Here is a 144,179-nt window from a genome sequence, read left to right on the forward strand (position 1 = left end):
TTGCAATTACTGCAATTAATTTAAATACAAGTACAACACACATATATATACACATATATATGTATTATATATGTATATAATACATATATATACATATATGTATTAATATATATTATATATGTATTATATACATATAATACTATATATGTATTTAAATTACTATATATATCTATCTATATATCTATATATATATATATATGTAGTTCCATGGCAACAATAGCAGTGAAGAAATATAAAGGTTATGCAAATAATGGTATTACATTCAAATGAAACAGAAAAAAAAATATAAGACAGGGAGAAAAATAAACCAGATTTTTTACAGTTTTTTACATTGACTTCAGGTCTTCATTTACTAACAACAAGTTTTTTCCATAAGTAAGCCAATATTGATCCATAGGGCAAGGGAGAAAACATCAAATATTTACTAACTCATAGAATAACAGTAAGCAAAAATTTTGCTAGATAGCCAGACATCTGTGCAGGATGCTGGGAATGCATGGGGAGTAATTTATTAACAGAGCTGTTCTGCATATTTTGTGTAGGTTACTCCTCTTGTTTTGAGCTTCTTCTGAGAGATCAAGATTTACCGCCTGGAACAGAGGCGGTTGTTCATTCATCCAAAATAAATTAGTCTCCGGTGCAGGTTTAAGGCAACTGGCAGTGCAGGCTTTAACTCGATGAACCTGGAAAGGCCCACACCTCCCACACCACTGCTTTTCAAATGAGAAATTCCTCGGAACAAAAGACTCAGCCCACGGGACTTCTCCAGACAAACAATCAGCCTGCAGTGCTTCACTGGGCATGAGGGTCTTGGCAAGGCGCCATTCACTATCATTAAAAGTGTTTATAAAAAAATTGTTCATTTTTGGCCAGCTTTTTTTTCCAAGGCCAGGCCTCCACCCCCACATCTTCAGTGGAATGTGTTAATAATTTGCTTTGTGGAGATGAAAGGCTCTTTGATAGGAGCAGCATAAACACATCTCACTGTGCTCAAAGGTCTTTGTCCCACAATAGAAGCATAGTTTCTGTACAGTGGCTTGAACGGAAAGAACAGACACATTTCTGAATCATTTTTCACTCTTTTTTTCTGCCTTTCCTTTCCTCTACACACACACACACACACACACACACATATGCACACACACACACACACACACACACCACACACACACACACACACACATATGCACACACACACACACACACACACACACCCACACACACCCACACACACACACACACTCATATTTTAATCTTCCTTCCTTTCTTATAGTCTGTTGCAGATCTTTCTGTGAAATGCAAACAAGGAAGTGGTTCCAAACAAGAATTCCTCACCAATATTTGCAGCAGATGGATCAAAAATACCAGCCAGTCCCCACAGTCTGTGGTGTCAGAAACCAAAAAAACATGGGTCTGTCCCAGAGTTTATGACTGAGCACAGCTTGGAGCAGGGTGCAGCAAGGGAGAGGGGAAGAGTCCAGCTGCTATTATCTTCTGATCCTCTCTTCAACAGCAGGTTGCAGAGCCTACTGAATAAACACAAATGAGAGTTTCTAATTCATCTGGGGGGAAAAAAAAACACTTAAAATTACTTGAAAATGCAGTGTATACTAGCAAGCACTGCCTAACTGTTGTCTCCTGGCTATAACAGTGCCTCCCCCTCCCTGCCCAGTTTGAGCCACTGTGTGCATCTTGTCTATACCAGCACTGCCCTTTTGAAAGCACAACCTGTTGATGCTGAACCATAGTATCAGTCCTCAATGATCCTGAGTAGATAAAGACATAATTGAGATGTGGCCTGGTTGACATGTCAACACTTAATCACCAATATTGTCTTGAGATATTAGCACTTCAGGACATCTTTCAAGATGAAATTTGTGTAGGCTTGTTTTCTTACATTTTTGTCCATTCTTTTGATAAAAAGATGGTATACAGTCCTGGCTTTACCTGTGTTCTTGTTTTCCAAAAGTGTTCACTGCCCTCATGCTATGTCTCTATCTCTACTCAAGAGATTATTTGTTTTTCTATTCATGACAGCCGTCACTAAAGAAAAATCAAATTATTTTACAGATGTGTCATGTTACACTTCTGAAGCATTACCACTCAGCAACTAGAATAACGTGGCCAGACAGGCTGAAGTGACTTGAGTGCTTATGCTACTTTTTTTTAAGGTAGTTTAGAAATTAAAGGCATTTAACCCCTGCTCCCTGCAGTGTTAAGTTTTATATGTTGCACACTACATGAAGACACATTTGGGAATGGACATCTGCCCAATAGCTCAGATTGCACTCTGCAGCAAAGCAGCTTCATTCTAGACATGCACAGTCACCTATTTCCTTCTGGAAGAGACAGTACTGATAGCCAGTGCTCTACCAGTGCTTTTCACATATATGTTCTGTTTTAAAAAGGATTTTAAATTCTAAATTAACTCTGCTCAGAAGGCCACTGCTGAAAAGAGGTACTGAGGTTTGTTAGCAAAAATGTAAGGGTTGAGGAAAAATATAAGCATTGTAATTTAAATGTAGGCTTGCCTCAGTACAAGAAAAGCACACAGTCTCTGAGCTCACCTGAGGCAACAGGAGTGGATAGCTTTAATTCAAGTCACCAGCTGTTAAGTTTGTGTTGTGGGTAGAGGGGAGATTTAGCATCTTTAACCTACAGCAGCTCAGCAAGTGCTAATCTGGTCACTATGTGCAGCTAATCTTATTCTTTACTGTCATTATTCCTTCCAGCTACTCTTCAGCTAACATAATTGTAGCTTGTTATGAAATAGTCCTGATAAACACTTCCTCCCATGAAATAGTCTCTGATAATATTAATAGCAAGTCTGAGTTTCAGCTGTGGCTCTAGTTCTCCATTAGGAAGAGAGGATAGCTTTATATTTATTATATTTATTTATTATTTTTTATATATATACACCACAGTCAGGTGTTTGGACTGTCAAGGAATGAAGGTGAGTCAGGACCTCATCTGATACTTTCACATCTTAAATGGTGTGGGATGAAAGATCATGTATTGGAAACACTGCTGAATGAATAAGGACAGCATGAATTTTAGCTCAAAGGGTTTAGCTCAATATGTTTAGCTCTCAGCATGAGAGCTCTGGATGCACCATTCAGCGTAAAGTAACTCTTAATAAGACAGTTTGCTGATGTGCCACTGCCCTTTTTATTTTTTCTAAATACACCTTTCCACAACACTTGGTGAAATAGTAATCATGTATCTTGATGTGGTTTCAGTGCAAAACCACCTGAAGAATGGCAGTTTCACTTGGTCTCAATTTAAGCATTTTGGCCCTATTCAGAGCAGAAACTTAGGGAGTGCCATGATACTGTGGAGAAAAGCAAATATTTGCACAACCCATAGAGACCAAGCAGCATGCACTTTAAAGCAGACCTATTGTGTGCTGCTGCCCCCAGCCAGCATCTCTGTGTTTGTGGTAGGAGTAAAGCAGGTTGGACCTGCTATGATCCTCTCCTGTGCAGTGGCAGCCTCTGTCAGATAAGTGGAACAAACAGCTTTGGGGGGGCAAGGGAAAGGACAGCATTTTAAAGTGCAGTTGAAAATTCATCAGAGCTTCTTTGCATGCATTGTGTTTCAACATACCTCTTATTCAGAGTGGCTTTTAAGTGAAAGCTGTTTTCCTGCAGGGGTATAGTGCTAATGGGAGGTTCCTGAAAGAAAGGATCTTCTGCTTGGCTGCTTGGAGATAGTTATATTTTCAATCTATACTGAAAAACACCCAGGTTTTTGTCAGCAGATTTTTCATTCACTTGCAGGCTAATTTACAAGCCCAGCTCCATCTGTAGCTACCCACAGGATAAGGACAGGCTGTTGGTAAAAAAGGCTAATGTCCTGAACAAGATTTGCTTTACATGTGATGCGTTGAATGTTGGCAAACATTCTGCTTAGCACACACTTTGGTTTCCCTGGCATGCTCTGAGTTAACGTGGCACAGTGATGGCTAGCTGCTGCCTAGGAGGAGTCTGCCCTGCTCTGACCAGCCTCCTTACCCCAGAAAGAGTCTGAGATCCACAAGCAGAGCTGATCTGAAGTGGGCTTTACAGCACGACCAGTCCCTACCAGTAACAGTGGAAATTTGTCTGCCCACACAGGAGAGGTTACAGAACTGAACAGGAGCACTTGGCTAAAGAGCTGGTATAGAGAGTGCCCAAGCAGGAAAATAGGTATGACAGAGTGAGCCCAGCCCTGTTCCCATCTGAGTCTGTGAGCAAAGCTGGATAAAGAAGGAACTTGAAATATGACTTGGGTGCCTGAAATATAAAGCTACACATTTTTTATTTGTTTCCAGACAATGGACAAAACTGTGGTTGCAATTTTTGTTCTGTTCTTTTTCTTGTATAAAAACATAGGGAGTATGGCCAAGCTTCTGATAATTTTCCTCTTTCCCTAAATTAAAAAAAAAAATCTCTGAGGACATATAAGCATAGGTTGGCTGGATCGCAGCTAGAAGTAGGAACACACCTTTGGGCTGTAAGTTCTAATCACAGTTTTCTGTGTTTTAGAAAGAAAAACCATAACAAACAAGCAGTCATGACAACCTTGGAGAAAACTCTCTTTCATTGTTTGTCGCTATTTTACTCAGACAGTAGTATGAACAGCTAATAAAAAGCCATTGCTGGAAGGTAAAAATCAAATGCCAAGTCTCTTTTCATCAATATGAAACAACCCTGCTCATGAAAGGACCAGTCCTTCAGCCTCTGTTCATGTGAAATGTGTTTACTCACAACTGCAAGGACTAAAGTATTAAGCGCAAAAAAATAAGGCTCTTCTGTGTGCTCAGAGAAAGAAAGTTGACACACTGTGTATTTTCAGCGCAGGGTAAAAGCAGTACTTTGTCAGAATTGTGAAATATAAGAGGGACATGGCCTTTGCAAGCAGGAGAGCAGTGGGAGCCCCCATCCTGTCCAAGCCTGGGTGCAGCCATTGCAGCTCTGCTTGTGCTGCAGCACACTCCCCATGCTTCTGCAAAAATAACACTCCAGTGCTAATTTTAGCATCAGTTAAACACAAAGCAATTCAAGGCATCCACAGTGTATTTCATGAGGACAGTATTTCTCTTTTGCTTGTGTAGTTCCCAGGCTGCAGTGCCATTCTGTTCACCAATCTTAAACAAACACCGCCCTTGAGATTTCCTAAATAGTTCAAAGTGGTGTCTAGGGAAACATCAGAAACATAGATATGGAAAGCCTGGATATGTTTCAGATGAAACCACTTTGAATGTCCATTTTTGTGCAAGTTCTGGGCTGGATGATAGTATAAAGCAAGAGTTTTTTGAGATAAACTTGTCAGGAATGATGCTATGATAGCAAAGTTTTTTAAATATTTATTCCTGATAAGATTTTCACAAGCCCTTCGGTCATCATTTCATTCAATTTTTAATACAAGAAATGTTTGATGGGGAACAATTAATGGTTTTGAATTTTCAATGCCCTTGAAGTTCTAACTGGAATAGTTTTTATGTTGTTTCCCTGCTTATTTGTTATAAGGAACACATAGAAATACATTGACTGCAGAAGCCAATGCACAAGAGGCAGTAGTCCAAAAGTCAGGTTTGACAGCAGAGGCCACAGTTACCACAGTTATTTTGTATTCTAAATAAATACATGGAGGAATTGCAGTAACTGGGATGTGCTAGTCTGCAGCACCAACACCATCTCATCAATGGATAACCACGGTTTACATGTGCTGGCTATCAGTGCCTATAAACACCTATAACACCTGAACCTTAACTCTGAGGAAATTTAAGAGGGCAGCTCATCTGTCAAAAGTAACAGCAGAAGTCACTAACATGAAAAGATCAAACATGGGACAATACCTCCTGATTTCCACTCCTCATTTTTCTCTTTAAAAACCTCTTGGGACATTCTCTGACCTTTCTTCATCACTGTCACAATCCATCCATAGTTTCAGGAATGTCACAGGTCATGATTAAAATAGCTGCCACTTTCCCATCCCTTTTGTGATATTTTTGAAATGCGGGACAAAACTATGTCTCATGTATCCACAGGAGGGAAATCCAAACTTCTCCCTCTGCCTTAATGCACTTCCCCATCTGCCACACACATTCTGGAAGCTGGAGAAACATTCTGAGGAATTATGACCACAAGTCTGGTTTTATTCTTGCTCTCTTTGTGAATATGGTCCACTTTTAGAGAGAGGGCACTTGGCTAGTAGGAGTTCTGGACTGACCTGGTTTGGTCAGTCTAGGTTTTTTGTGACAATGTCATTACATAGCACCATGACAGTCAGTCCTGTGCTCAGGGCCCTGAAGGTCTGGGCAATCCTTCTGTGGCCTTTTCTGTGAGTCCTATGAGTCCTATAGCTAGACCCAGAGAAAAAGATCAACCTTGCTTCTCTTCAATGTGCTCAGAGCTACAAAACTTCCTCCAGTCCTTATCCAACAAAAGCCCACCCACTGGACCATCCACCAGCCCCAGTAAAGTTCGGTCCAGAGACTGAGCCATGGACCACATCTGGCTAGCGCAACCCTTTTGCATGCACCAGCAGGATATTAAGCTCACAACAGGTCACACATACGACATGTGTTACAAGGTAGCCCACTAGTTGCCTCAGGATACTCAGCTTACCAGGAAATCTTGTCCAGAATATGGATGTTTTGGCAAGATGGACAGGGTGCCGGGGAGCAGGATGGTGTGAGGAAGCTGCTGATCAGCCCCAGGAACACAGTCAGCACATGGACAAGATGAGACTGTGGCCAAAGACAAAGAAAGCAAAAAGTCTGCTGTAGCTGGGGGATGGAGGTTAGGACAAGAAGCAGGTGGCCCCTCTGTCCTACCACTGTCGCCCAACACTGTTCCTTTTCTTCTGTTCTCTCTCATTCCTGGTCCCAGCTGACTTTTGGTCCCATTCCAGGCCTGCCTGCTTGCTTAACCATCCCCAATCTACTGTTACTAATGTTTTTATTGGCCAAAGATCTAAAGACTGGCTCCCCACCACACTGCTGTTGCCTCGCCTTGTGGTCTGCCCTTTCCTTCCTGGTTCCATTTGTTAGGATCCTTGGCCAGAGCAGCAGCAGAGGCGGAGGGCTGCCTGCCCTGCCTGCAGTGTGGGGGAGCTGGGCTGGGTGGGGACAGGGGCACAGCTCCCAGCCAGCATCCCCAGGACAGGGCAGGCAGCCTGGCAGACAACATGTGATGGGGAGAGCTCCGCATGGGCAGCAGGACACAGGCTGCAGCCAAGAGGCTAAATGCCAAATTTCAGTGGTGGCAGGAGGAAAGAACTTCCTCAGCAGCCAGGCAGGAGCTGCTGCCATCCAGAAAAACACCAAAACTAGGCCTAAGGCAGCTGTTTCCCCCCATTATCCCTTATTTTTGTTTCTGAGTTGGTCAGTCTTCTTCAATTAAAGCAGCTAGCCATCCTAGCAAGCTGCCCCTCTTATAAGGGGTTTAACAAGAGGCATAGATGCAGTGGCACAAGAAAAAATCATACTAACAATTTGAAATAACTCCAGCTGCTGAGGGAATCTGCTAAACAGAAAACATAAGGGGTCTACCCATTCAGTTTAGTGGAGTTTGTGTGTTTTCCACAGGTTAAAACTGATTTGAACACATCTTTCAGAGAAAGAGCTATTCCTCTGCCTTGATAGGTAATCATAACCATCAAGTAGAGGGGTTACTGGCATTTAAAATGAATTTTGAATTCCTTTGGCCACTTCTGGATGTCAGTGAGAAAACTGACAGGTCCAGACATGCAGCTTCACGCAAGTGTACTGCTTGTCCAATGAGTGTGTATGTTTTGGAAGACTACATAAACAGAAAACTGTCCCAATGTAAAGGGTCTTATTTTATTAGCAGTATCTTATTATTTTATTAGCAATAGAAGAAAAACTCAAATGAAGCTAGCTGTCTTACAAAATTAAGTGCTCTAGACTCCTCCAGTATTATTGACATTGAATTATAATGTTTATAAAGGCATATAAATCTAAATTTTGTACACTTAATATTTACAGGACACAGACCAGTCTCTAGTGAATCTGCTCCATTTCAAAAGTGTAACTGCTAGATTGATGACTGTACTGTAGCTTCTCCTGAGTTTTTATTTTAAATAAAAGCACTTTTAAAAGCCACTGTGTTTTACATATAACCTAATCTTGTGGAAATGCATCCCATGTGCTCTGATACTTCTTTCCAGTAACAGCAGATGAACTCATATTTGTATGACCCAGTAGCATATAAGTGGGATATTGGAATTAAGCTATTTAGACTTCCCAAGGCTGAGGTATTTTGATACTGATGCAGAATGGGAACTTGAGGAGCATGATTTTTCATTTTGAATTTAGGCAGGTACTAAGGCAAGGCTTCTGAAGCTAACAAATCTCAGACACGTGATGCCCAGTGGCACATACAGTTTTGTGCCTATGACCTTGCCAGCTGCTTGCCTCGCACCTCTGGAGCTTATAAAGTCTGTAAAATAAATGTGCAAATGGTAGGATTTGGCAAAGGATCAGCATAAAAATGGAGGTGAAAAAATCTTCATGTGAAAGTATGTTAAAAGAGAAAGCAGAAGTTTTGAAATCAAAACAAATCCACTTGTCTTCTTGTTTCTGTTTTCTAAGAAGAAGTGAAAACATTACAACACAAAGAAGGCTGCTGCCACTGGTGTATTTAGCATCAGAAAATAATGAAACACTTGTAAAAGCCTGTCATGAAGCCCCTGCAGAAAGCAATGAAGGGTGGATTAAGGGAGAAGGACCTGTGTCCTTAGAAGTGAACCTGCTGTTATGCACTATATGGTACAAAAATAGCACACACAGCATGCTTGTGTATAAATTGCATGTGAAAAATTGCTTTTGAACAGGAAGCTCCCCACTACAGGAAGCATCTGGAACTGAGTCTATTGCAGTCTATTATTATTACATAAAACACTACACAGAAGAATGAATGCAAAGATTTTTGCTAGTAGATCGGGAGAAATCTAGAGCTCCACAACCAACCAAGTAGGAAAATATGTAGGTCTTAAACCTATCTGAAGATCTGAGTCATTTGGCAGGTATGTTGATTGATCAAATGGAAGTGGATCTGGAGTATACAGCAGACTGATTTCTGCCCCCCTTCCCTACAAAAGGGTACAAGAAATCCAGTGGGTGGGACCAGGGGAAGTTCAGATAAGCCAGCAGGATCTCTGTGCTGGTTTGTGCGCTCATGGACACAGGGCCAGAGGCACAGACCTGCCCCAGTGCTCCTTCATGATCAGGAGAATTGGCTCGTGTGACTTTGTGCCTAATGCTGATGTATTCATAGTTTGCCTACATTTCTTGCTCCCAGCTGAGTCAAAGGAATGTTCTTTAACCAACATTTGTTCAGATGTTGAAAAAGGAAGTTAAAGTATCCACCAATTTATTCTGTAGCACATTACTGAATGCATGACTAAGTATGCAATGCAGCTAACAGTACCAAAGCCTGAAATATACACAGAAGAGCTACATAATAAGAAGGATGTTTTCCAGTGCAACTAACTGTTTTACTTCCCACATAATAAAAATGAAAAATATGAGACTTGCAACAGAACCTTTTCAATCTGTGATGCTGCTATGGGATGTGTTATCTAAAATATTCATACAGAGATGGGTAGCCAAGGGATGTGAATATCTCTCACCACATTGTGAAGGCTCTGAGTAATCACTTGTCAGATGTTAACATTACATAGAATACTTCAAAAATCAATGAAGAAGCCAGAACACGTTATACCCACTTACCACAGACTAATCAACCAAGTAAGCTCAGATAATAAACTAATCATGACTCACTGAAATAATTAAGGATTCCCTTCTCACATGATAGTGTTGGAATTCTTTTTTAGAGAACTGCATAGTAAACACTATGCATGTGTTCAGACAGTTGCTGGATTTGAAAAACAGCCCTTGTTTCTGAGAAACTTTGGTAGCCTTTGTGAGCAACAGTCAGTGACAAATAATACGAACAAACAACATATGTTCAGAGAGGTTTTCATGGAAAGATCACTTGAGTGTGGAGGGGGAGATAAAAGAGAACCTGATAACTGGCACTTGAGAGTGGCTCTGTAAACTGTGGGATTCATTTCCAGACAAATGTTCTCTCTATCCTGTTTGCACAGAGCAAAAGTAACCCCTGATGACTGATTACATTAACTGGATGTTATATTAACTGGATGTCTGCATTCCACAGATCTTTCCTGAGGATTTATACCATACCAGGTCATTTCTCATATTCATGGTTAATCTAGGATAAAGTCAGAAAACAGCTTGACTTTTTCTGACAAACTTCCAACAAATGTTACAGTCGTACCAGTTGCAGCTTTCTGGGTAGGTTGATCCTCATTCATCATAGCTCTGTACACAGATACAGATACACACATTTTTGTGTTCACAATAGCTCAAACATTAATACAAGAGCTTAGCCCAGACTGAAATGAGACATGTTAAATTCTTCATTGTAAACACTGGATTTGCTTCTTATATTTAAAATAAAGTTCTGATTTCATCCTATTAGTTCTTTTTTGATGCTAATTTTTACCCATTATTTATTATACAATCCATTTTTTTTCTTAGAGAACAGCATCAAACTTTAGATTTAAAAGCAGGTGCAGGTGCAAGACTGGCCAGGGCCTAGTCTCAAACCATTAAGTGTCTGCTAACATTCTTTACATATTAATTGAGGTCAAATTTCTGGGAAAGCCACAGGAGTCTCTGACCTGAACTTAAAAGCCTTCTGAAACAATCCATTCTATTATCTATGCAAATTTGCCCTAACAGTACTGTGGACAGGGTAAACTATCAGTTCAAATTTCAGAGTCACTGTATGGTCCTTCAACCATAGACAACATTTTTTGCTGAGGAAAATACTATAAGCTCAACATGACTGAGAAGAGAGTGTTTCAGCTGCAGGCAAAGTTTTCTCCTAGTCTCTCCTGACCCCCACTCCCTAGACTTTTCCTGAGTGTAGGGCCCCAGACAGACAATGGGGCTACATCCCTGATCCCAGAGCACACCCCATGCCAAGCAGGGCTGGTACAGGAGCCAAACAACTTTATGTCATCAAAGCCTGAGTCTTCTGTGAAAATGATGCCTGACCATCACTTTAACAAGGGTCATTAACCTCTGTGGGAATGATAGAAGTTAATATTTTCCTTCCCTTTCCCCAGTTACTGTCCTGCTAATCGTTAAGGCAATTCCTGGGAAAAAGATGAGGGTTCAGTCCCTTGGGGCTGAGGTGAATTTACAGCCATTTTCTGTGTGGTGCTGCTTAGATTAAAATGGTAGATTTTCAGGAGAAAGCATAAAGGTCATTTTAGGTTAGATATTGCTTTTTTATTAGCTGCACATGACAAACTAAGACAGAATTATTTTAAATCCAGAAAGCACTCACATAACAATGACTTTCAGCCTCTTTTCTCTAGGGTTGGCAATTCTTGATGTAGCACAGCACAATGTAGTGGACATCAAGCATCCCAGGTATCATGATCAGAAAAACTCTGAATTCAGAAATTAAGATTTTAAAAAGCACACAGTGTTCATATATCAGTAAAAGAACCACATTTTATAGTTTATTGCAAGGTGGGTTTGGTTGGGTTTTTGGGGTTTAATTTTGTTTTCTTTTGAAAAACAACCTGATCAGAAATATAAACAGGCATTTGCAGAACTGCATTAAAATTACTCTTTATCTTTCATCACATTTGCCAGCAGCTCTGTTTCATTATAAACAGTGTAAGTGAAGCTGGAGAAACAATAGAGATGAACATGAACCCATGAAAGAATGATGCAAATTATTATGAGGAACTCTTGTAGGAAACTTTTTTTTCCTTTTGCCTTCTTCTGCACATTTGTGCACTTTCCTTGAGAAAAAGGGCATTCTATCCCATCTTCATTTTTTAAAAAAAATCAATATTTATATTTTGCGTATTTGTTTATAATAGAATTCTTACCACTTTAGGCGAACACATATTCTTCATACATCCTTAACAATTTTGCACATTCACACAAATCCTAGAGAAGTTAGATATCAATCTTATGACTGTGTGGGAAGTGGGAAAAAATTAGAAAAACTGGAATAAGAGAACAAGTGGAATGCCATTGAGTTTCTTGTAATTCCTGGCTTTCCAGTGCAAAATGGTATTTAATTCCACATATAAGTGTGCACATGTATGTAAATGTAGGTTGTATGAAGAGAGAGAGAGATGCATTTATTTCTTGTGCACTTCCTTCTGGCAGGCCTATTTCTATAGAATAAGCAGATGTGTGTGTGAGGCTTTATCTCTTAAGCACAACAAACCTCAGCTGAAGGGTATTCGACAGAGATGTCATGGACACTTGTCAGTTACATTTCATTTAAAACAAATCAATTTCTTTCCCCTTGGTCCCTCTTCACCTGTCATCTCAAATCATCTGCCAAATCTCTTTCACTGACACTACTTCAGCTTGGGTGATGATCTATTTCAGAAAGTTTTTAAAAATGTCTCATATATAAAGCTTTTATATATTTTCTTTTTGCATGGCAAATTTAGAGATACTTTATATTTTGATATCTCACAAATGACTTTGAATATTTTTATATTACTTGACCCTATGAATGATTCAAACAAAACACCTGTGCAACCCCCTTAGTACAGTGAAACATTTTGAATGTGAAGTTCATACGTGTGATATCAGGATATATTTCTTGACCTACATAGACTTAGCCCAGAACTGACCTAGAATTACTTTTAAAATTATTAAAAGTAATTCTAAACTAAAGTTTAAGATTATGCTCTATTATTTTTGTTTCAGACAGAAAAAATTTCTCCTTTGATTATAAATGCATACATTTGTGATGCCATATGATAGCAATGATATCATATCCTGTCCCGCATGCACAAATGGTTCAGCGTGTAAGAAGGGAAAGATACAAGTACTGGCACTAAATACTTCAGCATTTTTCATTTAGAGGTCAGTTGAAAGAACCTTGGAGCTGCAATCCTTAAAGTCTGACTGTCTACACTTTGCCTGCAGATAATTTACTGGCACTGATGCTAGCTGGACAATAGATTGAGGAATGTGTTACACATAGTTTTCTTAAATATTTATTTGTTGACACGTGCTACTAGGTCAGAGAGGCAACGACAGGGTGATCTGCTGCAGATCTCACTGAAGTTCAATAGACCCGGAGCAGAGATGCTCTCAGGCAGCAAATGGAACTAGCTCATGGCAGCCAGAATCTGCAACTCTCAGTACTGTGTGCACAGACCAGAAATATTGTCTGTCCAGCATTGAGGAGACTGAGGGGAGACTTCATTGCAGTTACAACTTCCTCATGAGGGGAGGCAGAGGGGCAGGCACTGACCTCTTCTCTGAGTGCCCAATGACAGGATCTGAAGGAACGCCCTCAGCATTGTCAGAGGAGGTTCAGGCTGGATATTTGGAAAATGTTCTCCACCCAAAGGGCTCCAGTTGAGAACAGGAACAGGCTCCCCAGGGTACTGGGCACAGCACCAGCCTGACAAAATTCAAGAAGTGTTTAGACAATGCTCTCAGGCACAGGGTATGACACTTGGAGTGGGTGCTGTGCAGGGCCAGGAGCTGGACTCAGTGATTGTTGTAGGTCCCTTCCAACTCAGCTTATTCTGTCATTCTGTGAAAAAGAACAACTAATAGTAGTGTGTTCCTTACACCTTAAAGCTCTATTCTGCAGCTAAATCTGCCCAGACAGAAGGAAAAGTAATACATTGGGTTCCTTTTTCTGAATTAAATCAATATTTATTAAGGCAATAAAGGGCTGTGGTAGTAGTAGTAGTAGTAGTAGTAGTAGTAGTAGTAGTAGTAGTAGTAGTAGTAGTAGTAGTAGTATTACTACTATTATTATTATTACTATTATTACTAATATTGTTATTTTAGGGCCAGCACAATGCTTGTACTCACAAAGCCTCCAGAAGAAAAAGAGCATAGAATAAGCCAACATCCACAACACTGTCTGGTAGCATTAGGCAGCATGATCAGCACTGCATAAATTGCCTATCTCCACCCTACATCCCCCAGTCCTACATCACACTTACCTTGGCAGCTACACCTCAGTTTCATACCAGTGATGCTGCTGGTACTTTGCAAAACAGCAGTCTCTTAATTTCAGATGCCAAGAAATTAAAGTGAAAAAAGCACACAATAATAGTCCTGCGGGCAAGAACTGCATGGGGCAAAGAGGACACTGGGGAGAAAGTGGTGCAGCACAAACGTGGCTAGCAGGGAACCTGGTTTAAAGCATCTCCAAGCTCTGCTCTATTCACAAGCACAGACACAGACTGACAAGAGGACACACCAAAGCAGACCAGATAGGTCACTGACACCAACTCCAGGCAAGCGTTGGGGAAACTATTCATGGATGACAAAGGATATCAGGCACAAACTGGGAAGGGTTACAATGATGGTCTCAATGACAATGATGATACAATGTGACAGAAAAAGAAATTATATGCCAGTATCTCCAGTATTTTCTTTATGTTTAATCTATTGTTGCTTACAAAAATGAAAATTAGTCAAGTGGCTGATTGGGAACTATGATTTTTTTTGTTTATTTGACTGTTTACCATGCTGCTTTCCAGCTATGTTAAATAGAGAGTATAGTTCAGCGCAAAAGTCACAGTCATTTTATTTTACTTATCCCTGACATGTTGTGTCTTTATCAGTAGAACTATTTAGATAGTGAACCTGCATCAAATGGAACCTTAGCTAAAATATGTCCTCTGTTTTATGTCAAAGTTGGCTGATCAAAGTTTTTGATCTCTCAGCTAGGACATCAAGGCCAGCATTTTTAATAACTCTCACTAGACAGAATAAAGTCCGTGTCTGAAAAAACAGGCAGGATGTTACTGATTTGTTTCTAAACAAACAGAGAGTTATAACAGCTCTTTAATCTGAAGGCAATAGATCCTGAGATGGAATGAAGTACCTAAGTGCCAGCCAAGTTCAGTGAAAAGTGAATAGAGTGTATGTCATAATTTACTGTGACGTTATTTTGTAATCTACAAGAAGGCATTCATTGTGTTGGAAATTCTTGAGAGAGACAGCTATTTGTGATCAGTTGGTGTATTTGATATATGTTCTTCCCTTTTGAAAGACTGACTCTTTTTCCACTCTTTATAAGGGTTTTTTTATTTATCTACTCAGTTATTTCATTATCCTTCAGCAAATGGGCAAATCACTAGAGTACTTTAGGTTAATAACTGGAGCACACATACCGTCAGCCTGTATTTATGGAATGCAAATGTGCAAGCTGTAATGCCCTAATCAGTGAACTCAGAACTTACTGTGGTTGAGAAGAATATCTTGAGGTGAAGACTGAAAAATAGCAGTTAGACTTTGGGGGCATTTCAGGATTTGCCCAACCATGATTAGATAAACTAAATATTCTCTTTCATGGTGACATTCATGGAATTCTTTGAAGACAGTAAATGAGCAACAACTCATGATAATCAAAAGAGGATTAGAGAAAGGTATGTCAGCAAAATTCAATAAACATATTGTTTAAAAGTTGAGGAATTACATATATGTAATTCCAATGCTTTGTTACCAACCTTACAGTAAGATAAAAAAGCATTGCAATAGAACAACTAATGAAATTAAGCAGGACATCTAGATCTGAGTGCTTTTCGACATTCTGCAAGCAGCATGCTTCATATTTAAGTTGCAAGTTGTTAAGACACAGTAGACACTTTAAAACAAAATAAAAGCAGATTTCAAGGGACATAATCATGCGATATGCCAATTTATTAAAGCCTTGGTAAAAAAAAAAAAAGCACACAAAGAACTGAAGTCACCTTCAGACCCAGGATATCTAATGAACTAAGGGCATCATTTTAACTTATCCTTACTGACCTTTCAGAGCTGATGACTGCAGCTTTGTTTTTGCAAGTTTCTGCATCTTTACCTTCTGAAAAGCAAAACCACAGATGAAATTGCTTTAGATCAAGCTGGTATGCTTTATTTTGTAAGTGCTCCAAACATACTGAAAGACAGTTAATTTATCAATCCAGTGAGCACTGAAAATTTATTGGGTGAACTTATAGATATTGCTTGTTCCATCACCCCTCCCCCTAAAATCAGGGAAGGGCAGAAAGCACAAATAAAGATGTATAGAACTTAGAGGGAAAACAGCAATACAAACATTATATGGATAGACTGAAGTTGTCAGTGGTATCAAGCAAAATCCAGCTCAATAAAAGTTTTTATAAAATAGGCTGCTAGCATAACACACAGAAGAATTAAGAAATACTTTCTGCAGGTTGATAAAGCGTATATCACAATGAGCTTTCTAACAGACCTATCAGTAATGCAAAAGTAAGAATTGGTTTTGGCATGCCCTCAGCTGGAAAAAAAAGTGTATTAAAGGAGAATTGAGATATCTGAAGTCATTGTTTGGATGAAAAATATAATACTATAATTAAAAACACCATACTTATTATAAATGCTAAACCATGTGCTAAAAATATGATAAAATTCAGCAACTGAACAAACTTTCAAAGAACTTCCCATATACCTACTGGCATAAGCCAAATTTAGCTTCTGCATGACAACATTGTGGACATTGTCTTCAGCTATTCAGATACTTCAACTTAGTGAATTCATGACAAAACAAAAAGGTGAAGTATATATAGCACTGTGAAATAAATACCTCCTGAGAGATAGGGTTATCTTGGCTTGGATTGCAAACTAAATGTAAGGTAAATTTTATCAAAGAGTTCAGAAATTCAAAAAGATTTTCCAGGAACTGCTTACATTTCACATGTGACTTCAGTGATTACAGAGAACATGCCCTCAAGAGTTACTCTCTTTATTAATGTTAATCTTGCTCAACTAATTCAACCTGATTGAAAGGCAAACCTGTATTTTCCACTAGGAGGGATTTTTTTCTTTTTTCACAGAAACTGGAATAGCACATGAGCGAAACATGTCTAAGATAAAGTCTGTATAAATAGAGGATATGTTTTTGTTTCAGTGGCTTTGGGTAATGTTCCTATAGTTTGACAGCAACTTTGAAAACATTAAAAAATCTGACATCACACCAATGTCATTTCTTAACAACGGGAATTTCCACAGAAGTTTATAGGAACCATATCATAGTGCAAGAGTTTGTAAAGACACCAGTTCCATGACCCAGGGGCCCTGGAGGACCACTGAGTACTTTTTTAGTGTTGACTATTCAGAATGGCCTGATTTCATTTCACTTTGAAATCCTGCAAAAGAAACACATGAAGCATGTTTCTCCAAGTACAATGCTATTTCTTGTATTTCTCATGTGTCCTGCATATTAAGAATGCCATTCATCTGACATGCTTTTTACATTTGCTCCATGATATGATTAGCTGTGTGCTAACAGCATCTCTTTTTTCTCTTGGCACTAAGGGACTCCAGAGTGCCTAACTCAGAACCTGGTATCTTCAGTGCAAATAAATATCCACAGCATAATTTAGTGAGATAGATTACATCTATATAATTCCAAGTACAATATGCTTTATTTACAAGTACACATTTATTCTGAAAGAAAAGGATTATCAACTATGTAATGCACTCTCTTCCTTCTAGGAACTCTGTCCAAAACCAATGCCAGTTTACAGGAGGGAAACTCTACCTTCAGAATTTACCCTGGTCAGCAAAGATAACAAAAAACTACCAAACTTGTCCAGTTATATTTTACAGGAAAGTAAACATCTTCTATTGCAGCAGTAGCTGGATGGTTTCTTGCATCACAATAAATTATAAGCGTCAGTTATTTTCCCTGACAAAAATTTCAGAGATACAGTAAATTAGCTGAGCTCTATGTTTGTTTGTCTGCACAGTGTTAAGCACCATCAGAACTCACCAAAGAGTTACCTTTATTAAATCCAACATCTCTGACTTAAAACAGCGTGTTACAGTCATTTTTGAGGTAAATATGATAGGAAATTTGAAAGAATGCAACCTGACAATCTTTTCATGACTTTTCTGTTCTGATACTGGATATCGTTTTAACAGTCTGGTCTGTTTAGAATATTTTATCTAGAGCTATAATGTATGGAGGGAAAATATTTTTTCCCAGAATGGATTTGTAAAAATGATCAAAAATAACAAGCTCCATGGACTAAAGAGGCTTTCTCTCAGCAGCCCTTGAAACTTGTTATTTTAATGTTTCTTGATACTAAAGTTTTACCCTGGCTATGTAAAATATGCTACCATTTCACACACCATCTCATATACTGGGAATTTTAAAATCAGACAATGAATGCTTTCTGATGAAACTGAGGTTTTCATGCCAAATTTCTTCTAAACATTTATCTTAATTTATTGATTAAAACTTGTTTGAGCTGTCTCCAGCAAACAGATACTTGGATCAGCTAGCAAGGAATCAGACAATGTATATTAAAAATTTAGCAGATGCCCTCCAAGCATGTCACATTCTCCTGACCCCTCACCCACCTTTTTTTTTTTTCCTACTTAGTAATGTGGATTTGTTTCCACGATTGCTCTCCTTTTGCTGATAGGCACAGGAAACAATCAGAACTGCCTGCAGAGAGCATGCTCCTTTTCAGACTGCTTTAGGTCCAGAGATTAAGGATCTATTTCACTCACAAACTCCTGTGTGCCAAACACAGGGTGCCTAGGGTTAGCCCAACTTTTCTTTTTGGGTAAAATGGTGTCAGTGATGCTATTCTGGCTTTCAGCATCTGAGGATCTGCCCCGCTCTGCTGCTGTTTGATCAGGAGGAATGATAAATGTATATCCCCTTGAAATAAAATCAATCTGGTGATTAACCAGGTCTGTCAGGAGAACCAGACTGACATTTTGCTATTTACTAGTTCCAGACATGGATCTATATTTGCCCTATGGGAGCTAGAATTGTGAGAGCATGATTCAATTGAACACTTTAATTACAACACAAGTCCAGTCCACTAAGCTGATCTTCCCTTCTGTGACTGACTCAGAGAGAAGCTGATCTATGACTCCAGTCTCCCTCTGTGAGACACAGTAGTATTAGGCATGCCCTCAGCAGCTATTGGAAATCCAGGAAGAGCCTTCAAGTAGGTTTCATATGTTTTAAGAGAGGGCTTTAGAGATAAGGTATTTTTATTAACATAAATAAGGGGTTGTTTCCTAATACAGTTTTGGCAGTCTTTCAGGAACGATGGCTTGCAATGCCTTCACTATCTGAGGGAGAAGGGAAAGCTTCCTTGATAAGTCTTTCCATTTGGGAAGAGCCACAGTAGCCAGATAATATATATTGTTGAGATGTGAGTGTTCAGCTCTCCTAGATGAGCACACAAGAGAGATGACCCCGGGGACAGAGCCACTATTGCCTGTTGCTCACTGTGCTGAAATTGATGTGTGAGTGAAGCACCGGGCAAATACCACTTCCTTGCATCACCTTGTACTGGACAGTCTTCCTCCCTCCTCCCTTCTCTCCCTCCCTCATTCCTTTGCTTGCCTCTCCATGTTCCACTGAGAGAACTGCAAAAAGGTATATATAAAAGCTGTGGCAGAGATAACAAGTGAAGGAGTCATAGCAGGTGTTCAGCATTAGAGTACCATCTGGGGCTGTCTAATACCAGCTAAAACAGTCTCCTCCACACCCGCTCAGAAGGGTGGGATGCCACAGTTACTCGAGGTCAAGCAGGCAGAAAGAAAGGAAAGCAGAAACTCTGGCTCAAGCTTGAAGATGTTTACAGGAGCCAGCAAGACTGACCTATGCTATTAATTACTAGGCACTATTCATACAAGTGCCAGCTCACATTCTTTCTCTAATTACTTTCACTGATGTATCGTGAAAGTATCGGACATCTTGAAATCGCCCTTGACTCTGACTGTGTGAGCCAGATACCAGAAATGCAGTGCAAACCACATTAGCAAATACAGGAAAAGTGCAGACCCTCCCTATCAAGATTAAATTAAGCTGAAATATTTCTCATCCTCCTCAGACAAAAGATGAACAGGCCTGAGGCCACCAGCACATACTGAAACTCAAGCACCTCTCTAAGCCTGGCACATGAGCCTCAGCAGGTTATTATCAACATTTGAAAGGTGAACCAATACAACTGAGTCCAGGCTTCGCATCCGCTGTTTTGTTTGTCAAATGTCCCCCAAGTCTGGCATTATTTACTTGTCTGTATTCTCTATCAGCTACAGCTCCTGGGGGAACTTAGTGATTCTCTGCTCCAAAACATGGTCACTGCTAAATGCTTCTGCAATAATGGTCAGCTGAAATGCACACATTTTGCATCTGACTATACTGTGATGATCAACTAGAAAAACACCTGTAAATTCCTTTAATATAAGAATGCATTTGACTCTGGATCTACTCTTTTATTGGGAAATTAACATGTAATCTTTTAAATTATAGTTCATAACAATTAAGGTATCGCATATGCTCAAACTAAAATATGGTGAAGATCTACAAAACCAGACTTTAGATAAGTGGAAGATGATGAAGCTCTCTCTTTTCTGCTCTAGTTTTTTTAGGGGTTTTTTAGTAACTTATTTGTATATTTCTTGTTAGGTAAGATTTTATTAGGCGCTCTAGAGAAATGCTAGCCAGCTACTTGCACTTGTAGTTCACAAAGTTGAAAAAAAAAAGTGTTATGATTCCAAATGAACCATCCAGATGAAGATGAGAATGGCTAGCCTGATTCAGAAAGCAACCTGTGATTTATGCCATTGCATTGCACAGCAGAGGATTTATCCAGAACTGATGGTGCATGCCATGACTCACTGGGGATACCATGCCTGGCAACACTGCTGGTCATTCATACTGTCTCCTCAAAGGTCCAGACCTCATATTTCAGAGTTAAAAAAAAAAAAAACCTAAAAAAATAAAATAAAATAAAATAAAAACCCCAGAGGAGGTCCATAAATGAGATTTTTAAAAGTATATTCTATAACTGCCTTTTAAATATATGTACAGCTCATAATGCTATCAGTAGGAAAAGAGAGATCTTGAAATTCAATAGACCAGAACTGCATTTAAGTTTCCCAGATTTCTATTTCATATGAAGTAGACGGTAGACGATTCTGAAGAGCTGAAACCAACAAACTAAATCATGGAATAATTAAAGTTGGAAATGTCCCCTAAGATTTCAGAGTCCAATCAATAATCCAGCACCACCATGGTGTCACATCCACACACCTTTTGAACACTTCCAGGGTTTGTGAGTCCACCACTTCCCTTGGCAGCCTGCTGCAGTACTAGAGGCATTGGCAAGGATTTGGGTGGACTTTGAGCTTACCCAGCTGGCTGAACACTGGCTGAATACTTTGTAAGTCTCCACCTTATCACTGTGTCATCTTGTTCTACTGTAAATACATGGACTTTATGATTTATTTTACCTGCTGAGGTTATGTTTGATCATCATGTCCCCTTTATCATTCTTCAAATGACAGAATCAATGAGTTAGGTAAGACAAATATTCTTTAATTATATTCTCCTCATACATGCTGATTTTTATTTTAAAAAAGGATCAGTGTGAAGGAAATTGATGCAGCTACATGCAATATGTATATATACATATAACTTTTGTCTTTGTTATTGCCATGTTTGTAACACTAAGAAAACCATGCAAATATTATAAGTACAAAATCCATAGGGCTCTTACAAATTTTCATGTATGTTGCATATTCAAGGCCAGCAGCTACCAGTATGATCACCACCATCACACAGGAGTCAGAGGCCATATCTTTCACTGTAAGCTCCTGGCGTTGATTCTTAGGATGCTAGGAAAAAAGTGGATGTGCTGTCTTGTAACGTGGAAGGGATAAAACCCAAGTGCTATAAATTTTTTCCTATATATTTCAAAACCACACCATGCTTTCTAAAATCAACATGTACATTTGTTCAGAGATTTGGATTCCGTTACTGGTATCACAAAGGCAATATGCTATTATTTCTAACTATTATTATTTTTCTAATTGCAATACATAGGAGTCAACTGCAGATGGAGCAATGAAAGAAAATCTGCACAGATGAGCCCTCCTAGGCAGCCCCTGCTTTTATAAGCAGTCTCTTGGTGCAACACAGTAACATCTCAGCTAGTTTTGCATTTTGTCTTAGAGTTTTGAAAAGGCTGCTCTTGACTTATATTTCTTTAAACTAGATCCCAATGTCAGTGCTAGGCTTAAAACTATGGGCCTCTCTTCAGAAAAGTATGCTTTATCACAGATTATAGGCATTAGAAAATAAATGATGGAAAAGACCTCTGATACAATCTTGTCTCTCCTCCTGAGCCTCCCCTGAGCATGCGGTTGTTCTCCACAATATATGTCAGGCAGCTTTGTTCTTTCTAGTTTAAATGAATTTCAGGCTTTCATCAGACTCTTTTACAGTCTAATTTATATTACTATCATGACATCTATCCAGATGTTCAGCCTACATTTTACTATGCTGTGTTTCATCCAACAGTTTTGAATTGTTGTCCTTCATTCTAAGCAAAAAATCAGGATTCATGTTCTGTTTTCTTAGAAAGTGCAAAGAATCTGGACTTAAGTAGAAAATGTAAGTGGGTCTCAAGTGCATACTGAAACTCTCTCAAATAGTAAAGGTGCTCACCGTAATACAAACATCTCCACCACAGAACTATTCAGAGCAAGAAATAAGTTAGCTCTTTTCTAATAGTTTCTTTCAAAATGACCTTCCTCATTGCAATTTTCTGGTTTGGTTTGGTTTGGTTTGGTTTGGTTTGGTTTGGTTTGGTTTGGTTTGGTTTGGTTTGGTTTGGTTTGGTTTGGTTTGGTTTGGTTTGGTTTGGTTTGGTTTGGTTTGGTTTTAACTGCAGTCTGCACACATCTTCCATTCAAATACAATAGGTACATTTGAATTGTAGTTGAATAGACAGTTATTTCTACGAAAGTGTGTCTATTGTGGAGTTTTCCTAATAATGTCTTTTTAATTGACTGTTGTAAAAGCACTTCTGTGCTAGCACTCATGTTTGCACTGTCATATACTCTGCAGCATCCTACCTCTGATCTTGTTTTCACACCATCATTTGTCCTCCAAAGCATTCTGCTTCAGGCACCTACATGCCCTTCAGAAAAATCTAGTCGGCACCCACCCTAATTAACAAGAAGTGTTATCTAACTAATCTCCTTAGAGAGCATAATCCTGATTAAAATGTCCAGGTGACCAGTATTTAATGGGATGAGTAAAAACATGGATCTAAAGAAAATATGTGGGTTTAATTGGTTTCAATAAAATACTGTGTTCTTCTGAAGGCTGTTTACAAACAGCATTTACTAAAAAGAGTTCACAATTGTTTTTAGTCAACTGCACTTTCAGTACCTTTTCAAATAAACATATTATGTATCACAACAGACATATTAGGCTGGCCACTATATATATGTGTGTTAATGTGTATGGGAATGCTGTTTACAGACATTCGTACATACATATGCATGGACTGGCTGTTGTGCTGTTGTGTTTATAGGATTCTTAGCACTCAAAAGAGAGAAGTGCAGTAGGAACACCGAATTAGTTGCATTTTTTGTACAAAGAGAAGAACCAACACTTGGAGAGTGCTGTGCATCATACAGCACATCAAAAGCTATACCTATCCCTACCTATACCTATCACTCTTCCTCACTCTGCCTTTACTTGGTTTGGCATTGTGCACACTTTCTACTAAAAAGTGTGTGCCCCAGTCACTCCTGGAGTGGTATTTTGCTCCAGCTCTGATGACAGCTCTTTGAAATACAGTCCTCCTTGCTCTAAGTACAGTGTTGCAGCAGATTGTGGTAGAAATGGCCTTACTCTAAGCTAGAGTTTTCCAGTGTTTGCTAAGCAATTTAAAGCATGCTAAGCTTTATAGCCTCTTTACAGTCTAAGTAAGAACTTTATTGTCTCTCCTCTTTTAAGAACCCTTCTACCAGAAGAAAAACAAACCTAAGATACTTCATAGCCTTTCTGGCATCATGAAAAATACTACTGGCAGGAATTTTGTACTATAACCTCTGCCTGCTATATTTCATTTGCTTTAGTAATTACAGGTCTAAATTCATCACTGCCAAAAATCCATGGATTCAGCAGAAGACCACCCTATAGCAACCTCTTCCCCAATTTTAAGTGGCTGCTGTACATACTCAGGCTTAGCTCTATATTGACAATGAGGTCCTTAGAAAATGCTCATAGAAATAGCTCCATCCTACTAGTTCTGCTACGTATATATTTATTCCAGAAAAGTTTTTCATTATTTCATTCAGTTGATTTCACAGATCTGACTGAGAAAATGCATTTGTTTCTACTGGAAGAAATCGCCACTTTTCTTTCTTCACTGTGGCAGATATTCACCACATTCAAAACATCTTCACTAGCTACTGGCTTCTGTAACATCTACATGGAAGGAACCAGAGACAGAACCTCAGAGAGATGTAGGTCCCTGAGCACCAGTGATAGAGTTCTTACACTTGAAAGCACCTGCTGCTCATAGTTGCTGGAGAAGACGCTATGGTAGATTCCTATTTGCCCCATAAATATTGAAGCTCCTGTAGTATCTTTGAAGATAAATGTCTCCAGTGCCTCTGTCATCATGTACCCTTGTTGTAGAGTTTTGATGAAGTGATTTCATGTAGCCCCACCTGGGCTGAGTTATAAATTTGCCATGAATAATGCAGAGATCAGTACGGCCATGAAGTGGACTGGGGAGGCTGCACAGCTGCTCTCCTTGCATGTGACATGAAGCATGTGCCCCTTAGGAGAAACAGGGACAGTCTCCTGCCCCCCTCCCCACAATTCACCAGCAAATCCTCTCCTGGATTAAGCAAGTTCACTTAAAGGTTGTCTGTTATCTGGCTTTATTTCCTACAGATTTCCCCTTTTTTTTCTGCGTCTGAGCCCTCTGCAATGTCTTTTTGGTGAACTTTTATAATCTGTCTTGGCTTCCCATTAAAGATTGATAAAGGCCCTACAGTGTGTTTGTGTGAAAATACAATGTGTTTGTCTCTGTGTGAGTGTGTGTCGGTTTGCAAATCTCAGTAGGCAAATGAGTGTAAACTATTTATTGTTCATCTTGTTTGAATGATCATCTACAGGCATTATGTGTAATAAAATTTACGCATTAAAATGCTTTCTGGAGAATGTAAAGTTCCATCCAGCCTTGCTTGAATAAACTTAAATCCCTGCACAGTCAAAATTGCCTGAAAAGATTTATGCACACTTATCTCTTCTGTGTGGAAAAGAAAGCAGAAAGAAAAATCTCAAAAAAGGAGATAATAATGGATATAATTTTATAACAACAGAATAATAAAGACCAGCTAAAATTTCTCACTCATCCATAGAGACTCATGACATTTTCATGGTTTGCAGACACAACAATTTCATAATCATGCAGCTGCCAAGACAGTAGTGGATTATAAACAACCCCACAACTCACAGTAAACCAGCTGTGAAATAGAAAAAATATTTGCAAAGGATTTCTTTAGTATAAAGCCAACTTGAATGTTAGCACAAAGAAATCAAGAATGCTTTTTCACATATTTAAAAATATCTTGGCTGATTCCATAACACTCACTTTTTTTAAAACTGAAAGGGCTTGCTATACTTACTTCTATGCAGCCCTATCAACCCCTGGTAATGTTACAATGAACACATTAGGACTTAGAGACTGCCAAAGTGACTCCAGTTACTGTAGAAAAGAAAGAAACTATATAACAGGGAAAAGTGCTATAACTTAAAAAAAGAACAGAACATGCTCAAGGAGCTTCCAAATACTTCCGTCTTAAATCTGTCACACAGCAAATCACAAAACCACTTTTAGAATTTTGCATGTTTTTCTCAAGGTTGTTCAAGTTGCTTCTCAAAGTACCCAGAAGGGATGAAGGGATGGGTCTGCAGGTTGTTAACTTTAAAGGCTGAGGTTAGTGAAAAGTCAGCTATCACCACCATTGAGCACTTCCCACTACACTTCCCTTCCTGCTGCCGGGAGGCTGGCAGGGTGAAACCTGGCTGCACCTGGCAGCTGCTCCCAACAGTGAGGGCAGAGAATAGTGCAGAGACCCTGGACAGGATGGGGACATCCTCTCATCCCTGTATCCCATCCACCAGCCAGCAGGAAGCATGGCCAGCAGTCACAGGAGTGAGAGAGAGCCCAAATCAAAAGGCACACAGACTGATAGGAAAAACAGAGTTAATAATGGCATGGGCAGTACTTGCTTCCCTGTATATTCTTTCTTGGTGTCCTGAGCTTGCTGTAGACACCTTGTCTAGGTAAAGAGCTAGGGCAGGCATATAAACACAGGTGATTCCATAGCTCCTTCGTACAAAAATCACATATCAGCACAACCCCAGGCTGACACTCAGGATGAGGGTAGGCCCAGAGGAATGGAAATTTGTAGGGAAGCTGGTGGGAGCTTGCTGGGAGCCCTGGCCAGCTGAGAAGCTGTGCTGGCCTCAGGGTGCTGTACAGAAATGCAGCTGCTACAGACCCTCCCTGACACCACACAGCTGCTGATCTGCCTGCGGCCACCAATGTACCCCAGCCAGGCTGGACATGCAATGTCCTTGCCACTGCTGACAGCTTCTGCCATGAAAGCTGTCTTTTCAACCAGCTGAGACAAAGCAACATCATTTCCCCACAAGCTATGTCTCCAAAGAAGCTGTGCATGTTTCCTTAGCCTGCCTAACCAGACTGAAAAACATCTCCCTCTTTCTGAAAAACCACTGAAGTGGAGCAATTTTTCCAGGAAGGCCTGTGCTTGTCTAACCGAAACATGCATGAACACCACAGAAAATCTGGCATGCATCACAGCACTGTACTGCACCCCAGGCCATGCAGCACAGCGCCCTGCATAGGTGCTGTATCCCTTTCAGCTGCAGCACCTCCTCTTGTCCACTCTCATGCTCCTGTTCCTGCATCACATCTATGTGTGTCATCCAGTCCTTACATCTAACCAATGTGTATTGAGATTTTGGTTACATTTGTAGCAAAAAAGTTCCTCTTTGCATGTATTTTTTCCATGCATATATGTTGTATATAGCGGACAAAAAGCTGAGAAATGTGAGATTGCATGAGTACAATGCTAGGCTTGAGCTAAAAAAATCTGGCTTATTTTGTGTTAGAGCACAAATCAAGGGAGTTTGTGCCTTGTGCCATCACGTGCAGAATAAAAACACATGCAGAGTATTTGAGTGGTCCCAAAAAAGCTTTCAGTTTCTTTTGCCAGGCCATGCTTTGACCCACTTAGATGGTTGTGTAATCTCTGAAAAGGTTCCCTATAGCTCAAAATTATTTTATATAAAAGCCACTTGACAGCATCCAAAATATATTTTCTAAATTTCTATTACTCACTCATTCTAGACAGTGCAGTGAGAAATGAGCAAACTTTACAACAGCCCTCTTTCAAACACCCACTGAAGTATTTAAAAGTACATCAGTTCTGTATACAAACCTTTTTCTATTAATAACCAATGAACATTATTACAGTATTATTATTTCCAGTAAACTGGAAGAGCAGAGCCTGTGCAAGCAGACTGCAGCAAAAGAGAGCAGTCTCCCAATTTAGTATTTAACTAGTAAGGCCACCTTGCTCCCACAGACAGGCTATCAAGTGACTGAGCACTAACCCATCAGGGCCATTTGAAAGCCCTTTGCTAGTCCCAGAACTGCTAGCCAGGTGTGTGACCCTGCTACAGCTTTCCAAGTGACCTCTATATTGTACTTGACCTTGGCCACTTTTCTTAACCTTTGTTAAGTTCTTCTCTGGGTAGACTGGAAAATCTTGGGAGCTTGAGAGTTTCACGCTGGGTTTCAGTCCTGCATGACATCACGGGAGCCCAAGGCCTGCTTGATCCTCCTAGTACCACCATAATTTCACCATAACTACAGAAGTAATTGTGCAGGTGAAGAGGGTGTTCATAAAGAGGTCTTATAAGTCTGAGAACTATCACAACTGCATCAAATCAATAATCAATACTGTTGCAATCTAGAGTCCTGATGGGTTGCAAATCTGATTCCCCTTGCAATGTGGTCATACTATGAGTCTTCTAAAGGATCAGTTTGCTTAGCCCAGTGTGTTTGGACTTCTCCTGAACCTGCTTTTGCCTATTGAGCTGCTTAACTTCAACCTCTGATGGTGAGTGCACTACATATAGCGAGATACCAGTTAAATGTTTGCGTTTTTGTTTGAGTTTCATCGGCACATGTTTAAATTGCCACTTCTGTTTAAGTACAACAATGCCAAACCACAGACTTGCATGCTCCATTACTCCATTACACTTGTCACCTTGCAAACCTGAAGTAAAACTCATAATCCTGGGTAAGATATCAATAGGAGTCCCAGGTATGCAGGGAATGCAGGAATAAATCTTTTGTGTCATAATTTACAGTTTCAGTGTTACAGACACCTCTTTTTCTGTTTGTTTATCATATCTGGGCCTCCAGCATACTTTGGCAGGGAAATGTAAAATATAGTAAATCAAAGACTTTGATGGACATGGACCTTTAATTATCCCAAACACAAGGAAGTGAAAACATGTTAAGCTTTTCATGTATTTTACTAGTGCAAATCTACTATCACAAAGGTTTTCAGCAAGGCTCTCAAAGCTTACCATTCATAGATGATTAGTCATGCTCTATACTGTTCTTTGATATTTGGAATGAGACTTCATTAATTTGCAGGCATTCTTAATGCACTGCATAAGGTCAGAGATTACTGGTTTCCCACAAATGAACTATTCTTCCTCCATGTAAAAGGATTTAATGGAAAGTAATATAAATGTTTCTACTTAAGAACTGCTCCTGCTGGTTCACAGAGCCAAGTGCTGATCCCAGACCACCACCTTCTGGAACTCTGCAGAATCACAGGACTGCCTTGGACACTCCTCTCTGCAGGAGTCTGAAAAGGACTGGAGACCAGGGGAGTGGTCAGAAGAAAAGTCATTCACTGCACACTTGTCCTGAAGATTGCCAGACAGCTGCTGGTAAGTGTCATTCAAACACTTGTTACCTGGTTAGGAGAACCTGTGATCTAACCTGGAAGAGACACTTTTTTTCCCCCTTATGTTATCTTGTAGAATAAACAATAACAGAATTTCTTTAAAATAAATATGAGGATTTGCACAGAAATGTCTCTTTACCAGTGTAACACCACAAAAGCATCATGCCTCATCTCCAGCACCCTGGTGTCACAGACAGTACAGACAGAGACCCATGTACCCAGGACAGACACACCAGACACGCCGTGACTCCCCTGACTCATCAGGTCTCCACACACATCCATCTCCTCCTCCACAGGCATATCTGGCTCAAGCACTCTGACAGGCTCATCAAACCAGCCCTACACCATGCCAGAGGCACTGAATGCAGCTTGGAATATCATGAGGAAGTTTTTGGAGGGCAACAAGAGAAAGCTAGAAGATGGTTAGGGTGACAAGCTCTGTGAGAGACTCCCCACTCCTTCTGAAGTGGGCACAACAATCAATCTCAGAAAAAAGATTTAATTTGGTTTACTAAATTGTAATCAGATTATCCTTTGGTTAAACAATACCCATAAACTAGTAACTGTTTAACTGTCCATAGAGAGGACTTTCAAGACTATTGGCTTGTTAATAAATTTGTTTCACAGGGTGCTACTGATATCCAATAAGTCACACCATAAGAGATGCCCTGACCCCATCAAAGTCAAGGGCAGAAAGTCATATTGACTTAGCAGAGGACATACGTGGCCTTAAAAAACAGGGAGTAAAGTAGAGTAGGTCCTCACTCTGTGACCACCTCTAAGGTAAGGCTGTGACTTTATTCTCCTTTCTCTAGTTACTGTTTATCTACCAACATTTCAAGGGAGGTTTTGTTCACTTAGAGCATCCTAGATCAGTTCCCACCAGTGAGCACAGCTGATTCCTTCTGCCTGTTTAGTGGTGTCTCTTCTCCACACCTCTGAGTTTGAAGCTAACCTTCCTTAGACAGAAGCAGATGAGGCTCAAAATCATATGAGGAGTTAGTATTGTACTTTAAACAGTACATAGCATTGTATTTTAAAAGCTTAACAACCAGATTATTACTAGTGGATTTCAAATAGAAACTGGAAACAAAGATTGACGGTATCCCTCTGTCAATTTTTGCTTCCATTCCCTGGATTGCATGCTTACCAAGCAATACTGAGGGCGTGAACACTCAGGCTTGTGACATACCCGTGAAGAAAGCAGGGAAGCAAAATTTACGGCTGGAGCTGCTGCCTCTGCAGTGCTGGCTGCTGGCAGAGCGCCTTACAGACGGGGGCACTGCTGCTCCAGGCGCTTTGCAAGGCGAGAGGCTCATCCTACCTCCAAAGCATTGGCTGCGTCAAATGGATGCAAAACTCTTGCCAGCGTCGTCCGCAGGGGTAAGAGAAGAGAATATCTCCAAGCTGAGTCTCTGCTCGTGATGGCAATGTGGCACAGAGTAGGAGCTGGCAGATGTAAGCACCCATAAGCTTTCAGCCTCTGCACTGTCTGTTTTCAGCCCTGCTCTGCATCCCAGTAAATAACACTTACTTGCACTTGAATATATATTATATATATATTTTTTTATATATATAGTTTATACTTGAATATATAGCACTTGAATATATGTTTCACACATTGTCTGTGGTTTCACCACAGCTTTTGCATTCACCTAATGAACAACAATTTGAAGGAGGAGAATCAGTTAATTCTACCCTACGTACAGCACAGTGCTGATGCAAATGTGGGCAAACAAACAGGCAAAAAGAATGCCTGTGCTTCTGATATTCCCTCATAATCAGTTTTCTGGACCACTAAAAACCTTTCCAAAAAACCAAACTACTTCTGACAGAATAAAAAGTCAGAATCACTTTGCTTAAATTAAAGAATAGTGTAAATTAACAATATCAAATATTTATCTGCTGCATATACTAGTGTCTAAGTCTTTTGTGACTTTGTTATCCCTAGCCAGAGCTGCTTTCATAGGCACTGCACACAAGAGGCCATGAGGAGTTTTGAGACATTTATTTCTTCTAAAGAAGCAATACAGCAAGTCAGTGACTCAAGCCTCCCAAACCTCTGCTTTTTTGGCAGCATCTGAGCTGTGATATATCTACCATAGTTGAGGAACAGAACTGTTCACCTGGTGCTCAGATCTACATGGGGAAAGCTGTTTTGCTAAAGTATTGGCCTCACTTCCCTTCTTATGGATGTAGAGAGGAGAAGATGCCAGCTCTCAAACACAGAAGACACTGTGGCAGCTGTGGAACCACTCTCAGAGGAGGTGCCTGGCTTTCATGTAGCTGAAGGCAAGCTAAGCCACAGGCAAAAGTGCTATAGGGAATATTGTGCCACACATGGGACACAGAAAGAGTCAGCTGCCAAGTGTTTCTCCCCCAAATTCCCTGAGTGTGCCTCACTCCCAGGCTAATGTACTGCAAGAGTGAGACTGAACCAGTAACCCACAAAGCCACCGCCTTCATCTCAGGAGCAGAATGAAGGGACAGGGACTCAGCAAATGGGCAGGTGAAACTATGAGTATGTCATTGACTGAATTGGGTAGAGAAGGGGGGGCGGATCCTGCAGCAGTACCCAGGGTCAGAAATCCTGTGTACACAGAGGACAAAGGGCCTCTTGTCACATGCAGAAAGCGAAGGTCACTTTTGTGGTCTTTCAAGATCACTAGGGGTGACAATTTGCAGGTCAAAATTCCTGACCAGAGACATGTCCCAGCACCTCCTCCATGAAGTCAGCAGCTGTGGCAGCTGTTTGAACAGAGTCAGTGTATTAGACTAGCCCAGACTGGACTTTACCTGCTGGTGCCACCCCTGGAGCCACCATCCCACCAAGGAAATGCCAGTTAGGAGCTGACCATCTGCATGAGCAATATTCTGCTCCCAGATTGCTTAGACAGCACCTGTCATATGGTGGGGTGGGTCCCTCCTCAATATAACAAAGTTGGCCTGAGACAAGGCAAACCACAAAACAATCAGCAGCAGAGAAAAGAGAAACAGCCTGTCTCTGAATTCTCTGTCCTACCACATGCCACTTCACAGTTAATAAGATCAGCAGATCACACTGAAACATTCTGGAGAGTTTCAGCTCTAGTGTTTCATTTCAAGCTGTTGAGTCTGTGTAGCTTCCTGGATCATGTGATCCTTTCCCAAACACATAGTCTGAATTTATGCTCAGAAGGAGGTGCTCAGGACGTAAACAAGCTCCAGACATACCTCATGTTGTATCCACATATAGGACATGTCTCTAGGATGTGCTGTGCTAATAGGAACTGGTCAAAACCCCAGTCATTGCTGGTAAACTAGTGTTCGAGATAAATTCCAAGTCAGTACATTTATTACTCTTTGTTTCACAGAAATAACGTAGCAAAAAGCAAAGCTTATCAGGGTCCCCTCCCCTTAAAGTACAGGGTCTGAGTTCTCAAATTAGGAAGGCAGAGGCCTGATCAAAAACAAAGTGTGAAGACAGTTTGGCAGATACTGGGCTTGAAGTTGTGGACCCTGGGTCTGACATCCCTTATTTCCACGGTATAATCTAAGCCAGCCCCATGCAGCCCACTGTGGGATGCAGGAGAGAATTGAAGGAGTAAAAGTGAATTAATTAATGGGTTGAGTGAGAGACAGTGTAGTAAGGAAAGCAAAAGCTACATTCACAAGCAAAGTAAATCAAAGGATTTATTCATCCCTTTCCACGGGCAGATAGGTGTGTTCAGCCATCCCCAGACGGCAGGGCTCAAACACACACAACTGTGACTTGGGAAGACAAACGCCATCATTCTGAACATCCCCTCCTTCCTCCTGCAGCTTATTTATAGCTGAGCATGCCACCCTATGGCAGGGACACCCCTGTAGTCACTGGTGGGCAGCTGCCCTGGTGTGTCCCCTCCCGACTCCCTGTGACCCGTCCCAGCCTCCTGGCTGGTGGGACACAGTGAGGAGCAGAAAAGGCCTTGACACTGTGTGAGCACTGCTCACGGAGAGCTAAAACACCTCTGTGTTACCAACACTGCTCCCAGCAAATCCACACCTCTGCCCCATGCCACTGCTTTGAAGAAAATGAATTTTACCCCATCTCAAACCAGCCCAGCTGTGCACCGTGTATCTACGGCTGCACTGTGCTAACACACAGTGTTGTAGCTAACGCTGTCCGCTTCAGCCGCAGCAGTTTGCAGTTATAATCCCTTCACTGTCCCTTAACTAAATGTAACTGAGTGGTCCCAAACTGAGGTAGGACGGCCCTGTGAGCTGTGCTCTCTGCGGCGGTGCTCACTCAGGTGGTGCCTGAAGGCACCGCCGGCCTGGCCACGCTCAGGCCCAGGCGGGGCGGGCAGCGTGGCCGCAGGACCCCGGTGTGCCCCTGAGGGCCCCCGGGTGCCCCGGTGTGCCCCGGTGGGCCGCGGGGCCCGGCGGGGACGGGCGAGCGGCGGGCCCGCTGGCTCTGCACATGCTCCGTGTGCCAGCCCGGGCAGCTCGCACTGCCCTCGCTGGGCTGCGAGAGCTGCGGCATCGCCGAGCTGCTCGCCGGCTCTTGCACTCGCTGAAGACATGGCATTTTTCAGGCTCTCAGATAGGCTTCCAGGGGCATCTTTTTAAGACAGTCCATAACAGAATATAGTGTTTCCATCAGGCTCTTGCCTTGGCAACAACCTGCAGCCGTAAAGCAAGTTTAATTCTCTGAGAGGAAGACTGGTGACAGCTATCATTTCACTGTGTACTGTAATATATGAGATTCTACCCTGAGAACCCTGGAGGTGGCATTTGTCTGGTCTGGTTGTAAATAATGAGATAGATCACAATGGATTTCAGTTCCTCATCCGTGTTTGACCAGCACAAAGGTAAGTCACGTGCTACTAATTTCAAAATCCTCTGGTCCTCCAATGCGTCCCATGCAAATGTACTAAGATTACTTGACAGAATCAATGACATTAATTTTGGGGAAAGATTAAGTTTATTTTGGTTTCACGTAAAGGAATTTCTTCCATCAGGTTTAGACTGATATTTCAGTCTATTGCTACAGTGATTTTAAAAAATTAATTTTCAGCAGAACAGCAACAGCATCTGGCTACTCTTATGGTTAGCACTGAGAGATGTATGTATATATATTTTTTTCCTTATATTGTATATTGGTCTTTTTGTTGTTATAGATATTTAAAACAGTTGCAGTACTAGCAAACAGCTGTTTTAAATGGAGTAAAAAAAGTAAAAACAGCTGTTTTTTGTAAGTCTACACTAAAAGGACTAGAAGCTGACAAGTTAAATACTTTGTTTTAGGAAATTTATCTGTATAGGTGAGTATGGCCATAATTGCAAATTTAAGATATCACTAAAATTTGAAACGTAAAGATTTTCTACATTGTAAGGTTGCTATGGAAATACAAATGTCTCTTTCTTGTCTATTTTGAAGTTAAATGTTAAATTTCATAATAGTCTTTATTTACTAATACAAGCTTTTATGTCTTATGGCTTAATACACTACAAGTGTAGCAATATTCCTTTTCTGTTCCCAAAGCAGGACACTCATTGCTTGGTTGCCTGTTGCAACAAATTTCTAAGTTGGCTTACCAAACAGTATGTGTGCAGTGGCCACGGTTTCCAGTGCAGTTTCCAGAGCAGACCTGCAAAGTATCTGAGCTGACATGGCCACGCAGGTCCCACAACAAAGGGGCAGTGGAACAAAAATGAAAGCAGGAGGAAGACAAGGCACTGACTTTTGGGAAGCTGAGTGCTACAGGTTGTACTTCTGTGCTAGCCTATACTTCTTTGGTGAACCCAAAGTGAATACAGCCCATATAAAGCAGTGGGTTTATGGCTGCCCTTCAGCCACAGTAACACTCAAAGCCTGAGCACATCTTGGGAGGACTGGTCTACATCAGCCCAGCTGGGACCCCCATGTAGTAGGGGACAAGTGGGAAGTCAAACTGAGTGTCAAGAGAGAAAAATCTACACCCAACAGGTACAGAGGAGAAAGGGAAGTGCAGTGGTAAAAGGGGTATCTGTACTGCAGGAAAAGAGACAGGTATTCCTAAATCATGGTGAATGACCTAAGGAGCATTTTTCCCAACAGGACAGAGGTGTGGGGCTGACTGAGCTTCTGCAGCTCCAAATAGCCATTCCAACCTCTGCTTCTGCAGCACTATGAATGTCCTCTGTGCCACAAGCCAGCCCAGCAGGGCTCAGAGTGGGGAGGCAGAGATAAAATCCTGTATGCTCAGTGACATCGGGATGGCTTCCTGGGAGCCAGTGGAAGTGGTACCAAGAATGAGGCTGGAATATCACCAAGGCTGGGGAAGGCAAAGCTAAATCTCTGGATGGTTTAGGGGGCAGAAAGCAGTGCAGGAGACCTCAGACCCAAATCAGTTTATTCAAATAGAAGGGATAGTGTTGGGAGGCAACATTTACCTATGTCTCCCCTTGCTCCTAATCTGCACCCCCTCCTGCTGCCAGGCCACTCTCCACACTGACCCATCCTAATTTCTGTCCAGCATCACCTGCAGCCTGTGTCACTCTCCACCTACATCAACTCCCCTGCCAGAAGGTCCCTTCACTATACATTCATCAGCTCTGCTGCACCAGCGCTGCAGGAATGCTTGCTCATTAGGTGCTTTGTGATTTACTGCGTGCCTTCCCTGGTAGCTGCGTGGGAGGTGGATGGGAAGCAGGAGTACAAAACACACAGTAATGGGATACTGAGCTCATTGGTTACTATGCAAAGAATACTCTATTCAAAACTTACAGTGTATAGTGGATTTTGCCAAAATACCATCTTATTGTGTTGGCACATTATTGATTTAAGGAGGTATCATTTTTTAAACAAGGAGAAGGGAAATAAATGTCTTTCATCACAGCAATTTATAACAATGGAAGAATACAAACTATCTTTCAAACACACTAAATTTCTCTCTTGGTCCAAAAAAATAATTCAGCTCTCCACACAAACCCTTTTTTCTCCCTTCTGCACATCAGAAGATTCTCCCAACTATAAATAAAAATAAATCCCCAGCATTCCAAATTTGAAAATCATACTGTCTATTTACAATTCTTTTGTGCAATAATATCTAATAGTACTTACAATAGTAACAGGAATGTGGGACTTACAGAAGGCAAACAGCACCAGAAACCCCTTCCCTCCTAATACTGCATGGTGCCATTTAAATAAATGTCTGCTTTTCCTGTTTTCAAATGTTTACTAAATAAACAGAGAAGCCAGACTGCAGACTGGTGCACTGCCAGGCACACACAGGAATTATTACTTTGTTGAGTGTTCAATAAAAATCCAGTAGTAGAGCGTAAGCTACACTTTTCAAAAATGGCCCCTCCCACTGACCCTGTGATTTTCTATGCCTGTCCTGACAGCCAGGTGTAGGAAATCACGTATGGCCTTTGGCTAGTGGTGGAGACAAGAGGTATTATGAGAGGGAGGGTAGTAAATTACACAAATGCATAAATAGTTCTTTTTCACAATGAACATGAATTATCCTATTATTCTGTCTTCAGTTTTTAATATCTTATGGTTTAGCAAGTCCAAAATCAATCATTGCCATGTACATGTACATGAGCACGTACACCAAGCTGCAGCAAATTTATATAGAACTTAAAAATCCAGTGCCCTAGAAAGCATGCACTTACGTACATCTAATGTGCACTTTATAATACAACAAATCAGAGATTACAGAACAACAAATCAGAGATCACAAATCATGTAAAACATGCATTCTTCATAGTACATCAGAGGAGGTTTAAGGAGGAGGATTAAGGTAATGAGAAGCACAATGTCACTGCTCTGAATCCTGTAATAATTCTCTTTTTATATACTCCCTTTTTTGACCAAAAGAGAACTACTTAGCATTGAAGAAATTATACATTCTTAAAACGCTGCAGGTTATTTCCGATGATTGGTGTTTAACTTTGATTGTTTCTGAGGATTTTAGCACCACCCTGTGTCATTTAATCTTTTCTTCCAGACCCTTCTACACCACTACAGTCAGCATGCAGTTTCTCCCCTGCCTTTCTCTATACACAAGCGCTTAAATGGATCTTCTGCCTTTCTGAATCTGACTGAGCTTCCTTTCGCCAGTATCACAACAATACTCTAAAATATAAAATGTATTTAAAATGGGAACTTAGTGGCATTTCTTGAAATGCAACATAGTAATGGAGTAACTCTAACACATTAGAAGGTGAAGAGTCAGGCATTTGCTTGATCACAATCCCTTTCTGCCACATGGTCCTTGTGACCCAGCCCCAGCAAGGCCTCCTGCAGGGTAAACTCACAGAAGGCAGGACATAAGCACTCAGTACTTTCACTGGTACCCTCTGCAAAATGCCCACCTTCTGAACCATTCCTCTTCTGCCCAAGAAGACGTCTTCAAAAATAAATGTCCTACTAGTTATGTGCCCATACTTCTCCGTTCCTTGACAGGGTAAACTGGAGGAAGATGAAGTGGTCATGTTGTTCATCTGGAGCCAAGTGCATCCAGCACAAATAACATCCAGGCTCTCCCAGCATTTTCTGCTCTCTGTCATGTGAAGCATCAGAAGACAATTTATCAGAAGACCATTTCTCTATCTTCTTTCTCATTCCCCATCCACAATCACACAGGTCAAGACACCCCACTTGAAGTTGTATCACCCTACAGAAATGGAATTCATGGCAGTCATCGTTGTTCAGATCCCAACATGAGCACTCACCCATTCCTCCTGGCGCAGGCTCCCAGTTGGGGGACAGCCTGCTCCATCTGCCTCTCCCTGCTCTGGCAGATAGGACTTGTGGGCAAGGAAGAGTAAATCTTTGTGGCTTCATGCCACCATCCTTTAACAGGAATGGAGCCCATGTTCTGCAAGAAGAGGCAGGGGCAAAGCTTCATTCATTTTTCCATCCATCCATCCATCCATCCATCCATCCATCCATCCATCCATCCATCCATCCATCCATCCATCCATCCATCCATCCATCCATCCATCCATCCATCCATCCATCCATCCATCCATCCATCCATCCATCCATCCATCCATCCATCCATCCATCCATCCATCCATCCATCCATCCATCCATCCATCCATCCATCCATCCATCCATCCATCCATCCATCCATCCATCCATCCATCCATCCATCCATCCATCCATCCATCCATCCATCCATCCATCCATCCATCCATCCATCCACCCATGCACCGTTTTACTTCACCTCCTTATACAAAAGGATAGTTTCTCTGGGGAAAGCAGACTGAGCCCAGCAGAAGCAAAGGGGAAGTGTCTTGGTTTTACCTGGAGGAAAAAGGGCAGAGATGTTCAGAGACCCACATGAAGGAGTGCACCCTTGTCCTCATCTTCCTGCCATAGTGCCCTCCAGGTAAGCTACTGCTCTGCTCAGGAGATAGAGATTTCCCTTTGGTGGCTAGATTTCACTGCTCCTGACTCACAAGAGGAACATTTAACAGTACCTACAAGGCAAAAAAAGAGTACAAAATTTACATGTGTAATGCATGAAAGGAGGTGAGGGCCCCTTTGATTCACTGTCTGCTTCACTATATCTAGCAGTTTCTTTCCCAGTGCCATCAGCGTCTTCGCTGTACCACACCCACACAGCACCTGCACAGCTGTATACAACAGCAGCCATGTGAGGAGCCATGCTCAGGGCTGGCACCCTCTGTGAGCCTCCAGAGACTGGAGGACAAGAGGAGCAACACAAGCTGTCAACCACTCAGACCTTGTCATTAACATGTTTTTGCTGAGTGTACCAATTGTGGGAGGCATCTTCAGGTCTGACGTAATAAGGAAATATTACTAATTGAGCCAGTGGTGAAGTCACTTCTTTTTCTTCCCGTACTAGTCACTGATGATGACTCTCTGGCAGCAATGACTCCTCATCTCTCTGGATTTCCTAGGCCCACAGGACAAACCTTCTGAGCCAAATGAACAGTTGCCTCAGCAACAGACCCCTCAACAGTATAAAAATCAAGTTAACATTTTTATTCACAAACTTTAACAAGTGTATAATTTAAAATACCAGTTAGAGAAAGAAAATAAATCAGATTCTCTTTAGCTGAAGAGAAATTGGGAAGGAATCTGGCAAAGGCAGATTAAAGTCAGCTTGTTAATTTTCCCAGTCCCACAAACAGAGTTCCAGTTTTGACAGACTAACCCATTCCAGGGTAAGAGCAGATTGTGTTTCCATGGCAGCCAAATTTTGAAGTCCAGAGTACTGATTGCACCCAGTGAGAGAAGATCACATGCAGAATTAGGCTAGGCTGTGAAGTCCAGCATAGAGCTCATGTAAGTTCCTCTGAGACAACATCTAATCACAACATGAATAGAGTGGCTAATACTTTACAACCTTATTTATAGATCTTTTATCATTCAAAAAATATAGTCATGCTATCTCCAGAAGTTTGTCAGGACAGGTAAGTCACCAGTCACTTAATCTCTTTTTCCTTTGATCAACTCTGTAGTGTGATTTAGGCATTTTCTCCAGCTACCAAGGTAGTGGAGTGGCTGGACAAGTGATATGTTTTATAGCTCTGACCCTGTCCTGGTTTAGCCTGGAACAGAGTTGATTTTCTTCTTACTAGCCAATACAGTGCTGTATTTTGCATTTAGTATGAGACTAATGTTGAAAACACAGTGCTATTTTAGTTGTTCGTAGTTAGTGCTCACCCTAAATCCAGGACATTTTAGTGTCCTGTGCTCTGCATTGCTCAGGTGCCCCAGAGGCTGGGGGAGCATGGCCAGGAGAGCTGACCTGACCTAGCCAAAGGGATGTTCCATACACAGACCAACATGGCCGGGATGTGACCTGGGGGGAGCTGCAGCATGACAGGCTGGGTATCAGTCAGCAGGTGGCGAGCAACTGTATTGTGCATCACTTGCCTTTCTTGGGTTTTATTCATCTGTTTCTCTCCTTTTATTACAATTATTAATGATGTTGTTGTTCAGGTGGTGGTGGTGATGATGATGGTGATGATCTGTTATTTCAATTATTGAACTCTTCTTACCTTAACCCAACAACTTTACCATTTTCTGATTCTCCTGACCTCACACGGGTCAGGACAGTGACTGAGCATTGCAGGCATCTGGTGTTAAACTCCAACAGACCCTCAGCCATTGTGAGCAGTACAGCTCCCTGCAGCTGTACTTATTTTTGAATTAATAGGGATGAGAAACATAAGACTCTTTCTAACCAACAATAAATACCTAGAACATTTTACCATTACATAGATTTAACCCTGCACCCAAAAAATCTACTCTTTTGACTCCTAGAGTTAAGAGGTTAATAGTCCACTTGAAGCCAAAGGAGATGCATGTATGTAGAGCATGACATGACAAGTCTGAAAGGAAGTGAAAAGGAAAGAAGCTAAAAGAATCTTATTTCTTTCAAAAGAAAAGTCTGAGGAATGTTCCAGAACAGGTCCTGCAAGGCATCTGCTTTAAATAATAACTCACACCATAGCTGCCAAACAAAATAAACCTCTCCTGGGTTCCAAGCAATAGTCCACTTTTCCTTTTTGCAGGAATTATCAACACAAACCATTGCTGCCAGAAGTTTGCTCTCCCTAGAAGAGAATTCCCTTGGACATTACAGGGAAGTGAAAAGCCTCAGTCTTCTGACTGGTACAAGGATAATACTGAAATTGAAAACACCTGAGTCCTGATTTCATCCTATCTCATAAAAGTGCAGCCAGAAATATTACGAGCTAGTTCAGTTATTACATTTTTTTTCAAGTCATGTTACATTAGCATCATTTTTTACAAGAAGTGGAAACTTTCCAGAATTTTTCTTAAGTCCTTTTGGTGTCTATGTTTGAAAGTTTTTGGAAGAAGTTATGATGATAAGCAATTTTCAGATGACTAACAAAAACCACAGTGCTGTTTAGATACACTTTGTTCCAGCCCAAGTTACACAGTCATTCAAACTCAGTGAGACAAGTGTCATTATTTTTCCTGTTTATCATTTTGCTTGCTCTCTGTTTGCTCATGGATGTGCTCCTTGTCTGCAGCTGATGCAGCAGAAGAATTGGACTTGGCTGTGGTTTACCAAGCAGCAGCTAATGGCGATGTGGACACCCTGACTGCAGTGATCCGAGAGGATCCTTCCATCCTGGAGTCTTGTGACAGAGAGGGTAAATGAAGGCCCAGCTTGTTCTCAGGAGATCTGTTGCTTCAGCTTGCAAATTAAACTTTCCATTTTTTTTTATTCTGATTTTTTAGTTCAGAAAATTATATTTAGTAGCAGAATATGGGAAATTTGAGTTATTCCTTGGAACATCCAGTGGAAATGCACAGATTGGATAATTTCTTCCCCCTGTAATTGTAAGATATTTTTATATGATTACAAATAAGCTGTTTGGCTATAATTAGACAGTACTTTACCATTTATTTAGTTTATCTTATTTAGGGGTATGCTGAGAAACTGCTGACATTTCAGGGGAGGAAAAAGAATATTTTTACTAATGCCAAATGACATACATTCTGGACATCTCTAAAGCAGAGGTTAGAGTATGTGTACAGTCACAGTTTGAATGGTTTGGTCAAATAATTTATTTGCCAAAGGATACAATGTGCAATTATCTAAATGATCCGTTTTATCTGTCAGACTGCGCTCACTTTGTGTTCAAGTTACTATTTAATGTTATTGCAAATTATTGTACATTGGCTGGGTTGTATATGCATCTATTTCCAAAGTGAGTAAGAACCACAGACCTCTGGAAGCTGTTCTCAAGGATAGCTTTTTTTTTTGTCAGAAGTATTTTTTTAATTGCAGTTTCTTTTAAGGGGTCCATATGAACACTGTCTTTTCTAATCTTTAATAGCTTTTACCAAGCTACCAATTTTTCATATATTTTAAACCAGGCATTCTAACTGATATCTTTAAAAAATCTACTGGTTAGTTGAGAAAATTTACTCAAGACAAAATGGTCCCTGTCCACTCATTAATGGGAAAAATACTAGGTATGAATGGTGGGTGGAGTAGGAGGAGATGGAATGGCCAGGAGTACTTCAGCTCTGGAACTAACTTGTCTCCTAGGTTGTCCATGCAAATGTAACTAAAGAGCAGTATTTCAGCACAAAACATACAGCTCATATCCTGCACATTTTTTTAGGCTCCCCATGACCTCAGGTTGAGTAGCACATTTCTTCAGCAATCTCATTGAGTCCAGTAAGAATAATTATTCTTCAACTGTAGATGAAGTTTCTAGCAGTTTTATAGTTTCTAATACTCATGTTTATTCCCAGCCTAGTAATTTTAAAATGCTTTGTCAGATTCTGCAGGAAAATCTCTTGCTGTTTTTCAACGGTTAACAGAATGGAAGGAAGTGGGAGCAATTAAATGGTACAATACTTCATGAGGAAATTAGGTAGAGTATTAGGTTTAAATGGAGATTTCAGGGGTTTTTCAAAACAGAAAATTTTTGCAGAACACGAAAAAAGTTCTTATAAAACTAGGAAATAAAATATCCTAGAGCAAATCCAGACTTCAAATTAAATTGTTCTCTGCATAAAGGGCCAAATCACACTTTTATACATTTGTGAGGGAAACAGCTTGATTTTGTAAGTCTTTTGAATATACAGACATAATGAAGCTGCAGCTTGAGAAAGTTAGACAAGCACCATCTGGTTACTAGTCATTCAGGAGGATATCAGCCTCCAAAATGGTGTACAAAGCCATAAGTTTATTTTGAGAATTTATCAACAGAAAAGCACTTTTCCTTCCAGAAGCGGAATTAATGAGGCAAAGCTTTTGCTAATATAGTCATGCTCTTTTTTTAATTAGTGGTCAGTGACTGTCATAGAAGTTACTTCCTGACTAAAACAAGCTGAGTACAACTATTGGACAGTTGTCTGAGAAAGGATTTTTTAGCTTGCCAGTGTTAAGATTAGAAAATAAGAAACTATATCTTATAGACATGACACAACAAATGGTAAAATAAATTTGGCTTTCTTCCCCAGGTTGCACACCTTTGATGCATGCTGTTTCAGGACGCCAGGTTGACACAGTGAAGCTTCTGTTGAAGATGGGAGCTAATATTAATACTCAAGATGCTTGTGGACGTACCAGTTTGTCTCTGGCAACTTATTTGGTACCAAGACTTGGGAGACAAGGATGGAGTGAAGGGAGTAAATGTGCAGACCAAATAAGATTTCTACTTATACTGCAGGAAGAAAAAGAAAAGCACAAAACATTTGTTCTAGACCACAGTGGAATTGGTTTTGAAACTTTACTACAATGCAAAGCTGAGCAATGATTATTACAAGAGGATCAGGACTTCTGTCAGACACTCCTGTCAGAGTCTCCTTTCTCTTTTGGCTTATAAAATCAGTGCCTGATATGAGGATCTCACAAGAAAATTGGGTTTTTTGTACACTGATAGTCCTCTCTTGTTCTTATTAGGCAGATTGACTTCTCCCCCTTGCATAGCCAGCATTAGATATTTATGCTCTAGTGGGGGCTTTTCTAACTCAAACTCTGATGATCAGCGGGCAAATGCTACTGCACACCTCATTAACCAGGGTGTTGCTTCTTTTCACTGTGGTGCTGGACTTTGGATGGCCAGGTTGAGGGCTGAAGTTCTAGGTGCTGCAGGTGCTGTACTTGCTCAGATCATAAACAATCCAGTCCCCTGATGTTCAACCTACATGCAAGTTACAGGAGGGGCAGACATCCCACTGAGACATTTGGGAAAAGAATAGGTACTTCCAAATCTGTCTGAAGCAACTACTCCTTGCAGGAGGGAATTCAGGTTTCAGAGAGAAAGTCAGGACAGAGTTAGCTGAGCAAACTGGGCTTCCATTATTAACTGGACAGAAAGGAAGAAGGAGTGTGCAGCTATGGCTGCACCGTATGAGTTAAGCTGGATGAATGCCAGCTCATTTAAACAGACACTGTGGCAGCCTAATTAAATGACATCCCTTGCACGGAGTTTCTTCCTGAAAATTCAGGACAAAAACAATGTTCCTGCTTAGCTATGCAATATTCAGCCAGAAAATAAGTGTAGAAAATAGCAAAACAGTCTCATCCCGTTCAAGGGGCATGCCCCACTTACTTGACAACAAACATTTCCTCTGCAAGATATTTTAAAAAAATCCCATAATAAGTGTCACGCTTCTTTTTTCCTTCCTCTTTTCCCGGAGGGGAAAAAATATTCTTTGGAAAAAAAACAAATTACTGGAAAAGATTTAAACCACCCAGGCTTCTAAGTTTCCATTTCTTTTTCTGTGAGGGATAAAATGAGAGGTCCAGAGAGAATTCTGCTGTGATGTCTGTCCAGACAAATGAATTCAAGAGAGTTGCACAGTCAAGACTGCGTGTGGCATTTGGTGGTCTTGTACTTCTACCAAGAGCTCCAGCAGGGATGTTCTGAGTCTACTGTTCCACACATTTTCCCCAGAAATGCTCATAATGCCAATCCAAAATAGCTCATATGAGAGAGAATGGCCTTTGTCAATTGTCTTCTGAAGTTTTAACAAAACACTTAAACTCATGCTTGGTTTTCTTCAGACTTTAGTATATGCTGAAAAATTTATGCAGTCACAACCAGACTGTTTACTTGCTTTTATGCTGAGGTGATCAGTAGAAGGTTTTAGTCCAAGAACTGATTCATGCAATCTGTTTTGGTGCTATTTTCAGTCTAACACTGCCACTGGTACAAACTTCTGCAACAACATTTAGAAGACCACACTCTAAGGCTTTTTACCATTGATTTGCCATCTTTGCTAAAATCTCAAAAACAAAATCAGATTGGGTGCTCGTGTTCTTGGTTTAATCTAGCATGACTGAATTCACATGCAAGAATATGTGTAGCATCTGCTAGTGATACAGGAATTAGCATGTTTTTAATCACTGTTAGTGTTTGCCACAGATGCAGGGGGAAAACAAACAAACAAACAGACCAAAAAAACAAACAAATAAAAAATAAGTGCAAAGTAAACACCTCATCAAAGAAATTAACAACTGAGGTAGTTTGAGACCCAGACTCCAAAGGGGAGCTACTCTCAGTGCTGAGAAGCCTCTACTGAGGAAAAAAAATTCCAGTTTCTCTGCCGACAGAAATGGCTATAGTCACATGTGAATGCCAGCACCAACAAGAAAAGATCTGGCCTTATACTTTTCACTTTCCTCTTTGATATGCTCCAATTTCTTTTTTAGGGCTGGCTGGAAGGCTGTGTCAGCCTGCTCAGGAATGGTGCTAAGCAGAACATACCTGACAAGAACGGGAGGTTGCCCCTCCACGCTGCCACCGCAGAGCCTGACGTGAGGTATGTGCCTGGCTCCCCAAGGAGAGCCCACAGCAGGAATAATAGTTGTGACAGCTACACTTGTGACCTGTGTCTTTGTTTAGTGGTTACCGTGAAGCGGGTAGAGAGGAGGAAAAACATTGTGTAATATTTGTGTACCAGGGATCAATGGCTGGGGAAAAGAGAGGAGCCTGTTTTAAAATCCCAATAGCTAGAGGAGGGAAAATAATTAGAAGAGAGATTGAAACCCTACGTTTCCCCTGCACAGCTACCTTTCTGTCCTACCACATGAAATAATACAAGACTCCTTCTCTGGACTTCTCCTATGAGTAGCATTGCAAATGTGAGAAAAGTTTTCCACAAGATAACCTCTCTGAAAATCCCCAACCCTAAAGAGGAAGTTAAGGACTGGTGGTCTGGCTCATTTTTAACTACTTTTACCGAAGGTAGAGTAACAGCTACAGAGTGTCTTCACAGAACACTTAAGATTCTCTTTTTCTGATTCCAGCCTGTGCCAATAGGACGGTTTAATAAATTTTGATTTGTATATCTGAATAAATTCACTCAAAAAACTCCCCCAAGTAAATCATGCCTGAAGGTATAGAAAGACATTAGAAACAAGTAAAACATTCAGTACATGCAATATGTTTATGTGACTAAACCACTGAGTCCATGATTTTGTTGCTGCAACCATATCAGACCAGGCTAGACATGTGTCCATTTCTGCTGGTCTTGTTCTCCAGCCTCTTTTAACAGCTTTATTAATTTTCCACATTGTCATTGCTTTTCATGCATCACTTGGAAAGAATAATTTGAGGTTTCTGCAGAAAAATGGTCCCTATCATTAAACAAAGACAACACAAGAAAGAAGACAATGTTTGTACAGCACCACACATGTTGCTGCTTGAAAGGGAACACTGATCTCCTCTCCCAGGCGCACACTGGGTCCCCTGAATGTTTTTCACATTCTCCAAGGATAGAGACATACCCTTCTTTGCTCTGCACAGTTTTCCTTTTCCTCTGTCTTCCCACTGGGTTTGCTCCATGCCCAGACAGAGGAGCACAGACCTGGAGCACAGAGCAGAGGTTTTTCCATCATGGTCATTATCAGTCCCTTGTCATCCTACGTCATTGCCAAAAGAGAATATGCAATGGCCAGTTGTGAAAAGCTTTTGCAGCTAAATTTGAAAGGTAGCAGTCCACTGCTACAATCTCACATGCTGGAGCATGGAAAGACAGAGACAGTTCATGTATTGATTTGATAATTGATTTACGTGCTCCAGTGCATTTCACAGAGCCTAACAGGCCAGGTGGAAAGAGTTTTCATTCCTGATCTATGCCTTTAAGACTAGATAGCAGAGAAACCTCAGCTGCTTGGTTGGATATCTGCATATTTAACTGTACCACTTATGTTGCCATAATAGTCTAATGGTGTAACTGAGTCGAAGTTTGTTCATGATAAACAAATAATTAGATTTCTTTCACATACAGTGGTGTCATTGATCATATCAGGAGTTGAACCACAGAGCCTGTATCAGATTATAAAACTATGTGATAAATGGTTTTACAAGCATACTATGGTTATCTCACTTTGATTTTCCTCTCTAGTTGATATTTCCAAGACCTGTTTTCAAACACAGAATTTCTGAGATTCTGAGTCATTTTGCTAAATGACAACAGAATCTTTCTTCACTTTTACAAACTTCTACCCAACCAATCACAACAATCATAGTGTCATCCTTTTCAGATTTCCTACAGCATGACTCCATTTAGAAACAGAGGTGTGACCACCTCTTTTCTACAAGAATTTGTATCCATATGCAAATGGATTTGAAGTCAAAGCAAAATTCCTATGCTGGGATCTACCCAGTCATCCCCCTTTAGGGACTCTACTTTAAAAAAATCCTAACTTTGGACTTTCAACACCTGAGGAAGATGTTACCTATAGATAAGATTTTCACCTGCAGAATTGTCAAAATCATCCCTGTAAATGTCTTCTTTTGAATAATTTACATAGCTAGTTCCTTATTGCCAGTAGGGAAGAATAAATTTGACACGGAACGTTAATCTGATGCACACACCTGAGCACAGTTCAATCCAGAAGATACACTAGAAGTGGTTGAAGATAAAAAGCAGCAAAGATTTTTATTCAGTCTCCTCTGCATAGGAATAAATACAGGATTTTATACATTTGTTTCTGTGTTATCTTTACATTTATCAAATTTCCTTCCTTTATACTATTTTTTACTTTTCTTCCTAAATAGTTTGTCTTCTTCATGTGCATGTTCTGAAGGTTTCTACCAAATTCATACCTTCAGATGAGCCACAGGTTTGCACAATGGTCCACTGAGAATATATCCTTCATTTTGCTATAATTCTAAGAGCTGTACATTCATATGAGGATTCGCTTTGCTACAGCATGTGAATGGATGGAGTTTTTAATTTTCATGGTCCAGCCACATATATGATCCAAACAATTAGCGTCCTGCTATTGAACACAGCCAGCTTTGCCAAACCTATAGTGATTTCAGAATATCTTCACAAGATAGCAAAAGAAAAAGAAGGTATTAAAAATATTGTTGTACTTGAATAATAAATCATTTCATTTCATTACTTTATTTTTCCCTTCACCAGACAAGAGTGCTTTTAGTCCAATATTCTATAAAATGTGAACCTATGCATTGCTATGTCTTATGCCATAATTATGGCCCTATTCCAGCAGACATTCTGTATTGCCTTGTAAGATATTGGGGGTTTTGTGTGTAAACTTACAGCAAGCATGCATATACACACATATGCACACAAATATGTACACTACATCACATTACTCTGAGGGTTAAATAGAGTGAAAAATCTTTACAGAATCTGGCATCTCTGCTACTTTAGGACATTATAAAATATGTTGGCAGCAAATTTCTAAGTTACCAAAAACTGCACAGATGTACAGTATTTTACATTCTGCTTCTAGCCCAGCAGTCAGCATAAGAGTCAGCATAAGAGTTATTCTGAGTGGATCTTCTTTTAATTCCAAGCTCTAAACTTTTGTTGTTACCATAAGCCATAAAGTCCAATTTGTTTTGCTCATATGACAAAGCTCAGACCTATGATTCTGACCTGTGCCAATCACTAATACTGATTTTTCATGAAATTGCACATTTTGTTTTTAAAAACTGTCAGTTTTTCGAGTTTAGTCAGGAGTACAGCACACTGATTATATCATTGCTTCCACAGGCTTCTGAGCTTGCTCCTGCAGCAGTCAAATCTTAGTGAAATTAATCACCAGGATAATGAGGTGAGTGAGCTTGTGCTACAAGTCACAGTCCCTGGCACTGGAGGCAGAGAAGCCATCCAATTTTACAATAAGGCTAAGTCGAAAATTTCTATAATGCTTTTGCTAAACTCTGCGAAGTATCATCTCATTCTTCCTTATATGTACTATATAAGCTAATAAAGCTTCTCTCTATTGAGGCAGCTATGAGGTACCTTGATCTCACTCTTAAATTATTTTTCAAGACAAGAATTGCCCTCGATCCTTCTGAAGTTAGACACTGGACCAAGTCTTCACCTTTACCAGTCACAAGTGTTCAAGGCCAGGCTGGATGGAGCTCTGAGCAGCCTGGTCTAGTGAGAAGTGTCTCTGCCCATGGCAGGCAGGTTGGAACCAGATAATATTTAAGATCCCTTCCAACCCAAGCCATTCTATGATTCAATGATTTGTTGATCCCACCATTCAACTCCTGTTCTCAGGAAAAGTATCAGAGAGCTGGCATTACATGAAAAGTCACAGAAGCACAAAAATTTGTGCTGTTGTCTTCCATGTGGAATTGTGTCCTGCATGTATACATATTGTACATAGGAGAGAGTTAATTTCCCACATGTTTTTCTCCAAATAGAGAAGCCAAGACACGAAAGATGCTGAGTGGCTTTTCATATGTTTCTGTTCATTTTAACAGTTGCTCAAGGATGTGTCTCTTTTCCACAGTGTCAGAATGGCCAGACAGCTGTATATTTTTCCTCTTTCTTACCCACTGAAAGGTTTGCAGACCCTGCTCACAACACTCCAAACCAGATACATGCATTGTCTTGATGTAGAACTATGTTACTAATGAATTGCATGGAATGGTGGATCATCATTTCAAGCCATAATATTTTGCTGTAATGCACTGCTACATGCAATTTGGAACTTCTAGTCAATCTCATTATCATTTGGCACTGACAGTATATTTGTTCAAGTGTCAGTACTAAGCCCTGAATACTCAGGTTTTCTAAAAAATGTGGATCCTAATAAATGATTACAGCTAACAGAGCTGTTCTCTTGGCATAAGTAAAACACTTCAGTTTTCCCATTGACGCTTGAGAAAAATCACCCTGATGAATGCATGAGCACATAAACAGTAAGAAATACATCTGGAGGTTTCACAGCTTCCACAACCCTGTCTTTCTGTGGGTTTATTAGTGAAGCCTGTGAGATGACAATGTGGAGAAACATTCCCTGTAAAAGCCTTGAATCTGAGCAAAACAAGTGCCACACTGTATTTCTCAGAGTCATTTCTTGGGGTTTGTCCTTTCATGTCCCGTATTGCTCCTCATTTTTTATGAATGTGCAGTTGTTTGTCCATCTCACCTCTAAGACTGTTTTCTGCTGGATCTTCAGCTTTGGCAGTTCTAATACCGCTCTTATGTTTCCACTTAAGAACAGCAGTCTGTTTACCTACAGATGCCACTCCAGGGTGGTAGCACAAAGCACAGATGGGGTGGGCTGGGCAGCCATTCCCCGCTGCAGAAAGCCCCCAGGAGTGAGCTGCTGCAACAAACAGCTCAATGCTCTGTGCTCAGCTGGGCACTCCGAAAGGACACGTGGAATGTACAAAGTATTAGAAAGGAAATGGAGAAGAAAACAGGAAGCTCTGTTTGAATCCTTTGTATAGCCACATGGCTACAAGAGTAAACTGAAAAAAGATATACAAGAAAAGGAACAGAAAAAGGATCACAAAGATGATAATTGTTACAGAGTAGCTTTCTCCCATGGGCAGGCTAACTAGAGCAGACTAACTATAACAGGATTTTCAGCTTGGCAACTACATCAGAAGGATGATATAAACCTATGATATCATAAATGGTGTGGAAATAAAGAGAATTATTATTAATTGGTCTGGGGTTTTTGCATATAAAATATGGAGATTTCTACAAAAATTATCAGGCAATAGTTTCAAAGAAAATTAAAATAAATACTTTTTCAGAAAATGTATCATTACCCTTTAGAGTGTTGGTTGTCATATTAAGTCTTTAATCTGATTACCAGAATATTATGTGGCAGTATATTGTCAAGCCTTGTTTCTTACATTTTTGCACTAAGCATCTGCTACTGACCTCTCTGAGTTTTGTCGTTGTACTATAGTGATTTTTGAAAGCTATCCACAGTTTTACACTCTTATGTTACAGCTGATTCTGCTGGTTACCACAGTAGAAACAGAAAGAAAGTTGATTTTTCAAGGATTTTTTTTTTTGGTCATATCAACACACTGAGAGAGGATGACAGAAGTGGCAAGTATTCATTTCCCAGCTGGAAATCACTTCACTGATGCCTCACAGATAATGTATGTCCATCAACAATACTAGGTCCCCCATGTCTACTGACATAAACGGCAGAGCTCCCATTGATTTCAGTTGGTGCAGGAGTTTGCCCTCAGTTTTGGTTTTACAAAACCGAAACCCCCATGATTAAGCTTTGCAAACCCTAAGTAAAACCAAAACTGCTCTCATTCAACTGCTCTGTTTTGTTATCACCCATACTTAAGCCACATGGGAACTTAAAAGTCTTAAAAGATATGTGATGAGTGAGAGAAATGAATGCTAAGGCATTCAGGCTATTAGTCAGAAAATCACTGCAAACAGCTTCCACTTTAACGCACTGATAAGCTGTCTGCATCAATATAGGTCATGCTTTACCTGGGTTGTTACCAAATGGCTTTATTGGGGTCTCTTTCAAGTTTTAATTGCTTTTCCTCACAACTTTTTTTTTTTCTTTTTGCTTTTTATCCTTTTGGAAATCAGGCAAGACCCTTGAAATGCATTTTTTCTTGTAAGAGAGAAAACAGCACCTACTGAAAGAAAAATGTTACCACACCTGAAAACACTAGAATGTGGGAACTCAGCGCATCACCTCGGATGCTCTGAGTCCCAGGGAGACCCCTTGGGGGGCTCAGAAGTCCTGGAATGTAGCCAAAGGCACCTGGTGGCTTGATTTTGACCCTTCAAGGGTCGTGCTATCAAAGCATGAGGGTATGGAAGTTTCAGAGGTTTGAATGGTGTAGGGCAGGTGTTTTTATAGAATAGAATATAGGTTTTAAGATTTAGGTACAGGGGGGGTCTAATGGAGGCAAGATGGAGGATTCAGGCCCGACCTCGTGGCTTTTCTCCTTCTTCTTGTCATCCATCTTCTCTGTGATGTGTGCATTTTAGATTGGTTCATGCTAAAGGTGCACTGTTTAATAAAGGTGATGGGTATTGGAGAAAAATTGTAAATATCACATACGCAATTATCAGTATAAGAATGTGCGACCGCCCTAAAGGGGCAGAGAGTGCTTGTGGCTGCCTTGCTGGTCAGATCTCGGCTGGGCAGAACAAAAACCTTAGAGATAAGCTTTAATAAACAACCTGAAGACTGAACTATAGAGGGGTCCAGACTCGTCTGTTCATCGCGGGCTGCCTGCGAACCGTCCCACGCGAACCACCCTACGCATGTCCGACAGAGACAGACAGCCGATCGGACACTAGAAATTTGTTAGAAACATGATAAATTAGTCAATTTATACTGAAAATCTTAATTATTATGAATATAGAGTAAAATACAGGTAAGTGTAACAATGCTGAAGGTGCAAATTTAGGCCATTAATTCTCTGATTTTTTAAGACTGACTGAATGTAGCTGAGATGGAATAAAAATGCAGCTGAATACCTTACCATTTGCTTTGTTTTCTCCCTGAAGAGTAAATATAAATGTTTATATTGTGACTTTTTTGTGGGCACCACTCTGTCAGTTCTTTAGCTTGCTGACTAGTGCCAGCTGCAGTAATAGCTTATAATATTTATTTTGGATCAAAGATAAGACCAAGCACAAACATCATGCTGTGTAATGCCAAAGCACCAGACTAAACCAGGCTTTTCTTGCAGTATTCAAGCTGAGCAGTGAGGAACTGTCCCCCCAGCCATCATGGCCCTGACCATATGTTATTTATAACAAGCTATAGGCCCATATGGAGGAAGCATTTCTACTTGTATCTGTTTTCTGTAATAATTCAAAAAAGCTAATTGCTTGTTTCTGCCTTGTGACTCCACTAATTCAGAAGCTGCTACTAAATATTTCAAATCAAAGTGAAGAGGGAAGAATCTGTCCAACCCTGGATCTGACAGCCCTGGATGGTTTCAGGGCTGTCTAGCTTATCTACATAGACTTGAAGGGTGCTCCTGTGATGACAATGATTTGCCCTCTGGGTTTGTGGCTTGCAGGGAATGACTTCACTCCACTGGGCTGCATTCCACAACAGACCCCAGCACACCCAGACTCTGCTGCATAAGGGAGCAGACCCGACACTGGTGGACAAGGACTTCAAAACAGCTCTGCACTGGGCAGTACAGGTGAGCCACAACACGGCCCCAATGGAATGTTTATTGAACTGAGTTAGCTATTGTGATGTCCTAAATACTTCTAAGGAAGTAGTTTGGGCTGTGGAACAAGGAAATAGTTCCTTGAATATTTTATGTTCTATAAAAATGCCCACTAAGCCCCAGCATTTTGACGGTGGGTATAGACCAAGGATCTAGCATCTTCTTTGGAGACCAAGGCATACCTAATAGAGGCTTAGCCCTGTTGCCCCAAAGTTTTCATTTATCTCAGTAAGACTATGTGTATGCTTCATGTTGAACTTGTGCCTATTTTTTTTTTTTTCACTAAATCAGAGTTGCAGAAACTAGCAGCTTATTTGCCAAAGGCCTTTGGGAATAAAATAGCATAAACACGAGTTAAAACACTTTTAAAGAGCCACAGCTGTGAAAGAATTATCTGAAGGGTTGAGACCCTACTTCTCTGGAGACGGGAGAAGACGTGGAACTAAACACATTTCCTGTTGAGCTGTATGTTTCTATCTCATGTGCAAAAGAACATTGTCAAATACTTAGGTCATCATTAGAGAAATAAACCATACATGTTTAATATGACACTAAAAACTGTATTATGTAATTGTGTTAGTAAATGATATCAGATACAGCATAATTTACTGGCTTTCCTAGTTTAGTGCAGAAAACTGCCCGGATGAAATTGTATGTTTTCACAGGCTCTCTTACCATAGCAAGTTCCAGTATCAATGTTCAAAACACATGCACAATAGGTAAGCCAAAATAGAACTCAAACAAAAATCCAGCAACCTATTTGTACAATTACCAAATATTTGTATTCTCATCTTTTGGTCTAAGTTTGCTTTCCTTAAAAGAAGTGTTAACAAGAAAATTGGAAATTCTGGACTGCCATATACTATATTTATTACAGGGTAAGGACATCTGAACAAATAATCTGTTTTCTTCAACCACAGCCTCACAAAAATGATTAACGTATAATAGGCCTAACTTTTTTTTTTTCTGAAGTAGAGGTATATTTTGACCTCTGCAACTGGTATTATTTCAAATGTTTTCTTCTTTTTTAATCCTAATCACTCTTAAATTGGGCTTGTTATTTGCCTTAGAAGATTAAAGGTATCTACTCTACTACCTGTTGTGCATTTTCTCCAGGCTTATTCCAGTTCTGTCTGCTTCCAGTGGGAAACATCTGAATCTCATGCCAACTCCTTCATGATAGCTACTGGTCTGTATCATAGCTCTAGGGACCAAGTGTCTTACAAACAGAAAGACAAAAGTGAATCCACTTTATAACCTTTAGAGTTCCCCTCCTTCTTTAAGCTTTCCCTGATTCTGTATTTTATATGTTTCATTATTTAATTCCACTGTTAACTCTCACCTCCACCCTTCTCTCATAAATGTGCAGAGAAAGTCTTGAGAAATGGGGAAACGGAAACTGCACAAAACCCACTTGGCCTCAGGTGGAAGGAACTCACAAATGCCCTCTTTTCCTTTAAGCTGCTCCCAGAAATCAAGAGGAAGTGTGCAGAATGACACATACACACCCCTTTTTCCCTTATTGTGAGATTTCTGCCATGAAACCCTTTAAATTGCTTCTTCCATCCACATGCTTCTCTGCATTCTAGGTCCAGAAGTGGCAGTTGAAATACCAGAGCATGAAATAGATCTGTTCACATTTCTCTTACTCAAATAAGAAAACTCTTGGCCAAGAAAACAGCAACTTGCAGCCAGTGCTCTCTGCTGCCCATTTAGGCCCAGGAGATTTGGATACTGTCGAAAGGCACAACTTTCCCTGCTGTGACAGAGAACAGGACAACAGCACTGCTCTTTGGGATCATCATTATGTCTAATAGCCTTCTCTGTGACTGCTGGAAAGGAGATATTTTTCCTTTAAGAATTGTATAAATATCTTTGGAGAACAAGAGACTCACAGAGCTCAGGCAGTACAGCTGCATGGGTTATTTTTGGCTGAATAGGGCCCTGTGTTTAATTTCTTTTTTTTTAAATGCAGTGAGGGGAAGACCAGACACTGTACAGAAACTTGTTTCAGAAGTTGCAGGAAAGAGGCACTTTGTTCACACTGGGCTTCATATAGTAGGACTATATGAAAATCATTGCCCACCATTCAAACCCAAATTCATGGGCATGAGGCATATTTCATATGAAATCATTGTTCCATGCTGACTCTTTCAAAGACTGCATGTTTGTGCTTTGTCTTCTGTCAGGCATCATGGGATGATCTGTCCCATCCATGTAACCAGACAGACCTTGCCCACATCAAGGTCTGCTCTTTTGAGAAGCTCAAACCTCCTGCCATTCAAGTTCACATCTTAAGTGCAAATGTATTAGTGTCAAAAACTCTGATCATTACTGTTTGGTGTGAGAGTATCTCACACCACATTTTTTACACATGCAGCATTATTCTATGTGCTGGTGCAGACAGGCCTATTAAAAGTGTCTCAGGAGTTATTTCTCTCCTTTCACTTCAGCCAGCATTACTGTAGTGAAAAGGAAACACACCTTTGAAATACAAAACTGTTAACTGATACAGGGACAAAGGGTAAAGCCATTCTAACATTTCTACATAATGGTATTATTGAAATCCTGCTCAGCATGCACTATGATGCTACACAGTTCTATATTGTAACTGTATTAGTAGTACCTTGGAAACATCCCGGGAAGATTTGGAATCTTGCTACATTGCCTTGCCACTTGTCATCATTTTTACCAGAATTTTCTTTGTCTTGTTCTCAGTCTCTGGCTCCCAAAGTCATATGATTATGTGAAAATATCAGCTTTCCGCTAGAGGATACATGAAAAAACAGATTTTTCTTTTTTAAGTGAAGAAATACAAACCTTTAGGAATAAAAAGAATGCAACTAGAAAGAAGCTATTAAAAATAACAATTTGCCATGGGAATATGTGTTTATGATTTTTTAATAGGCTGATTTGGAGTGCAAAGTTTTAAAATATTAGAAGCCAGAGTATTTGTTCCATAGCAACAATGCAGTTGTTTCATTTCTCTATTTCCAGAGAAGAGAGTGAAATATCTGTATATATAAAACACACTGTAAAAGAAATGCATAAGTATGTATTAATTTGTGTTTGGTTGACCAAGCATTGCAGTTTCTCTGTAATTGGTTGGAAGGTGAAAGCACTCTTAAATGCCAGGATCTCCAGGAAAGAATGTCTCTGTTGCTGCAGAACATCTCAAGGACACAGCTGGCTATCCAGCCAGAGCAGAGGAAAAGGCCAGAGAAATGAGTGGTGGTCTCCCAAGGGATCACTTCTCTCATTTTCTCTGCACAGCACCCCATTTTTTCATGTGGGTTACATACAATTGAAGAATTCAGAGAGACTTCCAAAGACATCTTGAAACCCAGTGACTGATTCTCTACTGCTGATATGTCTGTTGTTGGACTGCCAGCAAAGGTGCATTTGCTGGGTATGGTTCACTATCTAGTTGGTTTCAGGCAGATTTCTTTCCTTGCAAAGTTGTAATTCATTTCTCCTTGTTTCATGCAGTTTTCTAAAAATGGCTTGAAAGGAAGAGTAGTGATTTCCTTTTTTAGGTCACTAAGCTTTAAAGACAATTTTGATTGTTAACAAACAAGTCAAAAAGATATTCAACTTTCATTTTTTAAATATACACTTTTAAAATCACCTTCTTTTGTAAATATTTTCATTCCAGCAGTGGTACAACTCTTGCTTGTGGAGCCTGGAACATTACATAGTAATGGGGATCTACAGAGTGAGCTGTCAAGTTGCAAAATAAGATAGAAGAGAATTTGCAAATAGTTTTGAGTAAGAAATAAACTTGCTTTAATACCAGCAGAAGCTTTTTCCATTAAGGGCCCTAAATATTTGTGACACTGTCTGCAAGAGAGAATTAAATGTGCTTGAGTCTTTGCTCTGGCACTGAGGCAAACTGTCATGGGGTAACCTGTGTCCCTACTGGTATACTCTCCTATCCAAACAGGATGGTCCTACACAGACCACGTACTGGGAATAACCTGGACCCATATTAGCTCCAGGAACTGGTAGGGAATGTCTTAATTGACCAAGGTCTAAACCATGCCAGGGAGGATTTTAAGAATTATTTGGTAGAGACACTTAAATTCCAGTGCTGAAGGATGTTCCTGAGTGCTGCTTCATTTTTAATGAAGCTGCAACCTATTTCTTCACTTTAAGTTGTCACAGAATAAGCTGAGATGGAAGAGACTCAGAATGATCATTGAGTCCAACTCCTGGTCCTGCACAGGTCATCCCAAGAGTCACACCTGTGCCTGAGAGCATTGTCCAAACTCTTCTTGAACTCTGGCAGGCTTTGTGCTGTGACCACTTCCCTGGGGAACCTGTTCCAGTGCCCAAACACCCTCTGAGTGAAGAAACTTTTCCTGATATCCAACCTAAACCTCCCAACACAGCTTCAGACCATTTCCTTGGGTCATGTCACTGGTCACCACTGGTCACTGGTCACCACAGGTCTGCCCCTCCTCTTCCCCTCATTAGGAAAATTGAGGTCTTACCTCAGTCTCCTCCAGGCTGAACAGACCAAGTGACCTCAGCTGCTCCTCATATGGCTTCCTTGAAATCCATTCACCATCTTCATTGCCCTCCTTTGGATGCGCTCTAATAGTTTAATAACTTGATTGTACTGTAGCACCCAAAAGTGCCCCCAGCACTCGAGGTGAGGCTGCCCCAGAGCAGAGCAGAGCAGGACAATCCCCTCCCTTGCCTGGCTGGTGATGCTGTCCCTGATGTTCCCAGGACACGCTTGGCCCTCCTGGCTGCCAGGGCACTGCTGGCTCATATCCAGCTTGCCATGGACCAGAGCCCCAGGGCCCTTTCCATGGCACTGCTGTCCAGCCTCTCATTCCCCAGTCTGTCTGTACATGCAGGGCTGGCCCGTCCCAGGTGCAGAATCCAGCACTTTCCTTTGTTGAACTTCATATGGTTGATGATTGCCTATCTCTCTAATTTATCAAGGTCTTTCTGTGAGGCCTCCCTGCCCTGGAGGTTGTAAACAGCTCCTCCTAGTTTTGTACCATCTGCAAACCTGCAGTATTGATATAAAACTCACCAGTACAGACAGATCATCAGAAAAACTCTTACTGAAATAATAAACTGTTAAAAAGTAAGCCCTTCAAGTGTGAACATGCCAGAGACAACGCAATTGTTCACGCCAATCAAATGTCTGAGGTAATCAATTGCAGAATTCCCACTGAGCTTAGCAGGAATTTGTCTTGGGCAAAACCTGTAGGTAAGTACAGAATAATTGCCAGACCTCTTCCCAGCCTACAGTCTATGTGTAACTGCACAGTGGATGCCAGAATATGAGTAATGTACGTGCAACACACTTCTTGCATATCTATACATGTCCTGATCTCCTGTGTCTGACAAAAGGCACTTGAAGACAAATGCTTCCATTTCTCTGATATAATAAATCCTTATTCTTCTGCAGATTTTAAAAATTACCTCTTTTCCAAAGCATGTAAACAGCTTATTTGGAGAAATCAGTCCTTACAGCAATGCAATAGCAGGGGAAAGTTGCCAAGTGATTTTAGTCATAGTCATAGTCATTTACACAATAAATCATATGCACTTAGACTCCAAGGGAAAATAAATTATCAGAGAGACTTGGCCAGTGTTTCATGCAGTGTTTTGTTGGAGCAAAGAGAGTTAGAGAGGCAGGGATATATGATAGCCAGAATCATGCCTCCATGACTACCTTTGTCATTTGATACTTTTTTCCAACACACTTTAAGGCTGCTGAAAGAAAAAATATTTTTAAAATATCATGTACCCTAGCTGTACCAGAGGCAGCAATGCTCTGAGGACCACAGGACAAACTTTCCTGTACAACAACACATTCTCTTTCCCACAGTACCACAAAGTCAAGCCAAACTGGGTCGCTCTGACTCTGAAGAGATGCTGTCTCTGTGGGTGTGTAAAGCTGCAGCACTTGGGTTAGGAGAAGACTGAGCTTCTCTCTGAGCTGACTGAGTCTCACCAATATATCTACAGTGGTGTCAGAGAAGTTGTTGGTAATTTGTATTGGTTTGCCATCAGAAACACACCCTGTGAAGTGCCTGGGCTGCATTCTGGGAATCTCCGACACAGTTTCCCTGGCAGTAGGAAAGATAAAGATGGTATTATGACTTGCTTCTTTCGTCATCACAGAGACCAGTTTCCCATGTAGTCTCAGTGTAGAGAAACCACAGGGTGCTCTGAAATTTTGCTGACATCTCCACTGCCAAGGTCAGCCATCTAGCAGCCAGGAAATGACAGCACTGAAGGTGGAGTGAAGGTGTTTCTATTCCTTAGCTTTGTCTAGTCTTGGGTGCAGAAGGAGGAGGTGCTGGAAATCCTTGATACATGGGGGAAAGTACCAATGTGAACAAAACTCTTCAGTAAGCCAAACTGCCAATAAAAGGACATTTCTCACAGCACTGTTTGCTGCAGACTAGAAGCAACACTATGTCTCTGGTTTTGAGTCTGGCATTCTCCATCCTTAAAAGAGCAGACACCGCACCTACCACAAGATAGATTTCTGATAACTGTCTCAATATCTGATTCCAACCTGACTTATCCTCACAGCTGATGTAACATTTGTCTTGCTCTGTTCCTAGGATGAAGTTCTAAATCATATTACAGTAAAAGCAATGATGTGATGCACTGCTCCATTGCTCTGCCTCTGAATACGAGGAAAATGGCACTTCAGTGAAATTAATCACATAAGGGAAAAGAACGTATTGGAAGAATAGCTGAGTTTTGCCAGTAGAGCTGTAACTAAACATAGAGTTTCTGCCAGAATAGCCTTGAGTTAAAGACCAAGGCTTTTCAAGATCCAGTCCAGAGAACCATGTGGAATGGCTTCTACTTTTACTGAATTTAAGAACAAAGAAATAGGTTAAAAAGTTATTTGAAGGGAAAGATATATTTACCAACAGGATAGTTTCATCTGGGGTTATAAAGGAAAAAGTCCACAGACAAGTTATTTGTAAATTTTGCTATGGGTTACTCAAAAATACTTTAAATGGCTCATATTTCTTTATTTCAGCAAAGGAGAAAAATATTTTTGTTTTGTTTGGCTGGTTTATTTTCTAATGGTCCTGGTGGTGTTACAGTTGATTTCAGATTAAAGTATTCTATGTGTGTCTGTTTGTGAAGGATAAGAGGAAAGACAAAAGGGCTTGGATTTTCTAACATAAAACTCAAACAGCACCCACAGTGATGCACATAGATGGTTTCCAGGAGGAAGCTGGAAGTACTTATGTAAATGTAATTGATTTTGCTTTTTTTATAAAAGTGAGTTACCTCCCAGAGTAGTGCAATGGTGATAGTATTTGTTTATGGCTGCAGAAAGGAGTGAAATAATGCTTAAAGTCTCAAGCCACCCAGGGGTGACTTTGGGTTCATAATTGAGAAATCAAAAAATGACAGAATGAAAAAGAGGAAAACACAGGCAGACCTAAAGTTAAATGCTAATGATAAGAAGCAACATCAAGAGCTTCTAGTGGGGCATTTCCACCTGGCAAAGATGGCTATAGACATAGGAAACCTTTTAACTGCATGCTAATACAAACAGACAGGAAATATAGGAGAACTAATATGACCTAACCATATAATCTCCAGAGGCATTTACTTGGAAGAAAAATATTTTATCTGGGTTTCATGAGATCAGTTAAGTGGTCCATAGCTTGTTCCTCTACCTGTCCCACCTCTCCATTACTGGTAGAAGGCTTAGCAGACTCCTTTCATATGACTCCTCTTTGACAATCCATTATCTAGTTTACTCGAATATTCTGAAGAGGGGAAAAAAATATCCATCTATACAGTGCCGTATAAACAAAAAACAAACATCTCAATGTTTATGACTGAAAACCTGGCAGAATAAAATGCAATGTTATGGTAAAATATTATGTAAGTGACAAGAAGCTTTCTAAGTAAAATTATTGTTCTTATCAGTTGGACATAGAAAGGGCTGAAGTATAAGAACCATGGTTGTAGTAACAATGAGGATAAATTGAGTAGACATAGCTGAAAGAAGTGCTGAAACTAGAAAAGTGTCCTAGAGGTTCAGGATTCTCCTCATGGTACTTGATTAGGTAGACACTTCCTGAATAATTATTTTCTTATTTGGAAAGCACTGAGAGACACAAATCTCAGAAGTCTGACTTTCATTAATGAACTTATAGAAACCAGAGCTGTAATCAAGTGTCAGAGCTAAATATCTGTTAGTGATTTGGCTGTTTGCCACTGTCTGGAGGTGATACAAGTCTCAGACAAAAATTTGCATAAAGCACAAAGTTTTTCTTATAGGGGCTCAAGGATCCAGGCTTTTGGACATTTCTTCTTCATATATATCCTGGTTTGGGACAAATAAAGTCACCCTAGAACAATAAAGTATGTTTAATTGAGATAAGGGATCTAAGGAAGAAAATTTCACTGAGGAAATCAATAATGGGTGAAGGCAGATAAAAGTGTGAGATGGGACAAAAGTCATGGGGGAAGGGCAGGGGAGGGGTGGGGAGAACTCCTACAAAACTATTTAGAAACATATAGCAAAAATGACCGATAATCTCTGAGAACATTTTCATCTCTGCTGTAAAGAATTTGAATACAAAAAGGGAAGATGAAATTTAGTGATGCGTACAGTAAGGTTACAAAAACACATAATTTTCTGGTGGTAAATTTACCAGAGAACATCCTGATCTAACAATAGTGCTGTGGCAAATTTACCACAGGAACACTACATTTTTGGTGACCACAGCTCAAAGCTATCAATCTCAGAATAAGGGCACTGTAAGCATTTTGGGAGAATTTTGGAGTGCAATTTCAAAGAGCCAAGAGGAATTTAAAGATAAGAAGGCATTCTTAGGAAGAGAGAACTGGAAAGCCACTCAGCAGTCACCCAGAAATCTCATACACCAGAAGGTTCAAATATTAGGAAATATTCTTGGATTACTTAGAAAATGGAAGTAACAATTTGATTGAATTGCTGAAACGAGGCAGAATTTCCATAGCCATATTCAAAGCATTTACTGCTTCCTCAGATAAAAAGCTTCTATACCTAATAAGGGATAGTATGTTTGAATGTCAATTAATCAGTGTAATCTCATAGAATAAAACACAAAAATTCTGGAAAAGTGACAAGATAATGTTCATCACATGGCACAGAAGCCTTGCTAAGCATGTGGCAAATACATTGGTCATTAAAAGTCTAATTCTTTGTTCCTTTCTCATTTGAGCAGTATGTGCAAGTTTAATTACATTGAATAACATCAATAGCGCAATTTTTATAAGCAGAACTGCTATAATAGACACAGAATTCTGTCCAAGATGTCCCACAGGGGAATAAGAAGGAGTGATGCCATCAAAGTCAACTTGTATCACACATCATATATTCTCTATCAGCCACATTCAAGACAGTTATGAGATATTCACCTCCAAATAATCTTTGGAGGTGAATATCTCATAGACTGTCCAACCAGGGATGTATCAGAAAAATGTTTTTGTTTGTTCCATAATGAGGTGTCAAAGTACAGAACACACATATAACCCACAGTGAAAATCAAATTACAGGGACATCAAGTACTTCATGGATAAGGATTAAATTCAAAATTATTTTGAGATATTGTAGGAATTAATTGAAATTAATAAAATAACACTGTATACAGAATTGTGAAAAATTAAAGATTTTTGCACAAAATTAAGAGTAATAGGCTAGTAGATTGCAAAAGTGAGAAGCAGTTTAAGTTCTGGTGTTGATATAAATCAAACATAATTCTGGGACATATTAACAGGAGTATGGTACATGTGGGCTACAGGAAGTCATTTTCAATGTTAGAAGAGAAACCTCTGCTGGATAATTGTGTTGTTTGGAGTGTCATGGTTGAAAAAAACCATAGACAAACTGGAAACAAGCCAAAAGCAAGCACCAAGTATGATAAGTGCATTGGAAAACATGACCTGCACAGGGAGGTTGAAATTGTTTGTTTAGTCTAGAAAACAGAAGACTGGTGGGAGACAGAACAGACTGTAAAAGTATAAAATGCCAGTCAGAACAGTGGGAAATTTCTTATGTGAATGCTAAGGGTTTTGCAAGATCATGGAGGGACTGAAGCTGCAGCTGCAGGGTGTGAAATTTGGACTTAGCAAGACAGTGTAAAACTGGAGGAGGAATAGTAGAGTCACTAGAATATGAATACAGAAGTAATAAGGTACTAATATAAATTATTTTTTGTATCAAAACTGACTTAGAGAAGGATGATAACAGATAGATATTTATTGTGGTAGTACTAGAAGTATATAATAGGCTTCTAGATTTAGTTAGCCCTGAATGTGGCTAGAGATTTCACTGATATTAATGATGAAAACATGTACCTGGGAATTATACCAGTATGGAGGATATTGGTATCTGGCATAAGGATTGGACAATAAAAACAACAGTTATTCATAGGACCTCAGTATTGCTGAATATGAGGATCAACACTCCTCTTTTCATTAGATATTCAGACAACTGTAGCTTAATTTGAACATGGTTAATCAGGGTGTTACGAAATGCTGGCCATGGAAAATAAGCTTGGATTACATGATCAAATTAGACTCTAAATTAAGCAAAGTATATGTAAAACAAAATTCCTGACTTCTGGGGGACATGTTTTGATAAATTAAGGAAATTCTCAGCTGGACTGAGTAGTTGTGAGATCAGAATGTTCAAGGGACCTGGAATGTATCCTCTCAATGGTGCAGGAAGCTGAATCCCAAGAGCAGAGACGAAAAGTCTTGAGATAATGAATGTCTACCCATCTTTAAAAGATATATTTAGAATAAATAGCTATCTTACAAAATAAGATACAAAAGTACAGAGAAGCAAAAGAAATTGTGTCTTAAAATCCAGAAAACAAGAGTATGATTAAATGGTGAATAGAAGCTGGAAGGAAATTACTTTCAGAGATAAGACTTGATATTATTCTTATTTAATATTTTCATAATAACATGACAGGAGCTTTCTGATAAAATCTGCCAATAATAAATACTGAAAGACAATAACAGGATGAAATAGGGATATAATACAGGGATATGGATCACCTTTAAACCTTGAGCAATACAAATGGGACAAAACTGAATAGGATAAAAAGTCAGGCAATTGGGTGCTAGTAACAGAAGGTCCTCCCCAAAACGAGAAACTCTATGTTTAGAAAAAAACTAAGGAAGAACTGAGGTGTAAAGGGTCATTCCAAAATGACTAGGTGCTTCTAATGGCACACAGCTGTGAATGAGGCAAATGCTGTTCTATGACATACCAAAAGAGGTATTTCTGACACAAATAAGAAAGAGCAGTTTCACTGTATGAGATCTGGCAAAAACATCTTTGTATGACTAGTACAATTTTAATCATCCCTCTTCAAGGAAACACAACTAAAACACAATAGGAAATGGGTTACTAGGTTAATGAGAGAAACAGAAAGCGTACTTTAAAAAAACACAAACTTTAAAAGACCATGATTGGTTAGAGCAGCAAGAGAACAATTCAAAAGAGATGTGATGATTGCCTATAAATACATCTGAAGAACAAGTGCCAGTAAGAGGAAAGGAGTATTTAATCCAAATAATAATGCTGGAACAGAAACAAAAGGATATCATCAGTGCTGAGTGTGAATAGAATTTAGAGATGCAAATCATAAAAACAAAGAAGTTCTTGAACTGTGTTCATTTGAGAGTAATGGGGGCAAAAGGAACCTAATTGCTTTTAATGGATAAAGTAAGTTTATGAGAGGAATGATGTAACATAGCTTCAAGCGATTGCAGGGATTGAATTTGATGATACAGAAATACAGTTGCAATCTTGTGTTTCTGTTGTTATAAAAAAGTAATGAATTATTCTGCTCTGTTTCCACTACGGTAGGATATAAAATGTTCAATTTCATTTGCAGGTTAGAGAACAATGTCGACTTTCTATTAAGACGCCAGACGCTGGAGCAAACTAGCTAAGAAAGTTTTCAAGAAGCACTTGAACAAATATTTGACATGGCTTTTCTAAGTGTACTGAGACAGACTTACAGATACGGGTTGGTTTTCTGAGGTTCTTTTCAGCCCTAAATTTCTATTGGAAAATACAGGCTTGTGTTTCTGGACTCTGGCTTAGCAAAACAGCAAAAACCACAAGTAATTTCTATTAAGTAATTTACACTCTACAATTTCTGGAGATATTTGCAGTGGTTCATTATTTATTATTTTTCCAGTGTTTAGAGTGTTTTATTAAATTAATAAAGTAAGCACAATTCCTGGCTGGAGATTGGAAGATTTTGGCTTTCGTATCTGGAGATTCTGGTATACACACAGAAGAATACCATTACTATATTTAGCATTCTCTAGCAGTGCAGATGCAGCTTGGTGTGGGCTCCATTGTAAAACACTTTCCTTCTCTGAATTTCCTTCCAGAGTGGCAACAGGATTCTGTGTTCCATCATTCTGGACCACTGGCAGGGACCATCAATAATAAATTATGATGATGAAAATGGCAAAACATGCATGCACATCGCTGCTGCTGCAGGCTACAGTGATATCATCAGTGAGCTGGCTAAAGTCCCAAAGTGCAACCTGCAGGCCCTTGATGTGGATGACAGGTAACCATGGAAACTCTGAAGTTGCTGCTCCCTTTCTAATAACCTGAGACCAGCTCGGTCTACTATGTAATCATGTTTCCTGCTTAACAGGCCATGACCTAGTAATGCCCTGAACTCCACAGAGAGCTGTGCTTGCTCAGAAGCACTGCAAACCAGTCCAGTACTTAGTATGATACCTGACTAGAAAGAATGATATTTAGCTTTTTGTTTGTGCTAGAAAAAGATTGTTTGTGTGAGTCACTTGTGATTGTTTGCCACGAGTCACCTAAGTTTCTTTCAATCAAAATTGAACATTCTTTTTAAAACAATATAATGGGATCAATGCAACTTGAAGCCAGGATCCTGCTGTTATTTGTATTTAAGAAATGGCAGTGTTCTCTTGTTGTATTTAAGATGAAAATACCATACTCCTGTAGGACCAGAGGACCCTCACCTTCCATTCTGAAAAGACCTGTGATTTCTTCTGTGATTAAATCTCTATTTCATAAGTACAGAAGAGTCATATTTCCTCTTTTTCACCCCACACCTACCTTCCTTGGAACTTTTCTCATAAATTTGTTTAATGCAAAGAGAACCAGCTGGCTGTTCACATTGATTATTCTGCTCAGTGAAGCAAAAGCCAAGGTTTTCTTGGCTTAGGCCTTTAGGTACTTAAAATAATATCATTCTTCATGGAAAAGTGCAATAAAATGGAACAGAAATAAATGAACAGGGTTCTGGTGCAGTTTCTAAACATCATTAAAATGTAGCTGAGCAGGCTGTGTTTCTATGGAATGAAGAGCAAAGGGAGGAGATTGCCTACACTTCAAAGTTCATTAAGACATGGCCACCTATTCCACATCCTCAGATATTTCCAGAGAATATATATACTTGGAGATGGAAAAGTTAAGCTTTTCATTACAAACACATCTCTAAGATTTTCATTCTGTTGTGTTTCTGATTATATCTAGTCTAGAATCACTGGTACTGAAAAGGAATAGGAAAAAAAATGTCAATTTCTTAAACACTTCTTTTGTGGTGTTGTCTGTGCTTTCAGGTTTTTCACAAGAGCAATTTGGAAACTGGACTAAAGTTTCTAAATACAAGATGCAAATTTTATGCCAAGACCAAAAGTTTGATTCTCCTGCAGAGATTCAAAACAATTATGCGTCCTCTGGTCTGTGACTATTATAGAACTGAGAAACTGGGAAAGTGGCAGTCTGATAGATGTGTTCAGTCCTTGTCATTCATCTGGGAGAGGCTTCACTAATTACCTTCATGGTAATTACCTTCAGTCCTCTGCCAACCATGGCTAATTGTGGTTGGTGTAAAGATGAGAAGAGTTTGCCCCTATGCGGTAGACACTGTGAAGGTTTTTTTCAAAACTTCGGTCTCTTTTCCTATTCTACAATTCCAGCTGTGGAAGAGATGCTATTATACAATGTATAGACATTCTGCAGCCCCTTACCTACTTTATCTGCAGCTAAATAAATGAAGCTACAACAGTTGGCCAGAGAATTTCTTAAAATATGTATTATAAATCTGGACAAGTAGCATATCCTGTGCACACCTCACTATGTCATTAATAGCTTTGATTGTAAATCTGTTCATCTATTTTAGTTATACTCCCCCTTTCCTGTAGGACTCCTTTGCACTGGGCTGCAGCAGCAGGGAAAGCTGACTGTGTGCAGACACTGCTAGAACTGGGAATAGACAGCAGCCCTCGAGACATCAATGAAAACACTCCTCTGACATATGCAATATACTGTGGGCACACGGCATGCATCAAGCTGCTGACTCAGGAGAGCAGGTAAAAGTAAAGTTCACATCTTGCTAACGTGTTGCTGCTGATTAGAAAACAAATTTATTGGTTTTTGAATGCTCCTGAAGGGCTTGGGCTCTCTGTGGTGTTTCCTTTATCCACAGACAATACTCGTTCCATTTTCCACTAATGTTGAAACAATCAGTTCTCTTCACAAGGACTCTTCACAGAGGTTGAATACTACTCTAGCAAGCAGCAGAGGGCTATGAAGAAGATGTGTGTATAGCTCTTGCTCAGTCACCTTATATAACAGAATCATTTCAACCCTTAGATATATGTAACTTCCACTTTTTTGAAATCTCTGTGCACTATCTGTGTGCTCATATAATCAGACAGACAGATAGACTGAACACAAAAGCAGCTTTGACAAAAAATAAAATAAATCGCAAGTTTTCATCCTCAGAGTAAGGGTTTGGTAGTGTTATCCTAGTCTTCTTCAGTTCTCTGCCTTGATGTAGTTTTTTATTCTGAGTTCTTGTCTGTTAAAAAGTATAACAAAAGACTTATTGGTTACAATCTTCCTTTCTTTGTATTCTTTCTTTTTCAACAACTGGTATATAGTTAGTTTCCATTCTTCTACTTCAAGTATGCACAAACATTTATCCCTCCATTTCTTTGCACTTTCCCTTCCTTTCCAGTCAGAAGTTAGTATTATGTGAGACAAAGGTAATATTACCTCTCCCCTTTTTCCTGCACTCTGTCTATTAGAGAAGGTCAGAGATTAACCAAAATTTCATCTCAAAACCACTACAGCAATACTGATAACATTTTCATTTTTTGACTTTTTCTTTTTTATCTGTTCTCTGTATTCTTTGCACATATATTTGTAGCTCTGTAGCCTATTGTACTAGTGGCTGGTTTTCCCAGTAATTTTCCATGGTCTTTCCCTAGGCAGAAAGACAAAATAAATTCCAGAGCTCCAAGTCCCAGAGTGGGACAAGCCCCCATGCTGTCTTTGTATTCCTGGCTACCAAGGTTTAGAACAAGTCTGCAGGATACATTCTCATGGACAGAGTACAACTAGTACCAAGGGAGGGGCTCCAGAAATGGGGCTTGATGTAGGGGGGAATTCCATCACCACCTGTCTTCCTAATTGGTGCTTTTTATCAATTATGCTAATTTCCTAAAACCTATAAAAATGTACTCACCCTTGTGGTGGTGGGCTTTTGTGGACATCTTTCCATAGCTGCCCCTGAAGGCCTTCAGTAAAGATCCACTTTTATATTACCTCCCATACTAAAATTATCTTGAGTTTGATTTCTAGTTCAGAAAAGACAACAACACCAATGTAGGTAGTTATCTTGACCAAACCGTGCTGGACCTCTTTAGCACAAGCAATTCAAGGGAAAGGGCTAGAAGGGAAAGGGCAAACAGGAAAGAGGAAAAAGGAGAGGGACAGTAGGAATGTAGTGCATTTTTTACAGTGTTTGCAGTGACCAGAAATACCTTTTCCAAGTATGACATAATACAAATACCTGATTTAAAAGATCACAGCATGTTCTCATTATCATTAGAGCTTCACATCTGGTAGATATTGAAGCCATGAAAATGTGTTTGTTTTTTCTCAGATAGCTGTGCTAAGTCACAATCCTTAAGATGATTGTAAGACGATTCACCTATAAGAAAGAGTGAATTGGCACAGTAGCATTTTCAATCTGTTAATTACAGATTTGGGATCCTGGTTTTCTTAAACCACCCATGCAAATGTATCTGGACAGAATATTGCTTCTTTAATGGAGTAACACAGTTGGTATTTTCTCATTGTTTGGTAATATTGACATCACATTTTGTTTTGTATTTCCAGTAGATCTGAGTCAGTTCATCAGTTTCACTCACAGAACAACAGACTTATAAAGAAAGAAGGACGATTCAGTATGCTGAACCAGATCTTCTCTTGCAAAAAGAAGAAAGATGATCAGAAAACCAGTCAGAAGGAGAGAAGCAGGGATCAATATACTGGAGAAGAAACCTCAGAAGTAGATGATATCATCACCCGTTTTGATTGCATTATGAATAAAAATTGCAAAGACCTTCCAGATGAGCGTAAGACCACCCCTGACTTTAAAAGAAAGAGTACAGACACTAAGTACCTCATAGCAGAAAAGAAGAAATCAGTATGTCAGGGACTCCCACCCATCACCACCCAGAGCTTCCCCCCAATCACTACAGGCAATTCTTTCCTAACTGCTTCCCAGAGCAAAATGTCAAGCTTCTCCTCCAGCTCCAGTAGCCACCATTTTCCATACAAATCTCAAAAGAGTAGGAGTGAGCACAACTTGCTGGATAACACAGACAGCTGCCAGGCTTTGCTGGATGATCCCTGGAACACAAATTCTAACCAAAGGCTCTCTTACAAAGTCTGTACTAGGACTTCTTCAGACAAACTGATGAATGGCTTAGACTCTGATAGATCTCGCCGTGTGCTTCTGTGCCCTCCCTGCCTTCCCTCGCTTCCTAGTTCTCCATCAGGTAATTTTTTTCCTTCTCTATATCCTATAATATCTACTGATGTGGCAAACTGAGGCATGAAAAAAATATGGACCAATAACATTTCTATTTTAATTTTTTTTTCCAGTTTCTTCTTTATGTAGCCATCACAGATAGCTTGTGTGGGTGGGACATCAGTTGAAAGCTGAAGAGAAATAGGAGATTTAAGTAGATCTGAGCAAGCGAAAATGCAGGTATCTAGGAAGTATATAAGGCACCAGAGCAGTAAGTGCCTCCAGGTAGTATGTATGTGCTTTGTGAATTGCACATTAACACCCACTACCACACCTGCTGCCTTGTGTCCACATCTAGTCCTGGATGTAGATGTACAAGGGAACAGTCTTGCCCTCAAATCTCCAGCTGTGCTGAGAGCTGCTTCTGGATCCAGCCAGGTCCAGTGCCATGCTGGACAGCTTTATGCCATGCCACTTTACCCATACAGTTATATTCTGACTTCAGGCTGCAGTGGCACCCCTTCCCACCCTGAATACCACCCTGAGTGCCAGCTCTTTGGTATGATGTGCTATTCTAATGGTTTCTCCAAAGTTGAATTCGGGCTGCTAAATTTACAGAGATGGGACAAATGCTTTTATGCTGTGGTCTGGAAATTGTAATGCAACAGTAATGAAGCAGAGTATTAGAATTCTAAGGTGAACTTGATACCAGAGTTTGGCTGCTTGGCTGGATTTGGGATCTAGTATTTTGTTTGACTCACATCCATGTTTAAATGAATCTGCCTGGCTGGCCTGCATTCTGGAGTTTACTTTAACATATCAGTGTCTCCAAATTCATCTCCTTTGGGGTTAGTCCCATGCCAAAATTAAACACACCTAGCATACCTTCCAACCACAATATCTAACTGAAAATGAAGCAAGCAAAAGCAAGCCCCAAGCTTTCCAGTATGCCATTAAAAGGAGTAAAAATTTTACAGTAAGGTAATCTACACTTACACCAAGAGACATGAGCCATTACCCTTCAGTGGAAAGAGGAGTGAAAACCCTAAGAAGCCCTAAGAAGAGCCCCCAGTTAGCTGCGTGATAGTGCAAACTGATCTGAAATCTAAGTGAAGTGAACTACAAAAAAGCAAATCTTTGCACACAGGTCTGACAACTAGAGCAGAGACAGCAATTTCAGAATGACAGGTCATTATACATACATTGTGCAAATAAAGGCTGGAAATAGCTTTTTGGTGTAAAAAAGAACTACTTTAAAAGTGCCACTCCCTGAACGCCCGGCCACATTCCTGAAAGCTTAATAGAACTGCTCCAAAGGTGTCTCTACTTTTTTACTAGGCACTCTTCAGCTGCTCACTCAACCATATGAGCCCCAGACTCCACATGCTCAGCATGATTGCTTCTGCACGACTCCTTCTACACTAAATTCTGCAAGGTTCAGCTCACATGTGGAACACAAGAATACCTGCAGGGCTACTTTACCACCTCACTGTAATAGGGTACAGCGAGCCTAAAATATTTGGCATCATTGAACTTGACAGCAGTAGCAGGAATGAGTTCAAGCTGGATGAGCCAAGCTGGAGAACAGCTATTTCTGGGAAAATTTCCTGTCGGAATTTGCTAGACTATTAATACATTTGACATGGAAGTAACGACCATGTTATTTAAAATGTGATTATAGATTTTTCTAATATTGTAGTATACTACAATGCTAAGAAAATGGCTAAATCCTTGTCTCCTCTGGACAGAAGGATGGGTGGTTTTCCTAGAAAAAATGTTTCTGTGGAAATCCTATGACAAAAATGTAGTTGTTATAATGGGAGCCATCTTTGCATGCCCAAAGGGAAGGTAAGTATCTTAATTCTGACAATTTGTTATCTCTCTTAGAAAATAAAAAGCCTGAATCTTCTCTAAGTCCAGTTTTCTTTGTACCAACTCAATTTTAACATTTAACACCATTTTCCAAGAATGAAACTATGCCTGTAGATGGCAAAAAGGACCTTCCTCTGAAACATGCGAATTAAAATCCTCTAAGGAGGAAGAGAGTGTCTGACAGGAATGCATTGCACAACACAGATATTGTCTCATTTCTTCATGATAAAAAGATCTGCTTATCCCTCTTCATGCCTATGGGGGTGGTTTAAATCTGTCTGCCCCTGTAATTAAAGCCACCTGACTTTCTGTGAATTAGAGCTGCATTTACTGTAGGAGCTCCAGGGCTTCCAGTGTGCTGTGCCTGCAGGACTTACAGGGATCAGAAGAAAAGTCTGGTTCCAGGCCAGCTAGCAAGGCTGTGCAGGCAGCCCTCTCTGTGAGGAAAAATATCTTTTGTTGGCTTTTTGTTGGTTTGGGGGGGGTTTTGTTTTCTTTTTGTTTTTGTTTTTTGGTTTTTTGTTTGGTTTGGTTTGGTTTGAGGGTTTTTTGGTTGGTTTGTTTTTTGGGGATTTTTTTGGTGGGGTTTTTTGTTGTTTGGTTGATTGGGGTTTTTTAATTGATTTTTCTTTCTTTCTGCAGGAGACTTAGCTGAGGGGGCAAAAAACAACATCAGTTTTTTGAATACACTGAAATGTTAATACTTCATTTCTCAATTCATGACTGGGGGGGACTAGATGTAATTTCCTAATCACTGAATATCTAGGCCAGGATTATGGGTATCAATAATCTAAGAAAACTCAATTTTAAATTTTATTTTCTCTGTTGACACAGAGTGATGATTGTCCTTCATGACATGTCTATTGTCAAAGTCAAAGCTCATTTTTGTGCTCACTTGATACAAAGGCAGCTGGCACATATATGTGTCAAAGTCTTTGGAGGTTTTTTGTTCGATTATCTGTGGTCCTAGGAATGAAAGATGAGTCAATTTACTGTCTGAGCATTAACACTCATACAAAGGGGACAGGTTGTTGTGTGTAGCAATGAGAATTACCTTACTACTGTGCCACTGGTTTCCCTCAGAATTACTGCCCTCCACTGAGAAGACCAAAGAAAGTCTAAACTAAAAGCTGTCAAAATTCCATGAGAGTTTGCCACCCGTAGCACTGAGCTGGCATCAAAAATCTGAAGCATTTACTTATGAGCTTTGCAATAATCTCTTTTTGCAAAATGTACTGCCATCTACATTCTACACGGAAAAATAGTGGAAGTAGAGAATTCCAAGTGATATGGGTAACAGGAAGCCTGTCTCAAGTATAAGACAGCTCTAAGACCCCTATCACCCTCTCATCTTTTGGGTTACTACATTTCCAGATGTAAGATGATACTTTATTACAGGTTTTATTACAGTACCTTCTGTTTGCTTGAATAGAAAATGTGAAAAACAGACTATTATTAAGTTTATAATGGTATAAGTAGTATGGCATAGTTCAACAGGAATCATTTTTTGGCTAGGAAAGCAGAGCAAAGCTGATCAGTGTGGCTGTCACTTTCTCAAATTTAAGAACCTATTTACTCTCAGACATTTATCATAACATTAACAACTTTTACACAAAATATGCTACTATGTGGTTCACCTTCTTAAATGCAAGGAAAAATGAGAAAAAAAAATACAACTTCTAAAAAGACCCAAATGCAGTCCTGCATTTTTTAAGAATTAAATTGCTTTCTTTCCATTTATTCAGAAATAACTGCAATTATAAATGTGCTCTTGGAGACAGCGAAGATGATGTCTCAGAAAGAAAAAACTATTTTTCCAGATGTTATGCTAAACAGATAGAAAGGAAAAGTAGAAAACTTCCACTTGATGCCAAAACTTTTAACAAGGATTCTTTTCCAAGTATTCACATCATACTTGCAAACATGATTATGTTTTGTACCATTGTTTTGCTGACAGATATCCCATTTATGAAATGAACATATCTCTGAATAGCAACAACAACCTCCCATCATCAAAGCCATAATGGGACACACACAATAAGCCATTAGTTCTCAGCATAAGCATCACAGAAACCAATATAACTTGAATTGCTCTAATGAGAGCAACAAACTATACTATATTGGAATTGATATATTTAGTCCTTTGTGCAAAGTGCATGCAAGGTCTAAGAAGAAATTTACCAACTAGACACTAGAGATGTTAAAGAGTAAAATACAGGGAAACCAAACTGAAGTCTGTTTCTGTTAAGCAGAGCACAGCCATACAAGATTCTTCATGCTTTAGCTAAGACACATCAGCTTAACTACAGGATCCAGCAGACTGACCCAATGTCGATCAACTGTTGTGGCTTTTAGACCAGAGCCTTGCTCTGTGCTGAGCTGAAGGCTGCACTGGTGGTTTGCCTGACCAACACCACAGTAACTCCTTTCACACAGAATCAGTTCAGTCATCAGCATAGTTACAGCAGAACTGACAGCTACTTCTGTGCACCTTTAGAAAACTTTTAGAAAACTGTTTTTCTACAGCTTTATCTTGCAAAGCCCAACAACACATATGTATTTTCAAGTACCAGCTGCAAAGCCACAAAGGCAGTTAATGTCATTCCATCTCTTCCTCCTGCTTAGGATATCCTGCTACATCCTCGCTGTGTCTCCCCTTGTCTCTGTGTGCTGACAGAGCATATGCCTGCTCCTCAATGAGCTATGTTGCAAAGCCACGCTGGATGAGCAGCTGCTTGCCAAAACATCTCGTTACATGGCTCATTGCAGATTTGGTGATAACAAGAAAAATTATTTGAGTTACTCAAGCATCACAGAATAAGATCGGCTCAGGAAAAAGATCTGGTAAAAAGGTTGACTTTGTGCTTGAGTTTCTACTTTTTTCAGTATTAGACGTGTCTTTATGTGATGAAATCCATTACAACTTCTAATATATTGTCTTTTTTAATAGTATTAGACCTAAGTTAACTTTACTCTTAACCAGTGACATGCCAGAATTAACCAATTAACCTTTCCTTTTCCAGTATATACTCTTCTGTCATACACATAGCTTAGCAACTGCCATAAACATAGTTTAACAAGGATCAGAATAGCCTTCTCTCGGTTGTGATATGCTTTCACCTGCAACAAAACCCTCTCAAAGCTCATCTTTACTGCTAATAGCTTTCAATGTCCTTTTCCAACCAGCAGTTGAACTCTGTTTTTGTTTTAAAACTTACAAAGGCTGAGACCCTATAAGGACATTTTGCAAACTAAAGTTTCAATTTTGAAATCAAATCATCTATTTAAATAATTTTACAGATTTAGAGTCCAAAGATTCTTACAGACACCTAGCTAATAAACTGTGCCCATTTTAAGACCTAAAGCTATATTATATGAGAGGAAACTATAAAAGTATATGAAAGTTGTACTAAATCAATCAGTCTTTTTTATGAGCGTAAAGTGAACTAAGCAACAGCTTCTTTTTTTCAGTCAGTGGTTTCTTGTTATTGCATATTTCTGAGAAATACTAGGTAAGTTTTCTTTTCTGGAAGCCAGAAATGCACCACACTAGTGCACCACACTAGTTACAATTACTTCCATAATAATTTTCTTTTTCTTTCACAGGTAGAAGTTTTCGACAGATGTCCACGGACCAACACAAAATGAAAAATGTTATTCCTGTACAGAACAGCCTAGCTCCAATACCCAACCACAGTGCTCACAAAAGTAAGTACAGACAAGTGTCAGTTACTGTATCACATTGCGTGCCTCCATCACTAGCGTCTGAGGGCTTGACAGAGGTTTCATGTTTGTTTTTCACAGCATCGTAGAATGGCTGAGGTAGGAAGACACCTTTGGATTCTGTCTGTCCATCCTCATGTCCACAAAGAAGTCACCTGCAGCACATTGCCTACAATCACACCAGTTTTGCTTTAAATATCTCTGAGGATGGAGATTGAGACTACACACTTTCTCTGGGCCATCTCTTCCAGTGGTTGACTACCCTCAGAGAAAAAAGTTTCTTAGTACTTATTTGTGGCCATTGATTCTTCTCCCTCTGTAGGACTCCACTGAGAAGAGTCTGTCTCCTTCTCCATTACTCTGCACAATCAAACGTTTATAGATATTGACAAGACCCTTTGAGCTGCTACTCTTCTTGAGGCTGAACAGTCTCCTCTTTAAGGCTGACACTCCAACCCTTGAGTCATCTCCATTGCCCTCCACTGGATTTGTTTCAGCATGTCCCCCTCCCTCTGTATACTGGGCCCCTCAGAACTGGACTCAGAACTCCAAATGTGTCTCACCCAAGCTGAGTAGAGGGGCAGAATCACCTGTCGCAATCTGCTGCCGTTGCTCTTCCTGGTGCAGCCCCAGACGCTGTTGGCTGTATTTCTGCATGGGCACGTTGCTGGTTTGCATTCAGCTTGGGGAAGCAGTGTCCCAAAGAGCAGGAGAGCTTCATCCCACTCCCAGAGTCCCAGCAGAGTGTCAAGACTGTGATTGTCCCAGGCTGGATCAAGCCAGCAACTGGAGTTTTCTTCATAAACAGCCCTACTCCCAGCAGTGTCCTAACCTCACATTCTTGTGCTCCACAAAGTACAAATCTCCATTTTGTACTACATGAGGATTTACAGTTTACTGACTGTCATTCTGTGGATCAGCCAGGTCCAAAAGCATTCAGACCTAAATTTAAAATTCCTTGCCACTTATAATCTGAATGTCAGAAGGAATCCTGACAATATTGCTAGAAATGAAGCAGAGGCAGCCTTACAGGGTTGGATGGGGATGCACAGAATCCTGCACTGCTGTTGTTTTCTAAATGAAACAGGAAGAAGAAAAGGTGTTTGAATTACTGAGGTGGTATTGTCTGCCTGCTCAGAAGGAAGAAAATAATTTAATTGCTTTTGATTGCTTTTAGAACTCCAGGTCCAAGCATTCTGTTTTTTAAGCTTTCTACTCATGTTCTTTGTGTCTTCTAGTTAAATCATAGTTGTAAGCAAAATCCTTAAAAAAATCTTTCATAATAATTTTTGCTCTTGCATTAATTCATACAAGTGGTTAAGAATTTAGTTCTAGTCTCATGCCAAAAAGTGTCTTACAAATAAGGTACAATTGTCATAATTAAGAACTGCTGGTTTATTAACTAACACAGCCCATTTATCCAGGTGCCATTACTGCTTGAAGATTATTTCAAGCCAGTAACAGAAAAGCAAAATTATTTGCAAAATAGACTGTATTTCTTGTTAACACAAATGACATATTTGCTCATGAAGCTTTCTAAATAACTGTTTCAGAATCTCATCTCAGTATGAGATTTCACTCATCCTCCATCCAGCCCTAAAAGTATTACCCTTTTGGACATAGCCTTTATCCAGGTAAAGTGCTCAAGCAACAATGTCTAAACAGTATAAACATCTGTGTTTTCTCTAGTATTTTTAATACACAAGATGTGTGTTAAAAATACACCAAGGAAAAAAAGAAAAAAAAAAACCCCAAACCACTACCAAGAAGCTGGAACAATAAAATAAGCAAAAACTAGAATGAGAACTGAAACTACTCAGAGATAGAGAAAGAAGAAGTATCTCCCCCAAAAAAGGAAGGTCAATTAAAAAAGAAGAAAGAAATTATTAAATCTCTCAGTAAAAACGTTTTAAAATACACATTAGAAAGAGGAAAATAGGAATGAAACAGTAGCCTGGGAAGAGTACTTGAGTGATTTTAAACAATAAATTCTCACCCTTCAGATATTCCCAAGGCCAGAGATCCCTCCCATGACTTCTTGAGTAGCTTCAGCACAGACTGCATCTCCTATTCTGCATACTGCTGCTTCATCCGCCACACACCCTTTCTATCTCATCATGCAACACTTCCAACAACCCCTGGAAAACAAACTGTCACACACTCCTCACAAAATGCCAGAACAAATCTTCAAACAAATATGGGACTACTAGAGAACTCTCTGCTGCTCTCACTTCTTCATGTAGTTAAGAAGGTCAGATATTTCTGGAAACATCAGAGGAGACAACATGTGTCTGATGCACAAGAAGGTGACATTATTAGTTGCTGGTAAAAAAAACACAACAACAAACTTTAAAAACAAACTTAAAATCTATTTCTACAGGTCATTTAACAATATTTTCTGGATATCCGTGGTTGTTTTTTGCCATTATTCATTATGATTTGACGTTTCATCTTTCCCAAGTTAACAGCAAAGCATTCCACAAAGCACCAACATCACTGCAGAAGGCCACTGTTGTCCACTGCTTGCAGAGGGGAGTCTAAGACCCATTCTTTAGCTAGACTCCATACTCCTTGGGCAATGCCTTTCTGGCAGCCTTATTTTTGCCTCTGCAGTTTGTAATAGCAGCCACTCCAGAGTCTCTACTGAATGGAAAAGGCTTCCTGAACCAGTAGCTCCTACTGTTCGGGTCTTTGGTGACCAACTCTGCCCTCTGTGTGTGAATCATTAATGGTGCTTTTCCTGTAGGTAGCTTCTGGGGCCTTAAGGCCTCCCACAGATACCAACTCTGGGTCCAGGCTCAGGTATTTCAATACATGTACTAATACTAGTCATTATATGCATTGTTTCAGAGCCATCCATCCAGCCCTGAAATCCTAAATTGAATACCCTAAACTGAGCACAGTATGTGGGACAATGTGGAAAGCACTGATGTTTCGATTCTTTGAAGGAGCATGAGTTTGTGATGCCTGCTCTGTCATGGATGTGAAGTTAAGCTACAGTGGTTTTGGCCTACTTGAGTCCATCATTTAAAGTTTTTAATGATGTACATAAAGTACATAAAGCTTTACAGATATTTTTTTCCACAGATGTGAACTTTGAATATATTAACATATGACAGTGTTCCAAAGAGGGACACAAGTGAGCTTGTCAACATTTGCTGAAGGCACACCAAAATTTCAGTGAACTCAAAGCATTCTACCATGTGCCAGAAAATAAATGGGCTCATTTATTGTATATAGCCCCCCCAGACTCACACAAATTCAGCACCAACTAAAGCAAAGTATTAATGGTTTGGGTGTTTTTCGTGGAAAGGAGAAGTGATTTATTGAATTTCTGAATATGAATGAATCTAAAATATGACCCGTTAATTACAGTACACTGCTAGAGGCCAAGCAGTTTTAGTAAACACTGTCTGCTCAGGTAATCACAACTTGAATAGTAATTGAAATTAGCTTAAAAATAAAAGAATCTACCAAGTTTCGAAATCCTCTCTATAAAGATCCTACTTTGCCCTAAATCCATACCTGGGTAAGCTTTAGAAAAGTACTGCTCCTGAAAAATAAATCATCAATTATTAAATTAGTATAAGGTGGATGCTACAGGGGATTATGATGAGAACTTTAGCTTCTTTTGCACCATGTGTATAGTTAAGATAGATAGATAGATAGTTAGATAGATAGATAGATAGATAGATAGATAGATAGATAGATAGATAGTAGATAGATAGTAGATAGATAGATAGATAGATAGATAGATAGATAGATCGATAGATAGATAGATAGATAGATAGATAGATAGATAGATAGATGATGTAACTATAGATAGATCTAGATATAGATATAGATTAGATATAGATGATATATATAGATATTGCTAGATATAGATGGATAGATAGATAGATAGATAGATAGATAGATAGATAGATAGATAGATAGATAGATAGGTAGATAGATAGACAGACAGACAAATATATGCAGTGAGGGCCCACTGCCAACATTAGAGAGGTAACATTTGTTTTCAGTGGGGCAAATTAAATGAAGCACAAAATTTCATGCTAGAACACCGAAGAGGAAAGTGTTAATAGCCTCTCAGATAATTCATCACAAATACACAGATGGAAGGAAATCCCAAATGCAATGAGAACGAAACCAATGAAAAATGAATATAAAAAATTGCAAGATTCCATTGCCAAAACAGAGATGATGTAGCTCCAGAAATATGCTTAAACTATAAGAAACAAAACTGTTTGTATACAAAGAGCTTGTGAATAAAATAGAGATAAAATGAAAAGAAGCTAATGCAATTCACAGTAAATTGACAGCACAGAAAAGTAGGTCTACTGATATGGTTTTGAATTCTCCTTTTAAAAATCAGGAAATTAGTGAGTTGTCTGAATGAAGGAGCCTGATGATTTCAATTTAAAGAAAATACAGAACTACATTAGCTTTTAAGCACAAACAATGTTACACTGGTGACTGTGACTTGGGAATTAGAAATTATCTAAATCCAGTTTCTTACAAGACAACAACAGAAATATGTAATGGGTGTGCCTCTCAAGTGTTTTGGTGTGTCTTGGTGTGCTACAGGGTAATGGGCTACTTTTGTGGCCTGTGAATATCAGAGCATGTGTGGACCCAGTTATGATTGACATATGTTGTATCTGTGCCTAGAGAAACCCAGACACAACATCCCACATTCTTCCATTTCATCTTCTTTAGATTTTGATCAGCATTTACCTTCAGCAATAGAGCAATTTTCTTAGAAATAATATATCCCCATGGAACACTTCTGTTACAGTCAGCCTGTGATTTCTAATTAAAAAATATATTGTGAAAATTTCTCAAACAGACCAAGTCTCCTCCAGGCAAATGATGGGTTCTCTGCTTATCAAAAGTAAATCTTTGAACTTTTCAAGACTTACTGGTCACTAAATCAAAAGTAAATCACTTAACCCTGGAGTTGTTTCCTTTAGATGAAGATAACCCTTGCCAGGTTTATCTTCATCTGAATACAAAAATACAATATTTTATTAGTATTTTGATCACATTTTTCAAGTACAGGCTTGAGTACACACAGTACAACAGTTCAAAGGAAGTAGCAAAATCATGTCTAAAAATGCCATGCTTTTCACTTTCTGTGCACTTTCTCTTTTTTCCTATTTCCTCTAGTTCAGCTGCCATCTCAGGATTCTAGGTTTAAGTCCCTACGGACTGGTGCAGTTAGTCTCCCACCAGCTCCAGTCTCCAGATCTCCGAAAACAGGACATTCTCAGAGTCATATCCTCTATTCTCCCTTGCCTGATCTATCAGGAGAGCATCTAAAATCAAGCTGTGTCCTACCTGCTATCACAAACCAGAAGAAATCTAATCCTGAAGAGGAGCTTGAGAAATCACTCACCAAATCAGATGCTGAAAATTAATTCATTACAGCGGCCTAAATTAGTTGAAATATGTCCAAGTAGCTGTTAAAAGATAACTTTACAGTTAAATCTCTTTAATTTGCACTAATGATACTGTTGTGATCTGGAGCATAACAAAAACCAAGACAAGATAGCACATAGCAAAAGCTGCACTGTGTGTGTGTATATATGTATTTGCATTATAGTTTTCATTTATGATGAAATTACTTAATCAACATTTAATGTGCAGTAAATTTATTCTGTCAATGGAACCCTCATAAGATGATTTTGTTGCAGCAATGTGCTGTTAAGCCTTTCAGAGAAAAAAGGAACAAAGAGTAAAGTTTTCTGCATGATTTTAAAGTTGAAACTAGGGAAACAAATTGACAGGGCTTCTCTGTAATTTGTAAATGCAAAGGTGCTGATTCTGATGCTGTGTGCTGTAAAAAGAATCTTTTTAAGATTGAGAAAATAAACTCAAAATAAAAGGCAGCCTTAGCAATTGAAGTCTTTTGTCTCTCTTTCTCACACATTTTCTAAACTGTCAGTTCGTGGGTTTTGTGAATTCAACAAGTTAAAAAAGTACAATGAAACACTAATTCCAGTGGAACAGACAGACCTTTAGCCGGCACTGTTCAAAACTGTTCATTTCACAGACAGACTAATGTCTTATTTAATCCTTCATACTCCACAGTGACAAAAATGCATCTTCATAAAACAAGGATTGCACTGTCCTGAGTTTTTAGGCATTGTTTCACTTTGATCACTGAACTGGAAGAAATTTAATTATACTGCTGTTCAGTCAAGAACCTTTACGAGTGGTATAAGCCTTTAACTAAACATTGCACAAGACTGTCCTTTCCTAGAGGCTAACAAAGACGCCAGCATTTGCTTGCTGCAGTGTTCTTATCTAAATCTTGCTACAATTGCTTTAGAGGCTTCTTCACTTCTGATTATAGAGGGGCTGTGGGCTGGGGGAGGTTGTCCCCTTTTGTCACACTTCTGTATCACCACTTCTAGTAAGCTGGTCCAAAATTAGCTCTACATCAGCAGCTCATTCAGCAAGGACATGGCACTTCGCTTATCTCTAGATAAATGTCATAATAGCTGTACAAACATTTATTTTGCTGTGTCACAGTAAAAGACAAACCTGACATGAAGAAGAAGATAATCATGTTCCAGTAGCTGTAGTTTCCAATTTCCTTGCGCTAACGACTGTAAATAGGATGGCTGGTGGCTGCCACAGACAGTCCCAGAAAGAAAAAAGCAGAGCACAACAACAGCTGCTCTGATGCAACACAGGGAAGAGGGAACTTTTGCACACAAATAAAATACTGGGTTTTTTTAAACATCTCACCCAAATGTCAGGATATAGAGCTCAAAATCAACAAGTGATGAAAACATCTAGCTTCTTGATGAAAAACATAAGACTAAAAAGCTCATGTGCATGGACCTTCCAGATAACCTACTCCTTGAGGCTAGATGCAAAAAACACTGCATGACAAATGCATGCATTTTTAAAGGAAAAACCAATTCTGGCATGCTCTGTATTTGCACCTGAACAGTTCTGTTCTGAAAAGTCCAGAATTTCTCCTGCAGTATTGGAGACTGGTATTTGTTCCACGAGGTCACTGGCTGAGCTGCTCTCTCTGCTCTACAGAGCCCCTGAGCTTCTCTGCTTGAAACTCCAGCTTTGCAAGTCCCAAAATCTCTGTCCTGACTTATGCCACTTTGTACCTGTGCGGCCTCTTACAATAGACAAATGGTTCATAAGTTATTTCCTGGAAACATTAAAGCTTCAGTGCAGACTTTATGCCACTACCACTTGGTACAAAGAAAATTGTTTTGGCTTGCACAGATTGCACAAAAGAGAAGAGAAATCTAATTCCTACAGCTCTGGCCATAACAAGAATGAGGCTTGTCTTCACAGAATGAAAGCCTAAAGTAACTATTATGGCAGAGATTAATTATCTTGAGTTCAACAAACTGCTTGGGAATGGGTACAGCATGTGGATGTGAGGGAAGACCAAATGGCACAACAAGGAAATCCTAGTGAGGTCAAACATTTGTAACTCCTCTGTCACATTAGCCCTTTCCAGTTGGTAAGGAAACCATGCCTTTAGCTATCTACTGGGATGCCTCAAGAGGCTGGTCACATGATGCAACTCCATATTTTCCTGAATAGAAGGGGATCCTCATTGCTACTGCTGGATTTGAGAGAGGAGGTGGATCTCTCTCATGTCATGCATTACCCTGCATGCCCAGGGTCCAGGAGTCCTGGGCTGCCTAATGGCAACCATGAAAGCTGTGTGGCACTCGTTTGCCAGCTGCTGTTCTGTGCTGGAGAGGAAGACAGTCTGTGTTGGCTTCCCATAGAAGCTTGAACAAATTTAAAATGTTTCCAGTATTACAGCAAGAAAGGCTTAGGCTAGTGTCTTAGGCTAGACACTTCCATTGCCAGAAAAGAAGCAATCAGATTTCTGGTTTTCCTGTTCAGCAGTGTTTTGTTAAGGCAGCGTGGGTGAACACAGCTGAATAATGAAAAATTTCTGATCAAAGATAACACTGCCTTTAAAATTAAATTTCTCATAAAACTGTAGAATTTCAGGTATAGTCACTTGGCATAATGCATGTCACCACTGTCTACACAATATATTTGTGTGCAGAAGGCAGGTGCTTGGTGAATTTTCCTATCATTTACCCTTTTTTCCCTCATCTTCTTCTCAGAATTAACAGTTTTTTTCTGGGGGTCTGCCACCCAAGAAAGGTTTTTTTTTGGGAAAGAAATGCAAATCCAACTGCCTGTTCAAAGGTAGGCATAGAATACAGTTCTTGCCTGAACAGAGACAGTCTTAGGAGCTGGTAATCTAAGATCCAGGCCACTTTTCTAATGTGTTTTTTCTGTAGACTGACAATGAAGAAGGAGTTTGTGATTTACCAAATATAGATCTTTAAAAAATGAATGCTCACAGAAAGCATTAAAAATTATTCTCAGAAACATTCTCACCAGAAAGTATTCTTATCTTTTGAATTTGGTTGCCAAGTTCTACAGTAAAGGAACATGACAAATTAAGGTGAAGTATTTCACCTTCAATGGAGAGCAGACTGTTGACTGCAGCATACCGCATGAAAGATAACAAATTTACCAATACCTACTTAAGCTACTCTGACCTCTTGCTCTGACCTTTCCTGGAAGATAATGGCAGGGGAGACAATAAAAGGCTAACACTGTTGATTAGCAGTTGCTAAGAAATGTCTGGTCGGTAGGTCATGACAGATTTTTTTCCCCTCTGTCTAATGATTAAATAATCCTGGCACATTCTTCTCTGACACTAGCTGAGTGTTTATTCACAGAGTGTGAAGTATTCAGGTGTCTGTGGAGTTCAGCTTGGCACAGGGAGCTAAGAAAATATATATGCACAAAGGATATATTTTCTGAACAAAATACAATGTATGTCCTCACTGGCATAGACTTGACATTCCTTATACCATTCCCACAGACATAATTTCAAAATGCTTTTAAAAGCAGCCTTTATTCCAGTGGACCATTTGCTTATACATTCCTACTGAATGGATTGGTCCACTCTACCAGTAAACTGTGCAGGTGACAAGCCTTAGTCCATTATTTAAAACAGAGAAAAGCATTCACATGTATAACAAAGGATCATCCACTATTATGATGATCTTTCAAAGGTTGTTCTATTGCTGAGCAAAATATCTGATGATCAGGCTAATTTTCTTCTATAAATACCTACAGAGAAAGCTATATCCTCTAAAATTCAGTCCTAATAAAGCATTTTAAATACCTCTGCCAATGGCAAAGGTGGAGATCTCTGTTCCTTCACCACTTAACAGACTGCATTCTGCTACCATCACCAGATTGTCTGCAAAATCCATATATTTTTCCACTGCAAAACACCAGAAGCATCATAGCAACCACTTTAGTTAGGGACATTAAAAGCATATCAGCTTTTCAAACAATTGTAAGAGGGCTTAAAGAGCTCATGTGGTCATACTGTCATCATGGCTTATCACACCTCTTCCTCTGCATCAGCATCTTCATAATGATTTAGGAGAAATATTGCAAGTTTACATTATTTACCTTTGTATTTTAAAGGTGGAATTTTTTTTTCTCATTATTTTCATAGGGTTTTCTGAGGATTCAGAGAATCATAGGTAATTCCTTGGATTCTGAGACTCTTCTATGCTGTGCCAAAGTTTTGTGCCCTTTTTGTGCCAAAGTTCACCACTATAACACAGGCAGTTTAAACCAGTTTGTCCCATGTCCAGCCTCAGAGCCACCTCAGACCAAGGGCACAGATGAGTACTTGAAGTAAAGCAATTGACACAGAGACAAAAAGTAACCCCATGCCTGTCAGGATCCCAAAGCCCAACTTTTCCTCACATGCAGCCAACACTGACAAGGGCCTGCCTGATGCAGCTGCTACTGAGCTTGGTACGGTCACACAATCACAGAATCACTGAATGATCAGGTTGGAAGGAACCACACTGGGTCATCTGATCCAGCATCTCTGCTCACTTATATTGTACAGCCTTCTGTTGTTAAGTTACCATTCCCATCTCACTGTTTGTGATGCCTTAGGGTACTTGGCATCATGGTGTGACTTTCTGTGGCTCTGCAAACACTAGAAGAACCTGCAGAGTCAGGGGTATGTTCATACCTTTCTAAGTGTATTATTTGACTCTACACACATGTGCCTTCCTGCAGCTTTGCACAGGTCTCTATGCTCATCATGTGGAATTCCATCCTCTGGAAGAAGAAGGTGCCAGAGTTCCTTGTATCACACAGGAGTAGACTGAAACTGTCTGAATGCGCTAATGCAGTAAGAAAAGGCTTGGTCCAGCTCTCCCAACATGCCTCTGTAGCCATCATCACCACTACAAAAGACTCCACAGGCACAGCTTTTCCTTTCAAGATTACATCAGGAAGATTAGTCAGTAAGGATAGAACTGAGGAGAAGGGCCAGGAGAAGCAGATTCCCTTCTCACACATAGTGCCACAAACTTCAGCTATACTTTCTTACTATCCATCTATTACCTTCTTTTTTGTTGGGGGTTTTTATGCCAGATAAATTTACATAAGGATTTTATTGTTTTCACTACTGCATACATACCTACTGTACAGTTAATCAAATGCTGCATTTATAGGCAGTTTAAAAGCACAGATAAAGCCTCTTCTATACTGTTCCTGGTGCAGACCTCATACTACTTAGTTTCAGAAATGCAAAAATCAATGTGTAGGGACTTTTAGAGTAATTACTCCTTTACTGGAGTAGCTCTTCTTAATTCAGACACCACCTTCTTAACTGAGGCAATTGTTACACACAATAGAAAGAAATAGTTTTCCAAATTCTTTTTCACAAATAAAATTTCATTTTACTGTCAGATTTATCAACATGAGTTTTCAATTTTGTTTTTGTAGATGTAAGATCAGCACATGTCAAACAAAGGTAAAAAGAACACTGTAAAAGTGGCAGGAAACTGGGTAAGTTCTTTATGCAAATTTTAAAATGCAAGTACCAGTTTTTGCATGCTTCTGTTGTTTTCTGGTAAGGTGGCAGACAGGAAGATAGTCTGCTTTCATAGAGGTTTTATTCTCCTCTCAGCTTTTATGTGATGATAGCAAATGGTTACTAAAATCCATAGAGATCTCATACCAACTGGAGGATATATTTATATGTTCTAATGAAATTAGGCATTTAACAAAAAAGGAATCATTCCATAATTGCAAACTTCCCCATAGGTTAGTAAATAATATTAGCCCAATGTCACATATGAAGAAAATCAGGCAGTGAGATTAGACAATAAATTTCCAGTAGTGGCTTCTTAGAACTGTGGCCAGTGGGAGCTAACTTTAGTGCTCAGTGTTAAACCTCCAAAATGTGGCTTATGTATTCCCTTCTTACAGGAACTTGCTTTGAGTGCTCTGTATTTATGACAATCAGGTGGAGGAATGCAGGAAGCAATTTAAGGGCTGAAACATAAAGATGATAAATGATTTTTCTCAGGGTACAGTGCAGAGAGTCAGTCTGACAGCAAAGCCTGACCAGCTCAGCTCAGCTGCAAGGCTTCTGCTGCGGAATACGTAGTAGTCACAGTGTTGTCACTGGCAGACTGGAAAGCAACATTACCCATGGCAATGGACAGTTTACTCAGGACAGTGGGAATGTTAGCCGGGAACCACAACTTCAGAGCACTAGGAGAGAACAGGAAACAGCCTGTATCTTCAGAAAAATTAAGTGGAACCTTCTCTTGGCAATTACTTTGTGTGATTATGATCTGGGCTAGGAAAGGCACAGAGTTGCCAGCTGAGACTAGCTCTTTGTCCCCTTAATACTCCTTGTCCTTTCATATCCATAATCTCCTTAGGTGAGGGAAGAGAATAGGCAGAGTTTTTGGAGTCACAATATGACTGTGCCCTCCCAAACTAGAGAAAAGAAATTCAACAAACTAATCCATAGAGAGCATGTTCAAGCTGCTCTCCTGACATGTTTTGTGAACCCAAACTGAACCCATCACATAACACTCATCATCCCAATGGATGGTTTTGTTTCATGTTCCCTAGCTGATCCAAATTGAAATGCTGCTGCCTTGTAGTACCATCCATGAAGAGACACCAGACATGGTACTTGTGGTCAGCACAACATCTCCTGGGCAGCACCCTTTGGTAAGTACCACAGCACACTGTTTACACCCAAAAAAGTTACTGGGTGAACAGCACTTGAGAATGCACAGCTCTATTGACAGCTTCACTATAGCAAAGTGATAAGGGCACGATGAGGTTGTCATGTTCTCCATTTGTACCAAACTCTCACAGTAAAATCTAAATCACAAGCTTATTTGTTCTTTAACTTGTCTTTAAGATTAAAAAGGCCAATGCTTACAACTGGCTTCTGTGAGCTGAACCAAATCATCAATTCAAACCACAGAGGCCACGGGAAAGCTATAGGATGAGTTCAGTTCTTAATGACACACTCTACTTTAGGCAATAGGCTGGTCTGAAAATTTTCTTGTGTTACTGTGCAAACAAAATTATATGAAAATAAAATCCACATTAGCTAACTCCCTTGTTTAACATTCTAACTCCATAATACAAGCTTGCTAATGCAAATTTTGGGCTAAACTCAATAATTGGGACAGTTCAAACTAACAAGTATGAATTGCTTCAAGTGATGATTTAAACTATCCTAATTTAAAACATGAACGTTTTCTCTGTCCTAGATGTCACTTTTTTTAATGGTTTTCTTTCAGTACACTCTTACACCAGTAGAAGCTTCAGTTGCCTCCTAGCCCATCTTCTCAGCTCTGCCAAAACATCAATTCATATGCATTTCTGCACCATTACAATCTGCAAGAGTGTGATAAATCCTGCATTCCATACATCAGTTTGGGAGAGGGTTTTCTATCAGTTGCTATGCATAACCATGTTTTATTATTTAACTAAGTAGCAATATTACAGTGGCAGTGAAGTTGATTTTTTTTTAATTCCAAACATTTATCAAGAAAAATTAAATCCCTCAGCTGACTGGGGCTGAGACATGTCTGAGATCTGTGTCAAAATATTCTTTAAATGAAGAGACCTTCAAAGAAATGCCACCACAGGTGTGAACTACTTTCTTTCAAGCATGTCTACCAAAAATTTCAAACCTAGAGTTTGTCTGAAAAATTGTCTTTCAAGCTATTTTAAAATACATTTTCACAACAGAAATCAAGTCTCAGGTCAAAAGAGAATTTTTACAGAGAAAAACATGCTAGAGAACGGCCGAAGCTCAAAGAGGGTTTAACATGCCATAAAAGATAGTAAAAAACATTTCTATAAATATATCTACAACAAAATGAGAGGTAAGGATAATCTCCATCCTTTACTGCATATGGGGAAAAATATTGTGACAAAGGAGAAAACAGAAGAGGTACTTAATACCTTGTTTGTCTTTGTCTTTAGTAGCAATACCAGTTTTTCTCTAGATACCTAGCCTGCTGAGCTGCAAGACAGGGAAGGGGAGAAGAATGAATCCAATCCCCCTTAATCCAAGAGGACATAGTCAATCACCTGATGCCCCACAAATTTATGGGATTAGATGAAACCCACCCAAGGGTACTGAGGGATTTGGCAGAAGAGCTCACCAAGACATTTTCTGTCACTTATCAACAATCCTGGGTATCAAGACTTGTCCCAGTTAACAGGAGGCTAGCAAATATGATGCCCAAATATGAGACAGGCTGGCAGGAGGATCTGGGGAACTACAGGCCTGTTAACCTGACCTTGATGCTAAGAAGGTCATGGAATAGGTTATCTTAAGTGTCATCACACTGCACTTGTAGGACAACCAGGAGATCAGACCTAGCCAGCATGGATTAATAAAAGGCAGGTCCTGCTTGACCACCTGATCTCCTGAAGAAGAAGAAGATATGGATGCTGTCTGGCCTCTGTAAAGCCTTTGACACCATTTCCCAATATTCTCTTGGAAAAGCTGGCAGCCCATGGGTTGGACAAGTGCTCAGTTCACTGGGTAAAATCTGCCTTGATGGCTGAGCCCAGAGAGTGGTGGTGAGTGGAGTTACATCCAGGTGGTGGTCGGTCATGAGTGGGGCTCCCCAGGGCTCAGTACTGCGGGCATTTCTGTTTACTATCCTTATCAATGACCTGGATGAGGGGATTGAGGGCACCCTCAGGCCCTTCACAGATGACACCAAGTGTGAATGCTGATCTGCTGGAGGGCAGGAAATCTCTGCAGAAGGATCTGGACAGAGTAGATCAAGAGGCCAAGGCCAACAGTGTGAGGTTCAACAAGGCCAAGTCCCAGGTACTGTCCTTGGATCATAATAGTCCCAGGCTGGGAGAAGAGTGGCTGGAAAGGCTCCCTGCCCTGTGGAAAAGGACCCAGGGGTGCTGGTGACAGCAGCTGAACATGAGCCAGGGTGTGCCCAGGTGGCCAAGAAGGCCAATGGCATCCTGGCCTGGATCAGCCATGGTGTGGCCAGCAGAAGCAGGGCAGGGATTGTCCCCCTGTACTGGGCACTGCTGAGAGCACACCTGGAGTGCTGTGTCCAGCTCTGGGCCCTCCCTGCAAGAAAGGCACTGAGGAGCTGGAGAGAGTCCAGAGAAGGGCAATGGAGCTGGGGCAGGGTCTGGAGCACCAGTCCTGTGAGGAGCAGCTGAGGGAGCTGGGGGTGTTTGTCCTGGAGAAAAGGAGGCTCAGGGGAGACCTTATCACTCTCTACACATCCCTGAAAGGAGGCTATATCCAGGTGGGGGTCATCCCCCTCTCCAAAGTAACAAGAAATTGAACAAGAGGAAACAACTTCAAGATGCACCAGGCTAGGTTTACATTGCAAACTAGGAAAATTTTCTTCATAGAAAGAGCTGTCAAGCATTGGTGCAGACTGCCCAGGGAAGTACTGTGTCACTATCCCTGAGGATGTTTAAAAGCCAACCTCATGACATGGTTTAGTGGTAAACTTGGTAGTTCTGGGTTAACAGTTGGACTAAATGATGTTAGGGGTCTTTTCCAACCTGCAAAATTCTATAACATTTTTGATTAGACAACCTTTTGGATTTCTTCAAGAGTCTGAATTTTGCAGAGGAGTGTTTCTTTCTTCTGTTTATGGGTGACTCCTGAAATCTGGAGCACTGATCCTCCAGCTGTTATCTACACAGTAGGATGAAGAGTAGTAAGCCCTCAATGCCAACAACACAGAGTAACAGTGATGTACTATTGGAAATTATAACGTGAACTCCATAAAACAGCCATGTCACAACATTAGGCACCTGCAATTAGTTGCAGTGTACCACCTCACTATATTGACATGCATTTGTTCAGGCAATATCTTTTGGGACTAAAACTCTCAGTTTGTCATTCTTAAACTGATTACCCAGTCTTCCTGGGCAGGTCTCCCAGAGTGTGTAGTTTTGTCTGTGCAATGACTAATAAAACATTGAACATGAACAACTGGTGATGTGGGGTAGTTGGGTGTGGTTTCGTTTTGGTTTTAATGTGTCAGCTGAATGTTGAACATACATCTTGAAAAACACAAATGGCTATCTCAGATCATCAGTTAATTTCTGCTGTGTACTCTGAAAAAAAGGTCTCTTGCTTTATAAAAATGTTATATCACATTCACTTATTTTAGTGGTGTTTTCAATAGATTAGTAAGATACATTAAATTGAAACCAGAACTTGCTTCCTGAAGCTTACACTTTTCACCCCAACCTCTGCAAAGAGGAAATTGTAGGGTCTAATTCAACAGAATAGAGCAGCAGAGCAACAAAATGGAATTCTTTGTGAAGAGCTCTAAGTCCCGTGTGTCCACACAGAAGCATGCTGGAAAGCTCTTGCAAGGGGGAAGGAAGGAACTGAGGAACAACCACATGATGCCCTGCTTCCAAGGTGAACCTCACAATGTGATTTCAGTTAAATTAAGAATTTTCAGGGAAGTATTCCTGAAAGTAGGAAAGTATTCACAGAGTAGCTGTGAGAGCAACTATTGCATGGATCCTAAGTGACTAGCAAATAAATCTGAATAAGATCCATGAGAGATGAGCAACATGGTCTCTGATTTGGTCTGATTATTTTTCAATATCAGCAGGGTTTTGCTTCCTACATACACAGAAACAAGCACTGAAATCAAGTTTCTGTTTCTGTATTCAAAAATAGGAACCTTCTTTCCAGGCAGACCCAGAGAAGCTTATTGTTTCTCTTCCCATTGTCATCCGAACAGTCTCTCCCGGTGGATTCCTGGCCACCTTCTGCAGTGATCTGGTTTTCATAACACCTGTTCATACTGGCCAGCACCAACGTAGCTGGCTCACACACCAGCCAGGAGTGTTTTCTATTTACACCCAAGATGTTAGGCATCATACAGCTGTACCATAAAATGCCAGGACAATGCTAACAGTTTTGACTTTCTGGGAATACTTACCCAGTTTCAATTAAGATCTCACCAGTGAGTACTTTAAATAGTGTCTAGCAGGACTTTAGGAGACTAAGCAATAAATATGTTTATGAAATAGTTCAGTGTCACAGAGCAGGAGGGCACATGACAGTAATCTGTACTGTGATTTATAAGAGCAGCCATTTAGGGTGTGGTTCATGTAGTTGGCTTATACAAAAAAAAAAAAAAAGGCACATTCCATTATGCAAAATATTCTTTCACTTTGCAGTCAGCATAACTGGAAATACAGCTTGTGGCAGAAGCAGCATTGTCTCAGACTGCATCCATCCTCTCCCAAGCTGCAGGCAAATCTTTTGCTATTCATTCTTGTTCCATTAGGCTCCAATTGCACTAAAGTGCATCTTTTATACATAAGAGGTGACTACTTATTTGACTGTTTGTAATTTATTCCCTCATATCAAAGCAGCACCTAGGCATTCAAGTGAAGATTTAAACTTCATCGTGCTCCTTACTTTGCAAATATGTTACAGTATATAGACCCTGTAATCCCCAAATTTATAACAGAAATAAGCAAGATACACAGAGGGGGAAAATGAAACTACTTTGGTCAAGGTGATACAGCAAAGATATCTTAGTTGGTTTCTCGATTCAGCCATGCATGATGCCCATTTGCAGTTAATTACTGAAAATGCTGGTATTCTCAAGTCATCCATTGATATCAGTTACTGGTTAGCTGACACATAGAATCCTTGTAGTGCTGACAAGCCCTTTTGAACAGTCACTATTTCACCCTAGGAGGGGGCTGAATTTTAGCAGTGGATAAAGCATAATTATCACATATGCATGATTCCTTAGACTTTATCTAATATTAATGATTTTTAAATTAATAGTAATTGCCTGTGCTCCTTGAAACATGTCAGCAATGTATATAAACTAAGAAATACACGCTCTTACAGCTTAATTATTTTGAAGAATCTTTTACAGAGTGCTCTTTTGTCTTCCTGCAAAGCATCTCTCACCCTTCACCTCATTCCTGTTACTATTTTTAGAAGCCAGAGATGTAAACAAGTTGTCTAAAATGGGAGATTGCAAGGCCAGTTGAAAAGTACAGCTGTTGGAATTCTTGCATATGCTTGTGTAAAATTATTGTAAAGGAATGTGGGGCCAGTCAGAATCAAGCACTGACTTAGCTTCAGAGGTTCCAGTCAATTCTAAAACAATGTCTATAGAGCTCTGGGGTGCTTTTGTACTGCAAAATACACTAGTAGATAAGTGCGTCAGGACTGTCAGAACCCTTTATGTCTTGTGTCACAAGAGCCTCAAGATACACTGTGTATAAATTCTTCATATTTGCTAGTCATTCAAAACATTTTTTAGAATTTTACAATCTTTTTTTAGGCTCATTTACACTCCTGAGGTGAAGAGAAAAATGAAATATATGCTAGACTTATTTGCTGCAATGCTTATTTGGGTGTTTCTCTTAGAGAAGAACATTACAAGAAGAGGAAATGCTGTAATCAGCATGCTCAAGCTTTGAAGGATTTAATGCGGAAAGTAAAAATACAAATACAAATATCTTTATTCCCAAATATTTCTTGCCTTCTCTAAAAGGAAGTCCAATTTGTGCCTGACCAGTATTTCCAATGTAGTTCAAATGTTTATATTCTTTTAAAACTAACAAAAAAAATCTTTATGTTCCCCAGTGCTTTAGAAAAAAAAGTTTCTCTGTCATAGGGTTTGAGGCTTGAGGCCAGCTAGAAAGTGTGGCAGCTGCTCAACAACTATTTGAGGTGAACTGCAGACAAAAGTACTTTTATACATGGAAATTCACTCCTCCCATTTCAAACCAGAAAAGCAGGCAAGATGCCAGGAGCTACAGGCTATGAGCATGTTTTGAAGGGGGAATTCACCTGCCAAATCATGAGCTCGTTGAGCACTGCATGACTTTCTACACCCACTCTTCCAGAATACATTCTGAAATAGCTTCTGCCTGTGTCGCAGCCTGGAAAGATTAGAAACCACAACCTACTCCCATGATCCTTCCCTGGACTTTTCTCACCAATGTTATTTGAGTGTGTTCTGTGTCCTGTATAATAACTTTTTTATTCATACAGAGACTCCTATCACACTACACTGCCCACAGCCTTTCTTAAGATAAGATTGAAAAGTTTCAGAAACCTCTGTGACAGCTTTCTAAACTACACTGACTTCAGTCCATTCAAAACTGATTTAAGGCCTGATTTAGATGAACCGGTGGATTAATAAAATGGGAAGGCAGATTTCTTGCTACCAATAATTATTTAACCACAAAGTTTAGATCAATGTTTCTATTTCGTTTTTTATCTGTATTTCGTGGCCTTGGCATTGAATTGTTTCAGTGGAAATGTAGTTGTCTGTCTGCTGAAAATACTACCTAGGTAAAACTTGAGAGTGAGCCACAAAATACACAAGTAGAAAGTACCATCTTTTCTTCTTTCTGACAATACATTACACAGGTGGAGTAAAGCACCATCCTCATTACCCTTAAAAGTAAACCATATTAGCATAACTTCACTTTAGCTTCACTTGTTTCCCAACACTGCTAAGTGCGTGAAGAGTGTGTGCTTTCCAGTCTTGTAGAGGTATTAATCAATATATTTAGAATATAAACCCTGTATATTGAACAGAGACTAGAGAAGCCGTGTCACTGGCATGAAGCACGACCAAAACCATTATGTTTGTCTTTATAACTCAAAGCTTCCACAAGCCTCCACAGCATGCAAATATGGCACTCTTCCAAACCAGGAGGAAAACTACCAAAAATGTTGTAGTGGGGTTTTTCCATTTTTTTAACAATTCTTATCTTGGAATTGAGCACTATTTTGCTCTTCCTGTAATTTGAAGCAGCTGTTTGTTTTCTCAGTTGTAACTGTCAGCCACAGTTAGCATGAATACAGAGCTGCATGAAGCAGGGGAGAAAGCCTGGAGTACTTCTTTGGAGCAGATTCTACAGACTATGCTTCTGCTTTTATGCCATAGTCAAAGCAACACAAAGCAAGATGAACGGTGGCATCTAAGAGAACTCTATGATCATCAAGAAGTGCGGCCAAGAAAGAAACCCCTTTTGAAACATATTATTCCAGTGGTATCTTGTTTCATTATAGCTCTAAAAAAAAAAAAAATCTGCATTCTTTGGAAATGTGCTGAATGTGAGGAAAATGGAACATTCTTCCCCATCTGCTGGAAATACTCTAAAGTAAACAAGGGTGCTAAGTACTGAGCAGAAATACTGGAAGTAATTTTTAAAAATAACAGAAAGGCAGACGCCAATGGAGGCCCCTGGTCATCTGCCTAGGCTTAGCACTGGAAAGAAATTACGGTTTGGGGAAACTAAATCTACAGATAGATGCCAGATGGCTAATCTTGGTTAGTGGAGAGCACAAAGGGCTTTGCTTGATGATCAGGTTTAGCAAAATAACAGATGTCCCAAAAAAATGAAAATTTTACATATTCTGAAAGGTCTGGAGTCTGTAAATTTAAACAGTCTGGCTCACAAATTCAAACTTTTATTTAAATGCAAGGCCTTGCTTAGATGTTGACTTTTGTCTAGGAAATACAGGCTGCTAGGAAAAGCTTTAACAAACTTGTACTTGAGGAGAATGGTGTAGGGTTTGACTGTACTGCTAGTATACCACAACCAATTAGACTAGGATGATAAAATTATCCAAACTCCTCCTGGTGTCATTAGATGGGCTAAGAAACATTTCCTATACCTACATTAGACAAAACAATGCTTGCTATACCTAAAATGATCACCTAATACACCTTCGAAATGTCAGAAAATACTATCATCAGTAAGAATCCAAAGAAGTGAGCTAGGTAATATTACACATTCAAGATAATTAGAGAAATATGTCCGGTTTCACAGAAGAATCAATTATATACCCATTGTACCAACGTAACCAAAAAACAACAGAAACCCCAGAGGTCCTGGCATAAGAAATACAGAAGGTTAAAGATTGAAACTTGGTGGGGTTTTAAAGAAATCTATTGCTTAAAGCAATTTATTTGAAGCATTATTTGTGTAAGGTAAACAATAAAAGAAAAATTTCCTTCTTGCAGTAGCTAAAATTTATACAGTACCCCAATATCATTGACAGAAGCACAATGTCCTTTGTATCTCTTCAATAATCTTGTTACTTGTGTTTTCCTCCTTTCTACCTTGACAGTTTTTCACCCTTTTCACAAAACCTACTTTGTTGTTATTGTCAGTGATTCTTTTTGTAGAACTAGGGTTTGACTCAAACAGGAAGTGGATTCACTGTGCTTCCCTTCCTTTCAAGATGTGAGTTGGTCAGTCAAGCAGTTGGAATCCTGTCTTTCACCATTACACTATAGCTTCATTTCATAAAGAAATTGTTGCTAGTATTGTCATCCCTGTTTCAAAAATCAACTGTAATTGAAAAGACATACACTGTTACAAATGTACCATTAAAGGCTGAAAATGTAGAGGACGTCTACTACTGTGACTTTTCTTTACAGCTTGCATTTACTCACCTGGATAGTCCATTTTTGAAAAACTGAAGATAAAAACTGACCTTCTAGAAGATCATGTAAAAAATAATTAACTTCATTGAGTACAGAATTTCCTTTTACTTCTTCTTTTCTACATTAAACCTTTTCAAGGAAACACCGTTTTTCAGTCTCCATTTGTACATAAGCAATATCACAAAGCATTATTTGGGCATTACAATTTTTGTTCACAAAACAGATAAAGCTCCCTTGCAGAAAATCAGTTCAGTCTGCGAGAAGTGATTTTTTTTGTCTGCATTTTGGACTCATCTGCCAAAAAAAAAAAAGTTCTATAAAAAGGCACAAATAGATCAAACTCATTCAACATATTCAACATAGGTATACTGCATTAACAATATCAAGATATCAAGTTTTATATATCTTAAGAAGGCTCCTGCTTAAGTAAAGACTCTTTTATCTGACACAGGCCATATGTATCCTAGAAAACTTTTCCTCCTTAGTTAATCATAACAACATACGAAAAGGAAAAAATAATACCATTGTGTCTTGAAATAACCTTATTTTTGTACCAATATTTTATAAAGATTCTGAATAGTTCAAGGTACTTTCACAATGATCCCATTTTTCTCTAAGTAACTCAAAATGTCTTCCCTGTTTTAACTATAAATCAGTATTTTCTTCTTATTGATTTCGGAGTACCAACTTGTCTTAAAAGCACAGTGACAGATTTCTTTCCATTCTTTTGTAAGTCTGAATTTCATCCTTCCTAAAGTTATTTTAGAAGGCAATACTAACATCACCCAAAGTATGAGCTATAACCTCTAAAATCTTTTAACTTGTTTATTAAGTCAGATTTGAAGTTTTAGATTAAATAAGATAATTCTTATGAAAATTCATTCTCTTGAGTATTTTCTTGAAAATTTTTGCTCATTCATGGTACTGATACTTTAGGCTCCATATAAATAAAAGGGTCTGGCAGAGGTCAGCTGAATTTTGCACAATTCAACAAGGGAGTCCACACCAGCTGTTATTGAACTCAACAGCAAATACCTATTTATTTAAATAAAATAACAATTAGGGTTAATATAAAATCGTATTTGTGTTTGACTTTCTAATAATGGCTGACAATTTAAATCCTCACTGAACATCCTTACCCTACAGGGTCACTAATAAAACACTCATTAACTTTGCTGGTCTAGATTTTTATCAGTAAGTTCCACTTCATGGTTCAGAAACCAAATCTGCCAGACCTTAATATGACGAAAATCTCGCTGTGATTCTCCAGAATAATCACACCACCAAGATAACATCACATTACTACAAATGAGAACAGTGGAAACACAATGGTCATGTTGACCCTGACAATTTTGAGGAGAAAAAAAGCAAAACAAAGGAATTCTAAACTATGACCTGAAAGGCTTCTACTTGTTTTGTTTTTTTTTTTTCAATAAATAATGGAATATTATGTTGGCTTACATTCCTTTTCTCAAGAAAAGTGCAATTGAATAATGAACAGGTAAAAAGTTGTTTATTGAGCTGGCTGGAAAAACACCTTCTTACAGCATTGCACATGCTCACAAATTATTTTTAAAAAGTATGTCAGTTTACAGTGTGTGAGCCAATAAACCAAATCCTGATCTGGATCCAGCTTTGAACAATTAACTTTTTCCTGCCTCCAAAATTCCTCTACAGAATCAGCTGGATATAATTTAAAACTTCATATTTTCAACAATTGTTACGTTTTCTCCAGACATGGCTGAATTCAATAATCTGTGAAAGGCACTTCTTACATAGAGAAATGAGACTGAACTTTCTGTCTTCAACTCAGACTTTTTTTCTTAAGGCTGAGGACAAAGAATTGCTGCTTACAGAGAAAAAAATTGTGTGAACACAGATAATAGTTTCCTCTCATCCCTCACATACAAGGGTCAGCAGTTTGTCAAGGATTATATGTCAAATTGTGTTTTTCTTTTCTAACTCAGTGGTTGAACTTGCTGGAAGGAACTCAGCAGGAGCCAGGAACTGCTGCTTCACAGGGGACAAGATCCCACCACCATACCGTCAATAGCTCATCTGTATGTGAGGTACTAGTTTCACATAATCACATAATCATTTAGCTTGAAAAATACCTCTAAGATCATCAAGTCCAATCTCTGACCAATCACCACTAAGTGTAACAAGCACTAAGTGCCATTTCCAGTCATTTCTTGAACACCTCCAGGAATGGTGACTCCACCATCTCCCTGGGCAGTCATCCCAATATTTAATTACCCCTTCCATGAAAAACGTCGTCCTGCCGTCCAATCTGAACCAGCCTCGGCACAGCTTGAGGCCATGTCTTCTCACTGGATGTTTGGGAGAAGGGGCCAACACCCACCTGGCCACAGCCTCCTTTCAGGCAGTTGTAGAGAGTGATAAGGTTACACTTGAGCTTCCTTTTCTCCAGGCTAAACACCCCCAGCTCCCTCAGCTGCTCCTCACAGGACGTTTGCTCCAAACCCTTCACCAGCTCCTTTGCTCTTATCTGGACTCTCTTCAGCACCTCAGTGCTTGCAGCCTTGGACACAGGACTCAAGGTGTGGCCTCACCAGTGCTGAACACAGCCACCATAAATTCCAAACTCAGGCACTGAGAATAGCACCTTGTTATTCACAGCTTCCTTTTCTCCCCTGTCTGTACCTGCTCCTAGTACTTCTGTCAGTTGCAAGGGTTCCCCCTAGTCATAGGCTGTGATACCAATCTATCTAACCAAATTTGCCTCTGGATGGTGAGACATGCCCTGGACAACACTAAATAAATTCAGAGGAAAAAGTCAGGGAAAAGAAATGTAGTGGAAAAAGACATAAAGAAGACAAGGCAGGAAAAGGACAGCCTGACACTTAAAACACTGCAGGAGATCAGACAACTACCAGGTCATTCCTGAGAACACCAAGTGTTCTACAAAAACCTGAACTGACAACAATTTGCAAAGCAACTTTAGACCATGGCTTAGACAATATTTGAAAAGCTGTCCCAGAACTAGGAAGGGTAACACAAAGATACTTATAGAGTAGCTTTTTTCAAAATGACATATGGAATACATCTTTGCACTAAACATGGAATCACTCCAAAGGAGATGGTTGGTTATTGTGAATGTATTACTGTATTTCCAGGAATTAATGGTCACCTAAGTCTGTACAAAGTAGGTATGTTATCAGTGATGCACATTTAAACTTGTAATAAGGTATGCATAAATGTAATATTAAAAAAATCAAGAAGACATGTTGAATACATTTCAGTAATTCTGTCAGTAGTAAATGCATTAGACAGCATATGGGCTAATAGCCCAATCTTTAGTGATAAGTTATTGATTACCATAGAATTGTAAAATCATTTAGTAAATAATTTAGAAAGCAAACTCTGTGGGTGCTGTGGATCTACCCATCTCTCAAAGCTTGTATTGCTCACTTTTCAGCTTATGGGGGAACAGTGAACTCAACACATCCAAGGATGAGATGATCGAATTCCACACTACTGTTTTTCAAAAATGTAGTTTAAAAGAACCTACATATATTTTCTATACCAATATATTACATGCTGACATGCATGCAATTTACATTATGAAGCCAACCAGAAGCTTGGAGGAGAATATCAACATAATATGAGAAATTTTCATCATATCCAATGGATTAGAAGTAATTCATTAATGACTTCTGTTGAATCAAGTTTATCAGGCAATAATGAGTGATATATGAATTTATAAGCATTTCTGAAATACATTTATTCACATGGTTAAGGACTGCATACAAATTATTATGATAGTAAAAATGGTAATGCCTCTTCTGACTGGTGAATAAATTATTATTTTTGTTGATATTGATTGTCATGGACAGTCATATAATAAAATTCAAGTAATATATAATGAACTATAACTTTGGAAGAAATATTAGCAAGCAGTTTCATAAAGGATCAGTTTAAAAAAGGCACTGAAATATGAAAAGTTTATATCTCTCAGGATATACTGATGATGATGTGACTTGAACCTGATCTTGAGTATGTAGAATTCTTCAAGAGGATTCTCCCACTGCTTAATTAACTATAGACAAAATACTTTTAGGTAAACCCTTACAGACTGAATGACAAGTGGCTCCAATTATAGAATAAAGGAAATGCAAAAGGAAAGAGAAAGGAATGTAAAAAATAAATGAGCAGACAATGATAAAGTAAAGAATGATGGAGCACCAGTCTATGTTTATGCAAATAGTTTGGTGTGTATGTTACATTCCTTATGTTACGTTTTTCTGCCATTCTCATTTATCTTTTAGGATCTCTGATTCTGGGGAAGATCTACATAGTTTCCATACTTTTATACATGAGCAAGACAATGTACTCCTACTCCAGTCTGGGAAATGTGAGTGAAAGAACAAAACAAAAAAGAAATCACTAAACATACCAAGCTCTATTCTTGGAAGTTAAAGTTTGATTACAAACATTCATAACAGAATTTCAAGTAACATTGACAATTTCTACATTGGGGCCTTGGCTCTAAAAAGAATGCTTCACAGATCAGTGAAGGAGATGCTTTTAGGCTGGGATTCATATGTCTCTGGCTTATCTCTTAAAGCAATCTCTCAGTGCTATTCAGTGGAAGAGTTTCAATACTTGATTATGCACGACCACCATCATTTTGTTTGCTAAATTCTGACTACGAAGCACTTGTTATGCCATGTTGGTAAAGAACTCTGTCACTTTGGATTTTTGGCAGAATTTGATTCGTTATATAGCTGAGTGATAGCATAAATTGAGAACAGAAGTATTTTTAGGCAATTAACCTTCTCCTAAAATAACTCTTAAAGGAAATTATTTTGAGAGACTGATGTTGGAAAACTTGTAAATACAATGGGGATTCTGCTAAAGGGAGCAGAAATAACAGGAAACAGGAAAATACCTGAATGTGTGTTTGGCAATGGCAAAGGACAAAAAGAGCAAAAGGAGATAAAAGAAAGGAAAAGCTCTTAACAAATGGTAAAGAATGGCAAATAAATGGTAGGGTAGTGGAAGAAGAGAAGATAGATCAGTAAGACCATAAATCTAAAATACAAAGTAGATCATCAAAGGCAGTGAAATATAGGGGGCAAAGATTTTTGCCTGTCTTTTTGTACCATATATGAAGTCACCACATGAATTGGCTAATACAAATCATTACTATTTCTTTGACTTTTTTAGTGAATGTGTAAGTTTCCTAGGTACTTTTTCACTCCAGATAATAATTATTTAGTCTTATAGCTGATGGAAGCTATACACTATAAATATAGTATATTGTCTCAGTAATCAGAAATTATTACCAAAAGCCACTATTCTCCTTTGCTCTCTTTCATTCTCTTGTTTACTTTATGCGCTATACAATTTCATGTAAAAAATTCTTTCTGTATCTCTTTGTTGCTCGTTTACACACAAATATACCTGGTATGCTGAATTTTGTTGCTGCTTTTTCAATTTTTCCTATTCCAAGGTCTTCATTCCTTCATCATACAAAGTTGTTACTCTTTCTCACAAAGCATTCTTTTTGGTGGCATTATCAGTAAAGTGCTCAGGACTGAATCTATTTTACTATGTCTACATTGCTCTGAGTAGCATTAGCCAATTTAACAAAACGGCAGCAGTCAGTGAGGGGTTATACAATACTAACTTAGCTTCAGTGTTAGTGATGAGAATGTACTTCCCTGTGAATTCCACAGTCTTTACTTGTAGCAACAGGCTTGAGCCTTTTGTGTTTTCTAACAGTTCAATCAGAAAACTTGAAGCTGTCAAGGCCTCTTTTTTTAAAATGTGTCACTTCAAGACAATTACCTGTCTATCACTGATGATAGCTCTCTTCCTGGCAATCAAGAGGTATCTCACTGTATTGATTTCAGTGGTATAGTGTAGAACACTAGGTATAGCATGGAAAATACAAAAAGGACTGGTCAGTATCTTGCACTAGCATATTTCCCCTCTGTAAGCTACATATACACTGTTTCTTAAATATGTTTCTACCATCCTTTATTGAGAAGTCACAAACTGTAGTATCAGAAAGCCAACATTTCCAACCACAGCTTAACTCATATACACTCATTATGTTTAGAGTATTCCACTAAGACCAGCTCTCACACAGACAAGTTTTAGCCTTGGTCTGTAAGACGGTATGGCTAAATGAAGCAACCACAGCGTGTTGCACAGATTTAGGCACCCCTATGCTGTGCCTGCTACTCTCTGCAAGTGAGGACCAAGAACATGACCTCTATTTGTGATTCTACACCTTGTATGCCAGTCATCATACAACCTAAAAAGGCACATCCATGGTGCTTCTCTGCACCAACTAGAACCTTGCTACAGCCTGCCCAAAACTCAAGGGAAGGCCTGGATAACTATGGCCAGTGCTAATTTGCCTGACTAGAACTGTTCTCTCACTCACTGGTAAGGACAAAAGTGCCACCCATTTGTTTCTTAAGAGGTCGACATCAGAAAGGAATGCACAATTACATTGACGTAAGACAGGCTGGCTTTCCGCAACGGAACAACAGCCTTGGTTTCAGAATGTCTTTTTCTATTGCTAGCATGCCTTTTGTCAGCCCAAATAATTAGGCCCAGCTCAGCTGTTCTTCACACATAACTTTATTTTGTGCATAGAGTTCATTACTTTGGCAAAAAAGTACCGACTTACATTTTCTGGGATATTTTTTATTTGCTAAATTGCTCATGAAAGCCTTTGTGGCCAAGTAGGAAACATAATTCCAGTCAATCTAAGATGTCATTTTCTTTTTAATCGTCTTCTGGTACTCTTAGTTGGGTCTTCTTACTCACTGCCTTAAAGAGTTCTGCCTTAAAAACACATCCACATTCTAGAGTGTGCAGAATTACTCCAAAGGCATTTTAGTTCCAGCAGCTACCAAAAGCATACTAAATTCATGGGCAGCTGTCCCATGTGATGTAAGAGACTCCAGTGTAATACCTTCACCTCACCTTAGCTCTGAATGAGCATTTCTTCTCAGTGAACTGCATTGCTCATCTGACTTAACCATTTTCCATGTTTGATCAATTTAATCCTTTACAGTATTTTTATCTTCACTGAAATTTAATATTTGTTTTCCATTCTCTGATCTCACCTTTGGTCTTCTTCCTCCAGTGAAGACCAGACCACTTTTTTTCTGATTATCCTACCCACTATCTTTTCATAAAAAACACCCCTAGCAACATGTTCCATCAGTTAAAGCTTCCAGTCTAGGTCTAAAATGTCATTAGCTCTGTAATTCTCACTGCAGAAAAACAAGCAAATGACTAGGCACACTGCTCCATTAGATGTGCCATTAATTTGAAGTGGGCTATAACCAATTTCTTTTCTATTCTATATGCCAGGCTGCATTTTCATAGTCTTACCAATCTTATTCTTGAGATTCAATGGAAGAACTAGGTCAAGCCCTCTTCAGCAATCCAGAGCTTTCCTATCACATGTGGAGGAGTCAGTTATCCCTACTCCCAGCTTCTTCTAACGATCACAAGATTCTCCTGAAGTTCTGAAGTCCTGATGAAGCTCTACAGACCCTGGCTGAATTTTGCAAGGTCTTGTCCAGAGTCTCAGGTTTTATGCCCTTTAACTGGGCATAGCAATGCTAAGGAATGAGGTCAGTCCTGTTACAATATGCATCACTCACTCTCTTGTAAAGAGATGCCATCAAGTACCCAGCTGTATTATGGCAACGAGATTGCCATAATGACTGCTCGTGGCTCAGTGAACTTCACTTGTCACACAAATTACAAACACCTACCTGCTCTGAAAAAAAGGCAATATGCTCCCATCTCTCTCAAGACGAAGTAGTGAATTATGAAGTCTATTTTTTGCTGCCACTGAGCTACTCAATGTTTAGTAAGTTAAAAGTCTGTGAAGTGCTGTAACTGTCGCTAAATAATTTCCAAAAATTACATCAGCCATTTTTTTCCCTTGCTGCTGTCTCCTCCCTACCTCTTCAGAGGACTTCACCATGACTTTTTGACCTACAGGACTGTGGCTTCAGTGCAACAGTCTGTTACTGTTCTGACCACTCAGGCCAAAGGGGGGAAAAATTAAATTAACCTTCTTCATGTTAAAGAATGTTAGACATTGGAGATTCTAAGTTCAAGCTCAAGAGAAGTGATACAAGCTGAGACATTATCACTTCAGCAAGAGGCTTGGATGTTTTACTGAACCTCCCAGGCAAACAGTTCTACACAGTGATTCACCCGTCTCACAGAAAATGTCTGGGCATGGGTCAGAATGTTGCCATTAAAGCGTGTTGTTGTTCAGCTTCTGCCTTACTGTGAGATTCTTTCCCAACACCCCTGTTCTGAGAATCATGCAAGACCAAAAAAAACCCATGTGTAGTGAAAATGAGGAATCTTTTCACACCCATGGTGTCAAAAGATTCCTCATGGTCCCTGTCCTTATGCCAAGATAATAATACATTCCAGAGAGGTTTTTCCTCTATGTGGCTCACCTATTGTAATATTCAGTGGATTCTGTAGACTGCAAATTTTTTAACAACTTGTTACAAAACCTTTGAAAATATACATAGTGTGGTACAAGTTGGTTCCTCAGCAATCCCTAACAGCTTCTCCAAAAATACCTCTGCTCCCACAGTTGAACAGCTATCAACCTTTGCCAACAGCTACATGTTTTTTAAGTGCCGGTGCCCATCTCTACACTTCCTCTACATGCTATCTCCTTCTTTCTGGGACTGAGAAAGCAGAGAATGCACAGGCATGCTTCCCAGACTGATATCCTAACTGTGTATCACGAGAGCTTGGAAATATCCTGTATAGCCCGATGTGAACACTATGTTGGGATATAAACTGCAGTGGGAATCAGCAGAGGGTAATTGATATCAAAGACCCTCCAATTCCTGACAACTAGCTTTCTTTTATTCTTGCCTCATATATTTAGGGAATATATGACCAAGCATTTAATTAAATATATAAAAGAAACTTATTCAATGTGCAGATTAAAATGATATCTGGCAGGAACATTTTTTAAATGTGGTCAGATTTTTTTATTTCTCTCAGTACTGGGAAGTTTAAATAACTGGTTCTTATATTACCTCTATACCAGTACTATAGTACACACACAGTACAGTTACAAGCCATATAACGGTAGGGAAGACTATGAAGCAGTAAATCAAACTAAAGAGTCTTTCCAGGAAATCATCCATGTGCAGAAAAGCCACTTCACAACATGCTTGAACAGCTTAATTCTCTTCCTTACTAGGGATCCCAAATATCCTGATTCTATCCAGTGGCCGTTGTAATGCTCTTAACTTCTTACCTGTTTGTAGCAGAAAGTGGCTGGTGTCTCAGAACAATCAGATTTTTGGAAATGAAATTGTTAATGAATAAATGGTACTTTGTGTCACTTTTTTTTTTGTACAGAAACGTTTGGTACTGTTGCAAGCAAATGATTTTGTTTCTCCACACAACTTCAGATATGTGTGCATAGTTTTACACTGAGTCATAGATAGTCTGTGAAATACACAATCTCTTGCTTATTTGAAGAGTTACAATGCATGTCATATGTACGTGAAGCCTGCCACTGGACTGGTTTTGAAGAGAGATGGAAGGTTGTTCTACAAGTTCTGGCAATATACCAGGAATCGCTGCAGGCTATAGGATTTCAGAATAAGAATGTTATAAGAGGGTTTCTGTTGGCTGGAAGAGGGAGGAGAGTGAAGAGTCTGTTTCTGGTATGTCTATTTAGCAGCAGAACTCAAGTGATCATACAAGATACAGAAGGCATGCTAAAACAAGAGAAAAAACATTATTTTTTTTGGTCCTTCTAGTTAGAGTCTGATTCCACTTAAAGTTTTATTGCCAAAAAATTGATTTTTTGAGGATGCGCAAAAAAACCAGGCAAAAAACCAGACAAATCCATACCCACTGAAATTTACCAATTATGCAATCAAACTGTACTTGTACAGTCCCAAACCGTAACCCAGAATCGATGGAGACACAAACATACTAACCATTATCTGGTGAGAAAGCAAAAGTGACCAACTGTAATGCTTTTGTCGTACTGGAAAAACGGTGAAACTTATTCTGCAGATGTCATTTGTCCTGATACCTTAGAAGGAGTTTGAACACCAAAAGTCCTGTAGGAGGAAATGGAAAGGACTGAGTCTATTCAGTGCAGACACCACCAATGGGAGAAAACAGCAGTATCTACAGTATCTAAGGTTACAAGACAGCATCAGCTGCAAGCAGGGACATAAAGTCATGAATTTAATCTGCAGCCTAGATAAATACCTATCAGAAATTATGTAAGTACAGTCAACTGTGTTATTAGGAAAGCAGAGCAACTAAATGACTATTTAAAAGTGTCCATCCAGCTTTACTGTTACATAGAAAAAATACAGCATTTTCAGAATTATCAACAACATTTTTGTGGGATATTAAGTCATCTGAGACAGTACACCAAGCATAATCAGAGACTGGTACTAAATCTGTGAGAAACAGACTATGTTCCACTGTCTTTCTCCAAAGTTCCAAATCTTGTCTGATTAGGAGCTCATGTCAGTGCTTGATACAGGGTATTGAACTAGATGTCTTTTTTATCTAGCCAATCTGCCCACTCATCTAATGATATAACCAGTAGTGGAATATATCTCACATCCTACTTGAGCCCAAATACAACTTAAGAACTAAGGGGGCAAAACCCTAAAGCATTCAGCAGGAAGAAACTCGGGCATGCATGAGTGATGTTTTGTACTTTCCTCATTAAGAACAGCCTCCTTTGACACTCGCAGCACCAAGCTTGTGACGTGGCACTGTTCTTTCTTACTCATGAACTAGAAAAAAAAAAAATTAATCTGGAACGAAGAAATCGTGCTAGAGGACATCATTCTGATTTACAAAAATAATTTTTCAGAGTTATGGAATGAAAGAATATCCAAGGACAAGGTGGGTCATGATCATGTTATTGATCTACATTGAATGTCATTCCTCAGCAACCTTCCACAAACACCTTTCTCAGGGACTGGAATCCTGCACGATTTGCAGGGACTGAAACATCGAGACTGCTCTGAATCGCAGAGCTTTGCTCGCACGGCAACTATTGACAAGAGCATTCTCCAGCCGCCCGTACTCCCAAGGGAGTCTTGCGAAACGCCGGGAAGGCCGCTGGCTCCTCAGGCCTGCTCAGGACAACACCCTCGCGGCGCCGCTCGCGCAGGCCCGGCCGGGCAAGGGCCGGGAGAAGCTTCCAGAGGCCTGGCCGGCTGCGGCCCGGGTAAGGTCCGGCCGTCCTCGGCCGGGCGTACCGCGGCTGCCGCCGACAGCTAGAACGCACCTTGGCGAGACAGCCTAGCGGGGGGCGTCGGGCGCGGCCGGCGGAGGGGCGGGAGCACTGCGGGGGAGGGGCACCGCCTCCCTCAGGACCCCGCCGCCGCGCCCGGCCCCCGCGCGCGCCCCCCGCGCCCCCGGGATCCGGGCACCGGCCGCCGCGTTACGGGAAGCCCCGCCCCTTCCTGCAGCCCCGCCCCGTTTGATGACGTCACAAGCACAGCGGGCCAATGGCGGCGTGGGTGGAGGAGGAGGGAAGGGCGCGCGGGGGCTGGGGCGGGGCGGGAGCGTGACCGGGCCCGGGGCCGCGCGTGCGGGACGGCGGCGCGATGGCGCGAGGCGGCTGTGCCGCTATTTAGGGGCAGGGGCCGCGGGGCACGGGCGGCGGCGCCGGGTAAGAGCCGGGGTGTGCGGCCGTGTGCGGGGCTCCCCTTTCCCCTCCACCTCCGCGTCCTCTCCCGACCGAGGGACGTCCGCCGGCGGGGACCGTGCTGGGCCGTCCTTATCCTCCGGGCCGTGCGCCCCGGGCGGGGGTGGCGGGGCGTTCGTTCAGGGCTGACCGGGAGACGGGCCGGGGCGGGCGGGTGAACAGCAGTCTTGCGCCACTCGGTTCCCGGGCCGATCGCCAGCCGTGCCCCGCGGCGGTGTCTCGCCTCGTCCAGCCTCCCCTCGCCGGCGCCGGCGGAGCGGCCCGGCCGTGACGCTCAGAGCGCAACATGGCCTCGCCCGGGGCCGCTCGCTGCCGGGGCTGGGGGTGCCGAGCCCCTCGCCGGGCCGCTCCGCCGGGCCCCATCCGCAGCCCTGCCCCCGGCGCGGCGCGGAGGGACAGGCTGAAGGTTGTCTGCGCCCTTGGCCAGAGCAGCGGTGGTTAGTGCCGGCCGTCCGAGTTGGCAGAGGCGTCGCGACCCTCATGGGACTCGCGTCTCTCGGCTTTTTCGATTGTCATAGAAGTGTGGCTGGGCCACCGAGACGCATTTCCTTGACGAAGAGATTTGTTTTTTGTTGCCGCAAGTGGTTTGCTCTTGTTGCCTGTAGATGGTAGAAGACTACTGCCCTGAAAGATACGCACACTTTGTTTTATTGCTGGGCCAAGTACTGGAGGGGATTCCCTGAGGAATTGGGGAGGAGCGGGTACCGTGGCCGTCTGGTTGCTTCCCATGCGGTCCTGGGCGCCAGTCATCCCTGTAGTGGGACTCTGATGCTTTCCCTAAAAAAAAAATCTGCATCATTATTTTCATCTCTCGGATGATGAAACTGAGGCACAAAGGAAAGCAGGCTGCCAAGCGTTTTGGCAGGATTGAGGGGAATAATTCCCAGTCTCAGTTTTCATGCTTGTTTTAGGCTGACTAGGGGTTTGCCAGCTGGTGGTTGCTTGTTACTGCTGAGGCATTCTGGAGGCATAGTGCTACACATAGTTGTAGTAGAACTGTGTAGGATTATAGTTCTGTCGTTAGTGATCTGCTCTGTCACAGAGGGGGAAAGGGAATCCACAACCTTCCCAAGAAGTTGGATACTATTAGGAGATAAGGTCTTTTTTCTTACACCCTCTTTTCTATAGAAGTATTATCATTTGTGCTTCCTATATGCTGTTACTTCCAAAGGCACATAGAATATACTGTTCAAAGCATGTAACTTCTGAACAGATTTATCTGTATGTTGGTGTAGCACAATAAGAATGTAAATGTGGATGATGAAGAAAATTTGAGATTACTTCCTAGAAGCTGAGCATTCAAAGTAATTGTTTGGATGTTGTTTATATGTCTGGAAATGTGGTCCTTCAAGGAAGGTCAATAGATAAATATTTTTGGTGGAGGAGAAGGATAGATTTGCACATCTGTAAGTGAGTACACCAAATGGAGATACTGTTTCCATGCTGCTTGTCTGGAGGATTAGCATTCGCACAGTTATTTGAAATTAAACAACCTTTTTGGCCATTTTTTAAATCAATTATTTTTGTATTAGCAAGAACTGTCTAGATTAGAGAAGCACCATCACTACTTGCAATCAGTCTGGAAGGTTTGATTTCAAAATGTGACCACTGAATGCTAAGACATTACTTAGTATCAATTAATTTGATTTTTGAACTAAAACTACTTGCTAGCTGTGAGAAAATTCTGAAGTATTCCAGAGAAATTGATTTACAGTTTTAAAAAGGTACCAGAAAGAAGTCAATCATTGCAAGCAAATATTTGGTGCCTCTAGTTAGGTATTTCAGTAATTTTAAACTTTGTACCCATTTTGGTTTTCTTTTTTCTTTATATTTTTTGTTATGAGTGCCCTACCAAAACGACAAGGATAAGCCTCCTTCTAGAGGCAGAGGAATAAGTACAGGAGAGAAATGACTTGCTTAGATGGTGAAAGAGATAGAGATGTCATTTGTGTATAGAGATTTTTAAATATGAAAGTGTATTTCTGAATATTCTGTTCTGTATATTTCTGAATATAACATTACATAATATTTTCAAGTGCTTCTCTTAGAGGTGTCTGGTGTTTTTTGAGTCTCATAAATATTTCCAAGAAGGAAGGAAGCTTGGAGGAAGGAAGGAAGCTTAGAGCTGAAATACGCTTAATTAGAAAGCAGTTACGGTTTGAGTAATCAAAATTCCTTTAAGGATAGTTACAGCTTTTAAATGGCTTTAAGTACAGTCTGGCTTGTTATAAAAACCTAAAAACCTCAAGCAGCAGCTGCCTTGTGAAGCATCCCTGGTTTTGTCTGCCTGAGCTATGTGGATTCCTAGTGACAGATTGCCTCTTGAAGCTATAAACATAGGTTTTTTTGGTTTTATTTTTGGATTTTTTTTTGTTTTTTTTTTGAGGAATTGCTGGAAATCCATTTTCCCGCAACCTTTGGTCTCTTGTGATTGATGTGATAATGAGCCTTAATAGACTGAACACCTTCCTGTGGTGGTTGTGGTGTTATCTATACTTCTTGACTTCCAAGCTGGCTTTGCTGATGAGTAGATGTTATTTTAGCTATAGTTTTTTAAACTGACATGGTGATTTGTAGGTCAGTTGGACAGGAATTGCACCTTCTCTGAACTTGAGAGATAACCCATTATATAATGGCGTATCCCTGTGTTCATTTTGGGGCAGGTCTCATGATTTATGAAATAAGATGAATTCTTAAGATTTCTCTCTTGCTCAGAATAAGTAGTGATACCTGTTTTACATGAAAACCTGATACTTCTTCACAAGCTATTGGTCACAGGCTGATCTTAAAACTCAACACTTGCTACTTTGTGCATATAAGGTGTGATTTGAGGGTTGTAATTAGCTTTTCATAAGCACTGCATGAAGCATCAATTTGTGGATCAGACATAAAGGCTTAGTGCTTTCCTTTCAAAATGGCTGCAGGATGTGAAGAACAACAGAGGTCCCACTTGATTTGGATATTAAATGGAATGATCTCATGGCATATGAGTTTTATAAGTCTGTCTTTACAGAAATAATCAGAGCATTTTAACTTTTTTTTCCCTCTTTGAGTTAATTTATTTTCTGTGAGTCGAGGACTGTCACCAGCAGCACTCTAAATTGACTATGTTGGTTTTACTCAGTAGTGTTTTGATGGATTTTGATCTTTGGCCACCAAACCACGAGAACAACCTGGCAAACTTCTCTGTCTCCGTTGCCTCTTCACTTAGTGATCCACAACAACTGCATAGTATAAAGTGTTGGTTTGGCTCTTTGGTTTTATTTGTTTTAAATAGAAAGCATCTGAACTGGCCAGCTGTTTCAGTGTTCATGCAGCTTTGGGTTCAGCTTTCACCTCAGATGTATATATATACACTGTACCAGTCAGTAAAACATAAAACTTGGGTTAAGCTGTGCATAGTGACTGAAAGAAATTGAGTTTTCTGTTGTCTAGACTAACAGCTTAGTCTGACTTAAAATTGTGAATTGTGTACAGTTAGTGCCATCATTCAACAGTAATGCTAAACACTATCTTTTAAGGTTTGATATAGCTTATTTGCAGGGTTTCTACACTGTCTTCACCTCAGCATTTTTACACACTCAGATAAGAAAACACGAGTTTGCATAGAAGTATTTTCCTCATTCGAATATGAAGTATGGCTCCTTGTTTTGTTAGTTTTAAGTCCCACCATTTATATTGGGTTTTTTCATTTCCTTTATGGTTTTCAGATAGGCAGGATGGATGGAAGTGTCTAGGGTAACTCTGGATCTTTCCCGTAGAACTAAATTTCAATTAAGAATCAGTCTTGTAAAAGCCAGAGACACTAATGTGTTTAAAAATAGCACACATTAGAAGGGATTGTAATAGCCCCTTTGTGGCTTTAGAGGTGTGTAGCTTCAGTCTTCTTCAAACGGTGTTGATCAGCAGGGGTGGGGGTAACTAAAATGCATCAGAGTAGCCTAAAGCAGGTATATGCTGAATTGTGGCATGGCTTTGACACTACAGTTTCAGCTGCTTGGTTCCCATACTGCAGGTGGGTGGCTTTCCACTTAACTCTCCTATGCAGGTGATGGAGTATGAAGCTCCATTCCCTTGCCTTTCAGGAGCTGACTGCAGTGAAATTGAGTAGTATGATTTGTGGAGGGCTTATCTGCTCCCTCAAAATAATTGCTAAACTTTCCAAAGTGCAAAGTAGTAGAGATTTGAACTTCAGTCTCTTATGTGTGAATGAATCTGCTTGGAGCAACTGAAATGTTGTTTTTCAAGTCTGGAAGACAGCTGAATATAGAAATGGCATTTATATGAAAAGATAGTAATTTACTTTTAATTTCTAGTGGAAAAAAACATATTTTAGGACAAAATGTGTGATAATTCTGTATTACTGTTTACTTATTAAGTTGTTTATTGCTTTTTATTTATTTATTGTTTCATTTGCTTTACAGTATGTTTTTAATAAACTGAACCATACTTAATAACTGCTGGTGTGAAAATCAGTGAATAGTTTTGTGGAAATATTGTTTGACTTTAATAAATAATGACCCAGAACAACACAAGTAACTTTGTAATGATGTAGTAGCTTAGGTGACCCTGCCGTTACTCTAAGGTGGCATGAATCATGATGGCAAATGGGAGAGAAATTAAAAACTTTAAAAACGTTCCTTTTTACATCTGTTTCATTCTTTCCCCTTCAGTGTGAAAGGTGCTTCTGCTGTTGATCTGCAGCTTTTGGCAATTAGCAATGAAGCAGAGCTCCTAGGTGGTTTCTTTCCACCTAGCTTATAGTTGCCCTTAGGCTTCTGATGAATTTCAGATCTTCTGCAACTCAAATTGTTCCAGTTAAATAATTTAAATGAATCTTGCTTGAAATAACAGTTCCTAAGGTCTATCCATAGTAGAGCTCAATAGGCTTTGGTTAACAAGCAGTGTTCTGGTAAGTGTTAGCACAAGTCTAGTCATTAAAGTAGATCCCTAAGCACTGGTTTTATTTGGTGATTTAGGCTGAAAGAGAATACTCTTTATAATTTGTTGTATTCACCATGCAAACTTATAAAAATGCTTTAAACTAATTGGTTGAGGTTTTTTTTAATTCAGAAATGTGTGGGTAGAAACCTTATTTTTCAGATATTGGACACGTTATTTCCAAAATAAGCAAGAATCAATTGATATTGTTATTTCACTGTACCCTTGTAATAAATATCCAAATACACATTGCATTTAAAGCAGTATAGCAGTTCTTGTATCCAGACCAGTGAGAGTACTTAAGAAAAACATAAAAAAAAATTAATAGCTTTTTGGTTCTCAGTGTCATAAAGCTACAGTCTGATGACAAACGACTTATTTAGTCAAAAAATGAACTAAGAAACTTCCAGTGACAAACAAAGGCTTGTTAATATATTTGTCAAGTCTTTTCAATCATGTTTCTACTGTAAAGTTTCTATACAGGAAATTTTGATGGGCTTTGAGTATACTCACAAGTATGGAAGAAAATAAAGATACCTGGGTGATTCTGGTGGCTTTTTAGTTCTGACTGAAAGACTTCTAGGTTGTCAAACCCTACAAAGACTCTGCTATAAATGTTTGAGATCTGCTTTCATTTAGTTGTTCCTGTGAATAGAGATTTTCTTTACATTACACTGTTTATCTTGATTTGTAAAGAAAAAATGGCTTAGTTGTGTTGATGTGTAAGGAATGAGGTTCTGTCTTGGGGGTGATCCATGCTTAAATGTGTGTCTGGTTTTACATATGTATAGATGTGTGTGTATTTATGTATATGTGAAATACCTTGTGTCTGTCACTATTATGAAGTAAATTACATGCAATCAAAGAAAGGGAAGTTTGCTGTCATAAATTAGAGTTTCTTCTGATAGTAGTAAGTGGAGCTTATTAATTTTTCCTGTCTAGAGAATACTTGGAATTGCCTTAAATTTTTTAGCGAGCTTCCTTTGATGAGGTAGAGCTCAGAATACTAGTTTCCAAAGAAGTTCTGTCAGGTTAATAGAAAATAAAACATCAGAAACAATGTTGCTGTAGGCCATCTCTCCTCCAATCTTAGTAAACCGAGAGAGCCTATGTTAAGTTTCTAGGTGTAAGAATAGCATGAAGTCCGCTTCTAGAAATCAGCTTGTGAACTAAATGCCTTATTTCACTAAGCCAATCTGCCTGTTCCTGTAAAGATGCCTAAATGTAGCTAAAAATAATATAGCTCCTATGCTTAATAGAGATTGGTCACTTGCTTTCGGTAGTGTAGGGCTGCCTTAAAATAAGTTGAGAAAACCAGAACACACTTAGTGGCTTCGTAACAATGGGGGTGGAAGCTACTGTGTGAATGCTTCAGTATCTCTAAAGTGTTTTATAGAAGTGTCAAAACTTGGGCTCTGTTGCAGTACAGAAATAAGTATGGTGTTATAAAATGTACTCCAGCTTTTGGGGAATTGCAAGCTCCCTTGTAAAGTTTTGAAGAATTAATTAGTGCTTTTTCTATAGTAGACAGCAGTTCTTGATATGGAAGCATTGTGCTTTGTAATTCCTGAGTGTATTTTAAGTCACTCTTGTGAATGAGACACGTGGTTTTGTGGTGAGTCGTTCTGAACCTTGTCTGAAGGTTTTGTATCAGTGCCCTTGAATGTTAGGCAAGTATGAAAAACATAATCAAATTCATAGGGTTATATTTTAAAACCTGAACCACACTGTTAGACCCTGTATTCTAACTGAACTTCCTACAGAGTTACCAGTGAAGTTTGTTTTCATATGCAGTGTGAAAACTTAAAGCTGATACATTTCTTAAACCTGTAATTAAATCAGCTTTTAACAGCCTTAGTGTTTTTAAGTAAACATTTGATTTTGTTTTAAGAGTGAGGAAAATAGAAACAATTTGCCCATTCTAAGGTGAGAAGATACAAACACTTCCAGGAAAATAAATGTGTGTGTGTGAGATACTATTTTAGAGCAAATACAACTCTGATTTTGACTTTGATCTAAAGTAAAGAGTAATAGTTTAAATTTAAAAATATATCTCTCTTGTTACAGAAATTCTGTGCAGCATGTTTTCTAGGTGGAACTGGGTGGCCTGTGGCTTCTATCTGGTGTTGAATATTTGTTCTCCTGACGGTAAGAGTTCTGTGTCTCAGATACAAGAGGATATAGAACTAGTTACATCGAATGTTTGAAGCACCTGCTTGGTTTTTGTCTAGATGCTTGTGGGATGAGGACAGAAAGTAAGCTGTGTTAGGATAGACACGCCTAGTCTTCTAACACTAGTTCACCACAGCACAGATACACACTACCCCAGTTTTCCTATGCTAACTTGTTTAATAGAAAATACTTTTTTATCAAAAGAGTAACCTCAAGTATAACAACTTTCTCCTTCAGAAGATACAAACATGCAACCCTTGACTCTCCTCTCTCTCTTATGTGCCTCTATTTATTAATAGAGCTTTCCTAGCTTGGTGAAATGCTTTTGCAAAGCCTAAAGAACACTGCACTGGTTTTTGCCCTTGAATCTTCATGGTGGTCTACTAATGTATTTCAGTTTTATTATTGTCAGGTAACTTCTTAAATTGATGCTTAGACACATGTAGTGTTTTTAACATTGCACTAGTGATGTATCAGCAGTATTGATTAGGGAATGTTGTGTAGTTCTTAATGAATGTGAAATTTGTTTTCTTTATAGCTTCAGGTGGACTCGTGCAGTCATGTGGTCACATCATCCCGGAGTCACCTGTCCTGGCCCTTGGTTCCAATTTCACAGCATTATGCATTCTGAATGAGAGTTGTCTTGACTTTGGCAATATCTATGCCAGTCAGATTATCTGGAAGATTAAAAATAGACTGGTACCTAAAGAACAGTATCGTGAAATAAACAGAACAGTTTCCAGTGTCACATTCAATGACACTTCTTCACTAGCTACTCCTCTGACGTGCAACATTTTAGCAGATGGACAGATTGAACAGAACATTTATGGAATTACAGTTACAGTAGGCTGTGAGTACCATTTTTTTTTACATTTTATTCTGGTCTTAAGAAAATTGTTTCTGAGAAATGGAAAAATGCAAAAAATAGAAAATGTGCATATCTTTAGGCACTTAATTTTTATTCCCTCAGTTACTGGATAAGTGAGTAAAAATATTGTCAAATTACATGCCACCACAGCTGCTCAATACACACTGAATAAAGTTTTCTAAAAAGTAGAAAATACTCTGGAGTATTTCAGTGTTGAAATAGGAAAAAATGGAACAACAAAAAGCGGCAGATTTTAATTACAGAATAAAGATGTGTATTTAAATGAAATAGGAAGTGAGGAAGTTAACTTTTCCTTTCTTCTGGATTCTATATCAGAGGTGGAGTAAATACTTTTAGGCGACATGTCCTGGTTTCATACTAACATTTTTAAAATTGTTTTCTTCATTAACAGACTGAGAAACATTTAGTCCATCTGTATCACTAAAGCTAACCTGAATTGCCTTAAGGATGGAACATTATTATTTGGATTCCTTTACCTCTATATGATAGAAAATACTTTTAACTTCATTTAAACTTCATTTATTCTAGAATGATAGCACTTGTGTGGTTCAGACCAAGTGCTTTTAGACAAGACTGACTTGAGAAAGTCACGTGAATAAATGCTACATCTTAATTACTTGGTGTCCTGCTAATAGGACAAGTGTTGTAGTGTCCTGAGCATGTTATGGCTGATGAATTATGTTGTCTCCTAGTGATGGCAAACGGTACTGCAGTTGTGAATGGTCTGCATGCAAAAGGTCTGCTTGAGTTCACAATTTAGAATTATATACTTCTAGCATGACTTACAAAATGCTATCACAGAAAACTCATGTTTTCCATTTCAATTTCTGAGGAGTAAATACTGTACTAGAAAAGATAAAATAAAAAATATTTTTTAAAGGTAAAATACATGAAAGGTGAGGACAGATAAATTATTCTAAGATTATAAATGTAATGACAGTACAGATGATGTTCCACATTTGTAATTCACATTACAATTTTTTATTTAAAGCTATTATGTTTTGATACTGTAAATTAAAGAAAACTAAATAATGAGACTAGCAACAGGTTTGAGAAGAATACAATTATTCAGGAAGAAAGCAATAAGATTCATAAAGTTGTTCTATTGAAACTAGCATTCTGCTTGAAAGCAAATAAAATTCTCTAGATACATTATACTGTTGTAAATAGTGATAATATAGGAGGTAGAAACAAACTTTTATGTTATAATTTGAGGTTAAGAGAGAAAGAAAATTGTTTTGCTGCATTCTGAAAAAGTTCCTTACACACTGCAGTGGATGGAAGAAGATGTCTAAGCTTTCCTGCATGGGTTTGTAGCTCAAGCTTCTTCCATACCTCAGCTGGGGGAAAACAGACCTATCAAATTGCTTATAGAGCTCAGGTTACTAGCAAAGTCACTATGTGCCAATTCAGTAGTGGTTATTAACTTATTTTTCTTTGTGAATTAAAATATATTTAGATGAGAGATGGTTAATGCAAGGTTTTCTTTTCAATGAAAAGTCTTTGTTGTTCCTTACTAGCAAGTGCTTAATCCTTTTACAGCCTACTGTATAAGGATTAAGCACTTGCTAGTAAGGAACAACAAAGCAGCTATTTAAGCTTCTTTACTTTGATTGCAGGATGGTATCCAGTACTTTTTTGCCACATCCTTTAGAGAAAAATTAATTACATACTTCTGATGTCCACAGAAATCACTCTAGTGGGACAGTTAAAAGGATTCTTGCTGGATTGAAATCTGTGTATAGGTTAATTATTGCTAATTCTTTCTGTACAGTGGCTCCAGAGAAGCCCAAGAACTTAAGTTGCATTGTGCATCAGGTATCAAGATTCACATACGTTATGACTTGTACCTGGAACCCTGGAAGGCATACATTCCTGGATACTCAGTTCAGGTTGAAATACCGCTGGTAAGTAGCACTCTATACAATATCTAAATTATTCTGAAGAATGTTTTTATGCTAAACCAACAGTCCTTGAAATTCCTGATTCTTTGGAAGAGTGCTTAAGGTTAAGTCCAATTTTCTGAAGTATTGCTGTCTGTCTAGTATGAGGGGGAAGAGAAGAGTTAAAGAAGTTGGCATTGAAGAAATTCTAAGTCAGATGTGAATTTTTGTTGCTGAACTTGTTTTGGAGTGACAGTAATCTCATATTTTTCTATTCTTCAAATACGTGATTAGTGTGGCTTGAGCCCAATACATCTCGTAACAGGGGGCTATACCCAACCTCTTACACTTTTCTGAGTTGACAGTTCTGTCCTCTTCTAAACAAGTAGATGTCTGCTCACTGCAGGAGGGTCAGACTATGTGACTTTAAAAGTCCATTTCAATCCAAATCATTGTATGATTTTAAGTAGAGAAATTTACATAAAATGACCGAGTTTTTTAAAGTTATTATCTGCACTTCATAGGAACTGTGGACAAACACTATTCTGAGTTAATCCTAACATGAAAGTTTCAGCAAAGTATTTCTCCTGTGAAAGCAAATTAAGTTACTTTCCAAACTCTTTACACAGAGTTTTTTAGATGGACTCTGAGTTTAAAGTGGAGTGAACGGGATTGTTGCATTGATCTGGAGACAGGAATGAGTGTGGACAGCTTTCCAGCTACCCCATTCTGCTGAAATGTTTTAGTAACAGGTGTAGTAGAAAGTATGCACAGATAGAAAACACTAATTCTTTGCAAATTTCCTGATGCCCCTAGAACTAGCTAGTGTTAGTGTAGCAGATGATAGTGAACAGAAATTATCTATTGCACCTCTAACGCTGTACTCTTGAAAGATATGCGAGTAGCACTGACTTCATTTTCTAATGCATTCTAGTTACTGGCCATATAGCTTTTGTGTAGTTGTATTAGTTCTTGTTCTTTTCTTTTTTAAGCCAAGTCTAGTTCTTATACAAATTTATTGACAGTGCTCTAGCTTGTGCTTTTGAAGGTATGTTGACTGGAAGTCAAGAGATTTTGTTTTAGTTTCAGTTCTAATGCAATCATGCATTTCTGGCTGAAAAAACCATTCCCACTTTTTCTTCCCCTCCCTCTGCTTACAAAGTTAAGGCAGAGGGGAAACATACAAGATAAACAGATTTCTCACTCAGCCCTTTAAGACATTCTCTAAAGGAAACCAGAGTTACTGCCATGGAGCCTGTTTTTTCCTTCTCTTTTATTTAGGCCAGAAGCGGTCTTTCCTGACTGTATCCCAAAAGATGTTAACAATTCTTGCACCGTTAATGATATTCAGTTCTTTGTTAATACGGAGATCTGGGTGGAAGCTACAAATGCACTTGGGAAGGCTGAATCTGATCGTCTTGTTGTGGATCCCATTGACATTGGTAACTATATGCGCCTTAAAGCTTCAATAGAACATAACTGCTGCTTCTGTGTGTATTGCTGAACTGGTATGTTAGTGTTTCCTCACTATAAAAATTACCACTACATAAGTGTTGTTGACTAGGGCAAAGGTAGGGATAATGAGAGATTTCTGTTGCTGGGCAAAGGTAGGGATAATGAGAGATTTCTTCACAATTCAGATAGCAAGTTTTTGTTGTGGTCTTGTTTAGAAGATAGTGTAAAGTAGCAGCCATTTCAGGTCCTGAAAGACTTTAATAGTAGTGCTGCGATACTGTGTGCTGCTTCTAAAGTCATGGTAAAGTACAGCTGTGGAGTTAACTTTAACTTCTTCTCTTTTAGTTAAACCACTGTCTCCACAAAATGTATCAATCACCTCAGGATTACTACCTACTGTTCTGCAGCTTAGCTGGGAGAATTGGATTTCAGACGCTGTGATGACACTGAAATTCAATATTCGCTACAGAATTGCTGGTGACACAAACTGGATGGAGGTAATACAACCAATGTCCCTTGCCATGATTCTGCTGTAACCCAGACATCTGTCAAACTGGAGTTCTTCCTGTTCCACTTCAATTTCATTCAGTTTCATTTCATTGTCTTACGTGGCCACCCAAGGAGGTGTATCTGGCCTGTTCATGGAGGCTGTATCTAGGTATTTTTTGGCAAAGTCTGAGTATGGTGACCTTTCCATATCTTCATGGACTTTTCTGCTGTCCTCCCTGTCACAGTGCAGTATGTTTATTTTTATTTTTATTTTGCACAACATATAGAACGTTAATGAATTTTCATCTTCCCATGCATGTGCAAAATGAGTGATCTAAATGTCATTCAAAACTTGGATAAATACTGTATCATGCTGGAATGCTTTTTACAACTTAGTCTACCTGCAAGTGGGCTACTAAAGGTCCAGGGTCAGAGTGGCTGGAAAGCTGCCCAGTGGAAAAAGACATGGCAGTGCTGGTGATGGCAGCTGAATATGAGCCAGTGTGTGCCCATATGGCCTAGAAGTCCAATGACATCCTGGCCTGGATCAGCAATGACGTGGCCAGCAGGAGCAGTGATTTATCTACCTTTATTTGTCAGTGGTGAAGCCACACCTTGAATCCTGCCCTATATACGTGCCTCAAGTGTGAGGCAGTCAAAAACAGGAAAAGCATAAGGAGTAAGCCTTACCTGTAATGTACTATATGTTCTTGTCATCAAGAGCTGGGAGGTTTTTTTCTTTATAAATCAGTCTTTATACATCAATCTGTCAACATATTTTTAGTAGCTCCTCAATTTTTCCTTACTTTAAGCCTTTTCTCAGAGCAGTAGTACTCCAGCAGAGGCTCAAATGTATTCTGAATTCTTTGAGTTCTTGGAAGGAAGACTGCTTTTGATTTTAGCAAAATACTCTGTTTGGAGCAGGTAGCCTTAACACAGCTCCTTGTGACTAATGCAGCTTTAGATGCAGAAACTATTTATTAAGATACCTGTATTGATATTTTAAAAAGCACTGGCCTTCACAATCTAGTCTGCAACTCCAGGATCATGTATATGTTGTCCTGATAGGACAGTAGGACAAGTTCTTCAAGTTCTTCTAACTTGTCTTGCCCTTTTAACATATGCCCAAAACAAATGAAATAGTAGCTTTTAAGTCAGCTGAACTTGCTTAGCTGTGGTAAAATTGGACTATTTTGATAATTCTTTACCCTCAGGATTAACCTCCTAAGTGTTCTGCATCTATGTTTAAGCTGTAGTCATTCCTTGCAGGGGTCCTCACTGTAAAAAGCCCTCAGTTGCAAATGGAATAATGTGACGAGTCAGTGTTACCTACTTGTGTCCGCTATCTACTCCACCCTGTTCCCTACATACGTACTGAGAATACTTTCCTGGCATTTGGTTGCTCACCTAAGATAAATAAAAGAGCTTATGAAAAGAATTTATTGACAAAACTATAAACTACTCTAAAACTATTTTCAATTTCACTCAAGAAGTACTGTTCTGGATCAGTGGAAGCAATGATCCTGGAATTTTAGTAATCAATAATCAAGCAGATCACCTACCAAAGTTCTGATTTGTGAGGCAGGGTACTACAGATCAGTAAGCAGTAGAATTACGTGGAAAAGAACAAGAGAGATGTAAGCTAATTTTCAAAAGAAAAAAAGAGATTGTCCTGAAGTAGCTGCCTAACTGTTCTAGTGTATGTATGTTCTTATACCTGGTAAAGACACACAATTCTGTCTGAATCTGTACCAGACAATGTTTGAGAATTGAAGTTTTTGGAAATGAGAGGGAAGGAAAGCTTGTTTGTGTTATGTGTGTGTGTGGTGGAGAGCTTTCTTGGACGACAGGTGAAGGAGCACAGAACTCAGCTCTACAGTATTTTGATCACTGCTTTTAAAATCTTTGTCATGTTTGCAGGTTCCTCCTGAAGATACAGCTTCCCCAAGAACTTCATTCAGTATTCAGGGTCTCAGACCCTACACTGAGTATGTATTTTCCATTCGTTGCATGAAGGAAGATGGAGCAGGCTACTGGAGTGACTGGAGTGAAGACAAGACTGGGGTTACCATTGAAGATCGTAAGTAGTGCATAACAGCAGGTCACTGACTTCTCAGGTGGGAGTGCTCTGCAATTTGGCAGTGGCCAGCTGAAATGGTGTATCCTTTCTTGGGCTGCTTGCTTGTATAAGTAACAAAGCTCTCCTGAGTTACTTTCAGCGCTAACTGACTCGACCCATGCATTCCAAAGAGCATAAGACTAGCTTCTTTTTAAGCTGGCATAGAAGAACTCCCTGAAAACAGCCAGAACAGCAGCAGGGGAGAAGAGTCTTCTTCACAGAAAACTGAATTCTCGAAGTCTTTTGGAAAAAATCTGGGCTTTATGCTTGGTTTTTTATTCTGAAGGTTATTCTCTGTAACAGAAGTTATCCTGCCTAGAAAAGATTTTCTTAGTAGACCAACTGCCTTAGTTTATGAACAACTAGATGTTTAGGAGGCTAGTAAAACTCATAGGTGAGCAATCATCAACAGGTAAGAAGCAGAAGATCTTAGTCATACAGGATGCATAGATTTCTTCACAAACTTAATAAAGCAATAAGATAAAAAAATGTGCATGTGGTAAGTGTAGCCTCTTATGCACTGAAGCATCCAAATAACACATCTTTGACATTTCTACAAAGTATTCATTTTGATTTCTTTTCCACTTTGGTAGCCTGCAAGGTTCGCTTTGTTTTTGGCTTATGCTGATGCTACCTATAGAGAGCCAATGTTGTGTGCTTAATACACAGTAGGGAATCTATTCTTACATCCAATTACTATAAGTAATTTGTCAAGCTGATTAGTATTTTTCTGGGTTTTAAATGTGCTTTAGCTTTTCCTGCTTACCTCTTTATAATTTTGTGTCTGTAATATCCTGTATGTCCCATAGTATCTTCCAAGGTGTGTCTTTTCTGAGCAGTCTGTTCACTGCAGCATTTCAGTGCACATCAAGTTAAACCAATACAAGTTCCATTATTAAAACAGATTGGAAATCCTTCCCTTTTTATCCTGATAGAGTTCATTTGTCATCTTAGATAAGAAATAAGAGGGATTATTGTAGTTTTTTTTAAAACAAGTGGAATTTTTATCCATGATTGCATTGCTTCAGTTCCATGCAAAATTTACGTTCTCTGGGGGAGATACTGTAAAATATGTCAATATGCTAGTCTCTGCTTTTCAATTCCTGATAGTATGACTTCATTTTCTGTGTTTCCTATCTCAGGCTGAGCAAGGATGATTTCAGGACTACCTGTCTATTTAGATTGCATTGCTGTTCTGCTGTGGTGACTGGCTTTGCAAAAATACTGCTAATATTAAGTACCCATGTCTTACTTTAGCCTCAGAACAAAAGTTTTACAGTAACAAATGAACATCAGACAGGTCACGTTAGATTCATGATCTCTGTTAGGCAAGAGGTACAATTGCTTCTCTTTAATGTGAATCAAATTTGGATACTCACATGAGTAAAAGAGCTCCCTTTGCATCAATTCTTAGTTCTCCTCTCACAATGTAAAGCATAAAAGATGAGATGCATGCTGTACACTTGGTACTGAGGGGTGTTTGAGGTTAAAAGCCCAAACCTCATAATACACTAAGTGCTATGAAAGAATTCTGAGAAAAAATAGTCTTAAAAGATTAAAGATGTAATTCATTTTGAGGTCAACTTTCTCTTGGAGCTAAGACCCTCACAAAAGATTGGCCACTTTTTATTGCTTTGTGCAGTGTAGTATTTTACTTTGAAATGGAATTTGTTGTGGAAGTACCACTTTTTCATAGTACAGATGCCAAAACATACTGTAGTATTGTACAAAAGTACTGCAGTTTTGTTATCCTTTTAGAATCAAGGAGTCTTACTGCTAGGAGAAATTTGTCTCCTTGTTAACTCTTGTGCACTTTCCTTTTTTCAGGTAACTTGATATTGAGGGGTAGGAACAGTGTTGGATGCAGAATGTAGCAAGGTTTGAAGGATGCAGGTGTGCAGGGTTGTGCCTCTGGATGCAGGCTGCGCAGTGTAGGTGTGATCATGCCTCACTCAGCATTGTCACCTTTAGTCTAATCTTGCAGATGGCCCACCATTTGTGACACATACTTTTTTTGATACTGTACACTTAAAGCAGGACTGGTGTCTTGTTCATCTCTTCAGGAAATTGTCCACTTAAAATACCAAGCATTATTTTCATTGAGAAAGCAAGAAATGCTTCTTAATATGCTTTTATTTTTTTAAGAAAGTATATAATGATAATCAAAGGATGAATTCAAACAGATTAAATAAAAATTATTCTACTCTCAAGCATTGTTTGTTTCATCAGAGCCATCTAAAGGACCACCCATATGGAGGATCATTGATACATCTCAGTCACCAGCCTGCTGGACTGTGCATCTAATATGGAAGGTAAAGCAAATTGAAAAAATTGAGCATTCTTTTAAAAACAGGTGTTTTTTAAGTGGAAAAATCTACCCAATAGCCTTGAGAGATGACTGGGATAGTAGAGGGTTTTTGATATGAGAAGTGACTTTAGTATTCTTATAATAGCTATGAAAAATTAAATGTAAATTAAGTTAAATGTAAAGGCCATCATTTAACTGACACTCATCTGTGACCTAAAATACCCAGCATATACTCATATACCTCATTTGTTGACCTTCTGTGGATTTGGAACTGCCACTTGAACAAAGCATAGCTTCATGGCTTGTCTTCTGCTGTAACCTAAAACGTGGCAGCACTGGACAGTGATACCCCAGCTGCAAAATCCATTAAGCCTTGAGGTACGGCAGAGGCCAAGGTTATTAAAAACCATACTGTGCATTTGTGTGCAGTAAGACTGCTGTGTCCATCTGGATGATTAGTCCAGCTGAGAAGGGGAATGTAATTATGGTCACTTCCGAAACCCTGCTTTCTTTTGGTCCATAAACTGTGTCATATTAACACAACTAAAGGTGAGATTTCTTTTATGTCATTGTGTTGTAAAGTCATGTAAAATGGAAGTTCTGTCAACAACTTCTGCAATCCTTACAGAATAGCTTTTATTAAATCACTAGGTATGATCAAAGAAAAAGAGTGTTTAAACAAGAAATAGGCTTTGGAAGTGACTGCTTTATAGAAATATGCACAGGTTATTTATGTTTTTCTTAAATGTGCAGGTATTTCATCTATGGAACTTGCCTTGTTCTCATATTTTTTAATTGTACCATAAGGACAGTAAGGGTAACATCACATTTGTTCAGTATCAGCTTAATCAAAGGTCTGTTTCTTACAGGCACTGAAGCCATATGAAGCCAATGGAGTAATCTTACAATATGAATTGACTGTCAGAGATAAATCATCTCTTTCCAGTCCAGTGAAGAAATACAATGTTACTGGCACCAACCATACCTTACAGCTGCGAGAAGGAACTTACGAAGTGACCCTGATTGCCCGTAACAGTGTTGGGCCGTCTCCTCCTTCAGTTTTACTTATCCCAGCAAGTAATTCAAAAGGTGAGTGTCCTAGTAATGTCTCTGTCAAGTAAATCTGCATGGCCCTTTTTATAAGAAATCTTGAGTGTTGTAAAATAATACCTTTTACATGGGCATATATTTAAAGTATTACTGAATTATCTACAGTCTCATGCCTTTTATATAAACTGCCATTTGTGTGCCAGGGAATGTGTGGATTTGTGTATTCACAGTGTCATTTGCAGCTATGTGTGGTGTTCTTCTGGGTTTTTTTCTGCTGGATTCTTAGGGCTTCTGTGTACTGTATTCCTTGTTTCTTTTCTTAGCATAGCAGGCATTTTATTGACTTTCTTAAAAAAAAAAAAAATCAGTATCAGAGGGTTACATATATACCATTCTGCCATTGTTCCTACTTTAGTTGATGTCCCTCCCACTTCTTTTTTTGTTTGTTCCAGTCTTGTTCTCTTACCTTTTCAGTATCTTACCTGGTTGTTTTGTCATCTGCTTCCCCTGTTTCCATACCATTTATGTTCTTTGTTCTATTCTTTATGCACTAGTAGTAAGGACAGGCTGGTTTATTCTTTCTAGCCTTTTCTTAGGCAATCCAAACACTACCAGGATAGGAAGCAAAAAAAATAGGTATATGGATACGTGCAGGTAAGCACCAAGGCAGAGCCACTGATTCTAAAGCTATTAGATGAATTAGTTAAGGGTATAAATTCACACAAAGTAGTATTGTAGCCAGGAGGAAGTACTTGGTAAGGTGTACATGTATGGTATAGAAGCATATAATATGTATTGCAGAATAAGCTGAGTTGGGAGGGATGCAAAGATGGGAGGGATATCTCAAAGTCCAGCTCTTGGCCATGCACAGGTCACCCCAATAGTCACGCTGTGTACCTGAGAGCATTGTCCTGCTGTGTCAAACACTACTTGAACTCTTTCAGACTTGGTGCTGTGACCACTTCCTTGGGGAGCCTGTTCCAGTGCCCAACCACCCTCTGAATGAAGAAACTTATCCAGCCTAAACTTTCCCTGGCACAACTTCAGGCCATTCCCTTGGATCCTGTCACTGGGCACTCAGAGAAGAAATCAGGGCCTGTCCCTCCTCTTCCCTTCACAAGGAGGTTGTAATTGCAGTGAGGTCTCCCTGCAGTCTCCTTCAGGCTGAACAGACCAAGTGACCTCAGCTGCTCCTTGTACAGCTTCCCCTCAAGGCCCTTCTCCATCTTTGTTGCCCTCTTTTGGATGCTCTCTAATAGTTTAATAACTTGATTATGCTGTGGCACCCAAAAGTGCCCCCAGCACTCGAGGTGAGGCTGCCCCAGAGCAGAGCAGAGCAGGACAATCCCCTCCCTCGCCTGGCTGGTGATGCTGTCCCTGATGTTCCCAGGACACGCTTGGCCCTCCTGGCTGCCAGGGCACTGCTGGCTCATGTTCAGCTTGCCATGGACCAGAGCCCCAGGGCCCTTTCCATGGCACTGCTGTCCAGCCTCTCATTCCCCAGTCTGTCTGTACATGCAGGGCTGGCCCATCCCAGGTGCAGAATCCAGCACCAGCCCTTGTTGAACTTCATATGGTTGATGATTGCCTGGCCCTCTACTTTGTCAGGGTCTTTCTGCAGGGCCCCCCTGCTTTTGAGGGAATCAGCAGTTCCTCCCAGATTTGTATCATCTGGGAACTTGCTTGGTGTTCCTTCCAGTCCTGAGTCTAAATCATTATCAGACCACAGGGCTGATGATGGAGCTCTGGGGACCCCACCCCAGTGAAGTCCCTGGATCAGGTCCCGTGTCCCCAGTCTGTTGTCACCGTATTCACTGTAACTCTTTGTGCCTGACCCATGAGCCAGTTGCTGCCCCTTCACAGGATGTGTTTATCCAGCTCTGGGCTGGAGATTATATATACTATTTACTTCTATATATACACACTATACATAAAGTATAAGTACTTAGTAAGTACTTAAGTGTAACTGATTGAAGCACTTGTAAATTCCCATTCTAAGTCTGATTTCTCTCTTGAAATAAAGCATTTTTTCAGAAGAAACAATGTCTGTGAGAATAGAGAAGTTGAGTCTAACTTCCAGTTTTTAAATAGCCTAATACTGCTTTTGGATCTCTGATACAAAGATCCGTGTGTATATCTCCAAATTTCAGAAAATGGCATCTACATTTACTTTGGTTCTGTCAAATTGCTAGTATCACTAAAAAGTATCAATCAGAACAACTCCTATCATGAAAGAACTGTCAATATTGATCACTTTTTTCTTTTGTTACAGCTCCTGTGAAGAATCTTAGAACATTACCTAAACATGACAAGTTGTGGGTAGGATGGACTGCTCCTAACAATTATGTTCTTAAATATGTGATCGAATGGTGTCTGGTGTCCAGCAGCTCGGACTGCACCATAGAATGGCAGATTGCACAAGGAGATGTTCAAGGAATTGACTTAAAAGGTATTTAGCTCATAAATCTACATATAGTTTGTAGGACACTCTAAAAATCTGCTTAGTGGCTGGAAGATGAGAAACATTGTCACAGTGATTAGAATTCTATGGTAGAACAGGAGTTTAATGCTGACAGTTTCAATTAGTTTATTGGGAGTGTATGGAAGTATTTTTTTTTCTCAAATATACAGCTGTATCTGATCTTGAATTTTGAAATTTATATAATGTAACAAGGGGTTTATCTCCATTTTGGTTTTAGTATTGTGAAAAGGCTGAGTTCTTTCAAAATCAATCAAATTCTTTGATTACTCAATTCAAACAATGAAACTTGATCAGCTTTATTCTTTTGAGATTATGATCAGTATCAGAAATCAATAATTTGGGGACTTAATGCTACAGATAAATAAAAAAACCTGACTCCTCTAAAATTAAAAAAACCTGACTCCTCCTTAAAATTAAAAAAAAAACCTGACTCCTCTAAATTCTTTTTAAATTCTACATTTGAATGTGAACCATTATATTGTTCTTTTAGTTAATATTTTGAAGCAGTATTTTTCCTTTAGTTAATATTTCGGAGAAGTGTCTAGAAAATACTCAGCTGCATTAGGTACTAGTCCTGGTTAGACATTGGTCCTTCAGAAGCCTGTGTTTGAAGTGAGAAGGATAGTGAGCAATTTGACTGTCTGTGAAACACCATCATTTAAATTCCTTTTATTAGGCATATATTTATTTTTTATTTCTTTTATTAGGTATAAAGCCTTTCAAGTGTTACTTGATAACTGTGTACCCTCTGTATGCTGATGGTCAGGGAAGTGGGCAGTCTGTGAAGGCTTATCTTAAGCAAGATCGTAAGTATAAAATTATCATCTTGAAGCACAAACACTGACCCTTTTCGACAAAAAAATGAAGAAACCTTTGCTTTAATGTGGACTGTGTAATGAAAAATTGTTTAGTACTTGAGGGTGAGGTGACATCATTGATCTTTTCCCATCTATTATCATCCATTCTGCTTTTTTACAGTGTTTGGGGACTGGACAGATGGCTGACTATGGCTAGCTCTTTGTTTTTCCAACCTTTATCAGACATTTAGACATGAATTTGTTCTTTTAGTGATATATTTATTTTATATAGATTATATGTTTTGATTTATTTATTATATATAGTAGTGGTAATTATATGCTGATTTGATTTTACACTTGAAATTTAAAATAAGACTTAACTTCATTTGAAGGTTTCCTGCAATGTGCTGATTTTTTTGTTCATATGTGTTTCTGAATGTTTCTTTTGTAAAACGTCTTTGTAGTTTTTATGTTATTTGAAAGCAGTGCTTTCCAAATGAGTCAAACTATTCCATTGAAGTTTTTATTCTGTTACAGTTCAGTGCTTCTTAATATGTTGCTTCTGTGAATGCAAGGTTGCCAAGCAGAAACTAATCTTTATCTCCCATTACAGGCCCTTCAAAAGGACCTACAGTTCAGACAAAAAAAGTAGGAAAAGCTGAAGCTGTTTTGACATGGAACCATCTCACAGTTGAGGAACAAAATGGATTTATCCGAAATTACACCATACTTTACAAAACTATTGATGGAAATGAAACAGGTACTAGAAAACAGAAGTGTTTGGGAGCATTGAAGTGTTTCATCTGTCTCCTTCCTAATATTTGTTCCTGAAAAAATACACAGTTATAGCTGACAATCTGTTCTGAGAATGTAAAGCAGGTATCTGAGCCATAATTCTCCTCCATATAGAACAGAAATCCCTAGTAAAGAATTCAGAGTATTCAGTCTGTATACAGCAGGGTGTACTGAGTTTAGTTTCTGAAAGCTGATTTGTGAGTATTGTGCTCCCGTATTGCATCTAAATACAGAATGAAATTATGGTATATAAGGATGATGGCAGACCATTCAAAATACAAAATGAGTTGACTGCATTTAATTATGGTAAAACCTTAAGAAGAGGAAGTGGGGAGGAGTTTTTTTTAATCCTTCTGAAGCTGTAGATCAATATATTACTGATGTAAAGGATCTTGTTTGAAGTGCATCTTAGTTTTCAGTAGCATGTGTGACCTGCAGGCATACTACAGGCAGCTGGCACTATCAAAACTTTAATTTTTAGATTTGCTTAAATTATAAGGGCCAGGTACTTTTGCATATCTACTATTCCTTACCTTTTTTTTTTTTCTAGTCAGTACTAGCAGTTCCTTGTTAGCACTATGTATTTGGCTTACTAGCTAGACTTTAAATCTCAATTATACTACTAGTTTAGTTTGTAGATGCATTCTGGGGGACAAAATTTCAGAGGAAATGAAATATAGAAAAAAGACTAAATTCAGACACCTAAATAGAAACAAATGAATCTCAGCATTTCTTGTACAAGTTTGTAGTCTTTGACTGTTGTATTTTCCATCTGCTATGTGATCTGTTAAAACTATCTTTCACATCTGAAGTCTTCATGTCTTAATGTTGCTGTTTTTGTGGAGATGCAATTTGTTTGTGGTTTGTAGAAAGCTAGTATAAATTTTCTTCTTTTCTTTAGTTGTGACAGTGGATCCTTCCAAGACAGAGTACACCCTTTCCTCTCTAACCAGTGACACACTGTATACTGTGCGGATGATGGCATCCACAGATAATGGAAGCAGGACTGGTCCTGATTTCACATTTACTACACAAAAATTTGGTAAGGCAGAATGGCACAGTTGGTAGCAGTAGGAATTAATGTTGCAACTGTACATCAGGCCTCTGTGAAAGATGTGTTAGAAGGGGAAGGTGATTTTATTTTATAGTTTCGGCTACAGTCAACTTGCAATGTTCATAATACCTGGGTGGTTTGTCTCGTGCTCTTTCACTAAGAGGTAGTTAAGTCAGGATTTTTCTGATTATATAGAGAACAAGATATCCTCTGCAAATCTCATTAATTCCACTTTTTATGTTATTAAGCATGTTGTTTTGGATGTGTTTTATGTATACTTCAGATTATAATGTTTTGCCCTGACCTTTAATGAATCATTAGGATTTACCCAGTGCCCTTATCTCTTTTGGTGTCCAGTGTCATCTACCCCTAGTCAGAGTCTTTGTTTTAATCCTGATAAGCTGTGCTGAAGAAGCTGTAGAGATGTGTGCTTGTATCTTAATCTGCTGATGTAGGTACCAGTCAGCATATGTCATTCTCAGAGTCCTTTCACATTCTTTCATATCACTATGAAAGTTTTCTGCAGTTCTTTACAGAGACTCATTTTTAATAGTTTAATAAACAGCTTTAGAGTGCTTCTTATATGTAAGGGTAACAGCAACACTACTAACTCAATTTAATTGTGGAAGACACTTAAATTTCATGGATGCTTTTTTTTTTCTGTGTAGTGTTGCTCTTCCCTAAGCATTCTCCAAGTTTTACTTAATGTGTATAACATTGGAAGGCATACATAACAATAATGCAGACTTTGGTGTTTGCAGAAATAATGCAGACTTTGGTGTTTGCAGACAGAGGAGATCTTCATATACAGAATAAACTGATGGATGAGTAGTGATGTTGTTTACTTTACTTATTTGACCATGACTGTGTTATGAGAGCCTCTGGGGCACTGAAATACCTGGGCAGCAGATGAATTGGCAAGGATGTTACTGTCATACCTGCCCAAGCTACAAAATTATTTGCTCTGTCAGTATTACAGCTTCTAAATCAGCCCATGTTTTTTGTTGATGCAAGGCACTAGATTGTCAGGGGAGAGGTTTTCATGTTTTCACCAAGAGACACTTTTCATTATGGTGAAAAGACTCTTCTGAATGTGAAGCTTTAAGGCTGAGCATTGATGTATTTCAGTTTCAGGTTGTCCCTTATCTTTAGGAAATATGTACTGCTGTTGAGTTCTTTAAATGCCAAAGTGGACTATAACTGCTTCTTTTCACCTCCTTCAGGAAAAGGAGAAATTGAAGCCATAGTTGTACCTGTGTGTCTAGCATTCCTGTTGATTGTGCTCCTTGGAGTTCTGTTTTGCTTCAACAAACGTGACCTGTAAGTACAAATGAACTCTTCCTCTTATATTTCTAAGCATTATAGAAATGGCAGTAATTTATGCCAACCCAGTTAAGTATTCTTCAGTTAGAGCAGGAAAAAAGTTAAAACATGCATATATTGATTGGTGTTAAAAACTTCTGTGTTTTCCATGACAAACCAGGGCCTCTTCTGATACTAATTTTTTACTGTTAATTACATACATACTAAATGTTCTATGATTCAATACTGCAAGAAAATTTATGCTTTTCTTGCTGGACATGGTTAGGATTAGCTTTGTTAGGTTTTGATCAGGATAAACTGTCTGTTTCTTAGTCATCCTGTGAATGGAGTTATGGTCTCTAGTTTGTGAAGATTTGGAAATATCTTCCTTTTATGTGGGCTGTTTAATTACAGCATTAACAAACGTGAAGCTTTATGACAAAAAAAAAAAAGGCAGACATCATGATCTTCATTAACTCTGTGCCTGTTTACTGACTTCTGGGATACAGCCTGCCTCCTCCTGCTCCCCCACCCCAAAGCTCTCGTCTGTAGCTTTAACCAAGATGTCATTGCTGCAGTGTTACCCCTGGCAAGGTGCAGCACCTCTCCTATGTCCCCTTCCAAGTATCCTTTCTTTCTAATTAAAGACAGCATTTTATGCCCTTTTCCTTTTGACCTCCCTTGATGCTCCTAAAATTAGTTCTTAGTGGATGTCAGTTGGAAAGCCATCTTGAAGTGTTCTTCAGAGTTCCCCTTCAGAGGATCTGTTGTTGGATCTGTTTATAAAGAGCAGGATAACTGCATCAGTTTCAAAGCTCGATTGGTTGGGGGTGATGTATCAACAGAAGGTTCTGGTTTTAAGTAATGGTATATTCTTAAGTTACAAAGTAAGTTTTTCTTCCATTTTTCTTTTTTTATTTGTGAAGCTAGCTTAGATTTTGACCTTTGGTATTCATAGTTGTATTCATAGTTATATTGGTATTCATAGTTATATGAAATACCTTTGGTATTCATATTGGCATGCATCATAAACTACCTAAGTAATAGCTCTGTACATTCTAGAGTGCTATGAATTTGAAATAGCTCACTGTTACCATTTGTGACTCTGTGTTACCTTGATAGCTGCATCTAATGTGTGGAGGAGTTCAGTGCAGTGCTGTGTTTTATTAAGTAGTACAGCTTCATACAAGGATGAAAAGTAACCCAGGCAGCATTCCTATTTGGAATACAACATTTTTATGTAAGGGAGTGGTGTTCTGGATTTTGCAGTAGTTGCTATGAACAGGGAATTTGGGGAGTCCATCTTATGACTTTATTCTGTTTTTAATCCTTTACAGAATTAAGAAACATATCTGGCCTATAGTACCTGATCCATCCAAAAGTAACATTGCTCAGTGGTCTCCTCAAGTTCCAGCTAAGGTAATACTCACCTTTCTGCATCCTGTATCTTCCTAGTCTGCAAGGTTTCAGATAAAACAACCAGTGGGAATCTTCTGTCTTCTAGCAGACATGGATTTCAAGGAAAAACCTGAATATTAAATTCATTGACAATGTGATACAATATGGTTAGAAGACTTCATTGCATCTGTAGATTCTGCATTAGATTTACATGGCTCTTAGCACAAATTCACAGTCTAGCACGGGCTTTAAAGTTGTGAGTTAGTTTCAGTTTACTTGTTGGAATGGTCAAGTACTCATTTCTTTGCTCATTCATGGGAAATGAGCATTAAGTAAACAATTCATGATTCCCATTCTTAAAACCCTGAAGTGGCTTGTTTGCACAGTTCAGTCATGAATGAGAGAGAAGACTATAAACAGTTCCTCATGAATGAGAAGATGGCAGCAAAATTTATGCCACATGAGGGATGAATGATCAGGCAAACTCTTTTCAACAAACTTTGGCTAATTTCTTTGAAGAAATATTCTGATGTTCAGTGCATTATTTGAAGTAAAGTATGGTTCTCAGTATAGAATATTCCTGTGCTGCACAGCAAATGCTTCTATCTTTACAGCTCTTAAGAATAATTAAAATGAGAGCAAAGAGTTGCTCACATATCCACTATTGCTTTAGAATAGCTTCATAATTGACTCTGTATTGGAAACAAAGCTGTATCCTTCATTTATTAACACATGCTTTGGAGATATGGCCAGACTTAGTAAAGAGAACTTAGATGAAAAAATTCAAAGACATTGTGAGTAAAAATTCTTATTTCTTGAGGCTTTTGATTTGTAACATAACCTTCCTCTTAGGCGACATCCATCTCTTTCTTTCAGCATAACATCAGTTCCAAAGATCAGATGTACCCAGAAGGCAGCTTTACAGATGTAAGCGTTGTAGAAATAGAAGCTGATGACAAGAAGTCTTTTTCAGATCAAGATCTAAAACCCTTTGACTTGCTTAAAAAAGAGAAAAGTACTTCAGAAGGACACAGCAGTGGTATTGGAGGATCCTCGTGCATGTCTTCTCCTAGGCAAAGTGTCTCTGACAGCGACGAAGGTGAAACAACACAGAACACTTCAAGCACTGTACAGTATTCAACTGTGGTGCTTAATGGCTACAGAGACCAGACACCTGTGCAAGTCTTTTCAAGGTCTGAGTCAACTCAGCCCCTGCTAGATTCAGAAGAGAGATCAGAGGATCATGCTGGAGGAGCTGACAGTACAGCACAGAGGCAGCAGTATTTCAGACAAAATGGTGGTCAGGATGAAACCAACACAGACAGGCCATGCTTTGAAAGAACAAAGCAGATTACTCATGCTAGTGAGGGAGATCTTGTTGGATTTGTTCAACTGCAGATCTCAGGTCAGAGTTCACAGCCATTGGGACTTGGGATGGAAAAAAATACCCAGGAAGCTGCTGTATCAAATGTTTTACAGACATGTACTGAAGGACAAACTGTGAGACCTGAAACAGTGGAAGAAAATCCACTTTCAGTTGATGAAATGCCAAAAAGTTATCTCCCACAGACTGTGAGACAAGGGGGCTATATGCCTCAGTGAGAGAAAAGACTGGCTCTGTTTAGGCCTTCCTTAGTGCCTGTTCACATTTTCCCCTGTGTTTCTGATAAAGTAAGCTAGGTATTTTTATCTTACTGCAGATAGAAAAACTGAAATTAAGCAAAGAGAAAAATACACAAATTGACAAGATACAATAAGGACTGTTTTTATGGAAAATTTCCAGTCCAGACCTACTGGAGATTTACTTTCATGCACTACATAAAACCTTACATCTGGATAGCTGAACAAGCCTTTGTGCTACATTGGGCATTTTGTATCTCTTCATAACAAAATTTCACACGATTGAAAAGGTCAAGTTTTAAATATCCACATCAGCCAATAGACCTCCCAGAAGAAACACTTTGATGCGTGGCAGCCTAAAAAGCCAGCTCTAGTTGCACAGTGTAGCTTTGTGCAAAAGTAAGACTGAAGCTCAGTATTCTGATGTGGAAGAATACTTGTGTGATACACCTTTCAGTGACTTAATTGACTTACTGAATTGTGACTTGGCCCAGTGCCTCAATTTTCAGCTTACCAGACCTGCAATTCATGTTTGAAACCCATAAAAATTAAATGGAACTTGCTACATTGTACAAATAGGAAAACACCAAGATCACTTGAATCTGAATGCTACTATAGTAACTGATACTTTACCTACATTTAGATATGTGTACGCATGAACTATGGAGTAATTTGGCCCAAAAAATGTGCCTTGCAACTTGACGCACAGCAATTCAGTCTCATTTGAAAATTTGGAAATCAGATGACAACACAGATCAGCAGCTATTTAAAGGCTTTGTACCCCAGTCACTCTTTGATTATATGAGACTTCTGTCATCATACTTGCCTTTGTTTAATAAGTGCACCTTTGATGTGTACAGCTCAAGTAACAAGCTGTAAGTTTTTACCATTTTACTCAGTGCTCAAGAGAAAGGAAGTATGACCTTCTTCCTGACAGACTGCAGCTATTAGTGTGCTGTAATCTCACTGCTAATACTGCAGGACATCCTTGAAACTAAAAGCAGCCAAAGCATTGAAGTCATTGGTGCTCTTGGAGCTAAAGCCAAAACCTATACTCTCAATTTGAACTTTGCTGGTAGTACATCTCTGTTAGTAATCATGAGCCACAAAACACACTGAAGTGGTTGTTAAAATTCCTTACTTTTTTCTTAATGTATCACTTTTTCCCTGCTCAAACAGGATTTTTTTTTTTTTTTTGAGGAAGCTACATTTCTTGGAAACTTCCTCTACCAGTGTTTAAACAGAAATCAAATTACAGGACAATAAGCCCCTTTTTCAGTGATAACCAGAAATTTTATGGCACTCTTAAAGTTTTTTTTTTTAATTAATTCTAAATCTAATATAGGCTAGTCAGCTTTCTAATCTGACACTAACAAAAATGTATTTCAAAACACTAAATGCTGTTTTGTGAGACTAAAACAAATGTTTTATTTCTCCTTCAGCAAAATAACCATGTATTTAAGACCACCTGAAACCTTTTGTGCTGTGACCTCTGGTACTGCTGTTCTGCAGAGCACTTGCTAAAAGCCCTTGAAAGGCCTGCCTGTGTCAGTATCATTTCATCTTCCCTTGTCTGCCAGCTTGCGTGGAAGGTTGGGTGTACATGTATTTACATGTGTCTTATGCTTTTGTTATGCAAAAAATTAAGTGCAAGAGTAAATTCGTAAGATTACCTCTTGAAGTTTGGAATATTTAAAACTGATAAAGAATGCAGAGTCTTTCATAACATTTCAGTATTCCACAGTTCCTTTCTTCTGACAGTATTTTTCTGTATCTGGGCACTGTTTTTAATTAAAAGGCTACATTGCAGCTTTCTATAATTACCCCTTTCTTCAGACCAGTCATCTTCCTTTTCATCCCACTGCACCTCAGCACCTTTAAACTCCCTCTTAGAGGGCTAAGGTGTAATGAAGACTGCTGTCATGAGGCAGCAGAGAGACTTTCATTTTTCAGAGGTTGAAGGGGCATTCCTTTTTTGGAACACATTCCTCTTGGAAAAAATAGCAGTTACTTTACTGGGGGATGAGTTATCTTCTCTATGCAAACTTCACAGTGACTGTAGAAACTAGAAGTAAAAGGGGAAGTCTCTGTTGAGCAGTGTGCATGCTTATTAGAGCATTCAATCCATCTTCTCATTTCTGAAGTATTATAGGCTACTACCTGGCTACATAGTTGTCCTGGTCTAGGGCAAATTTGGGAGGAAACTTCCAAAGGGGTTCTTTTAAAAAGCAAATTCAAGCAGCCCCTCCCCCTACTGATTTGGGAAAAGATTTCATTGGAGAAAAGTGGAAAAAAAAAACCCTGTTTATTTAACAGGCAAAGTATTCACAAGCATGAAAAATGAATAATATTAAACACTAAAACCTCTCAGTGTTCTGAAGAGATGGGAAATTCAGAAAGTCCTTGTCATGGGGTGTACCTTGGCTTGCTCAGTCTCTTATCAGCCTCTCCTATGCTGCACAGTGCCACCTCCTGGTTCCCAATAGGCCACAGGTGTGAGCTCCCAGTGTTTTTCTGGGTTTTCAGAAAAAACAGGGCTGAACAGCTCCAAGAAAAGGAAAAGCCACAGTCTGGGGAGCTTTTCTGTCTCAGCCAGCTAAAAGTTAACTAAAAGCAAAGGAGAGCTTCCTCTGCTGTCCGTGCTGCAGACAGCACAGTCTGTGGGATGGATGTGGGGAGCAAGGAAGTCCCTGAGAACAAACTCTGTGCTTCTTCTCCCCTTCAGCTCTCAGAAACATCTTAAAGGTGCAGAACTTAATACCCAGCATAAACAGAACAGATGACTGGGGATACAAGCATCATAAAGTCACGCAGGACAGTAGTCTAAACAGTGCTGCAAAGGTCTGGATGTTTTCAAAAACATGTTGATGATTTTTTTGAGTATGTTTTTGTGATTCAGTAATACTAACTTTTGATAGCATATGTTATTTGAGGGAGAATGTCAGGTAGTCCTTAAGTTGTTACTAGCCTTTCTGTAAAGGGAAAGGATTTTCTTCTCAGTTGCTGTTAATCATGGACCACTCAAACTTAACTGCTGCTTAAGATATTCTGATTCTTAAAATCTGTGCTGACAAGAGTTCTGGCCTGTCATTTCTGGCATCTTTGATTGTTGTTTATGGGCCAGTGGTAATAAACTCAAAGAATTGAGTGAGTCCTTGAGAAAGTTCTGGCTGGCTGGCAGTGACATGCTCTCTTTTGAGGTAGAGCATTTATCTAGGGCTAAAATACTAAAGACTAAGCAGGAGCTCCTAATGGGTGAACAGCTTGTAGAAGCCACAATACATAAAAATTACAGGTATACAGCTAGTTCATAAACCTATGTGCCAAATACATTGTGCAGTGTTCAGGGTTTGACAAGATTTTGTACTTTGGACTGTAAAAATCTAAGTGTATCAAACAGTTGCATAAAGGTTTTTAAGAGTATCTGCAGTATAATTATAGCAATCCACTGAAATTTTCTGAGCTTGGCCCTAATATAGTAACTGAAGAAAAAGTTCTCTCCCTCCTCCACCTCCCCAACCCCCTTCACCAATGGCTATTGGTGCACATAACAAAATAAAGGCATTATTATAGTCACATTTCAGTATAGACACTTTCATGTCCATCTTGATTTCCTGGACTGGAATTTTTCAGGTATAGGTGGAAGACTAGTTGTAAGGACTGTTAATTTGGTGGTGGGGAAGGGAGGCTAGTAGAAATATATTATCATATTTGAAAAACTTCTTAAATGCAGGGTGGCTAATGCTCCTCTGTTTACAAGAGAAGTGAATATATTACTTTTGTAATTCTATTGTGGTGGTTCTGTTAGACCAGGAGATGATTGGTATTGTTTTCTGGAGTGTGTTGGCTCACTTTAAGGGCAGATAGTCTAGGAATATCCTCTCCTGCTGCAGTGAAAATCTTGGGATTGCTTCACACATGCTTTTATAGAAAATTAAGCTGTCTGTTACACCTTATCGTGGCAGTACAAGCACAGCAGAGGAAAAAAATTTTTAAACTTTGTCCTGGAGAGTTTATGACAAGTATGTGTTTGAATGGTACAGAAGGGTACCAAAAGCTGGAAAAACCTTAGCCCTGGGAGGATGAGGAAGTTTGCATGCTAGGGCTGAGTCTCATTCTTGGGCTCTGGAGAAGTTCTGTAACCTGGGTGGGAGCTTCAGCTTTGTAAATCATGAGCGTTGTCAGGTGGTTAAAACATACATCAGTATGCCTGGTATGTGGGGTCACCACTGCTGATAAAGTAATAGTTTAATTAGAGACAGGTCTCAGATACACTGATGTGGATCTTGGGTAATGCTGCAATGGAATTGACTTCTCAGTGGGATCTGAAACTCCAAAGACTTCAGATTGTCAGTAGTCTGCCCCACTCCAGGACATTTTGCATTGTAATTTATCTGCATTAAATGGGACTAAATACTCTAGTTTATTTTCCCCATTAGACAGTGGTTGTAGTTGAGATTAACTGTTACTTGAGTGCATTCCTTTACCTGGGTTAAAAAGTCCTTTTGACTGAGACTGTAAGAGTTCCTTAATCCCCATAACCTCTTGTCTGTCTGCAAGGATGGATACATATAGCCATTTTAAATTCCAGGAGTTGCTTGTAATACTGTAAAGGAGAAGTTTATATAAAAATGTTGAGTCTTCTGTCATGAAACAGCTGTTAGGGAACTGCAGCCAACCCGAATCTTCAGCTTTGCTTTTGATCCAGAAAACTGCAGTAAAGTGGAGGTATAAGTGCAAAAATCTGGAGGAGGTTGAAATTAAGTATCTTGTATTGGATTCATGAATTTCCATTTCTCTTCCTTTAAAGTGAAAGCATCAGTAAAACAAACAAACAAAAAACCCTAAAAAACATGTGAATTTGCTTTCACTGTTGTTTCCTTTGTAGGACTTGTGCAATCTGAGCCATTTTTGAAAATAAAAGCAGTGCTGACTTAATGCGCAAGGATGCATTTCTAAGGCCACAGATATGATAAAACAAACCTAAAAATAACAATGAAGGGCCAGATTTCAACAATTGTCTGCTTCCCTCCCTCTTAACTGTAGTGCAGACAGAGGATGGGCAGCAAGTACCTCCCAGAATGCAGCCTTAGCCAGTACTTGTATTTATGTGCAAAGACAACCTGAAGGGGATATATGCAATAATGTCATTGCTGCTCTGCAGAAGCACACTTCTGTAACAATAGATGAAAAACACTTATGGCACAACTGTTGACTGATGGCTGGAAAGCTCCACATCCACATCCTCCTGCTCAGACTGAAATGTCAGCTGTTCTTCTCTGGGGATCACGGGCGTGGCAGATGGGCATTCTCTGCAGTGTGAAACTGTTAACACCTATCACTTTTCATCATCAAAGCACATTTGTTAATGGATCCAGTCAACTTGCCGTGTTTTTTTTAATACACCAGTTTTGTTTACAGTGTCACATCTAGCCTGACACTTTGATACAGCCAGGGATTGTCTAGTAACCAATTGCTTTTATTTGGGGATAAGAAGTTACTGGTCACCCAGTTTGCTGTGCCAATATATGCATCTAGGTGAGCGGAGGTGTGGGACACAGGAACAGATGTACCAACAAGGAAAGTGCCTTGATGCTGGATTGGATGGCTAGTGAATGTAAACATTAAGTTAAATTTTGCTATGTTCTTAAAGTAAGTATGGCCAATTAAGCTAGTGGTAATTTGAATGCCAGCTTTAAAGGGCTTGCATACTCTGGCCAGAGGTTAAACTTGTAAATTGCTGCATAAGCTGTCTCTGTATGGAAATGTGTTTTAATACCTGTTCACTGTCTTTATTCTTTTGCAAGCTGCATGTGTATTGTCATATAAAATCTGCTTTCTACAATTTATTTTGATGGTCAGTTTTGAGTGGCTTCCTCTTTGTTACCTGACTGAGCCTGAATGTTTCATTTCTGTAGTACATAATATGCAGAAAAAACCAAAACAAAATTCCATATTTACCTTTTGTGCTGGAGTCAGTGTTTTGTAATGCTGACCAAGTAGTAACCACAGAACAAGAGTATGGGCCACTGCTTCACACACAAGAAACAGAGAGACATGACCATGACATTGCTGGATAAAAGACTACCTTGTGGCACCTGTGGCCACGTTCAGCAGCAGGTGAATGCACTTTAATCCTGCCTTTGTAATTGCTCCTGGAAACAGAAACAATGCTCTCCACCCACAGTCTCATTTCCATGAAATGGCTATGTCTGGCAGTACTCTTGGTCTCATCTGGGTTTAGTTCTTTTATTTCTCATGGATAGTGGATCCTCACAGATTAAGATCTCAGTATTAAAAAGTACTAACATCACAGTAAGCAGAGTTGGGTCTTCAAAGGCTGGTCACCTTCACAAAAGGCTGTAAGGTGGGCAGCTGGAGAAAGACTGCTCCCCTTTCCTGGCTGAAATCCTCATTTTAATAGACTGAAATTCCTGCGAAGCTGAGGGGGCAGCGGGGTGGGGAAGGGGGTGATCCATTTTACGTCACCAGAAATTATTATTGCCACAGAAGAGCCATCCCAGGTGTTTTCATGCATGAGCTAATGCTTGGTGGTGTTGGGTGCAAAGACTCCTATTTCAAAATGTTGGTTTACTGCACAGTTGTTCACTGACCACTGTTTCACATAAGGCCCTTCACCTTCCTAGAGAGGCATCACATTTTTGTGTCCTGCTCCCTTGTGCTCACAGCTGATGAGCTTTAGTGCAGTTGAGCCCCATAAGGAGGACAAAGTGTGTGCAGAAGAGGAGGCAGCAGTTTGTATTTTACAGGCTGCTCCTTGCTGCCAGAGCAAGACAGGAAACGTGTACTTGGGCACTGTACACTCAGAACTCCAGAAGCAGCTTGTTTCCAGAAAGGAAGAAGTTCTCCATCCCTATGCCAGAGGTCAGCAGAGTCTGCAGCACAGGAGCAGGAGGTGTGCCTAACCATGTTCTATATTTGAAGTAGCTAGGTCTGTCCAGCCAGGGTTGGCACTGGACAGCAGCACAGCACCTCTGAGAGGTGCACAGGGGCCCTGCCAGCCCTGCCCAGCGCTGGGTAATGTAGTGCAGCTGGGGAATCTCTGCTTTGTTCTGACCACTGATAATCACAGTAACGCTGAACCTCTCTGCAAAATCATCTTACATGTATATTCCAGTCATTTGTGCTATTCATGGGAAAGTGATCCAGTGCCCTTCTGACTTCCCAGCAGACTCCATCCACACAAAATAGCAGAGCCAAATATTCCTCCCACTCCCTACAAAATAGCTAGGAAATTCCTGGATCAGCCAAGGAGGCAAAGCACTAGTGACCCAACCGGGAGATACAGTATGAGTTTCCCAATGAGTAATCTGACTCCAGGCTCATCTGGAAATGGAAGTGTACCATGCACTAGTGTACGAGGCGTTGCCCTGGCTTTCCTTTTGTCATGACTCCTGAGTCACACATCCAGCCTGGGCACTTAGCTGGGTCAGGGGCCAGCAACAGGTTTTGGTGAGAGGACAGCTCTGCAGGACCCACATAGCAGCTCTCAGCTGGTTCTCTGCTGCTGCCGGCACTGCCTGTTGCCCGGCTGCCGTGCCATGCAGCAGGTTCTGGGCACCAGAATCCCGAATAAAGCTGCTCAGAGACTGTCCCGTAGGGCTGTGAGTGCCCGGGACACTCATTGCTGGGAGGCAGCTGAGCAGACCCATGCTGGGACCAGCGAGGGAGCACCGTGGTGTTGGGGCAGTGGGGCAGCCTGGGCAGCACCTGGGGACCCAGAGCACTGCAGATCCACTGCTCTCGGCAGCACGGCACGGCACGGCACGGCACGGCACGGCACGGCACGGCACGGCACGGCCCCACCCCTGGCCTCTCACGGCCCTCCTGGCGAGCAGAGCAGCTGCGACCGGCTCAGCCCACCGGGCCCGTGCCAGGAGAGGGCAGCACGTGTTGCTTGTAGTAGCCGGCAGGCTGACTGCTCCAGCACCGGCTCCTGAATGGTTTTAATATGGATTTTCTGGCAGTTTAGCAAGTCCCCGTGGTTTCTCTTCTTCCACTCCCTTCGTGAGCGAAACCCTTGTTAAGGTTTTCCATCACCCGCACTCCTGCAAATCCGGGTCACGGGCAGGCTCATCGCCTGCCTGCTGCCAATCAGGTCAGTATCCCAGAGCCCGCTTGGCACGCCATGCCTCCGGATGGGACTCACAATAGCGGCTCCACATGAAAGGGACAATTACCGGTTCCCTGTCCCCACGGGGGTATGGAGCTGCTGATGGATGCGCTGGGGTGTGCTGACAGGAAGCCTGTTCTCATGCACTGCTGCAGCTCTGTTCTCAAGCACAGAGCAGGCCTGTTCTCACTGCCCTGCTCTGCCTAGGTAAGTAATCACCACTGACCCAAGTGCTTTGGGGAAAAACACGAGGCTCCTGAAGACCATTTCCGGACTAAACCTGCGGCAGCACAACTCTTTCTGCTCGAACAGATAAAAGCGTTTTCCCGGTTTGAGGAGATGCGATGTTGGCAAAACAACACACATGGCTGCACGTGCACCAAACACCCCCAGGAACCACCCCACCATGCAGATTTTGGGCCTATTTTGGTACTAAGTCAACTTTCCTAAATGGAGTCACTGTAATAAACTTTAAAACATACTCTGGCTGTGCTTTATCGTGTATTACACAAAACTTGCTATGTTCAGCCATACACCTGAAGAGTGTCCCTCCTTCCCTCCCCACCTTCTCCCCTCAGACACAAGAGCTTGCCAAATAGCCCCAGGGTAATAGCAGATGTCTCCAGAATCTGCTCAGGGCACAGCTCTTCTAGCATTATGCTCCATTTGCTGCATGTGTTTTTACTCCTCCGTCTGCTGGATGTCTTCCTTAAGTGAAACTCTTAACATTCTTGCATGTGTCAGAGAGCCTCTCCATTTTACTTATTTATATAAATTAATGCCATTTAGATAGATAATGCAGAGATACACATATGTAAATGGAAGCAAATTGAATAATTTTATGGGCTTGAAGAATAAGAGATCTTGCCTTTAAAATTAGGTTGTCTGTAATGCAGGGAAAAGGTCAGACTGTGAAAGTGCAGCATGTGGAATAACTTAAATAAAAATGTCAGCATAGAAACACCAAAAATAAACAAACACTGACAGAGTAAAAATTCCTTTAAAGGCAGTGAAACTCAGGCTTGGCCACAGAAACCCAAGTACCTTGCACAACATGTGGCTCTAGAGAGAAACTCTAGTTAGCCCTATCATTAAAGAAAAAAATCAATCCTTACAAAATTTCCCAAGATTGACCTCAGTCATGGGAAAAGAGCAACCACAAGCTGGAGACAATGAATCCAAGAATTTATCTGAGGAGATAGCAACAAAAAAACCCCAAGTCACCACAAAGCAAGCAGGGTCGTGAGGGATTTACCTCACACAGCCGTGTTCTATCTGTATTAGACAGAGCACTGCCAGCTCAGTCCCTGAGAAACAAGCTACCTTAGATCAGGGGCCTGGTCCATATCTACAAATGAGCAGACCTGCTAATAAACCCAAGGCTTAGGTAATTTCACAGCAATTTGTTTGGTAGTTTTGCATCAAGACAGTGAGGCTGGGGAAGTGGGAA

At 39.7% G+C, this 144,179-nt stretch overlaps 2 protein-coding genes and 1 long non-coding RNA gene across 4 annotated transcripts; 2 read left to right on the forward strand and 1 right to left on the reverse strand.

Moving 5' to 3' along the window:
- Positions 1–1,227: 1,227 nt before the first annotated feature.
- On the reverse strand, positions 1,228–57,713 carry LOC127061072 (uncharacterized). Of its 2 annotated transcripts, XR_007780504.1 has the most exons (4): positions 57,322–57,713; positions 38,196–38,371; positions 37,259–37,446; positions 1,228–1,529 (listed from the first exon to the last, which is right to left on the reverse strand). It is a non-coding gene; the product is annotated as an uncharacterized LOC127061072 (long non-coding RNA). The 2 variants fall into 2 exon arrangements; XR_007780503.1 differs by lacking the exon at positions 1,228–1,529 and having other exon boundaries at positions 33,439–37,446.
- ANKRD55 (ankyrin repeat domain 55) lies at positions 38,100–81,076 on the forward strand. The gene is given in 13 exon segments (XM_050987250.1): positions 38,100–38,280; positions 40,925–41,047; positions 42,876–43,006; positions 45,073–45,182; positions 48,393–48,453; positions 52,670–52,798; positions 65,243–65,427; positions 67,049–67,216; positions 69,033–69,697; positions 75,148–75,249; positions 77,878–77,946; positions 77,949–77,981; positions 80,434–81,076. Coding segments are annotated over 13 exon segments (2,076 nt in total). The 5' UTR covers positions 38,100–38,231; the 3' UTR covers positions 80,685–81,076.
- A 26,637-nt stretch (positions 81,077–107,713) lies between these two features.
- Positions 107,714–140,444, forward strand: IL6ST (interleukin 6 cytokine family signal transducer). The gene is made up of 16 exons (XM_030236764.2): positions 107,714–107,805; positions 114,850–114,930; positions 115,493–115,804; positions 117,618–117,750; positions 119,008–119,168; positions 119,527–119,678; positions 121,591–121,750; positions 124,019–124,101; positions 124,967–125,186; positions 127,420–127,596; positions 128,337–128,435; positions 129,040–129,186; positions 130,123–130,263; positions 131,499–131,595; positions 132,915–132,996; positions 133,852–140,444. Exons 2-16 carry the CDS (start codon positions 114,864–114,866, stop codon positions 134,575–134,577), a joined length of 2,757 nt encoding a protein of 918 aa, XP_030092624.1. The 5' UTR covers positions 107,714–107,805; positions 114,850–114,863; the 3' UTR covers positions 134,578–140,444.
- Positions 140,445–144,179: the final 3,735 nt, after the last annotated feature.

Source organism: Serinus canaria, chromosome Z (assembly GCF_022539315.1).
Source record: "Serinus canaria isolate serCan28SL12 chromosome Z, serCan2020, whole genome shotgun sequence".
NCBI classification, from domain to species: Eukaryota; Metazoa; Chordata; class Aves; order Passeriformes; family Fringillidae; genus Serinus; species Serinus canaria.

Excerpts from the sequence above, each read along its gene's own strand:
- IL6ST (XM_030236764.2), top strand. The coding sequence starts at position 114,864 with ATGTTTTCTAGGTGGAACTGGGTGGCCTGTGGCTTCTATCTGGTGTTG. Across the intron at positions 121,751-124,018 it reads TGGGGTTACCATTGAAGATC|AGCCATCTAAAGGACCACCC; the intron begins GTAAGTAGTGCA and ends TTGTTTCATCAG. Across the intron at positions 130,264-131,498 it reads ATTTACTACACAAAAATTTG|GAAAAGGAGAAATTGAAGCC; the intron begins GTAAGGCAGAAT and ends CACCTCCTTCAG.